The following is a 121,896-nucleotide window of genomic DNA, read 5'->3' on the forward strand; positions in this document are numbered from 1 at the left end:
AAGCACCACGTGGCACACAGTAATTAGGTCCATCTCGGACTCCCACGGCACCCGCTCTCCTGGGCAGCCTGTGTGGCTGCAGTGTCAGCCTGAACGACTCCGCCCCAGCGCCCAGGGAAACACAGGCACAGTTACGGCACCGTGACAATCACTGCTCTTCCAAGTGACAGCTCTGACTGTTTAGAAAAGCACCTGCAAGCTGTCCCTGCAATTCCTGAGATTACGGCCACTGCTTTGGCCTGCCATGTCGGGATTTCTCACATTAACCACATGGGAGCATTTCTAATTCCTCTGAGAAGGCCAGAAATCACCCCACTGTTCAGGCGAGCGTGTGCCTGGACTGCTGAGCCAGTTCCAAGGGGCACGGTGGAGGTCTGGCAGCTGAGGAATCACACGGCAGGATCACGGAACCACAGAATGTTAAAGGTCCGAAAACGAACCTTAGCGACCATCCAGTGCCAACCCCTTTCCTGCCACGGGCAGGGACACCGCCCACTAGACCAGGCTGCTCAAGGCCTTATCCAACCCGGCTTTACACACCACCATGGGCTGGGGCACTCACAACCTTCCTGTTCCAAAGGCCTCACCACCTTCACAGGAAAGAATTTCCTTCCAATAGCTAACCTCAACTTCTCCTCTTTCAATTTGTACCTATCAGGCTCGGCAGCCGCTGCTGCCGCTCCCACGCCCGAGGCCGGGGCACGGCGGGACGGTTCCCAAGCCGCGGATCAGCACGGGCACATCCCACGCCCGGGCATTCCCTCCCTTCCTCCCAAACACCGCTCGGGGCGCCGCTCGCCAGCCCTGGATCCGCCGCCGAAGGGGCCCCCGCAGACACGGGCCGGGTCCCGCCACATCCATCCACGCACCCAGCGAGGCACGCACCCCGACCACAGGCGGCAGCTCCGGTTCTCCCCCTCGGAAAGGGCGAGTCCCCGCCCACATCCCGCTAAATACGCGGCGCTGCGGGGCGGGGCGGGCGCGGCGCCTTCCGGCTGCGCGCGCACCGGGACGCGGGGAAAGCGGCGAGGGGCGGGATCGGGATCGGGATCGGGATCGGGATCGGGATCGGGATCGGGATCGGGATCGGGATCGGGATCGGGATCGGGATCGGGATCGGGAAATGGAGGGAAAGCGATTCGTGACCGCGGGAGCAGCCGGGAGAGCAGCGCCTCTGCTGTGGCCACGGGAAGTTCGCCTGTCCCAGCCCTCCGAGGGAAAAGCTGTGATGACAATGACCGAGGTTTGCGAGATCTTTTAGGTTCCTCCTTGAAGAATGCCACCTTTTGATAGTAGTGTATAGAGTTTACAACTGTGTTCCTAGGCACGTGCATATTGCTAGTGTTAAATGCCAAACTCTCGTGTTTCAGTGTATGAGGATATGAACTGTTCCTAGGAAAGCACTGGAACCAAACATCAGATTTCAAGCAAACTGGTTCAGAGGATCTGTTGTTATCCTGCTGTGTGAATTTCTGAAAGATAAAAGCTCTTGCCCTAGTCGAAGAAAGTGTTAGTTGCCTAAGCTGGTGTCTTGGTTCTGGAAGGAAAGGCATAATTCTGATGCAGAATAATCTGTCTCAAGAAAAAAATCAAACAAACCCTACTCATCAATATGGGTAACTCAAATGAAAAAGTGCAGTTGTAATTCTGCATGTTCTTACAAGTCCATAATAATTCCATAAAATGCTGGAAAAGTCTTAGGGATATGGCTAGAGCAAGTAGCTACAGCGCTTGCTGCTCCGATTCTCTGGCTGCCTGCAGAGCATTGTAAATATTTAGTTATAAATACTGCAGGGGTTGTAGAGAGCTCCAGATTTTACCATACTTTTTTACAAAAGTTGCTCTTCGTAGTATTTTTTGTTCTCATTTTTTCCTAAATGTCATTTTAAAATTTAAAGTCTTCAGAAAGAAGACAACATCGATAAGTTCAGAATATTATTGTGTACAATGAAAAAGTGATACAGGTCTTGCAGCTCAGTGATAAAGAGTCTGAGATGTATTCTCTGTGCCATCCATTCATGACTTTCCACCTTTTTAACCCTTATTGTTCAAGCATTTTTCATGCTTGCAGAATCAACTAGGTTGGAAAAGACTATTGATCACCTCTGACTGATCACCACCTTGTCAATTTGATCACAGTGGCACAAGTGGCACATCCTGACTTCTCTTGAACACCTCCAGGCATGGTGACCACCACCTACAACTCCACCACCTCCCTGGGCAGCCCATTCCAATGCTTAACAGCCCTTTCTGTGAAGAAATTCTTCCTGATGTCCAACCAAACCTCTGCTTCTTGAATAAGCAGTCAGAATCTTTCAATGATGTTTAAAGGAATAAGCCTTTAAAAACACTGAGGATTCTTTGGGTTGTTGTTGGTTTTTTTTTTTCTCATTCTTGAATACTGTCCCTTCAAAGTATGTTATTTCGTTAAATGCTCAGAATGCTGCAGGGGCAGTTGAGAGCTCCAGATTTTATTCTGGCTAATATTCTTGTTTTCCTAAATATCATTTTTAAATTTAAACCCTGAAGCTTTCAGAAAGAAGACAGCACCTATAGATTATTATCATGTACAATGAGAAACTGATAACAGATTTGGCAACTCAAACTAATCTTCACTGAATAATATTTAATAGAACATTTACCTCAGCAATAACAAACTATATGAGAAGTATAGCGTTTTACAGAACAGGTACAACAGATGACATTTGTGCATTTGGTTTCAACTTTTCTTGCCTAAATACAGATGTTTAAGTGAATAAATGTGCTACGAACAAGCCAACACTTTGGGCCCAGCTGCCCCAACGTGTGAACCCCTGAAGTGAAATGAGCCGTGCTGTGGTGAGCAGACACGTGGTTGTGCCGGGGTAGCAAACACAGGCTGAGCCCCAAACATGCAGCACAGTCCTGTGGTGGATACAAGCAGGATACTTCCCAAATTACAGCACTCTGTGCAGGAGGGACAGGTCTCCCAGCACATTTTCACTCCGTGAACATGCCTCCACATTCCCAGCAATAGCTACAAACATGTAGGACTATCCGATGGCTGGAGCCCTCCTGACCTGACAGCTGCAGTCAGGGGATTTCTGCCATCGGCTTTAAGCAGTGGAGAAAGTCTACGTGGGATTACAGTTCCTATTTTTAGCCTTGCCCTTCTCTTTTCACCCAAGCCTATTTTGTCCTGCACTTGGCCATTAGCACATCACTCCTCCTCTCTCTTCTCACAGCGCTTGTCCCAGAGAGGACAGGGATACTTAACTCTGCTGCCAGCTCTTTGCTGCTGCTGCGCGGATTGGAGCTGGCTGCAGTCAGCACCTCCCACTCCCCCTCATTCAGATCGCAGCAATGATAGAAAAACATTAACTTAATGAGGTATTAATTACATTTAAGAATCAATTCCTTCTCCTCTACAAACAGCATTTCAGGAATTATAGTTTGTCTGTAGATACTGTTTTTTAACTTAAATATATATATATAAGGTGTAATAAATAACCATTTTTTTAAAAGCAAGAGGGGAGGTTAGATCTGTGAAGATGTTGATGTTTCCCCATGATTTGCGCTGTCTCCCTGTGCCGGGTGAGTCAGAAACTGTCCCGTGGCTCCAATGTACAACCTGGAACGCATGGGCCACTTCTGCAAGAGAAGAAAAGAGCACAGCACTGAGACACACAGGTTAGTTGCACTCCAGCTGCAGTTCTCAGCAAAGATTTGATGGAATCACAGTAAAAGAAAATAGGTAACTTGCTATCACCAAACAAATCTTTTGTCATTTGCTGAAAAACGTTTGGAGCTTGATAAGGGAGTTTCAGCCTGGGTACTTGCTTTGGTAATTAATTGTGAGGCACAGCTCCCAGCCCCCAGGAGCAGGCCATGCTGGCCAGTCAGCCTAGCTCAATTTGTGTCGTACACGTTCTGTTAGAATGAACCAAAGAATTTGTTCTCAAGGCACCAGGGATGCTACAGGGATACATCTGCAGGGATTGCAGCCCCGTGTGCACACCCGTCCCTGCTGGCTGGGCCCCACAGCACTACAGGGGTTGCTGCTGAAGGCTGTGAGTCCAAAGGAATTTAATGTAATTGCACCTTAGCAGTCTTAAGCGCTCTCAGCTTCTTGTCCTTGTCAGCTCCAGATATTTCAGATGACATCTTTACACCCGCTGATTTTTGGAATCATCAGTTACTCTTGGTGTTAAATACTTATTCTGACAGCTGGAGTTTCTTAACCCCAGCAGGTTACTCACTGCAAACAGCCCTGTGGCGCAGGTGGCCACAGCTGGGCACCCAGAACTTGGGAGGGAGCATCCTGCTCTGTTTGCTGTGCCAAGTTCTGTATTAGAGAGGCAGATGCTTGAAGAGATAACTTGTTGCACACACTGGATGCAAAAATACCTCAAATGCAGCCAGCACGTTGTTCCAAAAGAATTAAGTTTTTTAAAGACTCTTTTGGCACCTTTCCTTTGGGTAAGGGGCACTTAATAATACTGCAGATGAATCTCAGCTCTTCTGTTCAAAGACCTAAAGCAGCAGCATATTCTTACTTAGAAAAACTGTACTATCTCATTCAGTAATTTCATTCAAGTGTGATGTTAAGAGTTTGTCACCAATAAACCATCCATGTTTAAAGACATTAACTGTACTATTCATTCAGTGTACACACAACTTGAATATTTAACTTTCCTCACTATTTGCATTTACTATGCTTAATCTATCAGTTTAGTTAAAGACTTTAAAGGTTGTCTCATATCCTGTGTTTTGGGGTTTTTGAAGCACGTACTAGGATTTGACTGTGACACATTCATCAAATATATTTATAAAAAAATAATTGCTTACATGAATCCAGTATTGCTCTCTTCCAGTAGCCTGAGAAATGGGCATCTGGATTATTTAACTGCTTTAATAACTATTCTACTAAGGGTATTTTTCTGCCAGTAGTAGTTGGCAGCTGATGAAAAGTACCATAAGAGACCTGTGTCCTTTCACTCTGACTGAGGGAACTAACAGAAGCTATTTTGAATTTATTTTGAAATACATCACAGTACTTTTTTACTTAAATTATAGCCATCTTTTAATTGATATAGAGGTTTTGCTTTCTTTATGAGTCTGCTAGTCATTTAAATGGCCTCAGAAGCCTACGTTAACATCATGCTGTAAAATACAGCAACCAACATTGTGAACAAGGAGCTCTCTGTGAATTGGGCACTTTTTAGAAGTTAGAGATTACTTCACAAATTAATCTTAATTAAATAATTCTGAATTTAGACTCTTAAAATAAAAAAAAATAAAAAAAAATAAAAAGAAAGGAAAACACCCCAGTGCTCTAACTCATTCCCTGTGAGCAGAGCCAAAGAAAACAGCCTGCAGTGTCTGAGCCCCATCAGTCAGTGAGCACTGCATTTGGAAACAGTTTCCACCCCGGTTGTCTCCAAGAGCAGTTCCTCTTTCTCATGCCTTCTGCATTGCTGTGAATTTTTTTTTAAATAATGGGAAGAGTGTATACCAACCAGAGAAATGGTTCAGAAAAGCACTTTCGTGGAAGTAATTATCACATGGCTGGTTATTAACGCCTCTGTCTGCCTGGGCAGCAGAACCAAAGCCCAGCTGTAGCTGGATCTCTGCTGTGGGACAGTGTCACCTCACCACACAGACCTCTCACAGCAGGACCCAGTGGGTCTATGTGGATCACCAAGGTTTCCACACAGGGACCAAGAAGATGCAAGTACTCCTGTGGTGCTGACCTTCACTTCCAAAAACCAAGTCCCACCAGGTTTTGATCTACATTAAATTTGATACTTTGGTGCAAAGTCCCTGAAGCTGGAGGAACAAAGCTCCAAGATATTTCCATCAGAACCCTAACACCTAGGTACAGCAGTTAGTCCAGGCAGAATTTCCATGTAATACCTCTAGGCAAGGTACAAGAACTTGAAATCTTTCATTTCAATTACATATCTAAGGCCAGTGTACTCGCTCACTGGCAGAAGGTGGTCGCTGCTCCTCAGCTCTCCTACCTTGACAGGGTGGAGGTATCCATCCCCACGCAGGGTGCCCAAGCCCTCTCCCGGTGACTCCTCCTCATCCTGAAGGCTGCGGGTGAGGTGTGCGATGTAGGTGGTGGCCAGGAGGAGCACGTCCAGCTTGGAGAGCTTGGTGTCGGGCGGCACCGAGGGCAGAGTCTTCTGCAGCTCGAGGAAGGCGTGGCGCAGGGTCTGGACCCGGCTGCGCTCCCGGGCCGCGTTGGCGGCGGCGGGACGGCCCGGAGCGGCTCCGGCCCGCGGCCCGCCCGCCAAGGGCAGGCAGGAATTGCTGCCGGCTGAGGAAGGCAGCAGGGAATCGGGCTCTGCGCCCGGGCTGGAGATCTCCTCGCTGCTCTCTGCTAAGTGTCCACAGTCCATCGGTGACGTCCCCGGCGGGGAGGGTCCTGCAAGCAACAAGAGCATCTCTAAAGATGCTGCGGTGAGCTGGAGCCAGCACGTTCTGAAAACAAGGACGGTCAGAAATGCAGGCATAGCCAGAACTAGGAAAAGCTGGGATGCAGCTCTGTGAAACGCTTTTCCATTCACTGCTTACAAATTCAGCATCACACACAGGTACAGAACAGAAGTTAAAATCTTGGCAAAGATCAGTATTTGATTTTTCTGGCAGTATTGCACGGAGCAAATTTTTTGAGTCACTCATAGCCCAGGAGATGACTTCTGAGAAAACTCAAAAGGCACCACCCACGGTGGTTTCCATTTACAACCAACTAAAAATTAGGCTAAAGGTAATTTTTAAAATATATTCTCTCTATGATTTGGGACGTGGAACTGTTAGTATATTTTCTATTTTAGTTGAAATCATTTTATGAACAATCTTATAGGTGATCAGTGTTCCATGAACTATGGTAAGAAAAATATAATTTTCAAATACATCAGTTAAGTGAAGCCACAGAGCCTGGACTCAGATTTTGAAGGGCAAAACTTGGCCCATAATTTTAAAGGATCAGGAACTGACTTCTCCTGTCTTCCCACCCATAACCTTTCTAAAAAAATTGCATGCTTATCCTTTCTCATATACATTTTCAAACTTCAAAAGAATTTTGTTAGATGTATTTTGGCCATTTCAGGGCAAAAGAACCTTTTGAATACATCAAAAAAATTATTTTGGGAAAAGCTGAAAACAGTGACCACAAAGTCTTTTCCCAGCTTTTTGTAAACCTGGTCCATCAGCTCTGCATGTAATACAACTCACAGTCCTTTAATTCATTAAGGATTCCAGAGAAAAATGCAATTCAATCAATATTCCCCAAAGCACAGCACTTCTTAGCTGGAATACCTGATCCTGTTGTGCTCAGCCAAGCAGCCCTCGTGGATGTCCCAGATCCCAGCTTTCACGTGTTAGGAGTGTCTGTTCCTGTGACAGCCTGGCTAGACAAGGGCAAGAACAAGTTACTAAACCTTTTAATTTCACCCAAATACTGCATAATTAAAAATTTAAATAAAATTAATGCCCATAAATTACTGAATATCTACATTTACAAGAATTAGCTCTTGATTTTGCAAAGCATTTCAAGCACACACTGAAGTCAAAGATTTCTACCACAAAGACAAGGAAAGGTTTCTAAATAATACTTTTTATTTAGAATATATTTTATTATTATTATTTTGGGTGATTAATTGTGATTCATTTGCTATTAATGTGGCTCACAGAGTCTTATCATGTAATGTTCTCTTCAGCAGCAGTACAGGTTAGACTGAAATTATATGTGAAATATTCTGTGCACATTATAGCTCTAAACCAAAGGGGAAAAAAATCTCACTCTTTTTTTTTCTTGTGGTATTTATGATCAATATAAAATAAAGCTTACATTAAGACTTCATGAGCTTGTCTTGAGTGAGGGCTGAAAAATGGTCCTTACATTGGCTATTGCCTCTAACTTCAAATAAAAAAAAATTCCTATGTGCTTTTTTCTTGGTGTTTGCTTCTTGTGTTAAGGCATAGCCAGACCTGGATGCATTTTAGTTTTAAAAAAATCATCATTGCTGTGATGACATCAAGACCATAATTTAAGATATTAATGTAAACTGGCAGAAGAATCTAACAATTTATGTTTAGCAGCAGGATTTCTCTTTGCCATCCCATCAAGATCCCACTGGTAGGAGGAAGCCTTCCCCAGTTACTGGAGAAGTCTGGATTATCCAAGGATATGGACAGACTGGGTTAGTAAAAATACCTGCTTCTCTACTGAAATACAGGACTAGGGCTGGTTTACACAGTTTTGATTTTGGTGTGTAACTACATTTAGAACTGGAATAGCTTTGACTGACATACAGTACATAGGAATGCACGCACCTGAAAACTTCATCTCCTCGGGTGCCCTTGGAAACAGGAGTTTCTGGTTTAGGAGCTTCACATCTATGAGATAAAACCCTGGGCCTGTGGGGAAAAAAAGTACAGAATTTCAGCTGTGGAAATGCGAGATTTCACTCTGAATTAAATTTATCCACTCTCAGACTTCCCATCAAACACAAACAGCAAATGGCCTGGGAAAATCTGCTACACAAAACAAAGGATCTGCTGTAGGTATGTAATATGTGTAGCCAAACCATGGTGGTTCCTGGATCCACAGCCAGGATCACTTCTGTTGCACACTGGGAACAGGCAGCATCACTCTTCTCCCCGGAGTAATCAGGACACCCATTCTAGGTATTAGAATGTACCATTCACATCCAGGCATTGCCCAAACCTCATGGTCAAAAAAATGCCGCTAAAAACTTAAGTAAATAAAAAGCCCCCAGTCAAGAGTAATATCCCTTTTAAAATTTTTCAAGAAAGAGATTTAGTTTTTAAAATAATCACAGTAATTTTTGCAAGCACCCACTTGCCACCTGGTTTGCTGAAAGAGTTGGGAACAAGGCTGTGAAAGTAAGTTATTTATGTTGTTTCTAAAGCACTTCTAGTGGAGTATTTCTAATGCATGCAGATACATTTGTGTTTTTACACGACGCTACAAAGACACGATTGGTTTGACATCTTTTACTAAAAAACCCCAGCACAATATTAATTTTAGTCTTATATTCTGTGTGAATGAAACGGCGATGAAGGCAACCTGCCCACACAGACAAGGAAAAGATGGAAAACGCCAGAGCAGAGCACACAAACTGAAAACAAACAGGTGGAGACCTTAGATAAACTTATCCGTTGCTCCTTAGGAGGAAAAATACAGTGAATCTGAATTATTTTGCATCGATTTTAAAAAGACCTTGCCCTGTGTGTAACTCCGATAACAGGTAACGAAAACCCTTTCTCCGGAGCAGAGGAATAGGAACCTGGCTGTCGGCGTGCGGGGCAGCACCGGTGCTCACGGCCCCGCGGGGCTGCTGCGTCCCGATCCCGCATCCCTGGCAGGACCCCGCCGTGCCCGGCCGGGGATGAACTTACCGCTCCCGCCCGGTGCGGAGGTTCCAGCCCGGAGCTTCCGTCCCGTCCCGTCGCGTCGCGCTCCGTCCTGTCCCGGTGTTTATAAGCCGTCGCGGCCGGTGGGTGCGGCGGGGCTGTGTCGCACCTGGCCTCCGGGCTCCCCCCTCCAGCCTGGGCGATAGCGACCGCCCCTTCCCGGGCGGGTGGCTCATCAATCACGGAGCTGTCGGGGCGGCATCGCCTCACGCTCCCCTCGACCCCCGCCGTCCCCCGCGCCCGGCCCCGGCTCCGTGCGGGTCCCGCCGCCCCGGCCGCCGCTCGCCCCGCTCGCGCTGTTTTTCTTAGGATAAAGTAACGGTTTTGCTGGAGGAGAGAAATTTAATCGCTGGGCTGGGAGCTCAGGCGATGCCCCGTTAAAAGCGAGCCCTTTCTCTTCGCTCCGCCGCCGCATCTCCGGCTCGCGGATGTTCCCGGGAGAAGCGGGTTCCCCCGGGCGAGGCTCCGTCCGCAGCCGCGGGGGGAGCGCGCCGTGGCTGCCCGGGCACCGCTCCGGGGGACCGACCCACACGGGATGGAAACACGGACGGGATGAGGCGAGCCCGCGCGGACAGAGAGGGGATTTAACAGGGAACGGGGAGCGATTAAAAATCAGTAACGCTAATGAGAAGGGACAGTCAAAATAAATACCGGGGTATGGAATTAGCCCAGAATAACATTTTAAACGAAGCCCGATTGTGCGATAAGAGAGACACAATAAATCAAGCCTCGGGAGCAGTGGAAAAACAAAGTCTGAGCGATTCGTTACCGGGTTTGCAGCCAAGAAAATTAAGGACTTAAACTTTAGCGATAATTGGAAGTCCCGGGAAGAGACGAGCGCGGTGAGGGCCCGGTGAGGACCCGGCGGGGCGGCAGAGGTGCAGAAGAAGCCGGACACCTGCCTTCAGCCCCGGCCCGGCCCGGCAGCACCCGCAGAGCGCCCGCCGCAGCCGCCGGCGCGTCCCAGCCAAACTCTCCGGCCCGAGAATTCCACCAGCGCCGCTCTGGGGGGATCCTGCCCGCTTTCTGCCCTCGGGCCGGCATCCATAGCCCCGAGGAGTCGCCTCCCCCGGGCCGGAGAGGGTTGGATGGCAAGGAATGCTGTCGGGCTGCTCTACAGGTTCTGAATTTAAGCACTAAATTATAAGTTAAGAACTTAAATTCATCTGTAAATTTAAGTACTGAAACTGTGCCTCGACGTTTACCTTTGCCTGGTGCTGGCAGCCTCGGTGGGGATTTCCCTTCAGCCATCAGGAGCTACTCTGACAAAAGCTACTCTTTTCAGTATGTACACGGCTGCAATGATGGACTTCACCAGCACCACTAATCATCCTTTGGCCTCCAGAACGCAAAAGAATGAAGACACTGCTTCTCTGGAGGACGGTGGAGGAGCCTCCAAGCTGCCCTGTTAAGCCATGTTTGCCCTAAGGTTTCCAGCCCAAGTGAGTATTGCTGAATCCTTTCTGCAGTCAAAACCTCTTTGAAAATGCACTCGACAGACATGGCTCTGATCAGTCAGCGTCTGGGGCTCAAACAAGCAGTTCTTGAACATATTCTTGAGCTTGTACTGAAAACACTCTGTGGTACAATGTGGAAGAACTGATCCCAGACTCCCTGGGGAGTAGGGATACTTGCCTTCCAGCCTCAGTTCCACTGGGGCTTCTCTGTCATCTTGCAAGTGCCAAACACACACTGACTGAGACCAGCACACAAATCTGGGGTTCAGCTCTCCACACCCCAGGAAGTTTCTAGGTCTGCTGCCCACCTCAAAAATGCCTACTCAAGGAGGACTTCTCACTAAGCCATGGGACACTCAACTATGTCACTGACAGAGAACTTAACAGCAGGTGTCCCAACACCCTGAGACTTCCCAGCCACCCTAAACTAGGAGATTGTGAGTGCTGTGCTCTTTTCTGCTCTGGCTAGATTAATGACACAGTATTTGTTTTGAGTTTCCCACAGTACACAGAGTCCTGCCTCAGTGCAGGAAATCCAATGGAAGGAATTGGAAGAGAAGTGGTGGTGGAACTCCCATTACCATCTTTAGACAATGCCACATCCACCTTATTTTGGTGGCTTGCACGGTAAGAAATTGAGCAGTATTTGGAGACATTGCTCTGGCTGCTAGCCTTGTTACCAAAAAAGGGGTGCTTTAAACATATTTTATAAGCCCAAAGAGATAGAAATGTAGAAATAGTTGTTCTTTGCATCATCAAGACTTTCTCCCACCAGATGACACCTCCTCAATTATAAACACAAAGACATCCAGTGATCATTTTCTTGTATCAACCCACTATTTAAATCTAAAGTGGTAACAAATGGCTGCAGCTGTTTCTTCTTTTTCTTCTTTCCCAGATAAATGACTGAGAATTACTTTTCCTGACTTACCTTCCACAGTATATCTCAAATCTGAGAAATGCCAGAGTCACAGAAGAGCCAGATTTCCAGTGTGATTTAGGTAAGAAGTTCTACCAGAGCCAGAATGATGTTTTTCCAGGTACATTCTGCTCCCTTTACGTCAAATTAGTTTCTGGTTTTATGGCTACAATTCAGCACAAACATTCAGGGTACCTCTTTCCAATTTGTTCATTTTCTCCCATTGCCATTTCTGTATAAGGATTTCTCAAGTGTGCTTGCCTGCTGGTATGGTGCAGCAGTTATTGGTGTTTCTGACAGAGACTAGCAGAAGCATTGCTTGTCTGAGTAAAACAGCTCCAGCAGGAAGCCACGCACAGATTGTATCTGGGTAGGTCCCACAGATTCCAGCTGCAGCCTGGGAGCAAATGAAAGGCAGGACACAGCCACAGGAGAATAAAAATAAGTTGCACTTCACAACTTTTGCTTCTTGGGGAAAACTCAGCATAATGGATTCCAAATCCAAACAATACTCCCCCCTTGTTTCAAATGCCACATTGATAATGTACTGTAGAACCGTAGCACATTCCACAGTTATGATAAATATGCCAAATTACAGTGTATCAATGCACTTTTTTATAGCATTTTCTCAGTAGTAATTACTTAAAAAAATATATTTAAAATATGTATCATAAGGGCTCCATTCTGGGGGTGTGGGTGTGCACGTAAGTGTTAGAGCAGGGTATCAAGACTTTGTTAGGGTTTGCTTTAGCTAGACATGAGTTGCTTGGCTGTGGGATTCTGTGTGAAACCCCATGGCACATGTTGCATTGGGAATAATTAATTCAGATCTTCAATGTTTTATTTATCATACAAGAAATTAAAATCTTTAATCCAGAAATACTCAGAACCTATGAAAAAGAAACCAAGCACTAGGTGGTTTATGCAATAACCCACATTGAGAAATACTAACAATATGAAAAAAATATTTTTTAAAAAAGCCCATTAAATAGTTTTAAATAGGTGTGTGTAAGGCAGAGGGAAGTGTAAGATGCAAAGATAACATCATGACATAGAGATTAGGAGGTGACTCCCTAACGTGCTGCATTGAGTCAGCAATCAGCAGCTGACACTGTGAACATGCTCACCAAGACTATTGACATTCTTCTTTGGAAATTGCCTAAAGAATGAACTTTTTTTTTATTATTATTATTATTTATGTTTTCCTGGCTTTTGTGACCTGAACATCATCGATGACTGCAGCTAGAACAAGAAGTATCGTGCTTGGTTAGTACTGATGTCAGTAAGGGACTAACATCTACACATCTGAGCTTTATTTTGTGTTTGGAATGTTCTGATTTTCAAGGCAAATAACTCACCAGCCTTATATGCTGCTTTGGGCTGGGCTAAGAGTTAATTTTCTTCACAGTGGCTGGTATGGGGCTGTATTTAGGATTAGTACTGAACACAAGGTTGACAATATTGAGATGTTTTTGTTATTGCTGAGCAATAACACAGAGATGAGACCTTTTCTGCTTCTCATACTGTCATGCTGGCAAGGAGAATGGGGACATGGGAACTCACAATGTGGGAAGTTGGGACAGGCAACCCCAACTGACCAAAGGAATATTCTATACCATATGATATCATGCTCAGTATCTGAAGTAGGGGAAGAAGGAGGAAGCAGGGGGATGTTTGGATGTTTGGCATTTGCCTTCCTAAGTAGGCATAGCATGTAATGAGTCCCTGGTTTCCTGGCAGTGGCTGAACACCTGCCTGCCCATGGGAAGTGGTGACTAAGTTCCTTGATTTGCTCTGCTTGCATGTGTGGCTTTTGCTCTCCCTATTAAACCATCCTTACATCAACACATGAGTTTTCCAGCTTGTACCCTTCCAATTCTTTTCCCAATCCCAATGTGGGGAGTAAGCAAGCAGCTGTGTGGGGCTTGGCAGCTTGGTCAACCACAACAGGTTACCAGAAGCAATGGCACCTCAGCATTACACAGTACCACTCATTTACTACCTTAGCTTTGGAAATCTTGTTTTTTATGATGAAGATCTTATTATTCAAGGGGAGAATGCATGCAGGAGTTAAATGTATTTTAATCATGTGTACCAAATTATCTTTATAAATAATAACAAAATATACAAAACATTCCATGCAAAAAGATATTTCCTTATTCAGGAAAAATTCCTTCCTTATTTCAGAGAGACCTGCAAGCACAAGATGCTGAGCTGCCATTCACACAGAGAAACTGCATTAGGAAAGGTTTTTTCCAGGGGCAATTTGTAATCTGGGCTTTCCTTTCTTTATTTGTAGGAATGGAATTTTCCTATATTAGAATTCTTGAGCATTTATTTAATTACTCAAACTAGTGCAAAGCAGCCAAACAGAATTTGAAGTTAAATTAATGAATGATACTCCCAATCAAAAAATTAATCAGCACAGTCATCATTAATCTTCTCATGCCTCCTCTGCTAACTGTTCCACAAAATTCACCAGAAGGTGGAGAAATCCAAATGATGGAAATTATTTTTAGGACTACAGATCTTTTAAAAAATCATGTGCTAATAGCTTCTTTCTGTTTGAAAGGAGGTTGTAAACAGGTGGGGGCTGTTTTTTTCTCTGAAGCAACAAGTGACAGGGCAAGAGGAAACAGCCTGAAGTTGCACCAGGGGAGGTCTGGATTGGGTGTTGAGAAAAAATTCTTTGCTGGAAGGGTGGTCAAACACAGGAATAGGCTGCACAGGGAAATGATGGAATCACCATCCCTGGAAGTGTTAAAAAAATGTGTAGATGTAGTGTTTGAGGACATGGTTTAGTGGTGAATATGGCAGTGTTAGGTTTACAGTTGGACTGCATGATCTTAGAGGTCTTTTTCAACCCTAATGACTCCAGGACCCTACTGTGAACACACCTCTGCACAATTACTGAGTATCACACAGGGAAAGAAGCAACTGCTAGGTAAGGCACTGGCTAAAACCAGTTCATTTCTTGGGGAAGTTTAAGAATTAGGCAGTTTAGTTAGCATGTGCCAATGTTTTTTCATGCTTCTGAGACAAAGCATTGCTTGTAAACAAACAGGCAGTTCCCTTACTTTTCTGAATGTTCATAATAGCATTAAGTTCAACATACTTAATTTTGTCTGGTTTCAAGATTAAAAAGACACAGATAACATATCCAAACACCAGTATCTTTGTAAGATTTGAGGGAGAAAAAGAAAATCAATAATGGCCAAATCTTCACATGCTGTAACTTCTGGCCTTTGGAATTCAAACTACTTCTGCGTTACTTCAGATTCCTCCTCGACCTATATCAGAGACATCAGAGGAGACAGGTGAGATCTTCATGTCACAACCACATCAAAGCACTTATTGCTCCCATGGTCATTAACACTTCCCAGGAGCACTCAACATTTCTACAAAAATTATAAGCAGTGTTATCAAATGCTGCTGATGAGAAAAAAATATCTTTAACTATTGCAAGGTTATTGGCTGTTGCAGTGAAAGCCCTTTTGTTTTTCTTCAGTGCCAAACCTGGAACCAGAATATTCTGAATTGACAGAATCTGTCTATTTGGGATAATGAACATCCCTTCATTACAAAAATTACTTTTCCATGGACAAAAATGGTATTAACATTTTTTCCCCACATAAATGTGTATCAAATACTTTTAAAGTCCCATAAGGAAAAAAAAATCTTATTATTAATCAAAGCAATTTCTCATAGAAATGAAATCAGATAAGATTCAGTTTTTTATTCCAAAACATTTTCCTACAAACTATGTGTAACTGATTATACCCAACTTTACTGGACATGTAATCACTGGTTACTATGGCAGTCTAACATATTAACTCTCCAAAATAGGAAGAGCTTATTGATTCAAAAATCTTTTTGATTTGAAGTCTTAGTCTGTTACATGGATCAGTTTGCAGTTGGCTTGGATTTATCGTGGTTTTGATGCAGCAATTAATTCTGCTCAGAATTAAGAGAACAGAAAGATGTAGTCAGTCATTTCTCTAGTCTCTGGTTACAGTGTTGTTTGCTTGAAGAGGTAAATTCAAATACAACTTTCCTAACAGTGAATTCCTAGACTTCTTCAAGGCCAAATGACTTAAATATTCACTGTTTGGGTTTTTTTTTCCCCTAGCAAAGTAAAAAGTATTGTTTCCAGTTACAATAGGTAGCACTTATAATTTTGTGACTGTAAATAATCAGGTTCACATAATTAATTATTTTGCCTCAGAGCTCTGTTAGTCAGGATAGCTACTTTGCACAAACTGAGATGAAAAATCACAGATAAAACAGGGGAGAGAGCCTTTCAGTTGCACTTATTTTTACCAGTTACACTCTGAATACAATCACATACTATCCCATATAAACAGATCACGTCTGAATCCTGATCCTGAAAAATCAATGGGCACATCTTGAAAACTGATAGCTTTCTGACTATCTCAGAACTTTTCAACTGTATGGCTTTTAAAGCTGCATCACAGGCAGTGCTGTGTACTGTTTTATACCTGTATATATAAAGAAATAATATAGCATTAAACAAACTTACACCTTGCACTGGTTTTAAAGTGGTATTTAAGAGAAAATAGGATTTTTTCATTGGCTATGGATTGAAAGTTCATATTTTAACTTAGATCCATAATTCAAACACTGTGTTTACATGTAGTCTATGGTAAGAGCATTACCAAGGGGGGGTATTTGGCCAGTGATGTCTAATTTTTTTTTCCTTTTGGTACTTCTAACACACCAACAGTAGTATGGAAACCCTAAAAGTATTGAAATCTTTACTGGTGAGGCCTGGTCTCATATCTCTGAGGACCTAGGAACAGTTTTTGTTGGGGAGAAATTCTACCAACAGTAGATGATGACTGATTTAGGAACTACTAAGGTAAATCTGACAAATCCAAGTCTTTGCAACTGGATGGGATACATCCCAAGGTGCTGGAAGTGAGTTTGAGGAGGTATGGCTGCTACTAAGGAATCAGTGGTTGCAGTGCTGTCCTCCAAAATGTAGTAGCTCATCTTGCTAGATGAGGGCACAGTGACTGTTTTCACCTCAGACTTTTTAAAGCAGCTGCTTTCAGCTTTTCAGAGAGAGGAGTGTGTCTACATAATGTGTGACCGGATACAGGAAGACAAATATTGAAAGAGTGTTTATATCATTGCAGTAAATTAGATTATTGGAACTGACTTCAACAGAATTATACTGAAATTACAGAATTTATTTATATATTCCTATTCAAGCAGCAGTCTTTAACCTCAAATTAACCTCAAATTTAACCTCAAACTTTTTCAAACTCCCATTCAGTTATGTATTTTAAAAACCTAAAAACACAGTATTACTTCTTTAACAGTTTGCTAATAAGATTAATATTTGTGTCATTAAAGTGATATTTGTAATTTTGTCAGTTACACAATGAAAAATGTGCAATGGTTGAAGTTTTATCTCAACAGTACTCTAAAAGTAGTGACAACAAAGATCTACGAATAGGAAACAAATAAATACTGCATACCGAATGTTTCATTTATCTAGTAACTATTAGAGTGAACATGTAATACCTGAAAAATAAATAGGCAAAGATCTGAGTTTGCTTTTTGTTTACCATCCTAAAATAGTATTTCATTCCTGACACAGTTTTGATGGACCAAGTTACAAGATGCAACTCACACCATAATCACTACATAGTCCCCCCTCATTCTGCATTCTGTTTAAGATGTTACTGACTTACAGTTGGACTCAATGATCTTCCAACCTAAAGCATTCTAAATATTTATGTATTTTATGTAGAAAGTTTCAGACAGTCTGGGTTTCAATGTTCTTGAGAGCATCTGACAGCCTGCAGCCCCAGATGTGCCCTGATAAGTTGCTGATCACCTACTGGCTGACAAGCCATATGTGCCATTTGGTCTTCTAAATATCTGGGAAACAGCCCCTATCTCCTGGAAGAGGGAGCAGACTACTGCAAGCAAATGTGCTCCCACCAGATTGCCCATCAAGAATGTGTCTATGCTCTATCTGGTCAGCCAGACATGTAGGAGTATGCATACTCCTATGCATAGTCTAGCTGGCAATCTGCTCATCAGCAGATGTGCTCGCTGCCCACGGTTTGAAAAGAATTTACTCTTTTCAAGGGCACAGGAGGTCTATCAGTGCATGTGTTCTGCCAGTGTTGTTTGGATCTTTACTCCTTCTCAGCTTTGGGCACAGGCAGCAGCACAGAGAACTGGAGTGGGGAGGCAGGGCACAGGGAAAAAGGGATGCCTTTTATCACTGCCTTTAGAACACTAGATGACATGGCAGTGTTAAGTACTACAGATTTGGTATATAGTAGACCTACTTCTTTCTTTTTTATTTTTTTTTTTAATAACCACTGCTGAAATAAGACAATGAAATTGTTTGTGTCTTGTATGTTTGTGATGACAGTTACTCTGTTCCTTCTGAATAGAGTATGAAAGATCATGGGGAGAATCATCCAGCACCATATTCAGCAAGGCTGTAAACATAGATACTAAAAATACCACTGGAGTGCAGATTACTATAATATTAATTATGTCTCTGCAAAAGTACTTACCTTTACAGGTAGTGCATATTCTCAAAGAAAAAAAAAAAAAGGGAACTAAACACTAAAACTGGCTGAATTGCTGCTGAGACCTTACATGGTAAGACCCTACCCACAGTAACCAGAAACTGCTAATATCTGACCTTCATTCAAATGGCTCTGCTTCAGCAACCCTATTTAACTTCAGAACTTCACTTTATCTCTTTATCCTTACACTTTATCTAGCATTGTGGTGACTCCTTTCATATCCTATGTCATGGCTCAACAATTCAACAGCAAGTAAATTCCTTACATTTCTCTTCCACAGCCTTCAGCGCTAAATGCTGATTGATACTTTCTAGACCTCACTAAGAAGATGTTTACATTTTTCCTTCAACACCATCACCAAGGAAAGGCAGTGAGACAGACTGCTGGAAAAGGTACTCCATGTCTGTTCCAAGCATGCTCTCAGCTCTGGCAAAGTGCTCCAGCTGGTATCTCTAAGTATTTAATGCACCTAATTCTGAATACATTTGGAGTGCTTGCAAGCTCTTCAGCTACTAAAACCAACTCAAAGGTTTGCAGCTAAAACTGCACTGGTTTAGATCTTAAATCTGTATTTCTCCTTCTCCTGCAGCTAAGACTGAAAATATTTTTTATTTTTGAATTTTCAGATGTTTGCTGAAATTGATATTCAGTAAGTGAACAAGAATTAGGTCACCCAGAGGTAATGTATTTCCCTGTCCCTCTCAAATGAGAGAGCTATATTCTGTAATGTGGAGTGTATGATTGCAAAGCTTATGTTTTGGGTATATATCATTACAGTCTCAGTATCATTTCTCCCCAAAAACCTTTCATATAATATGCCTTAATAATTCTATTTATTATAATGCTAGTTAGATTCATATAAACAAAAGCCCAGTATACATGCAGAACAGGCACATTCCTACCTGTTACCAAATATACATTATCCTGTGTAGATTTCACACCACCGCAACAGAGGACATTTATAAATATTTAACTAATTAAACACAATGTTCATATAAGCATCTGCCTAAGAGGAAAAACTAACATTCACTACAAGTTCCTTCCTTTTGGACTAGAATTTGAAATATTCATGCTGTGCATGTGGCAGAAAAGTGGCTCATGATTAGTTGGCACAATCCAGAGTATTTATTTCATGCTGATTGTATAATTTAAAAATATTTCCATATTGCTAATCCCATAACATACAATGGAGAAACAAAAGGTGACTTTCCCACCACATTCTGAACTGCTATGAATACCAACCAAAATATTCAATTCCATGAGTAAGGCAATGTGGGCAGAAACTGCTGGTTACAGATTAAGTTTACAACATCAAAATTTCAACAACTTCTCTGCTCTGGGAGCATTAATAATGGTGTATCCCATTGGAAGGTATTAGGTATCTTTAAAATAGTTAAGTGATTTGGTTTCTTTTAATTACTTCCTGCCAATATCCATAATTTTCTCTGAATGTCCAAAACTAACTTAAAATTCAATATAAAATTGCTATTGTTTTTATATCATCAAAAAGGAAAGATTAATGACATATTTCAGTAATCTAGTAATAAGTGGCTTTTTTCATTGTTCAAGCTGCATGCAATCCTCAGTGGATCTCAGATGTAGGTTAAAAAGGTATTTAATGCCTGTTTTTCAGTTGCCAAGGTCAAACATCACCTAATATGTATAGGGAAAGAGGAAACATCTGTTGGAATAATTTATTTGACTAACACAGAGGTTAGGATTAAAACCCACTAATTTCTTTGGTTCAATACTGAATTTCAATTAAACAATACAGGTATTTGTTCGGTTTGAAAAAATTGCCTTCCTTTACTTGTGGGCACACTCATATATATCCCTAATTAATGGATCTGGCAAGGGAATACTATGATTTGCCATTTTTTTTGTATCTGCATAAGATCTGAGAATGAGTATTTCTATTTTTTGAGGTTCTGGGTTTTTTTTCCAATAGAAGTTCTAAAGAATTCATAAACCTTTAACTCCCAAGACTCTTTGGTTTCTATGGAATTCTTCTACTAGACAGATTAGAATACATCTCAGGATCAGTGATTACACATGAAATTGTAAGGTAACCTTACAATACTGAACCTTCAGCGTCTAAGATAAAAGTCCCACTTACAGGTTTTAGTAAATATTAAATGCATGTCATCTGACTGCAGTTTCTTCTAACCTTTTTGTGAAATCAGACAAAAATCTTCTAGACTAACAGTAAAAAAAAATCACTTAAATTATTTAATTTACAAATGTAAATTAATAAAAATGTAGCCATTTTATTTCAATCAAGTATGGAAGATGTTCTCTTTACCTTTCTAGGGTCAAAAGGGATTTCAACAGAGCTGTGATTGTAGACCAGATTTTTAATAGGGAGAAAATATTTGCCAAGCAAAGAAGTTCAACAATTGGACAGCTTTTTACCACTGTAAAACAGAATCAGAATGCTTTGTCTCAAAGGGAATAGCAGAAGGTCTTACAGGAGAAAAGATGTTGTACACGCATGTTCCATCCTATTTTAGGACTAAGGGGAATACGAAATGGAAAGCACAGTTTTACTCAGCCTGGCCCTAAAGACAGGATGCTAACAGAGATGCCATGCAAGCTGACACAACACTGAGCATGTGGACAAACGTGTCTTAAAATAGAATTTAAAAAAACCCCAAACGTATTTATATGGCATGAGTATCTGTATCTCATGAGTATCTGTAATCTGTATCTCTCTAAATTTCAGAAGCCTGTACTATTCACTGGAAAATAATAGTATACTACTACACTAGGCACTAGCAGTATTACTTTTTATAATAACAAGTACATTGTTCCTGTAGTTCTTAACTGCTCCACTGTTTTGTGCTTTCTGAGAAAGAAAAAAGTACAATAATGGGCACATATATGACAAATTCAGTTTCTTTTTTAGGACAGAATATATCCATTGTCATGTGATGAACTAAAATTATTATTTGAAAGAGAGCACCTTTGTGATTTGCAATTCTTCCCTTCTCAATGGAAAGGCAGCTATTTTTAATCAGAACAAATAATCAAAAGAAACAAAACTCATGGAATGGAAAGTGGTAAGTTGTCAAAAATAAAATAGCATTAAATGTTGCTCAGTGATATTGTCAAACATACTAATAAATTCTAACTTGAATGTAAAATAGAACACTACATTTACTAATTACAAAAGAATACCCATGTCAGTTGCATGTATTTATTTAATCTACAGCATTATATAAATGATGATTTTTTTGTTGTTGACTCTTTCAGCTGAAAAATAATAAAACTGTTAGGTTAAAAATAGCATTAAAAATCTGGAAGGAGTGATATTAGGTCCCAAATATCTAACTATACTATTGCCACAGGGGAAACTGGAGCATGGCTGTTAGAAATAAGCTGCAATGATGAAAACTGATTGTTTCTCATTATCCAGTTGATTCTGTCCACAGCATCACACTTCACCAATGGTCTTCACACCTTAACTTACTTCAGAGAATTAACTTCAATATTATTTTACCTTTGTGGAAAATGATTACAGTTAAATGCATAGGACAGAAACCAGTAACATTAAAGTTACTACTATTAGCTAGTTCACTGATTTGTAACCAAAAACTGAAATCTATTATCTTGTCTTTCAAAGAAATAAAGACAATAAATATAACATGGTTAAAAAAAAATATTTCTGATTAAATTCTATCTTCCTGTACTCATTTTCCAATTGATTCAGCAAGAGCTTACAAGCAACAACCAACATAACTAGAAGGAAGACGTTTGAGAAACACACCCGAGTTTTCATCTGACTTCTCCTTTCACGGATTCTTGGCGCAGGTTTTCTTTCAACTTTCTGCTTGTGAGCCAAATCTAAAAAATCTGCTTTTTCTTTCACAGAGTGACTGTGGTTAAAAGGAAGAGCAAGATGAGGTGTTTCAGAGTCAGCTGTAGAAAACAAAAAGAAAAAAGGATTAATTCAATATCCCAAGTCAAACCATGTGTTTAATATTCAGTGTGATTGATCACAAGTTCCAATATCTCTTGTTAGAGAAAACAGGGTAATGAACCTTAAGGTAAAATACTCAAATTTGATAACTGAGAAAATAAAAGTTTGAATGGAATTATGGAAGGTGCTGCTAACACTGATGAAGGTGAATATTAAAAGAGGTATTCCCATTCAGGCAGAGTTATTTGAAAGGGAGTAAATCCAATTACATAGCACCTCCTTATGACAGAAGTTATTCAGAAGACCATTTCCAAACCATTTCCATTTACATATGGCTTCCAAACAATGAGCAGATTCCAACTATTTTAGGGCTGGTGCTGGCAGAGCACCAGCCCTCATGTCTTCAAAAATAATATTTTAATTTATCTTCTGAAAGCAACAGTGTAAGTGCCAACAATTTTATTTTATAAATATGGTAATTCAATCAATTTTGAATAATTTCAAGTTAAATGTCCGCATCCAAGTCCTGCAACATGGAAAGACATGCTTTTAAGTCATTTATGTTTTCACCTTCAGTCAACTCTCTAACAACCACCACCTCCCCATAATTTTAAAAAGCCTCAGAGTATATTTCAGGTTTTGCTTGAGTTTCAAAACTTATCTGTTTTCCCACTTGAAGAACAGGTTGCCTTTAAACCTCAAAAAGGGTTAAAGGCTTTTTTACCTCCCAGACATTTTTTTTCCTTTCCAAGTTTAAAACTTGGACTTCTGCTAGACATGTATCTTTCAAAGGCCTTTAAAGGGACTGACAATATACAGAGATAAAATTAGTATCAAAAAATAGATTTTAAAAGTCTGATATATTTTATGCATATTTATCCTAGAATGCACAACATTTTTAAAATATGGAAGTAAATGTGAATATTTACACAGTCAAAATGTACTAGCTACCCCTTTCCATAATTCTGGGAGACTGAGATGTGAGGAAAAAAACCAATACATGAACTAGTGCTAAAATTAAATTTTGTATTGGAAAAGCTCAATTTCTACTGATGTCTTTTGGACCCATCACTGGTACAAATGTCTTATAAACAATTCTAAGTATATTTATTTTTAGTTGTAATTTTATGATTTCTGTAAGTTTTAAATAAGCATGAAGTAATTGATTAGTTTGCTTACAAAATTGTACATAGGCTGCATGTTCATCTGTCATTCTTTCATTGTTTTTTTTCCTGGCAGCTCTGGAGGCTTTCCAATTTATTAAGAAACGTCTTTCCATTTCTTGAATTTCTTTCCCGTCGAGGGATTCTGCCAAAGAGAACATTTTCTGTGATACCAAGTGAACTAAGGGGCTGTGCAAATTTGTATGTAATGTGTATTGGCTCTATATTAATTCTCTTCAAGTATCTCTTTCTTTTTCTAGTATTTTTTGTAAAGAAAAAAATACACAATAAAGATTGATATTCATATTCAAGCTGCAAGAGTGAGTTAACGTCTTAATTACAAAAAAAAAATCTGCAGTTTTTATAACTTTCAAGGGAAATACACATATTTCACATTTGTTTAACATGCAAGACTTTCTATAAAGTTCTGCAGAAAAGTTATGCTCTTACACAGGGTATAGATAGATGCAGAAATCCAGGTTGAGAGGGAAACTGCATGTCTTAGCAATCAAGGAATTCTACTGATCATGAAGACAGTCACACAGATTTGCCTCTCTAAGGTTAACTTTACTCACTTAGGTGCCATAAACCTTATGCTCTATGATTCATTGGCTGCATCTGCATTTTTGAGTCAGCCTAAATGAAATACCTAATGTGGCCACAAATTTAGGTTGCATTAGAACTGTCCTAAGGCACTGTTGTTTTTATTATACAGACAGGCTTTTGCTTTTTCTTAATGGCCAGTATTTTGTGCTCTAACAAAAAACAAGTTACGTAATTATAACTTTAAAAATAATTGCCCCCTTTATCCAAAAAAAGTAAAAAATTAGCAGATTTTTTTTATTTATTTCTACTGTATAAATAATTAGCTATAGAAGAATCAGTTTCTGCCTTTCATGCTAAAATTTTATGAAAAATAATAATAATATAAACTTCACCATAAGGGTTAAGATTCATAAATACAATCACAACATATGTGTGAATTGTTTTTAAGTTTAAGGATGAATGTTATATGACAAATTCAAACACAGTAAGGTGGGATCTGCATAACCAGAACTGTCCAACGAATATACTTTAGCAACTAATACAGATTGATAGGGAATAGATGGAACTGATCTTTGAAAATCATTTTCACAACATCTGGAATATGAACACAAAAAATTCTCTTGTCACAATCTCACCAATCATCTATTATAAAACAAATTATTACAACTACTAATGACAAAAGCTAAACAAGATGGCTTGTGAAGCTAATTACATAAGCAGTTTTAGCTTTCTACATAAATCAAGAATTCATGATTTGACATAAATATCTATAGCAGTAACTGTTTAGACGGTAGTGCTACTCAACAACAATTAATTTTTCAGTTGTTTCCTAAAAAAGTGGGGGTTATGGGTGGGCTATTGATCTAATTTTTTACCTAAAGTCGGTGACTGTACTATAATCCTATCCTTGTACTTCGGTTTTTGACAGATGGGGTTTCCTGTAAGATCCATTCTGCGTAGCTTTGTCCATTTTTTTAATGCAACCTCCAAATCCTGCAATTGAAACAACAACAGAACATTGTGATTATGTTTCCCCCTCCAGAGTGAAATTCAACAGTAATGTGATTTGTTCAGCCAGGCCCAAATCCTGCACACAGTAATAACTTCAATGAGACTATTCACATGTATTAATATGCACATTAAGAATGTGCATTTTCAAACAGAGTGGGCCACAGCATTCCCTGAATATATTAAAATTGTACAGAAGAAACACTGATGTTGGAAGATGCTGCATTTTTAAGGATACAGTAATGCTACCTATGGGAATATCACCATTTCAATCCCTCTGATAAGTACCCAAAGCCTAGGAACTACCAATGAAAAAAACTGTATAATATGCAATGTATGTTAAGGCATCTCCAAGGTCTTACAGAGCTCTTAGAGTATCAGCCTGTGGAAGAATAAGTAATTTATACAGATAAAGAACAGACTAAAAAAAAAGAAAAGCTAAAAATCATGCAATCCACAGTGCACTGCCTCTTTCTTTATATATATGTAGAACTGTATTTTACAGGATAAACAGTAATCCTTCCCTACCTAACTGTGGGTGGTCAGTTACAGTATTGGCCTACACAGTGAAATTAGTGAAATATACTTTTCTCCATCTGTGTTTCTGTCTGGTTACCCAGGGGCAGTATGACCTAGATGAAACTACTTTGTCTTTTAAATACAATAAATTCAAGTTAAAAACATGCAGTGTTTAGCAGATTGGTCCTTTCTACTCAGACATCTTACTTTCTGAAACACTGAAACACCTTCTTTCCAAAATCTCATTTAACTCCCATTCTTGACAGGCTTTCCTTGTATGTGTGAAAAGCTTAAGGAGGATCTAAGACAATAGGTATAAACAGGAGAGAGGATTTATGTTCTACTGTTGTAATAATTTGGAAAAATCTACTAATCATGTTGTGATGGATTCTAACCCACAGAGTGTGTAAAACTTTGTAGTTTGATGCCTCTTAGCTCCTTCAAATTTAGAAAATTGCTTGGGTAACATAAGCAGGGAGAATTCTGCTTTTGCTGTCTCATCTCTCTTGGTAGAAAATCCTCTTGGAAATACTCTATGGGTTATATAATATATGTTTAGAAAAATCACATGGAAAAGAAAGTGGCAGCACAGCCTCATACCTCCAAACCATATCATTTTTGGTCTATAATCTATAATGATGGTGTCCATATCTATAATAATAGTGACATAATCTGTTGTTTTTCAGTGATAAAAATGTATATTTTAGAAAACTAGACAGCAAAAGTCTGGTTCTGTGAGGATCAAGACTCATGAAACAATGCTAGAAACTCTGAGGATTAGTCCACAGGAAGAAATGTTAATAATTCTCTCATAATGTTATTCAGCAAAGCTTAATTAGCAGGTATCAGGATAGCAACGTGATAACCCCCATAGTTTAGGTGCTAACACTTCATCACAAAAAAAATCTAGGGGCAAAATATTTTAGGCTAGACTTAGTAAAAAAGAAAAATAATTTAGCAAGTATATTTACTTATCCTTACCTAAGCATTCAGACACTATCATTGAAGTTTGTGATGTGTTCTAGATTTCATTAGAAAGAATCTTTCCGAGTAACAGTTTGGCAACACAAAGTTGTCTACTACTGAAATTAAATGTATACAGTTTAACTTTGATGAATGTATACCGTGTCCTGTAGATTTTTGTTAGCTGTTACTTACTTGATAAATGACCCAGAACATGCTTACTCCAGTGTATGTTTATCTAAGAGCACACTAATCCTGTGCTGAAATATGATTACCCTTTCGATACGCTCTAGTTGTTCATTGCCTTCCTGTCTCTAATAAAGTGCTTTCACTTCCCAGCCTTTCAATAAGCTGTACTAAAGGGACCAGACACTCTTCTGGGCAGGCTCCGTTTGATAAATGATCATGTCATGCTATCACTTTGAGGTCTGCTACAAAATACTGACGAGCAAATTATATTCCATTGGGGAGGGCGAAGGGCAAGTGCCTGAGTTGGCAGCTGTAGTGCTGGCAATAACTTTCTTACCAATTAACGGTGGCCATTTAAGAATTGGTATTTGAACAGTATGCTCCAGTTTTTATTGGAAACGTCTAATCCAACTGCCCCAGCTACATCTACAGACAGCAATTTGTCACCAGTTTGATTACCTGTCATAATCTATTTGAGAAAATCTATAATTTTTATCTTGTTCCTGACTCAATTCTAAAGTGAATGAATTCATCTTTTGTGATATCCTCTTGTCATAATCAATACTGGGCAGAGGTTGAATAAATTAAAGACTTGGGAAATAAAGATTTTTCCAGGTATTTCTAAATATATTTTTTCTATCTATCCAAATACTCACATAATTCATAATCTTTCCAAAACTAATGAACTTAATAAATAAATTATATTGTCTTTTTGTAAAAAGGAATAATTGTGGAGTTTTTTTAATTGACATAGTGTTTTAATAAATTTTCTTAATTCCAACCCAAATACACTGCAGTCTAGAAGACCTTGTGATCCTGACTAAAGCAAACCAGAATCTCAATACAATGAATAAATGAAGTAGCAAGCAATAGAAAACAAAGAGAAGCCAATTCTATTAAAATCAATTATATTCTTGATAACTGACCTAAGACATACCTTTTGCATGTGGTAGCTAGTCATAGTTATTTTGCACAAATTCAGAAAAATCACTTAATTTTCTTCCGTCTTCTGTTCAGACTGAATTATATAAACTTCAGTCAATTGAAACAAGGTCATATGCCTTGATGTCTGTTAATTATGCTAACAAAGCCCTGTATTAGCCATGACCTTAAGTGCTTGAATTAATTAGTCCTAGTTTTCAACTATGCTGAAATCAAAGTGGCATAGCTGAAAAGCAAAGACATATGGGTTTTCAAAATAGAGTGAAAAAACTGAGAGAAATGCTTAAATATAATTATACTAAATACACAAAAGTGAGAAAAATCTACATAATATTGTATTTAATGCATTTCTTATGCCCTTCATATTTTCCTCTTTCACAAAGATTCCATGTTATTCCTGCAGTTCACCAGAGCTGCTCAGACACAGGTAGCTCCTCTACAGCTTCTCTTCCCACTAGGTGAAGCACAACTGGGTACAGAGGTCTCCAACACTTCCCTGTCATGCAGCACTGCCACGATCTCTGATCAATGCCAGACATTCCTGGGGAAGTTCTTGATGGCAGTGATGGGAAAGCAAGAATAGAAAAAAAGGGCACATAGTGCTTTTGGCATGAAAAAGAGGTATACATCAGAGTTTTGATAACACAGGGGAAAGAGAGAGGAGAATGGATGCAGCTCATATGGGAATGAAAGAACATTTGCTGTATGTAACAAGTTCAGCCACCAGAACCAATTAAGTGTATAGAACTGTATAACCCTAACATCCTTGCAGCTTTCATAGTTGTAGAACAATGTATGCTGTGCAATCACAAAATTCAGGGATGCAAAAAAAAAAAAGAAAATATACTCAAAACTTTCCTCAGCTATTTTTTTGAACAATCAGTGGCTGTATAAGATTGTTCTCCTGCAAGATGTCCACTGTGAGCTAAAGCCTCTTACACAGAGCTAAAACTGACTTTTTAAAAAATACTTTTCATAGCTTACAGCTTCTTTCAACAGTTTGGTTTTTATTTATTTAAGAATTTAGGTTAGTGATAAGTAGAGCCTACCAAAATGTAATCCCTTAAAACTCAGTAATTGTAGTTGGAAAGTTGCATATTCACCTGCATTACACTGTATATTAAACACATTTGATATGTTCATTAATTTTACAGGTCTGCAAAAATATGAATAGAAACTCCTTCCCAGTTCCATATATTTCAAAATTTGGAGATTGTTTAGAAAACACACAGAACAGTCATTTTCAAAATATACTGGAGCTTAATCCAAGTGTAATGGATAGCAAGCTCAAATGCTAATTTTATAATTTTTCAACAGTTGTGACCATGTAACATAGAAACCTACAGGTCTAACTGATTTGGGTAAATATGATTCTGTTTTTTCTGATGACTAAATAATAAAAGTTAATAAATAATAAATAAAATGTACACAGATACTGAATAATGCAGTCATTTTGTCCTCTCCTTATTGTGTTTCAGAGAATACTGGTTTTTCCTCTGAGATGCTGAAAACGCTGCCTCTGAATTGGCATCCTCATTCTTAAAACTAACTGGTTCTTTGGCTATGACAATTTTCTTTTAAGATCATCACAACAGAAGTATATTTTATTTAAAAGAAAGAAAGAGTCAGTGTAAAAATCTCTGTAATATGTTTTATTTAGAAATGGATTCATTTATAAAGGGAAGCTTTGGTGAGATTGCCTATTTGAAAAAAGCTTTTTGCTATTTTGATGTAAGCAACATATTCAATGTGATTTTAATTTAATTCAGCAAAAGCCTACATGAACTGTATTTTGATGTAAATTAAATCACAGCTGCCAGCCAGGACTTGAAATACAAAGCATTAATAGTTCTGTATTAAAAAAGAAGGGCATTATTCAACATTTTTTAATATTAAAGTGTAAAAAAATGAAGAGTCCAAGTAGAGTAAATTAATCTAGATAACTGACAGGGTATGCACACAAAATACTGCAATCTCCGCACTAGTAAAGAGAACTGGCAAATTCTCTCAACAATCTGTTAAAAATAAGTTGTCTTCTCAGAAGTAATAAGAATAGTTATTTTAATAATTACTAATTAATAATAACTAATGAAAGTTAAGTTTGCTAAGGAAATAAAATGTTTATGCAAACCAGAAATTAAAGATTTTCTTTCAATCAAGACTTTGTCTTGGTGATTTGGGTTACTATTTAAACCAATTCATTATAGTATTAATTAACAAAAATATAGATTTTGACATCCTGGGTAAACGCTTCTCCATTTTTAGTCTCAGTAAGATTTTTATATGAGAAATATATATTGTCATGCTTGACAAGCCAGATTTAGTAACTGCAGAAATAAAAATTATTTTTACTTATATATTTAGCAATAAAGATGAATGTGACTAATTTCTTAACACCCATACTTAATAAAACAAACATTTACTTTAATACCTTCATATGTTTAAGTCGATTGTCGACTGCTTTAAGGTAAGAAAGATTTTCCAAAACTGCCAGTTCTTCTAATTCATCAATGTTGTTATTGCTGATATTCAATACAGACAAAGATTTCTGAAGGAAGAAAAGCAGAAAAATAAGTATTTTTTTCATGCCATGCATGAGTCAAGTTGGAAATTATTACAGAAAATTATCTGAAAAGATGAACAAACATATGAAGAAGAAACATGAAAACACCACCTCCATATACCATACAGATTGTTTTATGTTGGCGTTGCACCTTGTCCTAAAATGTAATTTATTCTGGTTTAGAAGTGAAACCAAAGTAAGATTGTTTCTTGTTTATTTCAGAAATTCTTAGTAAATATAGAATTTTTGGTGTTTTTTTTTTTTAATACATTCAAATTCTTTACAGAGTTCTGCAGGTGCTACAACTCTACTTTTGAAGTGTGAAACATACATTGAAACTGACTGCCTTTTTATAGAATCACAGAATTATTTGGGTTGAAAGGGGCCTTAAAGATCATCTAGTTCCAGCCCCCTGCCATGAGCAGGGACACCTTCTACTAAACCAGGATCTTCAGAGGTCCATCCAATGTCGCCTTCAACACTTCCATGGATAGAGCATCCACAGCTCCTCTGGGCAATCTGTTCCAGTGTCTCACCACTCTCACAAGCAGAGAATTTCCCCCTAAAAGCTAATCTAAAGCTGCCCTTGATCAGTTTCTGGCCATTACCCCATGTCCTATCACAACACACTCTTTTAAAAAGTGCCTCTCCAGCTTTCTTGTAGTCCCCCCCTCTAGGTACTGGACTGCTGATACAAGCTGTCCTTGGAACCTTCTCTCCTCCAGGTTCAACAACCCCAACTCTCTCAGTCTGTCTTCATAGGAGAGGTGCTCCAGCCCTCTGATCCTCTCTCTGTGGCCCTCTCTGGACTAGCTGCAGCAGGTCCATTTTCTTCTTATACTGTGGACCCCAAGATTGCATCTGAACTGCAGAGCTGAAGCCCATATATGCAACTGGCATAGTCTCATTTAACAGCTGGACTACACTACTTTTCTTTCAGGCTTGATGCCACAAACCTCTTGGTATCCATACCTCTGATCCTTACCCCTTCTCTGGAACACTACTGAGTCACATATTGCACTTTGCCATTTGTAACAGACAATAGTTACAGAGATCTTTATATTTTAGATAAAAGTCTAAACGTGTTTCGGATGTTTATCTTGGGAAATACTAATGCAGTTTCATATAAAAGGAAAAAGTATTTATCTCTAGAAAATGAAAAGGGACTCCTAATCCAGTGAGTTTAGAATTATACAAAGTATAATATTTACTATTAGCTGGAAAATCTCTATTTCAGCAGTTTATACAGGAAAACTAATCCCTTTCAAAAATTTGACCAATATCTACATTGCAGATGGAAATTACCAGTGACATCCTGATAAACACAGTTCATAAACTTAATCTTCTCAGTTAGATTCATAACATTGTCATCATCAAAACATTTGCCTGTGGTACACACAGAGCTATATGACCTCATGCTTTTTTATCTCTGATACCATTAAAAGAGCCAGAAACAGATGAAGTAGTAAAAAGCCGTGCCTTAAAAAGGCTCCAAATACTTAGCACTTGAAGGATAAAATACAGGATTTTTACATTTAGACTCCACAAAGATGTTACATTGTCAAGAATGTAAAGTTGTTTCATAGAAAAAAAACAAACCCCACCTCAAAAAGGCCTTAAAAAAAAGCCACAAAACCCAAAATCTAGACCAGGCTGCTGAAAAACATGAAAGAGTTTATTAAATGTTATTATCCTGAGAAGATTATACTATAAAACTTCCATTTACTTTGATAATTTCTCCAATATAGAAGGAGCAAAGTACAAATGCTCTCACAATAATGACACATTTCTATTAAAGAAAAACAGTAATACATGCCTTGGATTATATAATCTCAAAACAGGAAAAAATAGAGCTAGGTCAAATATTTATGATATAAATGTGAATAAAAGAACTCACTTTTTAGTGAGTTTTTCATCTTCTCAAAAAAAAGACTCATCAAGCCCTGACTATGCTATGAGAGATACAGCAAGAGGAATTTTTATAGCACAGAACTACATTCATTAGCAAATAAAGCCTATTTTTAACCTCTTCAACTATATGTTTTATGTTTTCTGAGCAATTAACATGTTGAAAGACAACTTCAAAAAGATTTCCTGAACTTTTGACATAACACCACATAGAAGAACTGCAGAACTAAAATGGAATGTTTTTGATTATGTTGTTCTTAATATCCAGGGAAAAAAAAAAACTGTTTGTGCATTTTTTTTCCACTCCATTTTTCAACAGAAATACAAAAGGCAATAAATAAACAAGTATACCAATCAAATCACTGAAATATCAACAAACTAATTCAGTACAAACGATACAGACTAAGAAAACTAAGAGTGATAAATTCCAACCCCTTTTTTTAGTTTATTCATATTCTGTTGGTATAGGGCATGCACACTCTTCGTTAATTCTTCTCTGTCTTTATCCTCATTTTCATCCTTCATAATGAAAAAAAGATAAAGTAGAATTTGCTGGACTCCTTATAAGAGAATTAGGGTGTCCCTTGGTAAAATTTGAAATAATGACACCAATTTGCAAAAGAGGAAAACACAGAGTGATCAACTTCTAATAAGTTCTCCTAAAATACTTATTTTCTGATTTTTGGCTCATTGAAATTCTCAATATGTACTTACTGCCAGGGAGTTAAGAGATACTGGATCAAACAGAAGCTTTTCACCAAGAGGGAGATGTTGACTTTCAATATGTAGCTCCCTTAGTTCTCCTATTTTATCCAAACCCTCCACTATAGTGATATAGTTGCCTCCTAAATACCTATAGGACACAAAACAGATTTAATATCCTTTGAAAGTAAGAGCAAACACAAGGCTTCAATATATAAAGAAAAAAAATTTTCAAGCATTATTGAATAATACTTGGAAATTATGATAGGAAAAGTAAATAACCTAGCACATAAGTAGAATTCACACTTAACTAACTCAAGCAGGTTTTTGCTGTTTTATCTACTGCTATTATTATTATTATTACTACTACTACAAGACTGAAAAAATAAAATTATTTAAATGAAAATATATATGTTAAAATGATATGTCATTACATTTAACACAGATAATCTCATCAAAAAATAATAAGCAATTACATCTATTTGAAAAGCAAAATTTAAGAGCTGAAAGAACCTTAATGGCTACATAATTCAAAAAATTTCTTAAGTGTCATAACTATACTTTTGACTAGTTAAATAAATACATTATTTTCAACTTACAGTTTTTCAAGTTTTTTCAGCAACGAGAGATTTTCTATACTTGAAATACGATTGTTCTGAAGGTAAAGGTGCGTTATATTTGAAGCAAAGTCCAAGTTCTGTATTTGGTTGATTTGGTTATCATATAAATATAGAACTCTCAGATTTTTACAGAAAGAGAGGTCATCCTGAAATAAACAATGACATGCTACTTAATGTTCACTCACTGCCTGCTTCTGGAAGCTATTGATTGTTATTTATTGTTATTATTGTTATTTATTTTATATTTATGTTCTGATGCATGATTTATAAATTTTCACCTTTAATAAACATTTCTTAAAACTATTTTTCCTAGAAAAACAGAGTTATTATACATTGTCAGTTACCTACAGAATAAAGACTGAAATCTGTTGTTACTATTTTGCCATACAGAATCTGAGGACAACAGGCATCACCAGCAAATACACGACATCCAGTGTGACTTCATTCCCTTCCCTGTCTTCATTAGGTGGATTTCAGAAAAGCAAAGTTTTTAGTGTAGTTGTATCCATTAAACTGCACTGGAAACTGGAAACCAGTTCTTGGCAAAGAATTACTGATTTACACAAAACCTTGCACTTCAATCTATTTTAATATATTTCTGAACTCAAGTTTATGTTGATTTTTTTGAACATATTCCTATGAAACAACTAAAAGACCACTCCTCATGAAGCTTTCTGTAAAACTCTGCTGTTGCAGCTGATTAACCAGAGCTCATCAAATGGACAATTAGTAACTCACGATGGCTGTGCACATTGCTAAGAGTGGGCTGAATAAACCCATTTGCTTGCAGGGATCTGTTCACACAGAACAAGTGATTTCTTCTTGACTGAAATCATGCTTTTAGAGCAGAAATTCATCACATTCAACAGTGCAGTTGTTCAGGGCTCAGCAGTTTCAAAATTTACTCAGTATCTTGAGGGGATCTGAATTAACTGAAAACTTACTGAAACCTGTATACATTTCCTATTATTAAACTCAGAGGAAGGAGGACTGGGCCAAATTTGCAGGTTTAGTCTTTGAAAATGAAAAGCTCATGGATTATTTTTTAAATGAGCAGGCCCCAGGGAGTAATTAAAAAAAAAAAAAAGTATATTTTTAACCTGGCTAGTTTGAAAAAGCAACTACACTAGTCCAAATTTGTTAAGCTCACTCGGGTTATTTCCTGTTCCTGACCTCTCCTTTCCTTTCTCAGACTTCCTCTGAAATTTAAGGAATAAATCAGATAGATTGAAAAGATTGTGCTGTGAGTTAACAAATCTGTAAAACATGGCTTTCCTTGTTTGTCTCTCCAACAATGAACAACTCATCATAACAGTAACTCCATTAGAGTAGCCAGTTTAAAAGGAATAATAAAAAATAAATCTTACAATTGAATCTATATTTTTATCTGACAAATTCAGATGAGTTATTTTTTGCAGATATTGTTCAAAGTCTTCTTCACTACGATTCTTGTGACCAGCATTTTTAGCAATTAGGTCCATTGTTAGCCGAACCATGGTTCTGTAATAGGTCAAGCTGCTCTACTGCTTCTTTTAATAATCTTTTATTCCACGTGCTCTTCTAAGTAGTATGATAGAATGCCTTAAAAAAAAAAAGGAAAATGTTATACTACTTGTAGCCCAGATCTTCAACAAAGCTTACATGTGTACTTCAAATCTGACATACCCTCACCAATGTCCTTTTCATTTACAGTGATACTATGTTGCTTATAAAGACCTATCCCTTTTTGGGATATGTGTACTACTGACATTTTATCAAGTTTTTGGTGTATAAATTAACATTTAAAATATTTTTTCTATTTGATGTGTTGATTGGGTTTGCTTAAGAATATTATATTCCAGTTTTTGCCTTTTCCATCCAGAAATATGAGCTCAGCGCTTCACAGCAGGTATAATTCTTACACATAGTAGCTAGTTAATGGAAGCTCATAATCTGATTATAAATTAGAAAATACAGGACACTCCATAACAGGTTTTACAGGCTGTGAGAGGTGGTATTAAGCTACAGGATTCATTATATATCTGCGTGGCACTTTTGTCATGCACACAAGTGCATGTTCTGCACAGTCAAAAACTGAGTTTTTCACACTAAGGCACATTATAGAGGCTCTCACAACAATACCAACTTTTTTCCCCCAAACTCTGGCTTATATAAATGAGCTTATAAATGACTGAATCTGGGAGGGAAGAAGGCAAGCGGCTAATACTGAACGGGATGCATAAACAATCTGGGTATAAAGATACCCTAACAGATATAACTTAATGACTCAGAATAGAAAGGCCACCTATTTATAAAGCCAGTACATATACCAATGTATATTATGTATTATAGCTTATACACAAAAGCCCTACATTAGTGTATCAGAACCGAGGAGACAGCAAAAAGCATCCCAGCGCTAAACCTCGCACAGAGAATTCTCCCTGCCAGAATTACAATTAAGACAAACTGAAGAAAAGCCAAGATCGAGGCTGTGAAGGCAGAAGAAACTTCCTTTATTAGTAAACAAATCTGAAGCTCAGTAGCTCTCCTTTATCCATACGGGATTTGATTTTAACTTTTATTTTAGAAGTTGGGTGTGAAGGAGAGCTGAAAGGACATTGTGGGTTGCCTATTCCCTCTCCTACAGTGAGTTTCTTGCTTTGTATACAAAAACACCCTTCAGAGCCTCTTCTCAGATCTTCTTCCAAACCCAGCAGAATAAACGAGGGAAAGCCGGGCAGATCTCCCTCCCTCGGTCCCCCAGCTCCTTCCTACCTACACAGCCGTGCGATTTCACACCGCCCTCCCGTCCCGTGGCCCCGCCACCAACCGCCTCCCAGCACGGCCGGTGGGAAGGCGGCTCTGAAGGCGGGCACGGGCCGGGATCCGCTCCAGGCGCCCTCCCGGGAGGAAGCGCCCCCGGCCCGGCCCCGCTCTCCCCTCAGCTCCCTACCCGCGCGCGCTGCCTGCCCCTCGTTGCCACGGCAACCTCACGCCTACAGCCGAGGGGCGGGGCGCTCCCGCTCCCGGCTGCGGCGCGCGCCCCTCAGACCAATCAGCGGCGAGGAAAGAGATAAGGGGCGGGGGTTTATCTTGCGCACGCGCAGCAAAGATCCCCGCGCGGCTTGGCGCGGGCTGCACCCTTGGTGGCCGTGTTGAGACTGGGAGGTAATGTCCCGAGTCGGAAGGGGCCCGCCAGGGTCATCGGGTCCAGCTCTTGCACGAAGCATCTCAAAAGTTACACCATGTGCCTGAGGCCATTGTTCTAATGCTTCTCCAACTCTCGTTAGGCTTAGTGTTGTGACCACTTGCGGGGAGAGCTCGTTCCAGTACCTAACCACCTTCTGGTTGGAAAGCCGTTTCCTAATAGCCAACCTAAACCTCTTCTGACACCACTTCAGGCCGTTCCCTCCAGTCCTGTCACTGGACGCTGTAGAGAAGAGATCAGTGTGTGACCTTGCCCTTTCTCTCATGAGGAAATTATGAACTGCAAGGAGGTCTCTCCTCAGTGTCCTCCAAGATGAAAAAGTGACCTCAGGCACTCCTCATACACTTCCTCTCCAGTCCCTTCACTATCTTCCCTGCCTTCCTTTGGACCCTCTATAATAGCTTAATGCCATTTTTATATTGTAGTGCCCAAAACTGCACACAGGATTGCTGTAAAATGCGGATTATGTAAAAAAAAAAAATTAAGGATGTTCTTTTATGTTTGATCTTTGTGTACTTTCAAGTCCAATCAACTAAGGAGGTTTAACTTGTGAAATGGCAGCTAACAAGCAAACTCTAAGTGATCTCTATGATATCTGAAAGAACAAATTACTTGTTTGTAGAATTACCTTGTAAAAGTTTAGGGCTTGACATGCTTCAATGATCTGAGACCGAGGGGGAGGTTAACAAAGCTTGGGAAAAAGAATGCCGACTGATACTGGACAAAAAGAATGCAGAATTTATAACCTACAAAGACATCTGGTAGAACCCTCAAGATAAGGGAAAAACTAATATAAGCCAACTCAACAATTGAGCTGAAATCGGCTCCAAATGACTGAAAGGTAATTCCAGCAGGGGGAGATCTGCAACCTCCAACTCAGAGATCACTGACCCAAAAGGAGAAAGATTGGGCATGTGGACTGTTTAGCATAAGAAGCAAGGGATTGTTAGCCAGTAGTAGAATACAAATTCATAAGAAAATTATGTAACTGCCAATGAACACTAATTCCTTTATTTGCTAAAACATATAAATTGTAAAAAATTTCGGTAGTTTGTGTGCTTGATTTGTGGAATTCCACCAGGCACCCAGGCTTGTGCAATTTTGAAATAAATAATCAGTGTCTCTCTCAAGTGTGTAATTATTGGCATGTTGCACACCAGGTAATAAATACAATTTTTGTGGAAAACAGTACTCAAGGTGAGGCAGCCCCAGTGCAGAGCAGAGCGGGACAATCCCCTCCCGTGCCCGGCTGGCAATGCTGTACCTGATGCAGCCCCAGACACAGTTGGCCCTCCTGGCTACCAGGGCTCTGCTGACTCATGTTCATCTTTCTGTCGACAGGATCCCTAGGTCCCTTTCTGTGACATTGCTTTCTGGCCTCTCATTCCCAGTCTGTATGTACACCCAGGGTAACTCCAGGTGTAGAATCCAGAACTTGTTCTTGTTAAACTCCCTGCTGTTAGTTATTGCCCAGCTCTCTAATTTATCCCAGAAGAAATCTTTGGAACTTGCTAATGCAAATGGACTTTGAACAACATCCCCCATGCTGCCCACCCCTACAAAGAGCTCTTTGTCTTATTAATGTCTTAATATGTGTTTGAATATGTCTTTATATGTGTTTTCAAATCTTGTTAACCAGCAGTTTTTCTGTTTGGTGTTGCCTCTTCTTCCTCCATGCCAGGCTTTTTTTTGTGAGCATAGACTACTAGCAAAACTTTATTCTTGAATTGGAGAAGTTAATAGTTTTGTAAATTGAGTGGTTACTGTATTTAACAGCAAAGTTCTACAAGAAACCGTGTTAGCAAATGTTAAATGATTTTTTTTATGGTGAAACATTATTCCAATTTGGTGGTTGTTAGTATGTTTTGTTTTGTTTAATGAATTATATCACACCTTTTAGTGCCTTTACAAAAGCCAGCTAATTAGTTGCTGATGACACATAAGTGGAGGAGTGGCTGATACTACAGTGGGTCATGCTGCCATGAAGAAGGGCTTCAACAGGCTGGAGAAATGAGCCAAGGAGAGCCCAAAAAAGTTCACCAAGGGAAATTGTTCCAATTAATTTCAGTTTGCGTTTTATGTTTTCAAAGGTAGCAAATATAAGATTCTCAAAATTATGGAGCAGAGAAAATAGGGAATAGGGCTTGTGGGGAATGTCACTCCTTCCTGCTTAGGGGAAGACTCTTTACACTCTTGCCTGTTCCATCATGGGCTTCCTGCAGAGTCAAAAGCCTCCTTCAGGCACATCCACAGGCTGCAGGTGTGTGTCTGTTCCACCAAAGACTTCCATGGGCTGCAGGGGCACATCTTGACTCACCATAGTCTTCGCTATGGACTGCAGGGGAATCTCTGCCCTGGTGTCTGAAGCCCCTCCTCCTCCCCCTCCTTCTTCTCTGACCTGGGGGTGTGCAGAGTTGTTTCTCTTCCATATTCTCATTTCTGTTTCCTAGCTGCTGGTGTTGCACAAGTTTCTTCCCCCTTCTTAAATATGTTATCCCGAGGTGCTACTACCATCACTGATGGGCTTGGCTTTGGCCAGTGGTGGGTCTCTCTTGGAGCTGGCTGGCATTGGCTCTATCAGACAATAGAGGAGGGAACTTCTAGCATCTTCTTACCTATTATGAAGAAGCCACCCTTGTATCCTACCCCTGTTACCTGTTCTGCCAGGTGGGTCTGTCCTTTGAGGCTGTCAAGGCTCTGGCTGCCAGGGACAGCTGTCAGCTCAGAGCCAGGGTAGAGCTAGGAGTGTCTGTGATGGGCTTTGGCCTTATGACAACCTAGGGGATGGGTCACAGTAAGGCTGGTTTTCAGGGCCTGGGCCAAGGTAAGCACATGAGGGGAGGCTGGGTTGGACGAGAGCTGGAACAGAAATGTGGATTCTCATCCCTTTCCCTACCTGCTCCCAGCTCCGTGCAGCTCCCATACCTTGCTTCCCGCTCCTTCCAGACCCACCTGATCCGTTCTCTCCCTCCTTATCCAGGCCATGGCTGCCCGACTGTTCTTCAGTGTGGTGCGAAACATCATCATCCAGTACCCGCAGATGGTCAATAGGGAGATGGATGAGGCCACACGTGAGCGCATGCGGCAGCATGAGGAAATGCTGAGACAGGAGATGACTCGACTGCTGCAGGAACTGGAGCAGAATGACATGGCCCAGAGACACCCGCTTTTCACTGCCATGCTGCAGTGGGAGAGATGGGCTGTAGCCCTTGTTGCGCTCTTTGGGCTGTGGTGGTGGCTCCAATATTAGAGAATTCATCATAGAACTGTATAATCCTAGAATGGTTTGGTTGAAGGGACCTTAAAGATCCATTTAACGATCATCTCATTCCAACTTCCCTTCCATGGACAGGGACACCTTCCAGTAGACCTAGTTAATGCCCCATCGAATCTGGCCTTGAACACTTTTAGGGATGAGGCATCCATAACTTCTCTGGGCAATCATTAACCCTATTCCAGTGCCTCGCCACCATCACAAAGAATTTCTTCTTAATGTCTAATCAAAACCTACCCTCCTTCAGCTTAAAGTCATTCCCCCTTGCTCTATCACAGCATGCCCTTGTAAAAAGTCCATCTCTGTTCTTCTTGTAGGCCTATTCAGGTGGTGAGAAGGTGCTGTAAGGTCTCTCTGGAGCCTCTCCAGGTTGAACAACCCCAGATCTCTCAGCCTGACTTCATAGGAGAGGTGCTCCAGCCCTGTAAAACTTAGTGGCCCTCCTCTGGACTCATTCCAACAGATCCACACCTTTCTTGTGTTAGGGGCCCCAGACCTGGACATAAGTACTCCAGGTGGCGGTTGCCACAGTGGTGTTGATGGCAGGGTGCCACGACTACCCTGAAGAAGCTGTCCTGAAAAGGACTGCCCAGGGGCACTGGCACGTCCCTTGCCCAGTGAGTGATCTCAGCTCAGCAGCAGCTCGCAGGCAATGTGGAGAGAGAGACTAAAGTGCTGTGTGGCATTCTGCAGAGAAACAGCTTTCATTAAAGCAGGGCCCCCTGTGAAAGGAGCCACTGACAGCTCTACTCCAAACTGGGGAAAAAAACCTGGGGTTTATATAGGGGAGGGGAGGGGCAGGGGAAACATGGATACATGTATCAGGGTGGATTGATGGGCAGGAAAACCAATGGGGTGCAAGAAATTAACATGTTAAACTCAAGGGGCCTCTGGGAGTGACGCTTTTCTCTCTGTGAGAGTGAAGTGTCTCGCTTAGGGAGAAGCTCTCCAAGGGAGAACCAAGGTCTCTTAGTTGGCCAATACTTTGGCCCCCGCAGGGGTCTCATGAGAATGGAGTAGAGGGAAAGAATCACCTCCCTTGACCTGCTGGTGACACATTTTTTGATGGAGCCCAAGACACAGTTGGGCTTTCTAGGCTGTGAGTGCACACTGCTGAGACATGTCAGGCTTTTTGTCCTTTCTCAGCCCAGCCCATACTTGTGCTTGGGATTGCTCTTACCTGGGTGCAGGACCTTGCTCTTGGCCATGTTGAACTTCAGGAAGTTTGCATGGGCCCACCTTTCAAGCCTATCAAGGTCCCTCTGGGTGGTATCCCTCCTGTCCAGCATGTTACCACACCACATAGCTTGGTGCTGTCAGTAAACTTGCTGAGGATACACTCGATCCTGCTATCCATGTCGCCAACCAAGATGTTAAACTGACTGGTCCCAATACTGGTATCTGTGGCTATGTAAAGCCCATTCAGCCCTAACACTAATAAACAGAATAAAGTCATGTTTCAAGAATGTTTGGCTGCTATATATTCTATGCATTAGCTAGCACACTATTTTTAGACAAAGAAGTCTAACATAAAATAAGAAGTTTAATACTGATGATTAAGACCTTCATGTTTTATTTTCATTCAAGATGTCATTGACCACAATATTTTTTTCCTAAAGCCAAGAACACTTGCACATCACCCTGCTTTCCCTATTTTCCATGCACAGTACAGTGATTTACGTGCTACATTTATTTAGCAACAATACTGTGCCTTCTCCAAAGGTTTGCTGTAAGTTCAGAATAGGAAAAAAGTCTGCATTTCATGTTGCCTTCCTTTTGCAAGATTAATTTACATCCTTAGACCTCCTTTTAGAAAGCTATTCATGTTAGAAGAAAAAAGTCTTTAATGGAGAAGTATTGCATATAAAAGAACATACAGCATTGACAGAGGCCACAGTTCAATTCTTTGGCTCATTTTCTGTAGCAGCACAGACAAGAGATCTACATGTCTTTTTCCTGTTAGAAGCAAAACCTGGTGCTCTACACAGCTGGACAACTTTGTCAAAGGATCTCAGAGATAAATGAAAGGCTTTTATGTTTATGAGGAGTAAACAAATTTCTTGAAATTATTATAATTTAAAAAAACCCAAAAACACAACAACCAAACATAAGGGAGGAAACAGAAAGTACACCTACCTTTAAAGAGACTGTCTTTCAATAGAGCAGGTTCAGACTAAAGTTAAGATCTGTATTTGTATCATTTGATTCTTTTAAGACTTCAAATAAAAGTTTTCATCTATGAAATGACAATTGCCTGGTTACAACTACTATAACCTCACAAGTTAAGTTTCTTGAGTCTGTTTTGTGCAGGCCAAACAGTATGCAGGCTGGGGCAAGCTAAATGCTTAACTTAAAACAAGTAAGGGGAAGCTTTAGAGAGCTGCTTCTATTTATGCAATGTACTGCTACAGCTAATTTCACACTGAGATGGATAGACCTCTTCAAATCATCTGCACTACACATTTGCATGATCAGAACAATTAAGCAGCTGGGATTGGAGCACCTCAGTCAACAAAGACAATGAAGTGGCATCTCAGAACTGCAGCATTAAAATCTGTTGGAGCCTGGAATTAAAGATGAAGTTATTAGAAAACTATTAGGACATACATTTTATCTTTGTAGTGTGTATTTTTTTTTTTCCATAACTATTGTATCTTACCTCCAGCAGAGATGACTATGTAGATTTGGGAAATGGAAAATTCTGTCTCCAAAGATAAGTGATAGGCAATAATTCAAAACATCAAGTTTTCACCATAGAGGAAATAACAGCTTGGCAAATATTGTAATGAAGTTCGACAGATTAATCAAGAATACAAAGTAAAAATTATGCCGTTATGATTCAGAAACAGCCCAAAGATGTACTGGTATCTCAGTATTATTTTGTTAAACATTGTATAGATATCTGAGTACACACATAGTCATTCGTCATTCTTAAATAGGTGTAAAATGTTATTTATGCGTTATTTGTCCCCAGCTGATGATTTACATATATATTAGTGTTAAACCACTTTTGCTTCTCTCAGAGTTTTGCCTAGATGTCCTAAGAAGGTTTTTTAAAGTGGAAAAGGAAGAACTTCCACACAAACTTGGAATAACGAAGAGCTAGTTTGGAGCTTGTATTGCCATATAAAATACATACACCTTGTTTAAGTTGAAACAGTATCTGCCATTTTCTCTAGTTAGATCTCCAGCTTTGTAGAACTCAGACTGAAAATGCCTCCCTTAGATTTAAAATATAAGCTTAATTCTAACCTCAAATGATGTGAATGCAACTTGTCTTCAGCTGGAGAAGAAAGTTCAGATGGTTGTAATTACTAAAGATTGCATGCCATTAGATGAAGGCACATAAGTTAATTTCCTTTTTATAATAAAGTAATGCCACTGCAGTTGCACATAAGCCCTAAGGTAATCTGGGCTAGAGCAAACAGAAATTCACACAGGAAATGATGGACAAATTTACATAGGAGTTGAATACATGCTTCAGTTGAAAATGAAGAGTTCTGAAAACAATACATTTATAATCCCCTCAAAGGGCTTAGCCATTTCCTATCTGTGATGATCTAAAGAGAAAATCTGTGCAAAACAGAGTAAACATTCTTTGCTAATAGCATTATTACAAATTGTTATTAAAGGTGGTAACATCTGACAAACTAGAGATGTATGACCTTTAGTGCATAAACCAAATAACACTTATGTATGCTTTATTATCTATATTTTTAAAAGGCTAATGATTAATCTTCTTATTTCATAGAAGGAAACAGACACTAGCTCTGGCAAAAATACCTTGCTGAAGTTTGTGCACTCCTGATTTTTGAAAAGCCAGGAAGAAAACCCCATTCTCCTGAGATGCGGTCCTGTGACCTATCCACTGGACCATGCTACTTCCCAGCATACTGTAGTTTTCAGAAAGCCCTGTATGAAGCAATTTTTCATAATTAAAAACAAACCAAATGTCACAGTAAATATTTCATATGTTAGAGGTTTCATCTGAGGGTCAAAATTAACTTTCCTAAATTACTTATTTCCGTGTGGATATTATTCTGAGGCTCTGAAAAGTAAAACTACTCATAAAAATACACCCTGAGGAACAAGATACTTCATTAATTCCTTAAAGGTTTAGCATAATTGTTTTTTCCTCAAGAAAAAACCTTTCAACAAACTGGATACTCTCTGATGTCAGTTCTTCAAGATTTGACACATGAAAAAAGTTCTATGTGCATGCAATTAATCTTATATTTTATCACCCCGTATTTTAATAATTTTCAACTCTTAGGGACTTGCACCCTAAAATGATGCTATCTCAGCTGTATAGTGTTTACGTTTTTTCTGGCTTTTTACTTTCTAAAGTATTTGTTTTTATTATTTTAACTTAACTAGTTTATGGTATGATATACAAAATACTTTATATTAGGATTTCAATAAATAAATATATAGTATCATGAAGGCTGGAAAGACCATTGCCCTAGCACTACCAAGTCCACAACTGAACCATGTCCCTAAGTGCCACAGATACATCTTTTAAATACCTCCAGTGGTGGTGACTAAACCACTTCCCTGGGAAGTCTGTTCCAGTGCCTGATCCCTCTCAGTGAGAAATTTTAGTGATATAATGGAAGTCCAATTCTGATTTGGAATTTTTGGGGCACAGCCATAAAAATACATAAAATAAATAGCATATTTATCAAAGAGAAAGAAACACACCCAACTTATTTTATAACACTGATATGAAAAAAACCCCAAAAAGTGGAACAAAGAAAATAAGACGATTAATGCTTAATTATATTTACTGTATTTTTAACCTTATAAAAAAAAAAATGCTAACATGTCAGCAATTAGCTTTACAGTATTGTATTCTTCCATTTTCATAATCAACATTAAATAATCAACTGATATTACAGCTCATAATAAATGGAGGACTACTGTAGAAACACTGCATGTCTTGGGGCAATGTACTATGCTGTGCAGGAGTGATCCTGTACCCAGGTTCATGGCAACTATACTTTCTAAAGCAAATGTATCTGCCACACTGAAGTTTCATGGAACACTGGACAAGTTAAGGTAAAATCAAAACATCCAAAACCAGCTGCAGTCAAAACTTCATAAAGGCACAAGCGATAGAAATGTGAGAACATTATGCTTCATTTACTAAATATCAAGTTTAAGAGATCTCATTCTATTTAATTTGAGCACATGTGCACATACTGCCACCAAAGGCAAGGAAACTGAGAGAGTCCCTTGTCAAATAGGGTCTGAACAGGGGTGAGTTTTTCAAGGAATGGCAAAGATAGACGGTGAACAGAGCTCTTGTAACCAGGTCACAGTTGCTTGTTATTCCAGTACTAGAATCTAAGATAATTTATGAATAGCGCAAGGAGTATTTCTTCTGACCTGGCATGAATGTGAGGTAAGGAACAACTAAAAGACTTGTGACACTGATCAAAATCAAATGCTTAAGGTCAGCCTTTTTATTAGCTTTTTCTGAAGCAAAACTATTTCTTGACTTCAGTGAGGCTGCTTGTAAAGATTACAGAGTTTGTGACAAAAGCCAGATACCTGTGGCTAATGGTGCCAGGAGTTTTTGGGACTGAAACATTTTCTAAAATTTGTATTTTTTCAGTGAAATATTTCAGTATTTCAATATTACACTGAGCTTACTATTTAAAATTCCCATTTAGCAGAAGCCTTCAGAAAGGCTCAGTCTCCAGTAGATACCTAATGTAAGAGATCTAGGAAAACATTTAACATTTACTAACTCCCATTTTCCCTCAGAGCAAGGGCTGAGGTTTTGAAAATCTGTGTGCTTCAGGGTACAAATGGGAGCTGCTGGATGCAGACATATTTAGAAAAAAAATCGACCTCAATAAATGATCCCCTAATTAGCTTTTTACAAGTGAGACAAGGGAATGAGGGAGAACTATTTTTTGCCTCTCTCTAAAACTTTGGTACACCCAAAACTTGTGTGCAGTGCAGGTCTGAGCTCTGTGTGCCAAGGTCAAAGTAGGATGTGGGAGGTATGGAGGGCAAATAAAATTATCGAGTGGGTAAAGTGGCAGCTTTATAACAACAACAACAACATAAAAAAGCTGAAGCTTGTCAATTTAGAGAAGACTGAGGTGACAATATGATGAAAGCTAATTAAGGTGGAGGGTAAAGCAAACAAAATTGTTAATCACCCCATGCCATGCTATTAGAACTAAAAAATACTCTAGAAAGCTACTAGATCAACTCAAAACAGGTAAAAAAGGGACCAGGTTTAGGTGCTCTCCCTTTGCAGCACTCCTACAGCTGCCTTTGGAGATGTTCCATCAGCAGGGCATTTCCCATACCCCCTCACCTTCTCTTGCCTCCTTTTGTTTTATGTAGGCCAGAGGACAGGACATGGAAACAAACAGAAGCCAGTCTCTCATAGCTGCATTACTCCATGCAGTAAATTTAAAAAGAAAAACAGCAAGAAAAATCATTATGTCTTTTTTCTTGTTCGGGTTGCAACAGAAGCCAAGCCATTCCATCTTCAGGCAATAAAATTAATTTATTGGAGTTGTCATTCTGTTCCTTACCTAACATTTGAAGGGAACTTCAAAGGAGCAGCAGATCTGGTAGGATAATTAAGCATCTTTGTCCTAGTAGTCACAGAATAAATCTGAATGTCTCTTCTTCTAGCCCACTCACAATAAGGCAAACCAGTATTCTATCAGGAATTACAGCTTATTCCTTTGTATTTGATTGTCACAAATATGAATGTATTTCTTTGGATTTTGGTGGTATTAGTATGTATAAATTATTTTAAAATGTAATTTGCATACATGAGAAAGGTGAGCATACAGGTATGCTTCAAAAAAGAAACAAACATGATAGGGAAGAAGTTCAAACACAATTCAGCATTTTTGGCATTCTGTAATTTTAATATGTTGGCAAATACTGTTAGATGAAGAAATTACTTGTGTTAAGATTTTTATTTATTGAAAAAGGCACTCAGTATTTTGGAATGCATGCCTGCCTTAAAAAATCTTACCAAAGAGAACCCACATTTGTATGTTCTTTAGCACTTCCTGCATTACTTCAGCTGTCACCTACCTGATATGTGGCACTCATTTGCATAAACTTATTTCTAAATAAAAAGTGGGTGCAAATGGGGAAGAATGTATCGATGTATCTGAACAACATGTATTGTTCTCAAGAATACCCTTATTACTAATATTTTTGAAGTCTCACAACTGCTTGGTAAAATTAAAGCATCTATCCAGTGATGATTCTCCATTGTTCAGGATACACCTGTTTGTAAGTGTAGATGGGGATGACTCCTTTATGGTAATGATCTTCAATGCATGGGATTCTGATCTCAGAATTTGGAAAAATGCTAGCATTAAAAATGGCTGTTCAAAGACAAAGGCCTTGTTATTCTGGTTTCTGAACACTGCAGAAAGGATCCCATGCAGGCAATAGGTACAACCCCACTACATGTACCATTTCAAACTGAAACACATATGCTTCAGTTATACATATTACATATATGTTATAAACATATAACACCATATGTTCAGCAAGTAATGTGACACGTAACTCAATGGACAACTGTTCATGTGAAAATTTAAACATCAGCATTCATATTATTATAGTTTATAAAACAACTTGGTATTTTAAATTAAGCCATCTGACTAAAAACGTTGTGTGTGAGCCTACATGCAAAAAAAATTCAGTCCACTGCTATCACAAACAAGGACAGTTTAAATACAGTCACAGACTAATATGAGATGAAACTATTATTTTATATTTTAGGTAGATATAAGATGTGCAAAACTTTTGGATCATGTTATGCAAAGAGAAGTCTACAAAGTAGCAGTAGAGATACCTATTAAGAAATATAAGATATCTCACAAAAGCAGGGTGCTTCTTTGTGTAAACATATATTGACTGGGACAATGGCTGTATGCTCAATTTAAAGTCTCAAAGACCTGTGGAAGAAAATTCAGTAAGAAGTTATTGGCCAGGTACACTTGCTGTGTCTTCCTTGAACTTAAGAAGATGTGCTGTGTACTTAGATATTGTGCTTGTTTGTACAGAAGTCTACTGGTGCAATTTTCAAGAAAATACCTTGAACTATTAAAATACAACTGTTTTCTTCTCCTGACTCCCCACCACCACTTCTTTCATGCTGAACAAAGAATTAAATTTTTCTCCTACCCAACTGCACATCTGATAATTATCTCAAATTTACTAGCTATGATTAAGCATATTTTTCCTATACAGTTGGATGCTGCTGCTTTAAAACTCTTGATGAACTTCTGCTTCAGGGTATCTGCATTTCCCTGCTGAATTAAAATTTTTCATTGTATAACTCGCATCTTAACTTCAAATAAACTGGAATCTGTTTGGATGAAAAGGCCTAAATGAGTAATAGCTATTAAAATTTCCAGACCAAAACAAAAACAAAACCCACATCAAGGCAGAGCTAAGGCTGAAAAGGAGAATCGGTTACTTAAGGTATAAAGCATAACGGCATATTGTCTAAAGCATAAATTATCCCAAAAGTAAACATTCCAAAACCCCCAGGAAACTCAGGATTAAATATGAAAACTTAGAAGGAATCCGAACATCATGTATTATTGAAATGCAGGATGAAACCCTCCAAAATAAACTTAGATCAGCCCTGCAGCAGCACCATGCTGTAAGCTAGAAATTATGATTAATGCATTTAGTATCTGTGGCCTGAAATTAGCCTAATGTGTATTTCAAAGGTAATTTTTCATTTTGTTCCTTTGTATGCAACAAGTGACAAGTGTGCTATGACAAGCAATAGAAGGTGAGCAGAAGAAAAATAACGTTAGGAGTTCCACTGCAGAGCTGGTCAATAGCTGACTATTTAGAAATATAAATGTCCATCATGAGTGTGAAGCTATAAGCAAAATACTGTTGTACCATGCATAAATGTTTCATTACTGTGAAAGAAAACATTTCTGGCTGGACCAGTAAACCTCAATCAGGAAAGGCTCCATTAAGTTTAGTAACTTGTTAAAAGATAAACAAGTGGGATTTCAATTCTTAAAATTAAGCACAGATATTAAAATCTGAGAAACAAACTTCTTACACTACACAGGTTACCTATGTAATCTGACAGAACTTTTCTACAGAACAATAAGAAAAAGAGTAAAAGAAGATGAACGCTTGCCAAAAATATCAAGGCCCAAAACACACATTTAGTTTCAAAATTCTTTTATTGCAGCTGGATAACAGAGATAAACATCTGAGAGCAAAATCCAGTAACTCACATTTATTTTCCTTTGGAACAGCTCTGCAATCTGGTTTTATGATAAAGAACAAAAAGTTGCACTACATTTTGGAACATTTTGTTCTTTAGAACTGGTCAAGCAAGTGGGAAATATTAAAGTACTACAAATTAAATTAATAATTTCCCACTCCAGCTTCATTTCCCAAACTGAACAAGTCCAAGCAGAAGGAACTATGATATTTTCTGCTTTGGAGATACATATCAACTGGTAATGCACTTCAAGCTATATTAATTTGGTTAAAAAGTTTATCCTTAATAACCTGAGACATCAATCCATGTATAGCTTCTATGGTGGTCTTGCAGCTGAAAAACAAGCATAAATTCAAAGTTGGACAAAAACTGAACTGTCATTTTGAAGTTGAAGCTATCCAGCTGTTTTGGAAGTTCAGGGTGCCCATAACCCCATGAATCTTAAAAACTGTCCAGAAAGGAACAGTCACACACAGCAATTTAGCCATTGTTGCCAATACCTTTTCGTTACTTAAAAAGCAAACTGACTATACAAAAACCCATTCCAGAAAATGTTGTCTTGCAATTTAGGACACCTTATATTAACAATAGCAAGTGGGTTCTGTTGTCATCTGAACAAAAAAAAAAAATCCTTAGAGGAGTGAAGCTGTCAGCTGATATTATCAATACCTGCAGGCTCTCACTGCTCTCCACCTTATCTCCTTTACCCAAGCTCAGTACAGTAGTGTACAGTAACCATGGTCCCTCTGAGAAACTTTACAGGGAACATTAAAGAAAAGTTTATAGAACAAATCAGTTATTGGTCAAAATATGTAATGTGCAAAAACCCCAAAGAGCTGAGAGGCTTCCTATTGATCCAAGTTTTCCCCAATGTCTCCTGTAGGGCAATGTAGTGTCAAACTAACAAATAAGAACTGACTGTACAAATGCAAAAGATGAATCAGGACTGAAGGCACGGAGAATAGGGACTAATTACTATTAGACAGATAAAGGAATCCTAGGGAAATCAAGCTGACTTGGAGCACAGTTTGGCTAATACATATGTCCCCTTAGAAAATGGATTTGAGGTGTGCATGGACAGTAACGGAAGTTATCATACCGCCCAGTGTAAGCACCTTTCTGCTAATGCTTTATAGCAGTGTATTCCCAAAACAGCTATGTCTAACAATCCTTTAGTGATCTTTGCAGCCTTACTTCTCCAGAGTAATTTAGGTGGCACTAAATGAATTGTCCTGTGTCTGCACAGATCTTCTGCTGTCTTCTTTCTTATGAAAGATAACTACTTGAAGGAAAACACACATCTGTAAAAGTGTTACACTCCATTTTGGGAACTATGGTAGCTTTTGTCGCACAGGAAAGCAGAATTTATGACAAAAACAATTCTTTTCAATTCCTTACAATTTATAAAATAACTAACTGATGAAGACTGAATAAAAACAGAAAAGAAAAATACTTAGAACTGCTGCAACAAATAATATAGTAGCATGATCAGAGAAGGAATTATTTCTTAGAATAACTGTAAGCATGTAAGAGTAAAGGGAAAATAAAATGCAGTCACTATTACAGGATTCCAAACAGCAATGCAAACTTATCAGCAACTCCATCCTCCTCACATCCTTAAAGCATTGCTATTTTGTTTCCCTACAGGAACTGGGACGTATCACTTAACCTGGCTGCTATGAGCTAGCAACAGCATTAATTCCACTGCAAATGTATTCTGCAACTAAAATAGGCTAAATGAGTATAATTTTTAAAAGTCTCAATCTCCTTCCAACTCAACTATGTTTGTTAGAAAAATTGTAAGAGCTGTTAACTTTCCAGAAAATGTTAAACAAAGGTGTGTCAGGGGGAGAGAATACCAGGAAACTGTTCTATTATCAAGATAAAGTAATGGGGAAGAGGGACAAAAAGCCTCAAAATCTGAAAACACACGAACACCCCAGATTTTGTTCAGTTTTTGCACTCTCTTCCAAGGGATTCTACAGCATTGTCTCCTTATTAAATGGAATTACTTAATCTCACTCAGAATACTCTTAAAGTGCGTCCAGGTGAGTCCTGCCTTCTCCACAGATGAACCTGCGTTTGTACCGCCATATACAGTGCAGTATTTCTTGGTTTTCAAAGTCTGAAATTTGCCAATACAATGTTTTTGAACAGCCCAGCTGTATGAGCTGTTGGATATTATTAACCTCTGCAAAAAGATTTTACTTGGAAAAACGGTGACTCTAACGTGATATAGTGTAAACACTATAAGCACATCTAACTCTTAAGACTACTGGGAAAGAGATGTATTACTGAGAAGCAACTTGTGTGCTTCAAAGTTCAAAATAACCAGAGCTGATCCCCAAGAAACGTAAGGAAAACTGATGGAAAATATTACAACTTTTTTGAAATAATGTTATGCAGGTAGTGATAGGTTTATTAACTTACAATAGCAAGTATTTGCTATCAGGCAGGGAAGCTAAATATAGAGGCCAGAAAATCTGTAAGCTACTTCTTAAAAACAAAAAACAAGAAACTCAACTATTTCTCATTTCTAAAAAAAAAAGATACATTAATTAAGAAATATGAAGAAAAGGAGTTAATAATTTTTATGTCAGTAAAAGTATTAGACAAATGTAAACTAAACTTACTGGACTGGTAACACTAGTTCTTAAAATCAAGCTCTATACCATAATTTTACTTACTGCTGGTTTTAACCTAATTAACAATAAAAATCGGCTAATTTCTAGCAAATTTACAATTTTAAATTAGACAGAAAACTTTTTTTTTTTCCCCAGATACTCATGGAATTTTACAGCAATTTTTTGTTTAATAAACTAGAATTAAACTTATTCCAACCCCCCAAAAATTCAAAATTTATTGTAGGTTTAACGGAGGCAAGATTTTCTTTAACTTTCAGAAATAACTTGATTTCTGGAGTCTTTCATTCCTATCTATAATCTAATTCTTATCGTTAATTTTGTCAGCTTGCAATTGCATGCATGATAAAAGTTGAAAATCGAATAATACTTTTCACAAGAAGAACACATGGATGTGTTTTCTTACCTGTCTCTTGTTGCTTTTGCAAGTTTGTCTTCTGACTTCTTATCATGAGTCTCTAAACCCAGCATGAAACTGCCCCTTCCAAGCTGAGCTTCTGACTGCTCTAATTTTTCAGACAAATCAAAGATTTGGCCAGTGGTGTAGTCAGCATTCTTAGGAAAAAGAAAGTAATAAACATTTTCAATTTAAGCTCTAAATTCAAGCATTTATAAACAAAATAAACTAAATCTGAGAAAAGTTTTTAAAAGTACAGTGCTGCATATTTTCATCTATATCTGCAATTGAAGTGATACGGAACATGAGCGGTGGTTAAGAGAGCAGATGCCAAACATCTGACAAATGCTCAATCCCTAAAGCCTGAATTGGGTTCTTTTTATTACTTTCAACCCATGCTCTAAGTTACACAGGAATAAGTAAAACTCAGTTGGTTTTGACTAAGAGAAAAAAAAATGGCTTCTGCAGAGGGAAGGTTTTGATGCTCAGCTGTTACACTGAAGGTCTACCTGCAGTATTTCTGTTGTAACCTAGTTTTAACAGTTCCATTGTTTATTTTTTCTTAAGTGCTTACTTATTAAACGCCATTATTCACTGCAGTGTTCTATACAGATACAAGGTTAAAAAGTACTTACAGTAAGCAAACTAGAAGAACTGAGAGTGTTCACCCAGTACTTGTTCCACAACAGCTCAAGCAATTTACGATCCAAAGATGATTTAAAGTATGAGACTTCTAAAGCATAATACCTTTAAAAACAAAACCAAAACAAAAGCAAACAAACTAAGAGACCATCTAAATATGTCTTGCTTGAATGTCTCATCCAAAGTAGATGCAACACAAAATATCCTTATCAATGGCAAATACAAAGCCCTTAAGGTTACTCCCAGTTCCAACTCCCTGAACAATTTTCCATTAATAATTCATTTAGAGATTCAATACATAATCCCCACACATACTGCTGTGTTCTGTTAAATGAGATTGCAAGAGTTTTTAATTATTCTCTTAACAACCTATTCCATGCTTAGGTTCTTCAACACTGTAATAACTTACAGATGATTGTAGTTTTGCATGTATCACTTCTAATTACTTGAGGAATGCTTGGTAGCAGTAAATGTTACAAACAGGCAAACAATTTTACATTTTACCACACTTATTTTGTGGTAGAAAAATAAGGCTAGGCTAGGCTTTAGTGGTGTTGCAAATTAACACTCCCAGTAAAGTAAGAAAAGGAGCTGCACAGCACTTATCCCTACTCCGAAGAGCAGTGGGATCACAGCCTCCTGCTGATCAATGGACATCTGACCCTCTCCTTCTTGCCCCAACAAGGCATCACTACTTAGAAGTGTTCAGAAATCAACTGGTACAGCTTTTAACCAAGTTAAAATATTTATCTTTGCAGAGTTCTCCCTTAAAACATGTAGTGGTGCATTGTTGTTCATTATATTTGACTCAATTACATTCTTTATTGTTAAGTTGCACCCCCCCACACCCCCCATGATAATACTTTGGTCCCAGTTGTGCCCTCCTACCCCAGTTGCCAATCCACCCTGATACCTGCCCCTTGCTCCTGAATGTTCCCTATTCCCCCTCCCATTAAGTTGTCAATCCTCCCTTGTGACAACCCTGCCTGGACCGCCTCCTTTGGAATTCCCCTGTTCCTCCAAGCCCCATTGGCCCATGTGCCCCACTCTCCTCCCCTGGTGTTCCCCATTGGTTTATGTATCATGTAACCCCGCCTTGTGTTCTTCCCCTAAGTCTCCCCCATTGGTTTATTATTTGTACACTCCCCTTGCTCCTCACCCACACATAAGTTGCTGTAGCCCTGTATCTTTTTTCTTTTTTTCCCTGCAACCTTCAAGAGAACAAATCCTTTTTGGAAGCCACATGGAAGACCCCTCCCTCGTCCTTGCTCCTGCCCTTGACACTGGACAGCCAGTGCCGTAGAGCATAAGCCCTAAGCTGCTCTGATTTCCAGGAGCAGCCCACTCTTGGCTTGCTGCTGGGAGCTGGCTGGGGAAAAACTCCGGCACCGCCTCAAAAACATCTCCTGATAAATGCCAGTAACCAGTTTGCACAAAAATGAGAGCGCTAAAGGAACAGCGAACTTCAAGATTTGAAACACTACAAGGAATTCACTTTACCATACTGAATCATTAACCTAAACACAAAAGAAATAATAATTTTAGTAGTTTTTCGTTACTTACTGTTTACAATGTACACCAAAGTCTTCTATTTTATTGAGCGGAATAGTCTGGTATTCAGAGGGACCCTCATCTGGAGGTTTATAGCCCTAAAAATTTAACAAATGACAGAGGTGACACAGTCATTCTGGTGATTTTCAAAATATCTAAACTTCACAAAAAAAAAATCCAGTTTATGTAATTCTAGTTTATTGTTGTCTAGAGAAAATAACATTTCCCCTGGTAGCCTGAAATTCAGAATTTTCTTGGATCTCAGGTTTAGATTTGGCTGTACTAGCTGTTCTAGTCATTACATTTTCAGGTTTATCAAAAGCAAACTATATATAGTGTCATAGTTGAGTTTTTTCAAATGAGTAACAAGGCAAGCTAAAATTAGATCATTTCTTAGATCAAAGAAAGAGCAAGCTGCTTTTTAGACAGTATTTCTCTACCTGTTCCTGGAAATTTTGAGGAAGATTTGAGAAGAGGGAATAAGCATCCATGGATATGCCTTAAAGATACCTAAAACTTTCTGTTACTTGTTTAGCCAAGATGGTGCCATCCACAGTTACTGACTAAGCAAGAACTGCCTGCAGTCCATTGTGAGAGCTCCCTAAAAATATGCTTCTCATGTGCATTTTCCAGATGTGATTTGGTTTTCAGGTACAGGATTCTTCTCCCTGTTCTAAATTCTCAAAGTATTTCTGAAGTGGTTTTGCCCATAGAAGTGCATATTCTCCTGAATCACAAACTGTTCTAAGATCTCATATGTTTTTGTCAGCACAAATACAATGCCTGGACCCCTCACAAACATTATAGTGAATTACAAAATTTAATTTTCAAGAAACAATTAATTTTGGTAATTGTTTCACTGGATGGCTGCCTGAAGTTCTTAATGAGTCACTGATAACAGGGTATTTAAAAGATTTATTTTACTGAACTTTATTGGATTGAAATTAAATAGCACAGCCAGACGTATACATGAGAGGATGCATTCGGAGACCTAAATCTCCAATACTGATGTGATTTTTTTAGTTTTAAGTCTAACCCATATTGTTTAATTAACTTTTTTGTATATTAGCTTGTGAAAATTCATAACATTTATTTGAAAAAGTTAAGTAGATAGTTTTGAACCTTCCTTTTCTAAAATGAAAAGCAAATGACAACATATTAAACAAGCTATTAACGTTTGGTTTTAGGTCTGAAAAATAAACAGAGAAGAGCTAACATAAAACAATTTTGATGAATACTACCTACAGCTATATCCATTAGAAACCAGCTATATGGAGCTACATAATTTTGGGACAGCTCCACAATCTGGACAGTGTAATTGATTTAACACTACCAAAATTCTATGAAAACCAGTCTAGAAGTCAACTGTTAGAAATGTAATCAATATCCAAAGGTGTGCAAAAACCAGTGTAAGAGCACATCTCCTTTGGACTGAACATTCAGCACAGCACAGCAGACCACACTCAGACAATCATTTAAAGACAGTTCAGTGTTCACAGACTAGCTAATTTTAGATAGTTTTAACTATTTACCTTAGGATATGTCCTAAAAGCTCCAAGATTTACTTTTCCTGCAGATATTGTCCTTGTTGGATCAATCTGTAGAAGTACAGGTAACACTCATTACATACATTTTATTATTTATTACAGGTTTAAATTAAGTTTATAGTAATTTTATTTCAGAAATGCAATTCATACAAATTGTATTAGTTCTGTCATAAACAGTACTTTTTCTGTTGGTATCAGACTTTCTAAAGAGGTGGGATTATCAACAGCCTTCAGTAGATTATTTTTTCAAACTAATTTTCCTTATTTCCTAAGTACATAAAACCCCCTTATGCTTAAGAATTACACCATAACTGTAACAATGCAGTGAAAATGGTCTAGGCAAGCTACACTACTGGTTTTGCCAGCATGTGGCCAGCAAAGCAGAAGGAGTGGCACCAGTTTGAAGCGTGGATCTAACACCTCCATCATACAAAGTACATGCTACTAAAATGCTAACAGACAGAAATCCAAAAATTATTCCCCTCAACATGATCTGCTAGGCAGGGCTATCACCCACCAGCCAGTACTTACAACCACTGCTACGAAGGGCTCCTGAAATTGCTGATTAAGCATCTGGGTACTGACGTCGATCCCCGAGAGCCAGCAGCCGTAGCCGGGGTGACTGTGGTACCAGCCGATAGCATTTTCCAGGCGTCCGACCTAAGGAAGAGCAGGGAAGGGGAACAGCCCCAGCGTTCAGCTCCATTCCCAAAGTACCGGCTGCCCTCCAGCGGCATTTCCAGCACACTGCAAGGCGCGGCAGGATAAAAACGAGTTTCCACTCGTGATAAAATATTCCCTAGAAACCGGAGAAGGAGTAGTACTGCCATTCTCTGCTACAGCTGCTGCCAAAGAACTAAGGCCTTCAAGGAGCCTGGAGCTCCTTTGTCAGTGACAGCTGAAGTACAGAAGAGGTTCCACACAGCTGGATAGTGAGCTGTGGCTCTCCTCAGCAGGGCTGAGGAATTTCTTAGGGATGTAACACAAGTAATCCCATATAATGTAGGGAACATTAGTACAAAATGAATTATTTAATATGGTAACATATCTCACAGGCATATACTATTAGATTAGTGGTAGGTTTAAAAAATACCTTAGAAGGCATGCTTTCAAACACTAGAAGCAACAGAAATTATCGCCTGGAGACAGGTTTAAAAGCCAAAAGATGAATTTTTGACAACTTTTTATCAGATAAAACCTCAGAATAGGAGTTTCCAAATAATACACATGACCATCTCTAAAAATGCTGGAAGAGAAAGAAGCAAAGCCAAAAAAACCTCAGGAGAATAAACACCCATTGAACCTAATTTTTGTAATTCTCTCTAAGGAATTGTTTACTGGCTGCTCCAGTAATGATAAGACAGAACAGACAAACTGAATACTTCTTAACTGGTGAATTCACTTACTTTCTTTACAGCTCCCATGAGAGACACCAACAAAACACTGAAGAATGTGTGTTATTTTTAAAAGCCAAATAATCTATCTGAAGTACATTAAGAACAGATTCTGTCCTTGGAGAATCAAGCAACTGTAACGGCAGCATCTATAAAGCACTTATATAGGGGGATATATTAACCAACTACCTAATGATAAAAAGAGAGTATTCCAAGAACAAGTGCTTGCCAAAATCAAGTATGAAACAGGAAGCATGAAAACTCTGCCAGAGCACCAGGAAAGCTGAGTTATTTCATTTGCACACAAGTCAAGTTTCAAAATTGTGAAACCAAGAATAGACAAAACGGAATAACATAAACAATGGAAAAAAAACCCATTTCTTATCACATAAAAACTCCTACAGAAACCTGGATTGTTTTAAACACAAGGCAAGCTGTTTGTAATTTTATGCTATATATTACCATTTTAAAATTCAGTGTTTCTACCTAAGAATGTGATTCTATGAATCTATCTTTACTTAAAGATAGTATGACTGCATCTTTAGGCAAAGACATCTCTTCAAGTCACCTACTTTTTGAAACAAGAGTATTAACATCGCATTGTTTTCAGATAAACTAGGTTAAATGAATTATTTCCACATTTTCTCACGGGGATGAATTATTAAAAATTTTAAGTCCCAGAACATAATTATTTCTGTATTATGTTTACTCTTTGCTGATGTTATGATTCGGCCTAATGCAAATCCCTTTCAACACCTTCAACTCTATGTAAGGTTATGAACATAAGTACACTCTCCAAAATAACCCAAATACTCCTCTGTTATATCCACTTAGTATGTAAGGGGCTTCTAATTTTAGCTGGTTTAAAAATCAGTGGGTCAACTGGGTATCAGAACTGTTTGAGCTTGGAGAGTTAAAGATATTTCAACTCTTATTTCTAGTATAGAATTGTCCTGTATTAGAAGAAGCATATCAGCAAGTGCTGTGATGTGCTGTGCTGGTTTCCACATCAGCCACAGTGTAGAGATGGATTTCTGTTATCCATCTGCACATAAGAACTTCTCTGTATAGTCATCTTTAATATGACATGGATCTCTGAATCAGAAGTGGCAAAGATGGGAAGCAGACAAGCAAGTCTGTTCATCCAAATTTCCAAATTATAAATATGAATAATTAAGTTGCACAGAAACTTACTTAATCCTTCACTGGCATTTTCTTCACAAATATGTATATTTTTTTATGGAAAAGAGCAGCACAGTATACAGTAAGACCTCAGAAGAAGGTAAGAATGAACGTCATAATTCTGATCTACAAACATTAAGTAGGTCCAATGCTCACATGTATTTAATTTTGCATACTGTTTCTAGAAGAAGTATCAAGTTATTTTAGAAACACTCTCTCAAACAGCCAGCAGCCTCAGACATAAAAACACTTCCTTAGCAATGAAAATAATTTAGTACTTTTCATGGAATCATTAAGGTTGGAAAAGACTTCCAAGATCATCATGTCCAACCTTTGATGACCTACCGTAAGTCAGGAAAACATGGATATGAAAATGTTTACAGGGCCCTGCATTCCGTGCTGCTGACATAGTTCTTACTGACATGTTTGAGGAGAGACAGGACAATCGGGCAGGCACCTCATCACTGACGGAGGAAGCCTGCAACCCCCCAGCTATGTTCCTGTAGCTCACAAGGCGCACAGGATCTCCACGGGGAGGTCAGACCCCCTGCTACCTCTCCTTACCTGCTTGGCGTTCTCGATGTAGGCAGCCATGTACTCGTAGGCGGCGGCCTGCGCATTGACGCGGGTCTCGGTGCCCTCCACGGGCAGGGCGAAGCTGTCCATGATGATCATGGTCTCCCCGTCCACCTTGCCCAGCATGAGCCCCATCACCTCCAGGTTTCCGCCGGACCTGGCGTGCATCACCATCTTCAGAAGCGCCAGCGCAGAAATCTTGCAGTACTTGAAGTAATGGTGGCTGCAACAACGCAGAGAGGCCGCGGAAGGGAAGGCAGAGCCATCAGATCAGGCCGGTCCTCACCGCCCGCCCGCCCGCTCCGCCGCCCAGCTCCCACTCACTCCTTGGTCCAGGGCTTGGCCGCCAGGATCTCCTGCTGCTGCTTGCGGTCGTATTTGTAGATTTCGTCGATGCTCTGTGCCTCCTGCATGTTGTTCGCCAGCTCCCAGGTTTTCTGCGCCATCCCGCTCCCGGAGGCGCTGCTCCCCGCCGCCGCCATCGTCCCGCTCCCGGCTCCGGCTCGGGCCCCGCCTCCGCCCCGGCGCACCGGGCCGCGGGCCGAACCAAGGGCGGGGCGGGGGTGCGCACGGAGGGTGGTACGGTCCGCGCAGGCGCGGGGCGGGCGGCGCTGCGCCCCCAGCGGCCGCACTCGGCTCTGCACGCGGCCAGGCCCGACCCGCTCGCCCCGTGAAGAGGCACCGCGGAAACCCAACTCCGGCCGGGCGGAGGCGTTTCTCACTATTTATCAATTTATTCACCTATGCTCTTGGAATTACTGTGACCAGTTCTGGGCTACTCAGTACGAGAGAGACACGGAACTTCTGGAGCGGGTTCAGCGGAGGGCAACAACGATGTTTAAGGGACGGGAGCATATCTTTCATGAGGAAAGGCTGAGGGAGCTGGGACTGTTCAACCTCGAGAAGGAGACGGCTGGGAGGGGGCCTTATCAATATATAAAAGTATCTAAAGTAGGAGGCGTCAAGAGGATGGACCCAGGCTCTGCTGGGACGTGCCAAGCAATAGGACAAGAGGCAAGAAAACTGATGGGCAGGAAATTCCCCCTGCAGATGAGGAAGAACATCTTGACTGTGCAGGTGACTGGCCACTGGAACAGATTGCCCAGAAAGGTTGTGGAGTTTCCCTCCCTGGAGATACTCAAGAACCGTCTGGATGCAATCTTGTGCCATGCGCTCTAGGGTGACCGTACTTGGAGCAGGGAGGTTGGACCGGGTGACTCGCTGTGCTCCTTTCTAACCGGCCCTACCCTGGGATGCTGGGAAGTCCGCTGGCCGCCGCCTCCCATCCCAATGCTTTTCTCCGCCCGGGAGGAGGTGGCGGCCGGGTCGCGCCGCCCTCCGGGGCAGCGGGGGGCGCTGCGCGGCGCCGCCCGCCGGGTTCCGGGGCGGCGGTAACGCGCGGGGCGCGGACGGAGCTGCGGCCGCCGGTACCGGTGAGCGGGCGGCGGGGGTGGCGCGGCGCCCGAGGACCCTCCTCGCAGCCCCGCCGGGCGGGTCCATCGCCCGCATCGCTCATAGCTCAGAGCGGGCGGCGGCGGGAGTGAGGGGGGTTCGCTGGGCAGCGGGAGGGGCACCGGAGCGGGACGGGGCGGGGGCGTGTCCCGGGGTGTACTGCCGGGTCTGGGGGTCCCCGCGGGGGCAGCGGGGCTCGGCTCTGCTGGTCCCGGCCCTCCGGTGGGGCCGCTTGTTGTGCGGCCGTTGCCTGACAACGGCGCCGCGATCCGAAAAGGGGCCGAGCCCCGAGTGCCGCATCCCCGCCCCGCAGCTGCTCCCTGGGGGGTCGGAGCCTCCGGGAGTGCCTCAGAGGTGCTGCCGAGGAGGGAAGGAGGGAGGCGGGGAGGCGAGCGCTGCAGGCCGGGGGAGAGGCGCTTCCCTGAGCTGTCGCTCTTGGAGAAATAAACCTGATCTCCTGGGTCTGAAAGTTTTTCGAAATTAGTGTCTTTTTGGATCAAATTACGTGCTCTGAAAAATAGATAAGCCCTGTAGTGGAGGGAAAGTAACTCGCGACACTTGTTGCTTGGTTGTTCAGAGGATGGATTGCCTTCTCAATTGCGAAAAAGTCGCATTGCTTTATTCAAGAGTTTGTTATTTGTGAGAGGCCAGACCTTGGAATCTGTGCTTTTTCAGCAGTGAATTTGAAAGAAAAGTACAGGGAGCGCGTCTCTGGCAGCAGTGGCTTATCCCAAGTGCTGTTCACAAGGGTACAGAGGCAGTCAGTACTAATTCCTTAGGAAGTTTGGGTTAAACTTTGAGCAGTGTTTCTTAATGACACAATTAATGGCCGTATAAGTTGTAAGTACAGTTATTAAACGTGGCATATAGTTACTCTTTCAAAGCATTTCCCTCCTTGCCACCCGTGCTGCAGTTCACGTGGATGGGAATTGCCATTTTGCCAGTGCTCCTGATGATATTTCAATATTATGGTGGCATAGAAGAGATGAAATCCGCTTCCACATGCTGATTTTAAATTTTGTGCGTTTCCCTGAACAGTTAGGAGGAGAAGGGAAAGATTAGAATGCAATACAGTAAACATCGCTGTAGGTGATAAAGTAACTACACAATATGTAGGTAAATACAGTACATACAATACATACGCACATTGGTGTTTTGGATACCTTGAATAGAGAGTACATTTGAATACTGCATTATTAACTCTGTTTGGGCATAGGTCCAGTAAAAATCTCATGTTCAAAGTTGACGTGTTGTTCTTGAATATCTGTATGCTTTCTATTGCTTGCTATGTTTGTTTAAGTTGAAGTCTACCTAGGTGACTCTAATTACTCAGAGTTGCTTTTGTAAACTCTGAATAAGGAAAAGAGGCTGTGAAAATCTAAAATTCTCTTGAAAGAAAGAATATGTAAAAATATTTTTATGGGACATTTTCAGACAGTACTTGACTATATAGGAGTGGTTTGTTTAATGGAATTTCACTTTGAAAAATGAATTTTTTTGGGAATGCAAATTATCCAAGATTTAAAGTTGAAAGAGCTAAAGAAAGGCTGATAGATATGTGCTATCTTTCTTTATTTTTATTGTGATTAGTCATGGTCTCTTCACATGGTACAGAAGATAACAAAATTGATTAATATTCAGTAGGATACTTGCTTACATGCTGATATATTTTTGTAATGCGTCACATTGAATTTGTCATTCTTACTTAGAATAACTAAGACATTTTTCTTTTTTTGGTGTAATATATTCTTTTTGCTTATCTCATAGAGTTTGCACTCCTGCATGTTTTAAGAAAATCAGCATAAGTAGAAGGATGTTAAGACATAAAGTGTCTAGATATTTCTAAGAAGGATTTGGCTATTCTTCCAGGAAATTGTGCTGTATTAAAGATACGCTGAATCAACAGTGCTGTAGCATTAGTCAGCTTAGTGTTCTCCAAGGCCTGGAATTGCCAGCTTTCTTCACACCTATTGAATTGCTTGTGTAGTTCAACTGTAACTGTTTTTTTTTTGGTTTTTAATTTATTATATTGCCCTTTTGAGCAATATGACAGGAGTGCAGAATGCTGGAATATTCATTGTATTCCTCATGCTAGTTAGAAAATACTCTGCAAAGACTGCTTTCCTTATGCCAGCTCTCAGAATAATTTTGGTACCGTTCCCATCCAGTGATTTGGAAACAGTGCTAGAGTTTATAAATGCTATTGTAGACAGAGGTAGGAAATATAGATGTTACAGTCTATGTTACAATCAGTGAGCTTTTGGAAAGGCTTCTCACAGTGCCTCCTACATGTGGTAATTTTCCTCTTGATGACTGTGCAGCACGGGGTAGGTGATGAGACCAACTTATGCCAAGTTGTTTCACCCTTTCAGAACATTTTTTTCATGATTGTTATGTAACCTGATAGGCTAAATAAAATTTACCATGCCTGGAAACTTATCCTCTTTCAGATTTCTTTTATCCTTTATCAGTGTGCAAAACTAATGAGATTAAAGATTTAGGACAAATCAGATGGGGATATTTATTTTTGGCATTGATTGTCCTGAACTACCACTAGGAATTGTAAATAGGTTGGCCTAGTTCTGTCTCCTTTGTAACAATATTATAATTTTATATCATGAATCAAAAAAGAGAAGGAATACATCAAGTAAATGTATTTTTTAATTAAATTAGTCTGCAGTTACTTCACTTTTTCTTACAGCATTTGTGCATTTTTATTTCCTTTTTGTTTCTAGTGAGAATTTCTTTCCGTTTCTCTGGACACGTTACTTTTATGTTTACCTGTGTGCTGCCGTATTATCTTTGAGGTGGTGGTTTGGCTTTTTTTTGGTTGCCGTTGTTTCTAAGTTCTTCAATTATTTTCCTGAAACTTTTCTAATACACCTTTTTCACTGGCCTCTTGTTTACTTTGTACGATCTTTTAACAATACAGAATTAGCCTTAAAAAACCTGATGTCTTAGTTTAAATACTGGATGTAATTTTTCAGGAATCTGCATAAACAGTCCTTTTGCTTAAGCTGTATGGAGTGATTTGAGGGTCATAATTTTCTTAGTTTCATGCTTATTTTAAGCATGGAATATAACTTGAGGATTTTTATTTTTTTTTGGTAGGCTTGGTTTCGTAAAACTCCTCCGCCACTGGAACTGGTGAAAATGCTGCGTGGAGATTAGGATGAGTAGGCTTGTATGCCTACTTCTTTTTGGTTTTGTCTTTCTTTTTTCCATAATCAGTTAGTGTGCAGCTTTGCAGTATTTTTAACTAACTCAACTTTGGTACAGTTCCATTGACGTGAACTTGAGTGACTTTAGTTTTTATTATGAGGTCACTGAAAGCAGCAATATACACTAAATTCCACTAATAAAAAGCTGAATTTCTGCTCTGAAGGACTTCCAGTTAAATATGCAAGGTGCACAACTAATGGAAGAGAGGTAATTGCTGTTCCTCAGTGCATGTTTCCTTACAGATCAGTATCTGATTCTGAGTCAATGCTTCCTTATATCCCTGATTTTAGGGTTCTTGCAGACTTGTAGGTGTTCTTATTGCCTCTGCTATTTTAGTGGTAGAGGAGGTAGGTATGGTTGGTTCCAACTCCAGAAACACTATTTATGTATTTTGTGAGGTGTTTTTTTTTTGAAGTTCATGTTTTGTTTTGAATAAGCTTGATTATTTTTAAGACTTCTCGTGATAGTAAGTTAAGCACAGAATTAATTGTGTGACCTGGTCTATATTTTAGACTGTGCATGTATTTTGCACTTTTTGTACTTTTTCCTAGTGATTTCTTCATCCTGTGTTTAATAATTTTGATTTTATAATTCACTGGATTAAGCTTGTGCTAGTATGTAATGAAAGGTCACTGGTAGACTTGCAGTTAAAAAAAACAATGCCCAAACACTTCAGCCATGCTAGAAAAAAGATTAGAGAAGTATCATCAGTCTTGTAGTCCGGAATCTTTGAATTTTCTCTCTGGTGAAACATCAAGGAGTCTCCTCCATTGATGGGTTTCCCAAGTCAGTTGTTCTGTTGTCCCAGCAAATATCTTAAGTCTCATAATTCTGAGGGAGAAATTTGATTATTTTTAACTGCTGTCTTAAGCAATTGTAATTGTGCTTTACATTTTTGAGGTTCTAACATGAATTCCATGCTCTACATCTTTTCTGTAACCTTAGAAATGATGGCGGATGATTTAGAAAAATTTATTGAAAACCAGAAGGCCAGGCTGGCACAAGATAAGGCAGAACTTGAAAATGATCCACCTTACATGGAAATGAGGGTAAGAGTATAAAAAAGCTCTCCTGAATTTAAATACTTTTGTTGCCAAAGACTTGATTGAAGCTTGTTTTTACTATGCTTTCAAACTGTATTTGTTGTTGAAGAATATATTAAAGATTTATCTATTCAAAGTAATTTCCAACTTGAGTACTTCATATCTACATGTAGATTTTTAAAAACCTGCATGCCACCAGGCATACACAGTAAGATTCGTGTTTTACAAGTGAGAGGTCTTGTACATGGCTTTTATTACTCCTTCACCCCTCCCTAGGGAAGCTGATTAGCAGGGATCTGTCCTCTGCCCACTCTTGGGCTTGGGTGTTGGGGTAGGGGTGAAGGTACAAATATCCTCAGAATTTCTGTTCCAAAAACTATGAAATATAAAAAGCAAATAACAATAAAAAAAACTGGTCTTATCAGGTTTTTTATTAGTAATTTCAGTGTGTTGTTCCAGCATTACTTTCAATCTCTGTTCTGCAGTGCTAATGATTGCATTACTAATGTTGTTCTTTTATGTGGTATTTCCTTTATTTTGTGATGCAGTAAGACATTTTGTTTTGTTTTCAGAATAAGGAATCCGAGAAACTTTCTGAAACTAGCAAGATGTTCATCTCCATGGCTAAAGAAAATATACCTCCAAATAGTCAACAGAACTATCCTTTAGGTATAGTATATCTTTTTTTCTTCCAAAAGTCTTGGGATTGTATGGAATTTTTTGTAGTTAGGCTTTGGCTTTTGTTTTTGGCGGGAAAATATTCCAAAAGCCATCTCTTTTTTCTTGCAAGGTAGTACCGTTAAAAGTACCCCAACTGAACCAAACATAAAATAAAGAACAACCCAGAAAACCTGCTTGCCAGTCCTTCATTGGTGATGTGTTCTTTCCTGTTGTATTTGGGTGGAACAAAATCTTTGAAAGTCCATCTTTCATCTGGACTTTACTGCAAGAAAGTACATTCCCTCTGTGTTGTGCCGGGGAAGCAGGGCCTCTTTCTTTCAGTCCCCTGAGAGTCCTAGCCAACTTGGCTAAGATGCACATAGTTAAACGAATTTTTCTCTTAAATAGTGTCTTTCAAATGTTCAAGCAGTTTAAACTGTTTTTATTGCTTTTGTGATTTTGTTACAATGTAGTCATTCATTGTGCAAGGAAAGAACAAGGACTTAATTTTGATTGAAATCTTAACCAGGTGAAATGGTTAGATTTATTTTGATGTGGCTACCAGCTTAATATCTGTTTTCTGTATATATTGTCCTTTTTCTTCTTTTCTCTGTGTTCTCTGTGACATTTGATTGAAAATGTGTGATTTTGTTCTTTTCTCCATTTTCTTGTTGCTGTAATGTGCCACTGTTCCTTACTTGTCTTACCATGTCCCTTCTGTAGGCACTACTTTTTTTCCTTAGCCACACTTGTGTAGCTCAGGTTTGTCCTGAGAGCTTTAGAGCTTTTCTGTATTCTATTTCTTGTTGATAATTAACGCTTTTCTTTCATGTGTAGACACTTTGGGTCAGTACCTCATTAATTTTCATACTGTGCCTGCTGTAATTCTGGTGTAATCCTGCAGCTTTCAGTGGGATGGAGTTTGAGTTTGTGAATCTGTGGGTCTGAGATGATTTTAGCTGCATAAATAAAAACATGGTTTTTGTAGGAATGCTGTATAAATAGAATTTCCAGCAATCAGCAAGGCAAGCTCCTCAAAGACCTTTAGAGGAAAACTTCACTTAAAAGTACTTGAAATGATAATTGAATATTCCTTGCCTCCAGAAGTGATAATAGATAAACTTAGCTAGAGGGCAGCACTTGATTAAGTATCAATCACACATTTTTGGTAGTCTTATTAGGTTCTGCAAGTTACTCCTAGTGTTGATAATTCTTAGCTTAACTGAGGAAACGTAACACAATGAAGTATTACTGATGAGGGGCATTCAGGTCATCTGAAATGAAAAGTAGATGTTGCCATGTTGTGGTTTCACCCCAGCTGGGAACTGAGCACAGCCACTTTCTCACTCAACACCAGCAGGGTGAGGACAGAGAACTGAAAGAGTGAAAGTGAAAAACCGCATGGGCTGAAATAAAAACAGTTTAATAATTGAAAAAAAAAATTGTAGTGAAAAAGAAAATAACAAAGAGAAAGAAGTAAAACTCAAGAAGGCCAAGTGATGCAAATGTAAAACAATTGCGCACTACCAGCTGATGCCCAGCAGATCCCACCAACCTCCATCCTAAGTCTTACTGCTGAGCATGATGCCATATGGAATGGAATATCCCTATGGTCTGATGTCAGCTGTCCCAGCCATGTCCCCTCCCAACTTCTTGTGCATCCCCACTCCCCTCGTTGGTGGTTGGGGTGAGAAGTAGGAAGTGTGATCACTCAGCAGTAACTGAAACATTCTTGTTATCAACACTGCTTCTCGCACAAATTCAAAACACAGCCCCATATCAGATACTATGAAGAAAATTAACTATCCCAGCCAAACCCAGCACTTTCTATAATAATCATTTGGGTGCTGAAATGGATGGTTGCCGATATTACTGCTTTGCTGTGCTTTAAAGCACTGTAATTTCCTATGGATTCCATCAGATGAGACTTGTTCCTTGGTAGCTACTAAGTATATTCTCTAGTTCTAGCAGTAATGTTGAGGTTCGGACTGAATAAAGTTGCAGTTATTTCTCAACATTACATACGTGGAAATGTTAATGTAAAAATGTATTTAAAATCTTAACATTTTAAAAAAAAAATCATTGTCAATGTGATTATATGTGGTTAATAGAATGTGAAATGGCAAATAAATACAGCAAATACAGAATAAACCAAAGTGAAAAAGCAATTAAAAAGAAGGTATCTCTCGTATTCTGTCAGAAGAATTCGGACAAATTTTGCATGAAATTAGATTGAATGTATGTGAACGGGAGTGATTTTGCTCTGCTAGGCTCTCCAAGGGTAAGTTTTTGAAATGTATAGTTTTCAAATATCCCCTAGATCACTACCATACCATACCATACCATACCATACCATACCATACCATACCATACCATACCATACCATACCATACCATACCATACCATACCATACCATACCATACCTCAGTGCTCTTCTGGTTGCCAAAAAAAGTTCCCTGTAACAAAATTAATTTCAAACTGTCTTTTGTTTGAATACTTCACTACTACTAGATTCTCACTTCTTTTCTCTTTTTTTTTTTTTTTTGTACTGAACTTTGGTGGCATTTGTGAAATTACTGAATGAATCTTCTCTAACTTCTTACTTGCTTTTGATCTTTTTCTTTGTTTTCTAGAATTAATTCAACAGTAATTAGGCATAAAGTAAAAGGCAAAAGCAAGTAGCTGAAACAAACTATTCTTCTTCTGTATTCTATTCCACTTTATAACCCCTTTTCTGAGGTTTGAAATGTTATATTAATTTTTTTTTAATGGAATTCACGCTTACCTTATATGCAAAATTAGGAGAAAATGAACTTGCAGGGTGGAAAAGAAGTTGCCATGCAGGTTTTGGTTAATACTTGGACTCAGCAGGCTGTTTCAGAATAGCATAGGAGATACTTAGTCAGGTACTGCATCCTTTGGTTCTGAATATTAGGCTGACTTCTGTTTGCCACTTTTTCCCTGATACACTGTTTTCCTGGCTCATGAGGATAGAATAAGTCAGAATATACCTTGAGCCAAGCCAAACAAACTATCCTACAATAAATTTGGACTGATCTAAGAGCAAGTCATGAATATCCCTCTCTTCCCTTTTACTCTTTCCTACTAATTTTGCATAGGTCATGAGATGTAGAAATGCTTTTAGAGAAACAATATGATATTATTAATAGTACACACACTCACTCCCAGTTGTAATCTTTGTCACTAGTTGTGTAATTTTTTGCAATTCACTACTCTGTGGAGAGTGGTGAAAGTGACTACAGAGATGTGCTTCTGGGGTAGAGGATGTTTCTTATAAAGTATTTTGAAATGCATTTTGGGAACAGCAAACAGCTTGCATAGCATTATATTTTATTATATTTTAAGAGTGCAGCTGTTACGAGACCTGATAGTAATCTCAGAAAAGTACTTACGTGTTTTGCGTCTATTATGATTAAAAATACTGAGATGGAAAGAAAAGTGATTATTATTTTTATCATATGGTCAGATTCCCTCTAGTTGTGTAGGAGCAAAAAAATTTTTCACATGCTAAGCAAATGGCTTGTTGCTTTCATTTGGAAAGTATGCTTTCTATTGTGTGGTAAACACAGCTTAAAATACCTTAATAATTTAGAAGGTCACATGTCAAAGGAGATTTCTTTGGAAACATACATTCACTAAAGAGATATGTACAATATTAAAATAAATTCAGCTTATGGTGCTTTTTTTTTATGTAATGGGAAGAAAAAGTCAAGGGATGAGAGGAAAACTATCCAAATGCCAGTCTATTTTTCTATGCTTTTCACCCAACCACTCATACAGAGAAGGTGGGTTTTTTCCAGCTGTTGTGTAATTACTGGTTGCATGGTTAATTCTTTTTTTATTGCTTATGTCTAATAAAAATCCAGATGTAGCTTTTGCTTTGTATTAATGCGAAATAGTGAATAATGATATTTAATGATGTTAAACTTTCAGGTGACTATGGCTTGAGTTTACCTCTTGGAGAAGAATATGAACGAAAAAAACATAAACTCAAAGAGGAACTTCGACAAGATTACAGGCGATATCTTTCTCAGGTAAAGTTCTTTGGTTGCTTGGCTTTAGTGAGTCTCTTACAATTATTCTCTCATTTAATTGAATTAATTCAGTTCCTGCAGAAAAATTCTTTAAGGAGGCATTCATTATGAGCAATGGCTGATTTTGAAGACCTGAGTGAAAGCAATTACAAAATGTTTTGTTTATATATTTTAAGCTTTTACAGATCTCATTGTCGTGTGACTACATATTATTTAGTACACTTCTTTCTGAACAATTTGCTTATTTGTTTTTGCTTCTTCCTTTTTTTTTTTTTTTCTTAAGAATATAAAAGCTTCTACTTTGTGAAGTACTTAAGTATTCTGTGGTCTGTAATTGGGGTGAGAATATCCCTGTACTTAGTATGACTCCATTTGACAGCTTCTTTTTAATTTTAGAAAGAAAAAGCCTTGATGTTCTGCTTAACATGATTTACTAAATGTCAGGGTAAATTTAAAATTGAAATGATATGTATGAAATATCATCTTGGGGGTATTCTGTAGCTGCTATGCATGAATCAGAAGAAGATAAGAAATCAAATAATTTATTTTTTATGAATATACTATTTATCAGTGTCTTTAGTTCTTAAAATGAATGAATGGATTTGCTTTAAGAAAGGAAGTATTTTTTGTTAAGTCAAATATTTTTGACTCAAACACTCCTTTTGAATAGTATCTTTTCCCTGATTTTTAGGGTATTTCACAGGCAAAAAGAAAGGTAGGGTGCCTTCAATATTATTTTCTTTTCTTTCAAATTAGTTGCTTCTTACTTTGTTTGAAAACTCTATGCTCTCGGAATATAAAAAAATCATTACTTTTATTTGTGCTTTGTGCATTTATGCATGCTGTGGTGATTAGTTGTGACTAACAGCATTGCTTGCTTTCTGCAAAATGATTACTTACATATATTATTTTTCCATTCATAAGTTTTTAAAACACTTGTTGATTTCCTTTTCCCTATGCAGTTGCCATTGTTGCTGTCTAATGCGGACTCTACAGTAGTTTTTATTTTTGTAGACATTTGCTTTAAGGTTTATCATTTATAAAGATAGTAAGAGTTCAGATTTTTTTTCTTGGTATACATACTTTGTAAAGCTGGAATGAAAAAGTAACTTATATAAATATTATATCATCACAACCAGAGTCAGGGTATTTTTCTTCCCTGTTGCTATGAAATCTTGTCAGTGGTGCTTAGGGAAGCAGTAGAGCCATCTATTGTCCAGAATGCAAGAATACAGACAAGCATTATGAGGAGAAAATAACACCTCTGGTGTTATTTTTAGAAGCTTTGTTTAATTAATTCTAATTTAAAAAATCTTTTTATACTTTTGTGTATTCTACAATTTTAAAATTTAATGCTGTCCATCCAAATTGTTCAGATTAAGCAACATCAGTCAAGGACCAGGAGGTAATGTGGTAGAAACACAATCTGCTATTTTTTTCTGGGGTTTTGAATAACATGTATATGATACAAATTGGGTATGTTAGCATGCATTAGAATTCTTTAATAGCAATAGCAACAGCAGAACAAACTGTCTTCCTAACCTCTAACAAAATCATCTTTATAAAATTTTTGTTTCTTGTTTCACTTAAAACTCTAGATTATTTTCAAAGTTAGAATATCATGTTAAAACTTAATGTTTCATAATTATCATCAAAGCACCCAAATAATATAATTTTTACGTTGTATTCTAGTGTTTTATTCTCAACTGGACTTCAAAGTTTACAAGGCCTTTTTGTTTGTGTGTTTGGTCTAGTACATGTTAGCTATATTAAGCTGGTAAGGGCTGAGGAAGAACTAATCTCTAATTTCTTTTTCCACCTAAAGAGAGCTGGTGGAAATACAGAATTTTACCAGTTCTCACAGTGGTAATTTTTTTTGTTAATAACTTGCTTAGTCTTGCTTATGTAGAAAAATGCAGCTTCCATATCAGGTTCTGATTTTGGAAAAGATGTTTTTAAGATCAGAGGTAATATCTTGATGTTTTCAAAATGCATGCAAAGAATTATTTAATAATGAGGATTACAATTTATTTACTTTTTCTAGTAGAAATAACTTGGTTTTCCATATAAATCTAGTTGCCTTGGTGCTTGAATATTTTTGCATGATTAATAAATCCCTTAAATCTTTTAATATCCAGTTTGAAATATCATTTATAATGATGTGGGTTTGTACTGGAACAGGTAGAGCTGTTACTTCTTGACATTCCTCTAAGCATTTAGGCTACATTGTAACAAAGATTATGAAAATAAACAATACTAGTGAAATACTGTATCTCACCATTCCCCTCTTCACCCCATGACACACAAATAGATGATCTTTTTTTTAAAGATAATCAGATTTACAAAACATATGATTGACTGGGAATGGCCTGGGGATGCTTTTAATAAAGTAGTGATGTATGACAAATCCTCTAGTCCTGGAATCTAAAGACCTGTATCAGCGCTGGTATTTGGTTTAAAGAGCAGGTACTTTGACTTGCTGCACAGCCCACGTCCCATGCTGCAGCCCAGGGATCTGTGTGGAGCAACAACATACTTGTTTTGATGTGAGAGTCTGTCTAAAAGTGACTGGTGATCCATGAGGAATTAGAAGATTTGGTGGTGGGTTGTTATCCTGAAAAATTTGGGCACTGCTGGTATGGAAAGCACTGTTGAGATAGAGGTGTGCTACTGTACGCATGAATTCCATCTGTTAAAGTAAGAGGTAGACATATGTTTTTTGCTGTTAGAAAAAACAGTTTTTCATCTTGAGTAAAGAAATGTCTTGGAAGATTCCTCTTATGTTTGTACAGACACTTGTGTTTGTGCTACAGAAGAAATGGGTGGGGTTTCTTTGAATAAAAATAGAGTTTTTTAATATAGAGACTAACTTATACTGGAAGTAATGTAACATGGAAGAAGTGACAAGCACTTTCAAACTCAAGTTCAATATTTGACAAAGACATTTACTCCCTGCATTTCTTGACTTCACTTCCTTCATGTGTTCCAAGAACATCCTACATATTCAGAATGTGAAGGTTGTCTCCAGTCTTTACTTCATCAAATTGCTCAAATTACTTCAGAAAATATAATACCTGACTGTTTAATGAGTAAGATTTGGTGTTTTAAAGTGTATTGAATGGTTTAAATTTTTTTTTTAATGTAGAAAAATTATCTCACTGCTGGTGAAGTAGATCCACATACTCAGGGATTATCTCTTCCTATTGATGAGCGAAAATCTGCCAAGGTAAATATATGAAGGAAATTAAGTAAATGGAGTATAACTTGAAATGTGTCTGGCTGTTAAAGTTGTTACGGAAAAAATATTTCCACTTAAATTTTTTTGTTTGGTTGGGTATTTTATTTTATTTTTTCTTACAGAAATGAATGTATTTGAAGGTGGTAATTAGTAAAAATTTTCAGGAAAGTCTGTTCCTTCAATTTTTATTTTTTTAATTTTTAATCCTAGGTTACCTGTATTAAATTTTAGATATTTGGGTTTTATTATGTAGATATAATTCTGTGCTGATACTAGTTTGAGGTTTGCTATCTCTGATCCATACATTTAGAGCACTTGATCTGTTCAAAACCTCTAGTGGTTGTGTTTGGGTTTTGTTCAGCAGTCACTACTGATCTGATCTCCTGCCCTCATGCTGTTGGCCTTATAGTCCCAGTTTATTTCTTGTGTTTGCTTGTAAATTGATCCATGAAGTTGAATCAGCAGAAACATTGTAATTTATCAATATTTTTTTCTGACAAACACCACTGGTTGGTTGTTATGATTGGTCATAGCAAAGTGGAGATTCAAGGCAATAAGATAACCTGTGGTGCTGGAGAAGGACCAGACATTTGCACTCCCAGGGGTTTTGTTGGTTTTTGATTTTGTTTTTAACCTTTGCTGCCTTCAAGTTGCACTCTTGATCTGTGTTTGGGGCTATGCCGTCACTGCAATCTGGTGCAAGACTTCATGGGTTGGCCTTGCCCTTGTGCCTAAACTTTCTGCCCCTCTTGTGCTCTTGGCTTGGCTGTAGGAGGAGCCAGGTGAGACCTCAAATTAAAAATTGCTTTTATGAGCAAACCCAAAACACCAAGTTATAGAACTGTAAAATGGAGGCAGCAAGAATGAAATGCCCGGGAAGGCGGAAAGGACTCCTCAGGGGCAGCATGCACTTGTACTGAGTTTATGTTAGCTTCAGGTTCTCATGAACATACCCTGCAAGTGTGTGTGCTGAAATAGTGAAAAACAAAGTATGTCTGATTAATTCTTAAATTAATTAAATTAAAGATGTATTTTTACTGGAAACATGTCTTATCGTTGATGGGTTTATATCATATCAGCTCTTTGCAGGTGTGTTGTATCCTTTTTATCCCCTTGCAGAACCTAAAAGCTGCCAGGAGATGTCACACTGTGCTCTGTTAATCAGTTGACCTCTCAGCAGAATAATGAGAGATTAACATTTACATTTTGGTTTCCTTTATTAGGTCAAATGTGCAGTCACATAGCATATTGACTTTTCTGCTGTTTTGCCACTTCTTAAAGACAGTGCTGGTTTCTCAGCTTTTGAAAAATGCATCTCAGGCAGCTTTCATGGCTGTCTGCATGTTTTATAGTCATAGTTAGAAAACCTATAGAAAACTATTTTTTGGGGGGAAAAAACCCCCAAAAAATGAAGCAGTTTTGGAGAGGATTAGTCTAATCTACAAAACTTTTGGTAGTCTGGTATTTATGTGGTGATTGAGGTATAAATTATTTTTGGTTGAAATTTGTTCATGAGAGAGTAAATTTATGTGTGATGCTCAGATTTTTAAAACACTTTTGCTTTTTTACTGAAAAATGCTGCAGTGGAAAAGACTCTGATTCGTAATACTCTAGTGTAATTCTCTTTTTATCTTTTTTATGATTGATGCAACAAGGTATTATAAAAGATACCCCATGCTCTAAGCAGGGACTAATAAAGAAGTAATTCATATTAGAGTTTGCTTTATCTAGGGATTTTTGTATTTCATGTTATATTATTAGGCTGTTGATGTACAGTTCATCTGTATTTTAGACCTGAGAAAGCAGATTATAAATGCTATCAGATTGCAAAAGCTGCTAGGACAACAAGCACAGATCCCGTTTTTCTTGGTTTTTCTTGAATTCTTTGCACTTTTGACTTTTTGCAGTCAGTTTAACTGCTTGTTTGAATTAGACAGTTCAAATTGTAATTGATACATCTTGTCTACCCTTGTATTTGTTATCCTGTTTTAATTGGGAGGGGGCAAGTCACAAATAACTTTAAGACAAAGAAAGAAATCATATGTTGGAAATCAGCTGTAAATACTTTCAAATTGGAAATTAGAAGATGATTCCTAATTGTTGGAGCGAGGTTTTGGTAAATTTTGGAATAGGTTTAGCAGGAGGAAGCCTACTTGCTTTTCAAGATGGACCTTGATACACAGTAGAGTCTCTGGGGATTAGACTTCATGGCCAAGAAGCTGACTTCTACTTAGAGATTTCAGATTAAGAGAAAGAGCTATGCTAAGAGAAAATGAACTGAAACCTCAGAGTAATTCAAGCCTTACTTGTACATCACAAAGAATGTGAAGGGGGGGCAAACTCACAGTTTGCATTTAGTCATTTAGTACTGCAGTTCTATGAAGCTAAAAGCTACTAAAAATGCAAATTTATGATGCCCTTTTCAATGCCTATTTTAGGAGAGATTACGGCTTGAAAGAAACAAGGAGTACAATCAATTTCTCAGGGATAAAGAAGAATGGAATGAAAGGCTAAGGAAATTAGGAAAGAAAAACAGAGAGGTAATACAGTTTTACAGTATTATAATTGACTCAGACATACAAAGTAAGACAAAATACAGAAATAATGTTGTTCAAGTAGGCTATATTTTATTAATGCATCTAAGCAAATCCTGCTTAAAACTGACATGGTGCAGTTCCTGATTCCTGCTTCCCTCATGTCTATCTGGTAGGAGGATGCTTTCATTCTTCTGTGTGTCTGAAGGAAATCCCTGGGTTGTTCTTGATAATAAAAGTGATATTCAAAAAAGCTGTCTATGTGAACAAAATGTTAAACTCCACATAGGGTCCTTAGTTTTGTTTGTAGACTCTTTCTTCCTCTGTCATGTAGAAAGCCAGGCAACTGTAGAAGCCATACAGAATATGGAGCTGTGCATTTGTGAATAAAAATCAAAAGCTCTTTACTACTGAAAGTGAACTAGACATAGTCTAGTTCTGTTCTGAGCTGAGGCCTTTAATTTGTATGGCAGTAAGCAGCTGGGAACACACACACACACACACCTGTGTTGGATGGGAGAGAGAATCAGAAGAGTGAGAGTGAGAAGTAGTGTAGGTTGAGTTAAAGACAGTTTAATAGGTAAAGCAAAAGCTGCTCACAGAAGCAAAGCAAATCAAGGAATTCATTCACTTCCCCTGGGCAGGCAGGTGTTCAGCCATCCTTGGGAAAGCTGGGCTCTGTCACATGTAACTGTGACTTGGCAAGACAAATGCCATACTCAGAATGTCCCCCTTCCTTCATGTTGAGCATGACCCCCTGTAGAGTAGAATATCACTTTGGTCAGTTGGGATCATCTATCCTGGTTGTGTCTGTTCCTAACTTCCTGTGTGCCTGCAGCCGCCTTGCTGGTGGAGCAGTGTAAGAAGCATAAAACCCCTGACACTGTGGTAATGTTATTCAGTAGGAATTAAATGATTCCTGTGTTATCAATACTGTTTTCATCACAAATCTGAAACAAAGCCTCATACAAGCTACTATGAAGAAATTTGTCCCAGCCAAAACTAGCACAACAGCCAGTGGGATTTTTAGGTCTCATTAGCATTGTTGTGCGACTCTTTGTTTCAGTAATCTGGAAGCAATATATTGATCTGTAAAATCTTTTTAACTTTGAAATCTTGTCTAGAGTACATAAATTTCCTTTTAAAAATATTTTTGACTCAGTTTAGTGATGGATTGTAATAATTTGGGACTCTCATCTAGTGAAAGTTTGATTTAAGAAGTCCTTCTGCTTCTTTTTGTTAGAGAAATTCTAAAGTATTCTATTCTATATACTATTACAATAGTGTGGGATCTAGGTTATGCTATGAAAGACTATTTGTACACAAAACAGCAGGAAGTTTATTGTCTTCCTTCCAACAGTTGGCAAGTGCAAATCCCCCTGTATTTGTAGTTTCTTTCTAGAAGAATGTTTCTTGTCTATCTCTAGGAAGATTGTTTTCTTACGAGAAACATCTTTTCTTTTGAGTGCACAGGAGTGTCATGTAGTTGAAAACTGCTTTAATCTGTGAAGGCATCTATAAGGCAGCATTCAGGCTTCTTTCAAATGTTGAAATTCAATATCTCATTCTTACTTCCTTCTTCAAGATTTGGAGTGCTATACAGCAGTGATCCCTAGGAAACATTGGGAAGAATGTAGCTTATTTTTGTGCAACTGAGTCTGTAAATCTCGAAATTTTTTCTACATGTTTGGCACTTTGGTTTCCTAAGCTGACTTACCTAAAGAAATCTATTTAGGGACTCAAGGGTTTTTCTTTTTGCTTTACTTGTCATTCAGTTGGACCTTTAAGTTGGATTTTTATTATTCTTGTGTAGAAACGATTTTACTGTTAGAAAGGAGCAAAGAGAAAAAAAAATGGTCAGGATTTGTTGAGGTTATGCCATCCCTGAAGAGTATTTAACTTGGAGTGAAAGTCAAATTACATATGTGACCTCAAAAGTTTGATCCAACAGTTTAGATAGTCATAGGATAAATCCTGCTCAGAGCAGTGTTACTTTCACTGTTTAGGTTAGGTTGGTCTGTCGTTATTTGCTGGAATTCTGAAAGGATGCTTAATCTTTACTTCTGTTGCTCTGTATCCCATTGGCATTTTCCTTTGTTGCAACTTGTGGCTGTTGGTTCTTTGAAAACCACAAATAAACCACTGGTATCTCTGTAACCACCTTCTACACAGGGACTGCAATTACTAGTTCCTCCTGCCACCCTCTGCACTTTCTTCAGTTCATCAGTGTCTGTGGGGAGGGGAGGCAGAGACAGGACACTCTACACCAGAGCATAAATACTAGATTAATACTGAGCAGAGAAGGATCACGTGCCTTGACCTGTGCAGACACTGCAGCCCAGGGTGTGGTGAGCAGTCATCACTGCAAACGTGCTCTGCTGCCTCGTGTTGAGCTCCTTGCCCATGACTAACCCAGGCCTTTTTCTGCAGAGCTGCTCTCTAGGTGGTCAGTACCCAGCCTGTCCTGGTGCATGGCACTGTTCTGTCTCAGATGCAGAGGTTTGCCTTTGCACTTGTTGATTTTCATGAGCTTTTAGTCAGCACATTTCTCCAGTTTGTGAAGACCCTTTTGAGTGGCAGGCATACCCTCTAGTATATTGATCTTTCTTCCCAGTTTGGTGTCATTTACATCCTTAATTTAATTTTAATTAAACTGTGTAAAGTATGAGTTACTGTTGTCTTTATTTCATAGAGGAAAGATTAGATGAAAGATTAGTACACAGAAATACTACAGGATTTATGCAAAACCATGGTTTTTGTGAGGACTGTGAATTGAACAGTAGTCCAGAGTGTCATAGGGTTGTTTTTTATCTACTTAACTATCCTTTCTCATAATGACATTTCCTGAGGAGCAGAGAAATAGATTAAGAAATGCTCACATTATAAGGTTGTGCTCATAGGTAGGAAGTATTACAGACTTGCCTGAATCTGGATAGAATGAAGATACCTGGTCTCTTGATGAAATAAAGTTGGAAGTGTATTTTTGATTCTTTGCACCTCAAAAACTGAAGGTCAGATTGGAGTTCATAACAGACCTGTCCAGTGTTGATAGTCATTCTTTTAAAAGACATTAGATAAGAGGAAGAGTGCATTTTTTTCCCCAGGAAAAAGGAATAAAACTCAAGCTTTTAAGCACTTCTTGAAGTATTTTCCTTGCTCACCTCTTGCCTTTCTTCTTGTTTCGGGTTTATTTGAAGAAATACAAAACTAAGGTTTTACTCAATGTGATTTGTTGATATTCAACTCTCAATATTGTTTCCATTAAACAGAATGAGATGCACAGGAATAAAACACCTATTGCTGTTACCAGGCTCCAGCCAGAATTACATACAGAAGTCCAGCCCTGTAATACAGGTGCAGAACCTCCCAAGAAGGATGCTTTTACTTCCACAGAAGGTTGTGAAGAGCTGATAAATAAGAGATGGCTGGAGGAAGACAGGTACCACAGGTTAGATGATGAGGTTGAGTTGAGAAGTCGACTATTAAATAAAAGACTTGATGAGGATTTGGATGTTCCCAGTCGAAGACATCATGGATTTTCTAGCCAATCTGTAATTCCTACTAGGAAGCATCACAGATTTGATGAAGATGGTGATTTTGGTAGAAGATACTACAGACTGGACTATGATCCTGAGACAAATGCAGAAATGGACCCTAGATTTAGATGTGAAAGCACCTATGACAGAAAAACTCCCCGGGGTTTTTATGCTGAAAGGTATTCTTAATTCCATTTTCTCCTTTGTTTCTGTAGTGCTTGTTGACAGCCATGGTTTACTCTCTTTAAATATTAGGAAAGATGCCCACGTGAAAGCAGGATTGTTGTACTTTTGTACTTAGAAAAAGGACCTTTGCAGTAATTTATAAAATTGGATCAGTCCCTAAGACTATACATGTACTAAGAAGCATTTTGTATATCATAACAAACAAAGGATACTAGAGAAATTACCCCAAAAGCAGCAGTGTACAATTCATTTTTATGAGGAATGGTTTACCAGAAAACATACTTGAGAGCAAAGCCATTCATTGAGAACCCAGTGTTGCCTCTGTTTCCTTAGTCTTTAATAGTTACAGGAAGTCAGTTTTCAGTTCAGATTCCAAAATTGGTTTGAGCTTCAGTTTTTGGTACACATGACTGTGCGTATAAAATGTAAAAGTCTATTTTTAAAAAATCCTCTTTTTTACTCCAGATCTTGCTAAATGACAGGCTTTAAACATATGTGTAGTTGAACCAAATCCTGATGGTTTTAATGGGTGCTAATTTCTGTAATAACTACACAGTTTGAATAAGCATTTATTAAAGCCCAAACCAAACAAAAGAGGGTGTTTTAAATAAATCATTCAGGAGGAAAACTGATATTATGTACTGTTCAGTATTAAATAGTCTTTACTGTGTTAACTGGTACATCAGTTGGGTTACTTTGACATAAATTGTTACTCTTCTAGTTTACTCATTTAAAAGAAAAAAAAAGTATAACCTTCCTAATCATGGCCACTTTTAGTTATTCCATTGCAAGAACTGCTTGCTTTCAAAACCAAATGGGTTGTGGCGTGAAACAGCACCAAACTTGCAACTGATCTGTTTAAGCAGCTAAACAAAACAGTAAAGTTTATTGTAAATAAATTTTCAAATGATATTTTAAAAAATATTAATAATATATATTAAAATATTAAAATTAAAAAGTATTAATTTGTTCCCTTTCCAGGTCTTGGGAACATGAGTGTTGTAGTTATTTTTATTTGTCTTAAGCCTGTTGCCAGAATTATTTTCCTGCAATTGCTTCAATGAAGGAACCACCAATGTTCTTCCTTTGCAAGGCAAAATAAGCACTTTTTCTTTTTTCTAGAATTAGCACTTCTAGGAAAAACAAAAGCAAATTATACCACTCTCAACAGTTGAATATTACTATTATGTTTTGTTGTTAGTTGCTGGTGGATGGGTTAAGTAATCTTTTGAGTCATGGTTTACAGGGATCATTTTCTGGATAGTATTGCAAATTAATAACTGGGGGGAGGGGAAATGCTCTTCTACTGTAAAAGCATTTTCTGAATTCAGTGAACTCATATTTCTTTTCCAGTTTCAGATGCCCAGAGAGTTAGAATAATTTTTCTCCAAAAATAGCTCTTGATATTCTTTCTCAGCCTTAAAAAAAAGTAATCGTAAAGGAAGTAAGTCTGTGGAAAAAGTGAAATGTCTGGAAGTATTTAGGAGAGGCAGACTCTAATAAATGGGTTATTACAAAGTTTCAGACTGTGTGTTATGGTGTGCTTCTAAAAAAGTGTGTATTTATTCATACAGTGTTTTTGAAAAAGACTAGCAAATGGAAAGAGTGATTAAATAGATGAGAGGAACAAGATTGCCTGTTTTTGCTGAGATTCAGAGAAGAGACTGCAAAATTCAAAATTTGTTCCATTCTGTAATGTATTATTGGTAGAAAGGAGCAAATGAGGTTTTGGGATAGAGTGGATTCGTCCTATAGCTTTTCAGAAAGAAAAAAATAATTAGAAGCTTAATTTGATGTCTAACAAAGACAACCAAAATATTGTTAAAACTAACAGCAATATTTAATTCTCTGTGTTGGTTGATACTCAGAAGGATACATGTCCTCTTTTTATTAGGTAGCTGTTTGCCAGTGTCTAAGGCAGTTGGACACAGAGTCTAATATTTAAATAAAAGTAACCATTTGATGATTTTTGAGTGTTTACTTTGTTTCTTAAGGAATTTATACAGAATTATAGAAATAAAGTATCAGCAAGTATGGTGTTTGAACCAACAGTAGGCATGTTAAATATTAATAAACTAGTCTATTTTAGTTATTCCAGATGACATGGATGGTGCTTATATAAATATCTGTGACTAATATATCACCAGGCAAATAATGAGTTATTTAGAGAGACCTCTGAAACTGCTTTATCTTGTTTTCTTTTAAAAGAGAATAGAGAAGAGAGTCTTATCTTTGCTGTTGGCAGACTTGGTGCATCTTCTTAAAAGAAGCTGCTGGACCACTACCCGAATTCCCTGAACTTAATTTTTATATATAGGATTGTTTGGGGTATTTTGTGTGTATTTTCTACTAATGAATTTTTATTGAAAATTAATGTTCAAGATTTCTTTGTTAAATGTGTTTTTTAATCTAGTACTTTTTTCTCCTTTGAAAGGAACTCCACTTATCCTATGAAGTAAATTCAGTCTCTTCAAGGAGAAACATATCTCTTAGTGACAGCTAAGCTTCTGAAGAGTTAGCATTTTTTTTCTATGTTTCAGGCAAAGTCAACTTTTCCCAAACACATTTGATTCGTGATGGAAACTAAATTCAAAAGGAGGCATATTTTTATTTGTTCTACTAAAGTTCTTAGGTTTTTATATGGGGCTTATTAGTTTGGCGAGGCAGATGATCATAACAGGACTTCTCAGAAGTGTTTCTGTTTTGGTGGAGGCACAAGGTCTGTGGCATACTTCAACAAACAGAAATGGTGATTGTGAAGTGAGAAGAATTGCAAAATGTTTTAGTTCTTAGGAGTGGAATGTCCATCCCCAGCTGGCAGGTCTGTCCTGTAAACAGGAGACAACAGCTCCTTGATTGAATTGAGCCAACATGTCTGGGCCTGCCATGCCAAGCCGGCTGCTTTTTACAAAAAAGGTGGCCTCTTGAATTCTGAGGTTTGTTTTTTTTGCTTCCTTCCTGTATCCTTTCATTACACTGGGGACTTGGCTTTCTGTTTGCTGGCTGTGTTTCAGTCTTATGTGACCAGTCTTGTAAAGAATAAATTGTTTGTTGTCATAGAAATTAACTTGATAATGAAAGAAGATCATGTTATGCCAAGAGGGTAAATATTCTTTCATGTTTTTCTGATGGGTTGCTAAGATGCCAGATCAATGTTTAATAATCTGCTTGCATCCTTTTGCCTTTGATTACTGACTTCTGTTTAAATTAGAGATAGGCAGAGCTGTGGTTCTTTTTTATGTTAAAGAATGGGTTTTTTTTCCCATGTTTACCTAGTTGTTTTGGAGTTTTTTTGGTTTGCTTAATAGGAAGGCCATAGTTCTGTCCAGCTCTGGAAAAAGTATAATTTTGATAGCATTTGTTGGGTACTTTATTTTTCATTGGATACTTATTTTTGCCCTATTTTATCATGATAACTCAAAATCCTCAATATTATAGAGCTTTTATTTTGCAAGTCAAGAAAAACTTAAATTCTACTACCCCAGATCTTTTCAGGAACAGTTCCCTTGTGTCCATGAAATATTTTGCATCTCTGAAGTTACTTGAAGTTTCAGTCATATGATTTCACTTCTTAAGTAGATCACTCAAATTTTAGCTCCTGAATTTTTGTATTCATGGTGTTGCCTGTCTTTTGCCTTGAATGAAAGTCATCTCACCCTGCTAAAGTCTATCAGGTGTGTAGTGAAGTGTAGATTATCATTGAAGAAGCTTTTCATATCTGAATTGGCTGTTTCACCAGATTTACCCGATAGCTGTGTGCCAAAACCTGTTGAAGACTTTGTTGGCTCCTGGCGATTAAGAGCAGCAAGATCTGTTTCAGTTAATGCGGTGTGAGTTTCAAAAGCCCTTTAGCTCTCAAAACTCTTAACCAGGCTCATTAGATAAGGGGTGCAGGAAAGCAGGCTTGGGAATTCACATTCCAGGCAGAGAGCTGCCCTGATAGTGCTGGCAAAGTGAATTGTTTTAGAATACTTTGTGATATTTTCAGAATTGGTTCTGCTGTCCAGTGTGCATTCAGGCAGCAAATCCATTTGCACAAAACTGCTGAACCTTCTATTTCAGATTGGCTGTTTCTAGGCAAGCATAGCTGAGTATTTTCTATTTCTTTAAGGCCCTTTCTGAATGGAATGGTAAGAGATGTACCTGCAGATTATGAAGACAAATTAAAGGAGAGAGCACGTGTGCGGCCGTTCTCAAGAACTGGAGATTCTAGGTGTGGTATACTGTGTACTTTTCTGGTAATTGTGCTACAAAATCATGGTGAGAGGAAAATGTTGACTTCAAATCCCAAAACACTGTCTTAAATGCCTGATAGTTTTTCCTGCAGCTAGAATATAGTATAACAAAAAAAAAAACATGTTTCCTCTGAAAATGGCCATTGAAGCTTGTATGCCAGTTTTGGTTTTTTAATTAATAGAGCACCTATTCTCCACCTGGTGACTTATTGAGTCAAATACTGTGGAATCCTGTTTTCATAGCAGTTTTAAAATTCCTTTTCTTCCTCTTGTCTTGGTTTTCGTATCCTGAAATGATCTAAGTGGGTGAGGCAGAAGCAGAACACTTGTAAATTCTTTACATAAACTCTTGACTGGCACCATTCAGTCTGTCAACATGGGTGAAGTGCTCAACTGAGTCAGTTTTTCTGATAGCTTCAGAAACCACAGGCAAATGGGAATTGTGAGAAATGCCTTTTTGCCAGGCATTTTTTACTTTTGCTTGGGGTATTTCTTTGGATTGTAGGAAAACTGTTTGTCACGAATGTGTCACATAGTGATGTGAGTCTGTCATGTTTCCCACAGACTGTGTAGGGAAATTCTTGAGTTTGATCATTACATTTTTTTTGTCTTTGCCAGAAATCAGGTACAGATTAGTTCTTCAGCTAATGAACAGGCCAAGTCTGCAGCTGAAGGGCGGTATGCAACAGGCCTTGTTCTTGGTATGTATAAAAACCTAACTAATAACACTGAGTTAGATTTTCTTTGCATATATTATTTCTCCATGTGAATAGTTAAAAAATAGAAAAATGATGCTTTTTCTTTTTGCTAGTTGTCTTCAAGACTGGTAAATAAGTGTTATTTACATAGGGAAATTAAAGCAAAGCATATATTTCTCTTCCCACTTAATGTAACTTGCAAATTAATTTTGGACATACTAATTAATTTTGAAGAGCCCAAGTTTCTTCTCATATTTCATTAACATTTTAAGGCCCAAATAAGTGATTAAATTATTTTTACAAAATGAAGTATGGGGAAATCTTAACTTCTGTGTTGTTAAAGACACAGCTTATAGTGAATTTTAATTGCAGAAATATGAAAAATGGTACAGTTCACTACCCTGGGTGAGAACAAATGAGTCTGATTATCTCTCCTGTAGCCATAAAATTTAGCAGGAAGCACTAATATTGAGTGGAATAGAGAGAAATACTGGTGAAGACATAGCATTCTTAGCTGAATTCAGAAAACTGTAAGGCAAGAATAAAAGAATTGTAGTAGTTCTTCACATGGGAGCTTTTGAAGGCAAGCTAGTTTTTAATTATGGCAAAATAGATTAACAGTTGTCAGAATAATTTCTGTTAATTTTTTCATTTGAATTTACCCGATCTTCAAAGCTATATGTGGCAGATCAATTTTTTGGGACTGTTTAAAGGCAGCATGAAACCAGTGGTGTCATAGTGGTTACTCTCTTATCTGCCCAGTCATCTCATTTGTAGTAAACCTGGGGACACAGAGGTATGAATTTGTACTCCTAGGAGTCCTGGTTACAAGAGTGTTGTAAACTGTGTTGTATAAAGATTAACTAAATTAAAACCTGAATTTTTTGAAAATGAAAAGTGATTTCAGACTCCACCAAACTCACAAACCATGAGGTTATTTTGCAAATTTTGGTCACTTTGTAGGCCCAGCACAGCAATTAAAAGAAGAAAATCAGTCAGTCATGCATTTCTTGGTGTTGCTTATTTGGCTTTTGATTTAGGTTTTTTTCCAGCTTCCTTCTCTTTATTATTCAGGTTTACTTTACCAGAAGTCAACAGTCGTTTTGTGTATGGAAATGTTGAGTCTGTGTCTTATAGTCATACAATACAGAAAGTGCTGCTGACATTTTTTGGTGTTTGTTTTAAAATAATAGAGGACTGCCACACTTATTGTGGAAGAACCACCAGAAACTGAAAGTTTTTTGTGTTTCTTAAAATCTACATGAGCTGTTATCACCATTTCCTTTTACATACAGACATCTGTGGGTACTTTGCTAATTCTTAGTAGTCATGGGAACCATCCTAAGAGTGGAGCAATTTGCTTTCCTCCCCATGGGTTTGACTCCTCTCAGTTTTAGTTTTTCATTTTTATCCAGAGCAGTGCCTCATAATTCAGGAATGCTGTAGTCTGCCTTCCTTAGGTGAACATTAGCCAAAAAAAAAACCCAAACCAAACAAAAAAAACCCAAAATAAAACCAAAACATTAAGTTACTTTTGTTAGTTACTGTTGTATCAAATAACTTGGAAATTTGTAGCTTCCTGACTATAGAAAACCAGGCAAACTAAGAAAATAAAAATGAAAATTTTAGTAGTTTTGATCATCATACTCCAAACAAATTGTCTCTTAAAACTAGGTATCTATTTTTTAGTCAGTAAAGACTGAGTGTTCATATAGTCTGCAGTGTTTCCATTTTTAAATTGACTGAAAGGCAGTGTTTTTGTCCAGTGCCTTATCTGTATTTTGTGGAGCATTCACACAAATGTGTGGTCATTTCCATTAGGTGGTCAGGACCGAGAACTTCTCCGAAGGAGAAAGGAGAAATACAGACAAGAACTAATGGAACAGATCGCTGAGCAACAGCGAAATAAGAGACGGTAATGGAAAGTTACTACATTTTTAAGAGATAATGGCTGAAATTTAAAGGCATTCCATTAATTCAGTGTGGTAAGAAGCAATTTCATAACTAAGGGATTCCAGGTAGCTGAGTAATATTGCAGTTAATTAAACTTATCGTCATGAGGGCTTTAGTTTTTAATGAACATATTCACAGGCTTTCACTGGAGTGAAGAAACCCAGATACTTTTTCATTTTTAAAACTGTCTTTTTAGTTTCTTAAGGGTAAAGAAGCTTTAACTAAAGTTATCTTATTTTCCTGGTACAGGAGTGCCTAAGTAGTTGGCAAAGTTGAAAATTAGTTTTGCTTTTACCCTCCAATTTTAGAAAGTAACAGTTCATTTTTAAAGCATTTGATCATCTGGCTTATGCAGAATAATAAAATATTAGTTTCTTCCTTACCTGTTAGTCACTACCTACTGAATGGGTAATGTCTAGATACACATATTAGAGAAGGGATATGGAACTAAAAATCAGTTACTACTGGCAGTCTCATTGTGACAAAAATTGTACATGCAGAACAAGCCTGAGCCCAGAAATTACAAAACAGTATTTACTGCTGCACTTTTGAATCATTCATTTCAATGTGTTTAATGTTAACTTCTTGAATGTGAATAAAGAAAAATTTTTTAGGAATGTCCTGAAAAGTTGTAGTAAAAAAGAATTGTGGCGGTTTCTCCTTTTATGGTAGTTGTATTTTAATAGGTGAAATAGGTGATAGCCAGATATTTCCTTAGAGTTCTGTGTATTTACAAATATTATATAATTTCCTCCCCTGACTCCAGAAGAAATCAAGTGGAATCATTGTCTTTTGTTATCCTGTATTTTCAGAGTTCTTTTAACTACAGAATTGTGAATTTGTGCTTTGAAAGAATGAATATAGTTGCTATTTCTTTCTGATTTGATCCTTTTTTTTTAAAAAAAACAAAACAGTGAGAAGGAACTTGAGCTCTCAGTTGCTGCTTCTGGAGCTCGAGACCCAGAAAAGAAGGTAAGAAATTTGGATTTTCTTTCATCTGTATAGCCTATTATTTTTTTCCTTACATGCACACTCTGGTTGCTCAGTCACAAAACTCTGTAGAGTTTCTACAAAATGAGAAATGTTGGGCTATTTAATAGGGCATCAGTGTATAACAAAATTGAAGCCAAGGATGATGAGGCTGTGTCATGGTTTAATGCCAGACAGCAGCCAAGCCTCATGAGCAGCTGCTCTCTCACTTCCCCACCAGTGGGATCAGGGCAAGAATAGAAAAGGTAAAAGCTGGAAAACTCATGGGTTAAGATGACCACACTTAAACAGGAAAGCAAAAGCTGCACACATCAGCAAAGCAAAACAAGGAGTTAATTCAGAGCTATCCATGAGCAAGCAGACATTCAGCCATCACACGTCTTGGGAAGATAAACAACATCCCTCCAAACATCTTCCCCTTCCTGCTTCTTCCCCTCACTTTATATGCTGAGCATGATGTCTTCTGGCCTGGAATATCACTTTGGTTATTTGGGGCTGTCTGTCCCAGCTGTGTCTCCTCCCAACCCTCCCCAGCCACACCCAGTCCCCTCACCAGTGTGGCAGAAGGAAAAGCAGAAAAGGCCTTGGCTCTGTGTAAGCCCTACTCAGCAATAACAAAAACATCTCTATATTATCAGCTCTGTGTTCAGCACAAATCCAAAGCACAGCCCCACATCAGCCACTCTGCAGAAAATTAACTCCTCCCCAGCCAAAGGCAGCACAGGCTGTAAGTCATTACACATGCTTTTAGCATAAGAGGAAAATATTTTCATGGAAGTTATCAAATATTTTGCTGTGGCCAAGTGGAAAATGGACAGAAAGGATAGAACTTAGTGTCCAGTGGTAACCTCTTAAATGCACACAGTAGTGTGCATGTCTTTGGGAATGCAAAGTATGCTGCAGAAAGCTTTTTCTCAAAAAAAAAAAGGTTGTTTTGCAGATGAGTTGATCTCATTATAACAGTTTTTAATTTAGCATTTGTAAATTTTTAAGTGATCCAATATAGTGTTTAGGACTGAAAGCATTTTTATAGGATTTTGTAAAAAGCAAGATGTTTGGTATGTTGTTTGTAAGACTTAATGCAGAGTTACTACTGTCTCCACTTCTTTAGTAAGGTGATAATTACATTGAGAATTTTGATTAGCATGCATCCAGGAGTAGGTCATCACCACTAGTAACATAGGAGACTGATAGTCTTGCAGAGGCTGACAGAACTTGTGTGATTTGCAAGTACTTGCTATGTGCTCAAAGCCATTGCAGGTTAGCTATGGTGGTGATGTGCTGTTTAAGGTGTAGAGTGGTACTTTCAAGCAAGAATAGACTGGTTATTAAATTAACTGGTTACTGCTTTAAATTATCACCAGTGCTGTTTTTGGGGAATGCTCTGACACAGATTGAAACTTGTGCCATTTTTGCAGGGTTCAGTAGAGGGGAAAGAAGGTCCTCTTTGCTAGAAAATGAAGGTGAATGAATAGCTGTAAAATGCTATTAGTCAGATCCTTGTGGGTACCTTCCAGCTCTGAATATTCTGTGAAACCATTTCTTTCTTTCTGTGAAACTTGTGAAACAGAAGACTGAGAATGCACACAGACAAGCAATTAAGCTGAATCAAAATTCTTACTCCTAAATGGGGAGGGAAAACAACCTGTCTAGTTGCATGTTCCTGCCCTCCCTGCGTAAAATGTCTGCCATGCTTGTTTGGTCCCTGTTTCAAACTGATTCACCTTTTTTACCTAGTAAAATCTGAATATTTTTTGCTGCTTTAGTTGGTATAGAGAGGTCATCTGGCTGATCAGGGATTCAGATATTGAAAGGGAGAGGAATGGAGGGTACTGCTAGGAGGCAGAACTGAGCAGAAGATGCTGGCTCTTCTGACTCAGCAGGCCACAAGGTCAGTGTAAACAATTCTGTGTAATCAAAACTGACTATGCAGAAGCATGCTGTGCTGCAGCACTCAATATACCATACTCATCTCAGTCAGAGTCTGCAAAGTGCCTGTTGTAGGAACAAAATTATATCTAGAGCAAGTACACGGCATGCATAGTGTTTTAAAAGCACTAATTTAGCTGAAAGCCTTCAATTAAGTTGAATTGCTACATTCATTAAGCATCAGTCACTGCTAGCTTTAAATTGCCTCTCAGGGAGAGATTCTAATTAGGTGCATTTCTTGATTAATTACAGGTTGGTTAAATAGCAATGCCTGATTAAGAATCTATAAATGCAGACTGTTGTATATGCTGCTTGTTTAAAGTGAAACAATCCCCAGGACGAACTGAGTACTGAAACAATGTCTGAAATCAGCTGTAGAGCTGAAATCTGGGGCACTTTGGGAATGGTTTCAGATTAAAGTTGTTAGTGAGAAAGGCTGTTTTAAATGTTGTGCTGCTCAACACACTGGATTTGAAAACACAGAAAAATCTGTAGACTGCTTTGTAAAATTAAATTGCTTTAGCTAGTATCTGTTATCTAATTTTTTGTTCACATCTAGAAATCTGAAGTTAAATGTTATAAGCAAATACTCATGTCTATTGGATTTTGAGAATTTTTATCTGAACACGTAGTCCTTGATTGGACTAAGTGAGTACTAACTGCCTTGTATATACTGTCTTGCAGCTAAGTGATGAAGAGGTAAAGATTTAATATTTTGTTGGAATATTTCCATATTATAGGGTAGATGGTTTTCTCATTGATAATTAATGCATAGCTGGTTTTGGGTATTACTTTCTCTGAATGCATGTTAGTTGAAGAACTTCGATATTAGGACGAATAAATTCAGAACAAAATCTGTTGTGCTGTGTATGATTTCTTTCCATTTTTCTATTATATTGCTTTATTTAAACAAACATTAGAATAGTTATGCAGTGCAGTTGTTGTAAGTTTCTGGGTGTGATAGGATAGTTCTGAAACTAACTGACTTGCATGCCTTCCCATTATTTGCATGTTGCTTTTGACTTTCTTCTGAGGCTGCCAGATGTCAATAAACATTTGCTACTTCTGTTTTAAAAAGAACTCCCCCCAAAAACTTGTAATTGTTGCGGTTGAAAAAAATAATAAGATCAAAGGAATTTAAAAAATAAAATAATGGTATTGCAAGGAAATGTTTACTGGAAAATGTCTCAGTGTGTATTTGATTTTAGTTTTTGCTGATCATGAGCTATTTCAATCTTGGGGTGGGATTTCAGAAACTTTTCTATGCATAATATGAGAATACTGTCAGTGTAGAAAATTGGCTTCTGTAGATAAACTGTTCTACAGACAGCTGTGCAAATGTTCTTTTTTCTGGACATTAACTATATACTTCCTAAAACCTGTGCGTGATAAGGTTGCTTTTTGTAAATCTCTGATAAACTTCCTGGATTTCCTTGTAATACTAGATTCCCAGTAGATCATTTAGGGGAAAAAAATGCAGTTACTAGAAATCTGAGCAGCTAGTTGGGATCCAGTGAACTATTTAACCCAATGTAAATGGACATTCAGAATATTTGCCAGTGATAAGATAACTATTTTGGTTTGGGTTTTTTCCTCTCTTTTCTCTTACTTCTGTTTTTTTTTTTATCTTCAGCCAAATAGATTGAAGCAGTTTGGCTTAACAGCAAGAGCTTTTGAAGAGAAAGTACCTCCTGAAAGGCCCAGGGTGGCTTTCCAAACTCCAATGCCTGCCCGTTCAGCCTCTCCTGTGAATGAAGACTCTCAGAGTGATAAAGACTTCCAGAGGGGTGTAGTCAGCAGTCTTGGGGAAATGGCAGCTCCCAGGTGCTTCACCATCATACTCATTTTACATGTTAAATAAGATTATTGTTTAGCATGTTATTACTGCTGAAGTAGAGCTCAGTACTGTTGATCCTTCTCCAATGAACTGATGAAGGTAGAAATAATATTTTGACAATTAACAGAAAACTAACTACTTTGCACTGGAATAAACTTTTAATGTAAATTTCCTCATGGTTTATTTGAAAGCATCTGTGGAGGCTGGATTATCCCTGAAGGCAGATCTTTCATAGTGGATGTTTGTGTAGGGTAAGGGTTGAGCTGTGGAAGTCATGTCCTGTGGAAATTGTGCCTGTAATATTGAATCGTGTTGTGGGAATGCTTGGGCACATGCCCTGCAGAGTCCGTATTTTCAGAAGGTTGGTATGGCTCCTATTAATTAAGTAGTCTCCCAGGGCTGAACTCAGGAATGCACTGTGGCAAGGACAGCTTCCACTAGGTGCTGTGATTGTGACTAAACTGTTCAGGGAGAGAAGGAGCTTCAGGCATGTGGCTGAAGCTGTGCTGTTCACCCTTTGACCAGATCCTGCCTTGTTTTCTTTACTGATGTAGCCAAGAAGTACCATTAAGTGAGCCACTTAAAGAAGGCGTGCTTGTTTTATGTTCTTCAGATCTCTGGAATAGTCTGTGTTCCTGTACTATTCCCTCAGGGAAGGTTAATTCCCCACTGAGACTTAATGCATCTTGTTCCTGCATGCCACTAATGAGAGGTCTGCAACTGAACTAAATCTAGAATTTTTCCATAATGAACTTGCTTTCTATCTCTGTCCCCTCTCCATTCTCTTTCTCTCCCTCTTCTTCTCTCTTCCCCCCATGTCTTTTGATGATGTCTTTTCAGTTGTACAACAAACCAAGGAATTGTGTCCATTTCTTCTTTAAGGCTTGCACCATTGCCACCGCCTCCACCACCAGTTTTGACAGACAACTATAAAACACCTTATGATGATGCTTATTACTTTTATGGCGCTAGGAATCCTTTGGATCCTGCTCTTGCATACTGTAAGTTGATGATTTTAGGTGGATTGGTTGTTAGGGTGATTCATAGGACTTCTTTTAATTTAGTTAAATCATGAATAATGTAGAACTTGTAACAGCAAATTAAACCAATTTTTTAGATGTGTATTGAATTAAAAGGTTTTTTTTTTAATGTTCTGAATTAAGTAATTTTCTCCAGCAACAAAAAGGGCTGTGACTTCCAGATATCTTGTTCATCACTTGAACAAACTCGTCTCAGATTCTTTGCTGTTACTCCTCTCAGATAATTTTCTTCGTTGAAATTATTAAATTATTGATAATTAAAACATTATGTCTTAAAATCACTTCAATAATAATTAATTACATGTTTCAGCATTGTTTTTTTCAGATATAATTTTTTAATTAATTACATGTTTCAGCATTGTTTTTTTCAGCATTGTAATTTCAGATATAATTATCAATATTTTAAAGATATTTATAAATACATAAAATATATTAAAATGATGTATGAAGTGGTCTACTTTTATATTTTAAATACTTCTTTTTTCTATCCTTTGCTTCATGATGATTTCATGATTGAAACTATTATGATGTGTGTAGGGAGAGACTGGATTATGTGGTGTTCGTTTTTCTCTTTTTTTCTATTTTTTTCTTTTTAAGAGAAAAAAACAAATATTTAAAATGTTTTTTGTGCTACCTTTGGGCTAAAGGTAAAATAAAGGAGAAAAAAAACGTAGAAAAATAACTGCTTTACTAGTTGATTTGAATGACATTTGGAAAGAATGAAGATAAGTGTCACCATTAAGCGAGTAATTTCATTTTATTTGATTTTAGAATATGTTAATGAGGTAATTTGTAAAATCTAAAGGGATTTAGTTGAATTTAAGAAATGGATTTGTACCTTGGCATTGTATTTCTTGCTTTAGAGGGCATTAAGGATTATCTGAGTTTGTTATAGAAGCTGAGAGATCTCTTTGTTCTGCTCTCACAGAGTTTTAGCAGTGAAATCTATTCTTTTAAATAATGTCAAATATTTATATCTGAGCATTCAAAATTTAAAATATGGTTTGTTTTTTTTTTTACTGTGCAGATAGTACAGATATGATGGGGACACAACCAATGCCTGGTCTGGATCCTTTAGGCCAAGCTCCAGTAGAGCAGCCTGTGTAAGTATTATCTATATTCATATTCTTTGTGTGTATTTTGTATTACATTATTTTATCTGTATTGATATTCTTTTTTATAATATGTATTATAATTTGTATTATATTCTTTTATCTGTATTCATTTTGTGTGGGTAATATTTTGCTGAGAACAGATAGGCCTTTGAAATAAAATGTGTTAAAGACAACTCTTCAAACTTTTATTTAAGGATTTCTATCTAGACAATATAAGAATAATTCAATGAACTGCTATTTTTGTATTGATTTAAGAAAATGTTTGGGATTATAAACTGCCAGGCTATGGGAACAACCTTAATATTGTGTAATGTTGTGGGACCTTAAATACTTCAGGAAGGAATTTTTTTTTAAAATTTCTTAAATTACCTTCCTCTGGACCCTGTGATGTTTTCCTTTTATATATGTGATTTTTCAATTTAGAAGTAACATTGGACAGAGGAATACAGGAGACAGACAAAGAAGCATAGGAGTGTATTCTGAAGAAAAAACAAAGCCTTCCAAAGAGGCAACATTATCTTATCAACAAGAATTACAGCAACAGGTATGGAGTGATAAAGCTTCTGACTCTTGATTCTTTTATTTTTTGACATATAATGGTTATAATTGTAATACTCTTTCAGACAATTTTATGTAGCTTACAAATAAAAAGCTTTTAATTCTCCTTCCTTTCATCTCTTCCTTCCATCACTTCCTTCCTCTGACCCTGCTTTAGCTCTTTTTAGCTCTTCAGGTGGACAGTAAGCTCTTCAAATTTTTTGTCAGAGGTTAAGAATATTACAGCAAATGGATTAGCTCCAGGCATGTAGCTTTATACAATTCAGACACATAAGAACTGGCATCTTAAAAGGAATGGCTTGTATTGCTCTGATATTCCATTATTGCTGTAATTATTGGGAGCAGTCTAATTTCTGTAAGTTCTTCATGATCATTTGGGCACTAATTTAAAGGTTTGCCTCATGTTTATTTCCAGTGTGTTTGTAGGTGGTGTCTTACTTCTTAGGTTCTTTTTCGATAGACTAGCAAATTTTTGGGTCTCCTGTTCCAGTAGACAACTGAATCCTATACTCACTTCAGTGGCCTTTTGCTGCTGCACTTTGTGGGAGTTTATAATTATAAAATGTATTTGACCATGATGAAACATGTTACTTTTGCAGAAATTTTCCTAGAACCCAGTTTAGGGGCACTTAATGTTTTCTTATTATTTATGTATTTCTTTGGTAGAGGTAAATAATACCTAAAAAAATACTGTAGTTCTAATTATGTTTATACATAAAGGATAAAGGAGAGGCTGCCAACCAAGGTAAAATAAAGAATAGAATAACCATTTAGGAATAATGTCAGATACTATACATGTGGTTCTCTTGAGACATTTTCTCACTATAGCCCTAAGTATTATCTTTCTATATGAGAGACTGCACAATTTGACATAAAGGTCTAATAAATGTGGCATGATAAAATCTTTCATAGTTATTATGGTTCAAAGCAATCAGAGGATATTCTTCTTTCTGCTGTAGATAAACCTGATAAGTTTTGTAAACAGTTGAAGTGGCTAGATGGGTCTTTGTTGACTCATTATATCTCTTAGGAAATTGTTATTACTTGATAAAGGGAAATTATAGAATCATAGAATGGCCTAGGTTGGAAGGGAGCTTAAAAATCATCTTGTTCCAGCCCCTCTGCCATGGACACCTTCCACTAGATGAGGCTGTGTGATGTCCCATCCAACCTGGCCTTGAACACTTCCAGGGATGGGACATCCACAGCTTCTCTGGGCAACCTGTTCCAATGCCTCATCACCCTCATACTGTTTTATCTAATTATATTCATCTAATGAAATGTTTTTCTAATGCACATGAGAAGTAAACTTAAGAAAAATACAGTAATATATTTCAACTACATACATAATTAATGTTTTAAAAGCTTTGAGTAGAAGATGGACTTCTTAACAGCTGTTCACTTTATAAATGCTGCATTTATTAGAAGACTTAGTTAAATGAATGATTTTGAAGAAAAAGAACAAAGCATATATAAACATTCTTATTTTATATATGTAGGTCATAGTGAATTACTGCAGAAAACTATTTTATGGATGATTATAGAATTGTGTAACATTCTGTTAAGACATTTATTATTAGGAGTTATCTCCAGTCTAAGTTTTGGTTAAACAAAATATACCAGATTGAGACAATATTGTAGAATTTTGCCTTTTTAATTTTCAGGCAGTATAAACATCTGTATCAAAGATCCAATAACATGGAACTTTTTATCTAGTGCAAATGTCAGATGTGAGCATTTTTGGAACTTTACACTCTTAGGATGTTTCTCTGATTATGCACAACTGGACATGCTCGTTTTGACAATAGAATTCAATGCACTGTCTGCAGTATAGACAGTGAATTTGCTTGATGTAGATGGGGGAAATAGATAATGAGAGCATTCAGTTTGCTCTGTTAACCTTTTATTAAACTTCTACTTAGTGTGATATTATTGTGGAACTAACTTTGGTTGGTTTGTTTTTAGATAAAAGAGAGAGAAGAGCGACGCAGACAAGAGCGAGAGGAGAAGGAGAAGTTAGATGCAGAAATGAGGAATTACAATCCTTGGGGAAGAGGTGGTGGTGGTGCTCCTCTGAAAGATGCAGAAGGAAATCTAATAAGTATGTTTGTGAAAATTAGGGGTTGGCTTTTCAAGACTGATATTTTCTTGCTCTCGTAAAGGCTCTATTCAATATTATTCCTTGTTTTGTAACACTGGTAGACCTTCAAAAATAAGACTTACTTGTTTCAAGGAGATGCACTCTAGGAATAGTTGAGTTATTATTTTGATTCCTGTAGAATCATTCAAAGAGTACAATCTGAACAAAATGGGAAACACAGGGTATGTCAACTGTAAGTGAAGACACAATGCAGTGTGTAAAACGAGGAGAAAACAAGCTGTCAGAATCATCTGCAGTACAAATGTGCTAAAGTCTGTTATGAAGACTTTTATTTAAACATGTCCTAGGAACAGGTTTTTAATTTCTTTTTCTTTCTGAAAACGATTTCTAGGCATAGAAATCTCTAATTCTGATATGAGAAATGGAAATGTGTTTATATAAATATACAAATCTAAATGGAATATTTATGTTTTCCAAAGTAGCACTGCTGGTAAATGGCTATATAAAGAGTACTCAGCAGTTGTATTTTTTAAGGCTTACTTTTTTTCCAAGTGCTGTTGCATACAAGATGGGAGTAGTGAGCTGGAATATAGCTATGAACCAGGTTGTTCATCTACCCTTCCAGTAAATCATTAAATATTTACTGGGTAACAGTTTATATACAAAAGTAATTGGTTTTAGTTGTATGACACCTGAGTAACATGTCAAAATTAATAGTATATTTTAAGAGTAGTGGGTAAAGTTTAAATGCTTTTTAAAGATTTTGTGGCCAAATTACAAGTTTAGAAGCTTATATTAAGGATCCAAGCTTGTGTTTATCCTCCTGGCAGATACAGGTGTTCGTACTGCCTGACTTCAGTTAGGCATTTACATGTTTGGCTTCCTCTAGGCTTTAACAGTAGTGTGACTGGAAATGGCAAAGGTCTCTTACTGGCCTGAGCTTTGCATGTAACTGCTGAGAAGTTAATCTCTGTCTGTAAATGAGACGCCAAGAGAAAGAAGCTTCCTACCCTGTTCTCCTGAATTAAATATGTAAAATACTTTTCCCATTGTAGCTTGACAGCATGATGGATAAACTATGAGTCAAGTGTCATGAAACAGAACATGCTTTCTGACATGTCTTTTTTATGTGGTGTGGCTTGTCATTTTATCCTTTTAAGAATGTCTGTATATAAAATGTCTGTATATATCAGAGCTTTTGAGGCTCTGATATATGCAAAGGTTGCTTTACAGAAAGTCATAGAAATCAAAGTTCTTGAAATCTGTGTGCTTAAATGACTACAGTAATTCATAATTATCAGAAACATTATTTCAAAAGGTAATCTGAGAACTGTGCTGTGTATTTTTCTTTTGAAATGAGCCTGGTAAGAGTAAGTATGGTAACACTTCAAAATGAGCTGAAATTAACACATTTGATCAGGCACCACTTAAATTTTGATGAAAATGTTTGATAATGTTTCTTTGCTTACATATTGAAATCTGCACCTGGATTATTACTGAAGACATGAATACAAAAATATGCTTCAGTGCTTCAATTGCACTTACTTCTCTCGACAGCAATTAAATTCAGCACCTAAAATATCAATACTAAACTCAAAATTATTTTACAGCTTTAAAGAGATAGAAGAAAGGGTGGTTTCTAAATATCTGCTGAACATAGACTTGTCAGTCAATTTTGACTTTTTGTTCTTTATCTTTCCATTTAATAGCATTTTGAGGCAGGGGAGAAGGGAGGTTTGTTCTGAAGAATCATTCCCAACAAAAAAAAAAGCAACAAAATAAATCTTTTAATCTTTTAGTTCATAGTATCTAATTATTAGTATCTCACCCTTATCCTCTGTGTTCTTGTATTTGCCTGAATTTTTCATTCCCATGGCTGATATGCTCAGGAAATGTGGAATCTGATCAAAACTCCCTGTATTTTGGAGACTCTACAGTAAACATGCCTTTATGAGATTAAAATACTGTAAACAGTTATTTCCCCTTTCCTTTAGCGGACTTGAATATCATGCACAAGCGAAATGAAGAGGCATATCATAATCCAGAGGCAAGACTATATGAAGATAAAAGGGCTATTGTTGACCTAAGTTTGGCCTCCTCGAGACCTGAGAACTCAGAAGCATCTACAAATAAAATAGCAGGTTTTTAAGAATACTGTATTACTCTTCTAACTATCCATAAGTCTTAGTGATCAAAATTTCATAGTTCTTTATCTCTTTCTGGTAGACCTATGACAGTGTTAGTGCTCTCTACCTGTAAAGTCAGTAATGATACTTCTTTCCCAAAATTCTTCATTGCTGTCACTGTGTGCTGTTAAAATCTTATCTGTCTTGTTAGTAATGATAACTAAAGCTGGTTTTGCCCTGAAGAGTCAGGATCAGTATATTAGTTTTCCAGATTTGGTGTTTTCTAATCAAATCTTTGTACATGTTTCTCTTATTTTTAAATGGCACAGTAAAACACAACTGTGTAGTAGGTGGGAATGTGAAATAAAAGGAGGTCTTCAGGTGTATGATGTTAGAGGTTAAGGTGAAATTGGTATATTAACTAGGTTAACAAGTTCTAAAAAGTTGTAGGTAATTTGGATACTTATGGAGCCCTGTGCCTCCAAGGTCTAGAGATTTTGATTTATTTTCATATTTTAAAACTAATGTATCTTTATCTTCTTATGTTTTGTGAGACATCTAAATGAGGGTACTGTGTTACTCCAGACCTGTCCCTAGTTTAGGATGGGCAAGGGCCAAGATAGGTGATGATCTTCTCAACTCAACTTAGATGCTAGTTTTCCTTATCTTGTTTTAATTGTTGCACTTCTTAATAAAGAATTACATGGTATTTGGGGCATGAATCTATGTTGCACAATTGCAATTTTGCATCCTTACCACTAAGTTTCATTCCTTTTGTCCCATTTCTCTTTATTCCCAACAGATTATATATTTAACCATTTGGTAAGAAGTGAAACAGGAAGGCTGATAAAGTAATAATATGAAACAGCCAAGAGCCCCCTGGTTAGATCACTTATTTTGGGACCAGGAGGTGGTGCACATCAGTGTTGGGAGCTTTGAATTGCACCTTGAATTTGATCAGTCACGAAGCAGTGGCTTTGTGTATGTTTTGGTGGGTTTGTTACTTGAATTTGTGGGGTTTTTTTTGGTACGGTGCCCTCCTTTAAGAGGAAACTCACAGGACAGTAGCTCACAGGACACAGCAAGCATTTTCCTTGATACTTTCTATAGTAACTTGTCTGTCTTGTACCCATGCCTTCTAAATGGTATGTAAAATTTATTCTGCCTTTTTATATGGAAGTAGCTCCATCATGGAAGAGCCACATGTACATTTAGTTATATTTTGGAAGCATTCAAGCACTGCTTCCATGTAAGGAAAAAGAATCTTAAAGTGTACTCCTTGGTATGCAAACACATGCTCCTAAGACTAGGCTGTAGCAGTAAACACGTGCATTCCTATGGGAATACTTTAATGTATTATTTATGCTTTCATCTGACTTGGATGTTACCTTACCAGAGGGAGGGGAAATGTAATGTTCATCTCAGCTCAGTGGAGTTACTGCTCTTGCACATCTCTGAGGCACTATCCTTCAGAGCAGACACAATACAAATGAAGAGCATGCTGCATGAGCTGGAAAGTTAACACAACTTCCTCTACTTTTTCTTTACTTTCTTTCTGTCTCCTCTGCTTCTTGTAGGGACTCTGTGCTGCAAAACCTACTCTGTGTGGAATCTGAATTAATCCTCGTATCTGGAGCATTGGGGACTGTATGGTTATGTCGTGGTTGTAACTCAGGGCTAAAGGAAACCTGACGCTTCAAACTTTATAGTACAGAAAACACTTCATACTGGAAGAAGTCAGATTTCTGACTGCTTAGAATTTTATTAGCCACTCTGAGGCTTTGCTTTTTGTAGCATCCTTTGTTATTTTGTGTAAATATTTGTTCTGATCGGATGCTCTGTTTTTAAAGAGTGAATAAACCTGAGGAACAGAGCTATTTGTTCTAAGTCAGAGGAAACTCAAGCAGTAAAGTTACGGGGTGTTAAGTATTTGCTATTCTAATTAATTTGTAGGTAATGTTCGTACATACTGAGCTGCAGATTGAACAATAGAATAGGTGACTTTAATAGGTGTTATTTTGTAGAAATGCAACTTGCTTGGATGGTATAGACAGTTAAAGCCTGGCAATTATTCCAGGCAGAAAATGTAAGAAATTTCAGGCCCAGCTATAGCCTTGAGTTACGACTGTCATGAGCTTCCCTTTGAAACCAGTGTCTTGGATTCCTCCTTCCTCACTCTGGCTTGCTGTCTTAAATTGTGTTAGTTTTTTATCTGTAACCTTTCTCCTCCCTTAGGTATTACATTTGCACAGGCCTCTCCTTTTGCTCGAGGTAATGTGTTTGGTGAACCTCCATCTCCAGAGCAGCTTAAGCGACAGGAATCCTACAAGAACTTCCTGCGTCTACAGGTGAATGCTCATGCCAGATATCATGTGGTGAAATAAACTGTAAAAAGAGTGTTTGCACTCAGAGTAAATTATCACTGCCCACTGAAGACCTTAACTGTGCTATCACAGTCAATTCTGTACATGAGAGGTGTACTAAAAGCTACATACTATAGAGTTCCTTGGATTTTGGCTTACATAATAGCATCACTTAGACAAGCACAATCTAGGTGGTTTTTTTTGTTTTTTTTTTTTAAGTACAGCTCTCCAAATATGGTATTGAGTTCTGAAATTATGCATACAGTACAGGTTTGCACACATAAAGGACTACAGATACCAAGACATTTGCCTTTGGAGGTCTATGTGATATAAAAGCACATTCATCAAAATGAAATGGTGATCAGTTATAGTGCAGTTATTTATTGATGGGTATATAAAACTTGATTGTTCTTCAGTCAGCTTATGTCTTCTGTCCATAATACTTCACATTTAATCTTATGCTGCACAAATTAAATACCAGTGTAATTAAATACCATTTCCAAGGAAATAATAAATAATTTAAGAGACTAGTTACTAAAGTCAGGCACTGGTTTGATGTAGATCTCTTAAAAAGAAAAGATCAAGGGTTTTGTCCCATACATAGGGCTGCCAAATAGACTAAAGAATGGGCAGATCTTTTGCTTTAGTGAGAGTCAGCACTTTGTCTAATAATACTGCAATTGTGGAATGGGAAAAGATAATTACCATATCTTTTTGGTTTCCCATCCTCCATTATTTAATCAGTGAATAGAAGTGTTGATCCAGCACATCTGGACTAGAGTAAATGTTAGGAAATACTCTGGTTTTATTAGTAGTGTTTATAAGTAGTTTTCTTGTAGGGTGGTTGGTTCCAATGGCCAAAAAGAAATAGTAAAATAGAATCTCATTTTAAGGGAATTCTGAAGATGAAATATAGGAGAGGCTCCAGGATTCTTTCAGTTGCACCATTTAGCTTTTGATTTTGCAATTAGGTACTGCAAAAATCATGGTGGGAAATGTTGTTAATCAGATTGTTTCTGGCTATTGACAGTTGACTACTACTTCTTTGTTTTATTTTTAAGATTGAAGAAAAGAGACGTAGGGAAGAAGCAGAGCGAGAAAAACTTAGAATGGAAGAAGAAAAAGAAGAAAAACGACTCGCAGAGCAGAGGATGAGAATTCAAAAAGCATATGAAGAGGAACTAGAGGAGAGAAGGAGGAAAGATGAGGAGGTGTAGTATTTTGATACTTTGACTTCTTTCCATCCTAAACTAACCTTTTGTGATACTTGTTGTCCAGAAGGTAAGCTGAGAAGTGTCCTGTGAATTGGTCTGTGCTTTTAAATGGGTCTGCATTAGGCAGAGGAGAGGTGGAAGATGTTCAGCGTTAACTAGCACATTCTTCTCACTCCTTATGTTATACTACAAATTTGAAGCACTGTTTATTTTTTCAAGAAAAAACCTAGCTCTCATGGAATTGTTTTAAAAATGTAACTATGCAGTAATATTTTGTAAAGACTTCTTTGAATTGGCGAGGAGATATCTCTGAGACAATACTGCTTGTTTTGGATCAATGCCAAACAAATCTAGTGAATGCTTTTCGTGGAGGTAAATTCAAACTTAAATCAATACCCATGGATTTAATTCATACACCAAATTTTTATTTCTTGGGTTTGCATTTTTTAATAAATTTGAATTATTTAGAATATAATAAATAATTGTAGGAGGAGCCCACACAAGCCCATCAAAGAAGGAGTCTCTCAATGCTTTATGGAATTATGGAAGATAATTAAAAATTTCTAAGATGGCATGTTTATTTTATATTCTGAATTCTCCTTCCCTAGTATGAGCAAATCAGTTGGATGAGCCTTGTGTTCTGGATACTAGAGCTGGTCTAGCAGAGAGTAGGGAGTTAACTGGTATCATTGCTATTCACAATCACATGACTAAAACTGAGACCAAATGATAATTTCTCTGGGGTCTTGTGATAGTGTGGTGCATGTCTGCAGTATGTTTTAGTTGAATCTGAATTTTTGGAAATGACTCCTACAGTTTAGCCTTAGCTGATGGCAGATCTGGGGTCACAAACTGGTGTTTATAGATGTTATTAAGAATTCTCTTTAATGATGTTAGCAAGGCCAGGGCTGCTAATGTTTGATATTTGCATGAGATAGATTTTAATTTGGATATTTGAAGTCAGACTAATGAAATACGCTTTTTTATTTCATACTAATCACTTTGATGTGTAATTTTAACTTCTCAAAGAAAAAGAAAACAAAACTTAAGTAATTGAGTCTTTTTTATGTATTAATTATGTTACAGCGAAGGTTGAAAAATAAAGCAGTAATTCACTTAGAGGAAGAAAGGAAAAAAGAGGCAGAAAAACAGCGAAAAGAAAAAGAAAAGCAAGAGGAACAACTTAGACAATATTTTGAGAAAGAAAAGATGGAAGAGGAAAAGAAGATGGTATGTTTAAGTGGCTTTCTAAGATAACTTATAAAAATAACTGGATTTTAAGGAAATCACATGATTTCTTAGACCTCTGCCTTCAGTGTTGGTCCCCTCTCAGTTTATCGAATTGCAGTATACTTTAAGCACAGAGAACAACTGATAAAAAATCAGACATACTGCAGTAAAAACTTATCTTGTTGATCAAATTCGCATTAAAAATAGTAAAAGCAAGATTAATAATCCATACTCAATAGTTGATTTTTATATCTGCTGTGAAATATTGACCTGCACTTGCTGAGGTGTAAATACAAATAAAAGTGTTTATTAGAGGACTGGTAGGACTGTTCATCTTGAGCAACGGTGTTTTTCGCAATTTGATTATTTTCCTTTCACCCAGATTATGTAAATCCATCACATAGAATTCTGATGGACACAATCTAAGTAAATTATAAAATTGTTTCTCATAAAATTGATACTAAATTTCTGTAATTTCTCTAAAATCAACAGATATAAAGGAAGTGTCTAGAGTAAAAAAGATACGTAACTGAAATATAAATTGAAAATAAAATCACCCTACAACATAGAAAAAAGGTATTAAAATTGCTATAGGTAGAAAACAAAAATCACAGGAAATAATTTTTGCAGTTGTTTTATGCGCTTAGCATCGTTTTTTCTGTCAAAGGAAAAACATGAGCAAAACTTTCCCTGTCCAAAATAACACTTTATTCAGGTGCTATAGGAATGTAGTTTCAGTCTTGGTTCCCTCCCTGCAGTTATCACGACAATCTTCGCCCATCATTCCCGCTCTTCAGAACAAATCAGTAAGGAAAGAAGAGAGGATTTCCTCTGCTGAGAGCCATCTGTCCCACTATGCACAGGTACGATTGTTACAGCAAACTTCTACTGGTTTATTTAAGACAGTGCAGTGTATGAAATCATGCCAAGGTTTTAAAGTTTTCCAGTTGTTACTGGAGTGCCGTGGATAACAAGACAGTCTTGACATTTATCAGTCTTGGAGATCTGACATTTAAGGTTAAATTTTATTTCAAGTATTGAAGAATTATTTTTGGCAGTGTGTTATCTTAATTTTTTTTCTGCATGTACATTTTTTATAGGAATGAGTACCTCATTTTAGAGAGGACATACACTGTCCAGATCCTTACCAGGGGTCTGATGATCTCAAGATTTAGGATTAGAAAGTTTACATATAATCTAGCAGGTCGTCTTTTTCACTCACAGAAGAACTTAGCTCAGGCATGAAGTTTAATGTTGATTTGTAGCTACTGACATTCTTGTGTAATCTTTATGTTTTTGAAAGTACAAGAAGATTATTACTCCTAATATGATTTGCTTTCTTCTCTGCATCACAGATGAGTTACAGTAGTGGTTCTGAGACCTCTCATTGCTTTAACTTGATAATCTTCTCTGGGGCTTTTTTGGCTTTTAAAATAAACTTCTTGTAGAAGAGAGTAGATGAAATGATTATTTATGATATTTGAATCTCAGGCTACACTTCTGCCTTTTTATTGAAAAAGTGTTTGTTTGTTTGTTTGTTTCTTACCAACTCTTTGACTGAACTGGGCTAAATACTTTATAGTGCAGTTTCAGAGAATATTTTATATCACACTTTAAACCATTGCTTTCCCTAAATTTCCTAAATGTGAAGAATGCTCTGGAGGTAGGTCAGTTTATTTCTTTAGCAGTACTTGGAATAGATTTGTTTAGAACTCTGAATAGTGCATTATAGGTATTGTCATAGTAATTTGGATTGTGTATTTAAAGATCAGATTTAAAAAACCTTAGGCTTTCACAACCTGTAAGGTTACTGTTCTGACTTCCAATTGTTAACGTAAATTAGATGTAAAATTAGGAAATAAAATGTACTGTAATGCCTTCCTTTTACAAATTACATTTCATATTGATGATGATCCCTAGGATCCTGCACAGCCAAGAGCTCCTTCTCCACCTGTCCCTGCTAGAAGGAATCAGCTGCGTTCATTAGGTGGGTACTTGTTTTCATTGCAAGCTCCCTTTCTATTACAACAAAACTGTTCTCTGTTACAGTTCCTCTTCTTGCCTTCAAAAGAATAGTCCTTTAAAATTTGTGTTTCTGTCTAGGTGTTTTCTCTCTCTTAGTACTATCAGTGCATTTGTATGGTATGTCTGAAGTTTTAAGACAAAACAAAAATGCATTTATTAGGTGTCATAAGGAAATACGTTTTTGTAAAAATTTTTATAATGGAATAGTCTGCATGGGAAGTGCTGGGTCTCTTGGAACAGTGGTAGCACTGTGACCAGAATATGGCAAAAAGGGAAAGTTTTTGATTGGCTGAGTAACAGATTAGACCAACAGAGTGTAAAGCATTGCAGTTCTAACTCTTAAATTCTAACTACGTTTGTTAGTCTGCCTAATCCTCACCTCATTCCTGTTACCTTTCTCTGGTGGTTCTAAAATTCAAATGTGCTGGAAGGATCTCCTTTGCTTTTTTATATTACTTATCCTGGCAATATGTGGGTGGAAAGCAATAATTTTTTTGCTGATACTTTTTTTTTTGCAAGTATATAAGAAACAACATGTGAAATGTAGCAGTAACTGATGTCCTACAAATGCTAGCCTGCAGCAGAAAGTACCTGTGGCCATTCCAGGGAGCTGTGGATTTTCCACTAAATGGAGCAAAGTGGTTCTTAATGCAGTCATTGGAAATTGATTGACTCAGGCCTTCTGCAATGAGAGAACTAAAGACACATAAATTGAGTCTCATGTCTGAGGATTTAAACTAGTAAGACTTGCTTGCCTGCTAACTTCTGAACACTGAAGTCTAAAAGTCAATAAAATACCAAATTATAAATATGTTATTTGGAAAACGAGGAATTTCTGAAACAAGTTCAGCTTGTGGCAGAATGCTGTCCTGACCACAAAAAACAGTATAGACTCAAAGTAGGTCTGAAAAGTCAACATAAGCATGTACTAAGAACTGGAGTTGGAACTCTTGACCACTTAAGAGAATCTGCACTAGACAGACAGATATCCCACTTTTGAGTCAGGGAAAAAAAAGATGTTGAGTGCTTGCAGATACCACTGCAGCTCCTGTTATCTGAGGATTGTGTAGGTTTGCGTATTTCAAATTAAGGCTATTTACTGGCAACACCCACTTGTATTCCATAGCATTTCCTTTTTTAAATACAGTGAAACATTTTCAGTGACATTTGTATGTTTTCTTATGTTCAGGGGTTCTGGTCCTTGTGCTGTCTCAAAATGTAAACTCTGATCTAATTTCTAGTGTATGGAATGTTGCAATTCTTGTGTTTGTACTATCTTTGTTTTAGTTGGCATTTCATTGTATCTGTTTTTCACATTATTTTTTACTTATAAGTAAGAGGCAAAGTTGCTCTGACACTCCTTATTTTTAAATTCCAGAGGAAAGGAAGAATGTGATAAATGAATTATCAGAGATGAGGAAGCAGCTTCGTAGTGAAGAGAGGAGACTGCAGGAACAGTTGCTAAATGTGGCCAGTCATGATAATGTACCAATTACACGGTAAGAATTTAATCTTCTGTTTTAAAAGCTAGATTTTTCACAGTGTATTATTAGCTAGTATTAGTTGGCCAATATACATGAGTGGAATGAAAATACAAAGGTAGAACTTATATAGAATTTTTTTTTTCAATTTTTTTTTTCAATTTTTTTCTAATGTGTTTGGGTTTTCTCCAAGACTCTTGCTAAAATTTATTGTAAGAATGGCTGTACTGGTGAGATAGGAAGTTTCAATGCTCTGACTTGAAGAGTGGTCTAAAACAGATGTCTAAGGCAGAATTTTATCTCATTACTTTTTTCCTAGGGCATAATTTGTGGCTGTAAACTGCAGTACTGCTGCTGCAGAATATGCTTATGAATACTGTACTGTTGTGGAAGTACTTCCTTTGTGACTGAAAAATCATATTCTCTTTATTAAATAAATTTGGTTTGCTTCCAAAATTTATTAGTTAATCATACCAATTAGCTGGAAAAGACACATCTAATTACCAGCCTTAGTTCCACTCTGTGAAGTATGAGGGATTGTTTTTTTAAGTAGGTTATCTCTTTTTATAACACAATATGCAGTGTCATTACTTTCAGATTTATTTTCCTGTTTTGATAGTTTTATTTAAAGATTAAAGTTCTGAACATTATCAATATATTTCCATCCAACTCATTAATATTATGGTGTTAAATTACTTTCTGCTTGTTTTGCAAACCTTTCAAGCAGGAGGAGAGAGAAGAATCCAAGGGACATATTTGAGATGGCCAGGCTTCGTCTGCAGGCTCCAGTTCGGCGACCTTCCTTAAAGGAGGCACAAGATCCTGTCAATATACAGAATATCTGGGAATTTAATGAACTTAAATACAAAGGCAGGTAGATCATCTTGTTACTGATGAAAGAAGGGCTGGGAAACATCCGTCCTCCATCTTCCATTCCATGCAGGATTGAAAGACAAAAATAAAAATCAGGCTCTTCATGAGCTACTGCCCATGCAAGGCACTTCATGGGCAGTATTTTGTTTGTGTGTGTGTATTTCTCTGTGGGGCTGTTCCAGCAATCCCATGGAATTCTTGGCCTCATAACACTGCATCATCACTCGGAGCTGAGTGACCCGTCTTCCAGTCCCTGCTTCTTGTGCATTTGATGTCATGGTATTGCTGAAAATAGACTGAGTTGGACCTTTTTACCAACCAACAAATTATGTTTCTGTTTAACTCTGTTTATTCTTTACCAGAAAACATATATTTTTAATGTAGTAAAATTGTAAAATCATTGCTAAGTTGTTCATCCTCTTGGCCATTGACAGTATTATTTTTAGTGTTTTTTTAATTACTTAGATATTTCTTTAAAAATGCTTTTCAGAAATGTTAATTTAGGGAAAAATTGTCAATTTCATGTCTTTGCTCTAGATCCTGAAACTCGTATGGGCTTGAGGCAAATGTATCCTGATCCTCCAAGAGATGACCAGACTCTAGAAATTCAACAGCAGGCACTGTTGAGGGAGCAGCAGAGGAAACTTGACAGAATGAGAATGAGGAGAGAAACAGAAGGTAAAGAGTGAATGCTTTGAGATAAACAAAAATCCTTGAAATGATGTGCTTTGTATTTGGTAAGAATTAAAACCCACTAGCACTAGTTTTGCTTCTTTCAAGTGCACTGTCAGCATTGCAGTATGAAGCAGTAAAACACCAGAACACTGAAAGTCTATTGTAATGTAAGCATAAAAAGATTGTTTGGGGGAGCTTTTGTTGTTTTGTACTTAATTTTGGGATTATTTAATTACTTGTGACAGTTTCTCTTTGGCTCCCTGAATTTAACTAGTGCCTCATACTTCAAAAATTGTAAGGGAAAAGTAGTTTTGTTACTGTTTCTTGGAGAAACCTCTTTTGCTATGAACTGTGAAAAAAGTGTTACAGATAAGTTCCATGAAGTAATTCTTGAGTTCTCATGGAGGAAGTAGGATGGCTTTGAATTGTGAATTGATTAAAATACAGCCAGAGTATCTTCACCTTGGTCTCCTTTTAATGGATGAAATTTCTTTTATTTCAATTATCTTGGGTTGATTTATTTTAAAGTTTCAGAAACCTGTATCCACACCTTTGCTTTAGAAACAGCATATGAGAGATCATGACTACTTGGAAGCTCTGGAAGGAAAACGTTGCTTGTCGCTAAATAGACTTGATCCTAAGATAGTAAATATTAACAGCCTAACATGGAAAATATTTTGGCTGCATATTGCAGAAGCAGTGAAAAGTAGATATACTATCCCTTTTTTTGCATGTTAGAATTAATTCCAAATGTAAGGTTCATTCAGGTCTCTTCTACAAACAGTCATGAAAGAGCAGTATTTCCAGTTGTTTTAGAGGATATTTAAAATTATATTGAGAATTGCTTTAGCCTATACAAATGAACTCAGTTTTGAGTGCAAGATACAGATTCCTTGGAAAAGTGTTTGCCTCTTTAATTCAGACTGGCCTAACTAAATTTTTGAAGAGAAAGTCACTTTATTTGTGGTGGCTTAGCCTATGCTAATAGCCAGACTCCCACCTGGCTACTGTCCTGCTTATGCCTCCTCACTCCTGCCCTTTGGGGAAACAGGAAGAATAAAGCTTGTTTGCCAAGGTGCAGATGGGGAGATTGGTTACCAATTGCTGTTGTGGGCAAAATAGACCTGACTTGGGGAAAGTTAACCTAATTACTATAAGCCTAAATATTTGATTAGTGACTTTGAGTAGCAGAAAATAAAAAGCATGAAGCCTGCACTTTTCCTGCCCCTTTCCTGTGCCCAGTTTCACTCCTTCATTCTCAGTGTCCCTGCTCTCCTTCCTTGGTACTACCCTAGGTACCAAGTTACTTCTGTGATGTGATGAGTGATGTCAGGCTCGGGCAGGGGGGAATTGTGGTTATTACACAGCAGTTTCTCTTTGCTGCTTCTGTCTTCTTGCACCCTTCGATCTTCACCTTCAGGGGCTGCAGGGGAATCTCTGCTCTGGCACCTGAGCACCTCCTCCTCCTTCTTCTCTGACTTTGGTGCCTCCAGGGCTGCTTGTCACAGGTTTGTCCTCAGTCCTACTGCCACACTTTGATGTGCTTTTTCTCAAATTTGTTTGCAGAGGCATCATGAACATGACTGATGGGTCCTGCTGTGTCATGCAGCAGCTCCATTGTGGCAACAGCTGTGCCCAGCACAGGGTATCTGTCCCCTGGCATCTTCCCACAGCCCCCCACCTTGCCACAGTCACCCATGGAATTGTTCCTAAGACTTTATTAGCCTTAGCTAAAAGTTGAGCATTAAATAAAACCAAGCACACGTGGAAGGAAAATATTTACATTTTTGCATACTGCTTTGGAAAAACTGAATGCCTTTTCTGGTCACTGGTGCTTTGAGGCTTGCTCCTGTTAGCTGTTGGCAGACCTGTAAGATTAGCAGAATTAATACCACAAGATGTGAAGGGTGACAGTTGTGTTTTGTTCAGTACCCTGTTGAGTATTAAATGAGTCCTCTTCTATCTTGGACAGATGCGCTGGTGTTCAAGCAATGTGTGCCATATTGCTTATGGATTATAGAACATCACAGTTGCAAATAAGCACATCTGTGTCACATTTTGTGTTAATTATATGGTTGTATCCTTTAGTGTCTAAATGGAATGTATAGGCTTGACTTCAGTCTTCCTCTTCATGACATTGACTGAAATGCTGAAAAATAATTCACTAGCTTCAGCTGAGATCTCTCTGAGGCTTGGTTCTGGTTTTCCACCATTAGAATATTTTTAATGGACCAGTCTGAGAAAGCTTTCATTTAATGTTTTCTGCAGAGAAACCTCCACCATCTAGAAAGCAGATTTGCTTTTTCCATTAATTTCAAGCACATGCAGTCATTTAGACTTCTGCTAAGGTAGGTAGGTTTCCATGATGACATCCAAGGAAAGGCCTCTTCAGGTTAGCTTACATTAGCTGATAGACAGGCAGCTGATTTTTATAAGTATTTTCTGCTGATGCTTCTGGAGGATCCTTAAACAGCTTTTTCTCTTTTCTCTCCTACTGCTTTACAACATCATTTAACTTTATAGTCTGTCACTGAGTACTGAGAATTAGTTGCCATTTCTGCATTTCGAGTTTATTTTCCTCAGAGACAAGTTCATCATCTTCCTCTGGCTGAAAATACATGAGTGGTTTTACTGTCTGATTTAAGGCAGAAAGAAAGATGAATTAAAGCAGTATGTACTTTTATACTGTGGGTGAAATAATGTGTTATGTGGAAAAGGCGTACCTTTTTTCCCTCACTATGTGTAAGTGTTCTTTGCCTTACAAGCTTTTTATACAGTTTTCCCTCTGATATGTTTGGGGTTTTTTTTATGTCAAAGAGGAATATGTTGACTGTTAATGAAAATATAAACTGACAAACCAGTATTTTAAACATCACAAGTTTTTAAATGCTAGCTGTGTTCCTATAAATGAGGCAGCCTGTTGCAGACTTCTGGATGATTCTTTTTCTGGGGGATGAGATGCAAAGCCCCAAGAGCAGGTTTGATGTTGATGTGCTGCAGTGCTGGGTGCTGCTTGACTGGAGCAGTGTCAGGAATGGGCTGGGAGTTGTGCCAGGAGGACTGACAGCCCATGTGCTCTGATGCTGGACAGAAGGTCAGCTACACACTGAGTGAGGTGTTGCTTCTTGCATGTCTGCCTCAAAAAACAATCTAATTAAAAAATTTATTTGAAAACTTAAACTAAATAAGAAAAGTGACTTCAGTTTTGCTTCTTTGCATTTCCACCATGCATTGGGTCACTGATAGCCTGACTTTCAGGATAGTTCTCCATGCTCTCCAGAACTGAGTTTTTTATCCGTAGATAAATGCATATTATATTCTTATCACTTTTCCTCTGTGAAACAATCTGTCTGGTTCAACTTCTCTTTGAAAGCTGGAAATGTAGTGAGCTCAGCATGTTAAATGTACATTTATTCTTGGGGTTTTCTGCAGTCCCTGCTGTGGTTGTTATTCCCTGCCAGGGGCCAAAAAATAGATTAGAAGTAATACACTATGGATTTTTGTTTGATTTCTCTGATTTCACTTAAATTTACATTAAGGAACTGGAATAATTGTTGTGTTCAAATGTTTTAGAAACTAATTCCATCAGCGTAATTTATGTATATTTAAAGATGTAATGCATACTGGTCTTAATTTTTGCAATAATAAGCTGAGAAAATACTTTTTGTTATTAACTATTTTTATGTCAACCCTGTTGTTTTGTCTCTTGTCTGTATAGCTTTTGATGATCAAGATGATTCTGCTTTGGACAGCTACCCAGAAACCATGGGCCCGGTAAGAATTAAAGGTTTTTTATTATATTACTTTTTCAAGTGTGAGAAATACTGTGTCTTTCACTGATTTGGAGAAAGAAATTACACTTAACAAGACAGCAAACTAATTTACTTATTTTTCTGGTCCACACAAACTACAGCTTCTTTAAACTTGGCATACAAGTTTATTATCTTTGTATATAGACATAGCTTGATTCTTTAACACTCTTCCTTATATATTCAATGGTACTTATTTTATATTCATATGAAAGATTTCTCCTGGGAAGTGAGAATTAGTAGAAAAAGCCAAGCCAGAAGCAGTTGCTCTGAATTCGGGTGGTTTAAGCGAGGCACTTGGCAGTTAAGAATTGGATCTGTTCTCCATTGGAACAATCATTTTTCTGCCTTGGTGAAAAGGGCAAAATAAAATGCTATCAAATTAGAATCCTGCACTAACCCAAAATACTGAATAACAGTTCAATTGTATCTCATGGCAATGTGAAACAGTGAAACACAGGAGACTGTGCAACAGCAAAGACATTAACCTTGAGGATAATATTGTAACTAAATGCAGAAATAAAAGTCTTTATTTTAAAAAACAATCACATTCATGCACTTTATAGTTGTAATTTAGTGACTGAAGTTATCATTCAGAGCAATGCTTTGAATGATAACTTCAGTAAAAGATTTGTTTTCTCTTGTTCTGTTTCCTCTGATAGTTTCTACTGCTTTGATTTTAGAGTGGCTTTCAACATAAATTATTCCTCAGTAAGATTTCTGTAACAAAGGGTTGCAACTATGCAGTGAACTATGAGTATTGGTCTTAGTGCTTGATATTATGATGTAGAAATTTGTTATTTTAATGCTTTAACGTCAAAGATTGTATGTGGTGGAATAAGTTAGACATAAGGAATCATTCTTCATTTGATCAATACTTCATACAAACCTTAACTGCAAAGCTCACTTTGAGTACTGACTGTTCTGAACCTCATGCAGAGTGACAAAGATCAATTTCTTGATGAAAAAGTCTTTGTTACACAAATTACAACAGTTTCCATGTGTAGGCAATTTCAGGAAATGGGATTTATATAGAAAAGTAAAAAAACCCCAAACCCTAATGCTTAAAGAAAATGTGAGTTCTTTAAAATGTATTGGGTTTTTAGAACCATAAAGTTAGGGATAATAGAATATTAACAGTGTAGAGCTGCTCTTTGCTTTGCAGAAGTTTGGCAATTAATTTACATTGATTATCATTTGGCCTCAGAAATAGATTGAAGCCTCTGAATTTCCATTTTTTTTTCTGTTTCACTTTTGTAGTTCAGGACCAAATCTAGTGAATTCCAGAAAAATTCACTGTTGGAATCGGATAGTGCTTTTATTGGTGAGTTTGCACCTCCCCTTAACTGTGTTGTGAGTATATAGACACAGGGTTTAGTCTAAAGCTGTGTCTCTGAAATTATTATTGCTGTTCTTGAAGTTGCAGTGGTTGTAGCTATGGTGATTGGTTTGAAGTTTTAGAAAGTTTTGTCTCCAAATTAAAATGCAGAGATTTATGAAATTTTACTGCAATAAATTTGTGTAGATGACACCTGTATTTAATGATGCTGCTCAGTTGCCCTTTACCACTTTACAACTTTTCATGAGAAAGCATCTTTGTCAGGGGGCTTTTTGACATCTTCCCAGCTTTGGATTAGGAAAACCTAATATTTATTCAGGAAATGTGTTGCAATGGTAGCATAGGCAATGCTTTTCTATTGTTCTGCTGCAAATAATATAATTTATTGGCAATCACAGCTTACAATTGCAATCTGTCCACAGTGAAATACAAAAGTCTTAGACAGTCAGCAATTCTTTTCATGGTTATTCTTTTGATTTACAAGCATGCTTGATTTTAAGTATGATTATATGGGTATAAAATACTTCATTCTAAATTAGTCACTTTTCTGCTGTTTACATATTATTTCATTTCACTTGCAACATCCCACTTACAGACACTGTCACTTATTCATCATCAGAAGCAAATGACTTCTGGTTTTCTAAAGATTTTTGTAAAGACTGCCTCATGTAATGTTTCTCTATTCAACCTTTATATGCATAGATGTAAAAGTGCTGTTTTATTTCCACTTACTAGAAATAACAGGGCTAGAAAAACCCAACCAGCTCAAGCCTTTACATGTTATTTTCCATTAGCAGGCATTTCAGTATCTTGAAATTTCTTTCAGTCATCTATGGGAAATGATCTTGCAATGTTTTTATTCTTTGCTGTAGGGGAGATGCAGTAGAGTCCTGCAGGTACTTTTTAATGAAACTCTGTTTCTGTAAACTGAGGATTATTATCTCTGGCTTTGGTTAAAAGCAGAATTTCTTATTTGAAGAAATATTCAAGCCTATTCTGTTAATGTGCAAGTCCTGGAGGGCAGGGTAGAACCTGGCATTGGGAAGAGCACAGGGTGGGGCTTTCAGCCTTGTTCCTTGCATTTGGTTCTCTCTGTAGTCTGTAAAACCTTCCTTCTCAGGGTAAGGATTACTGTGTATTAGTACAGCCCAGAGGTGAAAGGTGGCCTCAGGAGAGCAAATCAGTCTAGGCTGGGGCCAAATATCCCATCTCAGCCAGGACAGGCTCAAGGAGAGGAACACAAGGTGCAGGCCAGGCATGCAGGACTCTTCCAGCTTCCAGTGACCTGTAGCTGATTGCATTTCCTAAATCTCGCTAAGCTGGGCCTTTCACAGGTTATCTTTTTTGAACTGGAATTAGCATTTTTGAATCCCTGTTCACCATCAGTATTGTGTTGATAAATATCCACCTTGTGCCTTCTGTGAACTATGTCCTTTCATTTGCCTTGAGGCTGCCACCTCTGTAATGGGGTGTTTTTGGTAATTCACCACTTTCATAAGGTTTGTGATATTTATCGTCATCTCACACTTTCCCTTCTTCCTCCCATCCAGCTGGGACTTGCAGTTTAGTGAGGTGTTTGGGTTAACCTAACATATTATTTATTCCTCCCCATCCCCTTTTTTCCCTTTTACCCCCCAGATAATTTATGATTGATGAAAACCATTTTCTTCAAAAGTAAGCTGTATACACGAAATAAAAATGTGTTACCCTTTGCATTATTTGGGCTTTATAAATAGCTAGTAACATTCTGAATATGAATCTGGTGACTTCCATCCCTGAAAAGAAAAATAAAAACTATCATTCTCTGTGGGCTGCCTTCTCTGTCAGTTGTGCTGCTCACATTGTCTGAGGGTCTTTTGTGAAATACAGGGAGTGTATTTTTGTAAAAAGTGTTTGCCGTTCTCTAGGAAGATTGTAACACTGCCCTCTGTTTTGATTGAGATTTTTTTTGACATGGGTTTAAAATCCAACTCAGTTTTGACATCTGTCATGTCAGCATTACATATGAGTTTATCTCCTAGGGCTCAGAAATTTGAGGAAGTTAGAAATAAAGTGGTTTATCAGTTTCTTTTTTCCTTTTTTTGCCTCCTTAAAAACCCTAGAATCCATTTGTGTTAATGCAGTGATGTGAAAGCATCTCTCTGCAGCAGGACCTGAATGATAGTTACTTACAGGAATAGGTAACATCTGATACAGATGATACACTAATGGTACAAATAAATTCTTAGGCTTGTCCTTTGTTGTGACAAATTCACATTGTTAAACCAGATTTTATATTCTGAGTAATAGTGCTATTTTGAATATAATGAGGTTCAGCTGGTCTTGTAGCTGGAATTCTGATACATGAATTGTTAGCCTTACACCATTTCAAAATTGTGCTTTTTTTACTTGTAATATTTGTGATAAGAGCATGAATACCCTTGGTGAAAGTGGGGAAGAGAAAAGATGAGAGGAGAATAAAAAAACGTATTTTTAGGGAAAAAAACCAACTGACAATATAAAAGAATTAAAAAAAAATCTCTTTTTATTATTTTGAACTTGTTTGATATCAATCAGATTTATTTCTCAAACCTAAGTATGTCAATTTTCAACCAAAATTACTCTTTGTTATGTTTAGAATTTACATATGTTTATCTTTTAATTTATTTTTTTTTTACTTTATGTGACATACCGGACTAACCACTTTTCCAAAACATGATTTTGTTGTCACAAAGAGTGGTTGGTGGTAGTGGATTCAGTAGGGGTTTTGTTGAGCAGAGTCCTTCCATTTCCTGGGAGGCTCTGTTCCTGAAGATGCCAGAGGGACTGCAGTAGGAAATAGAGCCCACTGTCTGCACCAAGCAGCAGCAAAGCCATCAACCAACCCCTACTGGTCCTGGAGGAAAAAGCAAAAGTTCTTGTTTGAAACAGTTTGTGCTTGAAAGAGTTTCCAGAGTCAGAAAAAGAAGGGGAAATAGAAAAGTGTGAAGCAGACACATGACTTTAGGGTTCATGTATGTTATAAAAATAGATGAAACTTCCCCCACTGTAATGTGATACAAGTATGATGAAAAGGTGTGTAGTTATTTATTCTTGTATGAACAGATTCTAACATTTTATTACATGAAAAGGCAGAGATATGACCAAGGATGTGTGTTTAAGGCATAGATTTTGTGTTAGCATATTCATATAACACTGTCAGTCCATGCAATGTTATTCTATGTTCAATGTAACATATTTACAAACATAATTTGTTAGATGACTGTATCTTTTAATGACTCTTGATTTTCCAAGTGTTCTCTCTTTCAAGGAGAGGTGCTGTGCTCATTTGAGTACTCATTTACTTTAAAGGTCCGGGTATAAACAAGATTTGCAATGAATACATTCCTGTGATGGAGTCAAGTAAAATATATTGGCTTGTTTCAAAACATGAGCAGGTTGGAGCTTGGAGCACTCTCTAGTATTTTGATTTCTTTGAAAATTATTTCACCTGTTTTTCCAGGTGCTAATGGGGAAACGTTTTCTGCCCTAGAAGAAGTGAATTTATTACCACAGCATCCATCTTCTGCAAGGGAGAGGAGACGACTAAAGCAGAGAGCTTTGGAGAGTGCTGTACGTATGGGAGCTGACAGATGTGATGCCAGACAGTTCCTGTGCTTCCACACTGACTCCGTGTTATGGCTCCTGAGAGAGTACACATGTAGCTCTTTGTCCTGTTAAAGAGAATGGTGTTTAACTGAAGGATTTGTGTGTCTCTGGATTCCCTGCAGGAGGAAGTTCCACCGGGGCAGACACTGTTGCTGCAGCCTGACAGCTTCTCTTTGCACTCAAACTTCAGCCTCGATGTTGATCAGGTGAAAGGCAGAAATGAGGAACGACTGCACAGACTTACTGAGCTCCAGCAGAAATCTCCTTCCTTGGGTATGCTCCCTGCAGCAGTGATGATGTAGTGAGCACTAAGTAATTGCAATAAGTAAAGGAACAAATAATTATAATAATAGGCTTAATTATTGTGACAGAACAATGAGCAACCAGATCAAACACAGGAGTTATTTATAGAGCTCTGGAGCTGGTACAAGGGCATCCCCAGGCACACCTCAGTATAACTTCTTTAGACTAAGTTTAGAGGAGGAGGGTAGGAAAAGATTCTCACATTCCAGTCTCATCAGCCACTCCTTCTTGTCCTGTGAGCACCAGTGCAGCAGGATGGGGATATTCAGCTGCACAGCTGAAATGGCAGTGGGAAGAAATAAAACACCCAAGTGATGAATGATGATGAGGTGCCTGTGTGAGTTTATTGGCATTCCTGGGAGTCAGATGTCTGTGGTCCAACCAGCATGAAGATATACAAGAGAATTGTGTATGATGAAGTACTTCAGTTTCTAGTTAATTTGATTTTCTAGTGGTTTGTTAATGATCGTTCAGTATTGCAGTATGTGAGTATTTGATACTGATACCTCTTTCACTGCACACACACTTGAATTCATTCCATGTTTCTTATATCAGGTGCTGAGAGTTGTCTTGGAGCATCTCCAAATTCTGGCTGCCTGATCTAGATGCCTTTTGTGTATGAAGTACCAATCATGGCAACCATTAATGGCCTTTAATTTCTCACATGGATTGTGACCCAGTTCATATACTTTGTGCTAATGATTCTTTCATACGAGTCTGAAATCTCCCTTTTTTGGAGGTAGTTGCTATGCCGTCTAGGCAATTACAGTATCAGTATCCTTTTTATAAACTTAATGAGAGTACAGATGCTGGCAGTATTTTTGATTCTGTTGCTATGGTGCTCTTACAAGCACTTCATCTTTTTTTTTTTTTTTTTTGTTTGAACCATTTCACTGTGAGATGTTCTAAAAAAATAAACACCATTCATATTAATTTTCCCTTTTTTGGAGGTAGTTGCTATGCCGTCTAGGCAATTACAGTATCAGTATCCTTTTTATAAACTTAATGAGAGTACAGATGCTGGCAGTATTTTTGATTCTGTTGCTATGGTGCTCTTACAAGCACTTCATCCTTTTTTTTTTTTTTTTTGTTTGAACCATTTCACTGTGAGATGTTCTAAAAAAATAAACCCCATTCATATTAATTTTCTTCTATAATCAAAATAAATTCTTCACTAATTTTACTCCACCCAGATATATTTGCTATATGAACTACTTTTACTTATGTATCTGTTGTATTTCACCTTTTGTAATTTCACCTCATATCATATGCTCTACACTTTTTGTTTTGCTTGCCTTCTGTCACACCCTTCAGAGCTGCAGCCTTTAGATAAATATAATTTTTTTATATATATATATATATATATGTATATATGCATATATATGTCTGTGTGTAGTTTGTTCTCTGGAGAACACAGGGACCCATCACTCATCCTTAGCATTTGTGCCTTTTGGAAAGGTAGCAATAGATCCTCTTGCTCAGCTGTGGTCGTTCAGGCTGCAATGTTGTTTGCCCTCCTGTTTCCTCCTTATGCTCAGGGATGTTACAGAAGAGTGAAGCCAAATTTTTTTACTCCTTTTCCCTAACAGTCTGAAAGAACCCTTGTGGCATCCTCTTGCTTTCCAAGCAGCCCGGATTGTCATTTCTCCTCTGCCCTCAGAGACGCTGCTGAGAGAAAAATCTCTCAAATATATAACTAAGGAACATGGTTGTCTTCCCTTGAAATGACCAGAGATGGCAATTGATAGGCTTTGATGAATTCTAAGAGCTGATCTGGTTCAGTAAGGAGGCTCTGTTCACAGCAGCTCACTTTCTCCTATGGGACTGATGTGGGAATCCTAAAGGCATCCTAGTATTGTTTTCTTAATTGGAAAGTTAGAAAAAAGGAGTCAGGCCTTCTCATCCATTTTCACCCATCCAAAAAAATTCCCGTCAGTGTAGACTTGGTAAATATTTGGGTGATGGAGTCTCTGCAAGCCAGAGACATTATCTCTGTCAAGCAAGGTATGTGTGTTCCTAAGGGCATAAACAAGAGCAGGCTCAGATACAGCAGAGGGAATTTTCACAGATTCGGGCACACAAGATGTGCTGCTGTTGGTGTTTTGCAGGAATCCAGATACCATTCCATTTCTAAACCAGGATTTCATGCTAAGGAAAATCTTTCCTTACCCTCAGCCTTTACATGCAAACTGAATTATCAAGAGTCTTGATTTGTGTCCCAGTTAAGGACAGATTTTTATGGAGTGTGCAAGATGTTGAAATTCATGATGAAGTTCTGCAGTGCAGCTGATCTGCTGTGCTTTCTATAAGCAGCACCAAGTGAGTCTGATCTAGTGATGTGCACTGGGATCTTACCTCTGGCAGAGCAGTTGATCTTGCCCATGACATCTGCAAGCTCTACAGGCTTTGCTTTAAAGGCAGAAGTAGTTAAGTGTGGGGTAATGCAGCCCTCTGGCCTGGATATTCACAGTTTGTCTGTCTCTAAACAACCTTATTTTTATTGTTGCTAGATATCATCTCTTAAAGCAGCAAACAGAAAATTGATTTTCTTCAGGTATCACTTTTCCTGCTGTGTGCTAAATCTACATATGCAAAAACTGTGGGTTCCAACCCACAGGAGGGTTCATCAGACCCAGGATTTAGGAGACAAAGAGGTTCACTCTGCCAGCTTCAAGCACAGGAGATGACAGGCCCTAGAGCCAGGGAGGTCTGCTCTCATGTCTAGTGTTGCAGACAAGTTTTAGTCAGACTGGGAAGGCTTGGAGGATGATCAGATCGCTGTCTGTATGATGTGACAGAACTAATGATTCATGCCAAGTTCTTTTGGAACAAAAAGTATTTGGCATTTTGTTTTAGAACCCGCCTTCCCACCTAACAGACAAGGAGGAAGAGTGAGTCCTTGCTCTCAGTGTATGGGTTTGTGCAGTTCCTGTCCTTTTCTTTACCCCTGCACACCTACCTGCTGCTTCTCCAGGCCTTGGGCTCTCACACCCATGCTTAGACCATCAGCTTTCAGTTTTTAATGAGAATCTCCAGAGAAGCTTTGATTTAAAGTCTCATTTTTAAAAAGTCATAATTTTTGCAGAATAAAACCCTGTAATTTTTAAAAATCATCCAAATACTTAAATTACATGACACTTATTAATTGCTTAGGTAAATTATATTGTCACTAAAGAATATACAATTTTGTTTTGCTTTAATTAGAATGTTTCTGTAAATTTTTTTTTTCCTAATTCAGAGTCTAAACATTTTACTGCCCACCATAAACACCAAAAAACCAGAACATCCTCATTGATGTGACTCAGTGACTCAGTTTTAAGAGGAAAACATTTCAATTTTTAGTCATTATAGATAGCTGGGGTTTGCACAATTTTTTCATCTATGTAAAATTTAAATGTTGTGAGGCCAAAAAACTGAACAACACAGAGAAGTTTATACATTCATATCCCTTTATATAAAGTAAAATTTTATGTCGTTCCATGATCTACACTATTTGTTTAAGGTATTAGGTGTATGTATGATTGCTGACAGAATTGAAACAAATAATAGTAGAGTCCAGAGTGGATCATGGCTCCAAGTTCAAAGGCAAGGCAGTTCTGCTTTTTGTTTGGTGGGTTTTATTTTGTAAGTGGAAGATCCCAACTTAGCCAGTTTCAGCATGACATTGCACTTAGGTTTTGAGCTGTGCTGAGCTGTGATGCACAGGCTCACTTGCATTTGCACTGTTAAACAAAGTTAAACAATTCTTCTTCAGCAGGGGACTGGCTATACAAGGTTCAATCAGGCCACTGTAATTGAATGGCCTTATTTTCACATGCATTTTTATGCATATGTGCACTGACAGATTTGACCTTGCCCTAAATGGGAAGCTTTTTGGAGAGCAAGAACCCTCTGCAGAGTCCACCCACCTCTGCCTGTATCCTTACCCCTTGGTGAGCTGCTGGTGGGGATCTGTCCAGGCCCAGTTCCCCAGAACATCAGCAAACGTGTGCCAAGTGGAAATGTCATTTAAAAGCATTATTGATGCACTGAGTGCAGCCAAGCCTGCGCGGTGTTTGTTGTTCCGTCCCCCCTAACACGTGTGTTGCTCTCCTCCTCTCTCAGGTGATGACATTTCCTTAGGAGACGTGGACGACCTTCTGAAGCGCTCTCAGTCCCACGCCAGCTCCACTGACACGGTGGCGACAGAGCCCTGGCTGCGGCCGGGAACGTCGGCCACGCTCCGGCGGCTGCTGGCGGAGCAGCCAGGCTCAGCAAGGCTGTCCCCGGAGAAGGCGCTGCCGCTGGGCTGGCAGGGCCTCTCCACGGCGCACGGCTGACTGCGCCCGGAGAGCCGCGGCCGAGGAGGAGCGCCCGCACCGCTGCCTGCCGCGGAATCCTGCAGGGAGAGGCCTCTCCCGTGTACCGTGTGGAGCTGTGTGTGGAACTGGAAACAGCAATAATAAAGGATCAGACACTGCAGTGGAACCGAGGTGTAGCCCAGGGATGGTTTCTGTTCCATGACGTGGGAAATGGAGGAATAGCTTGGCAGCTTTTGCACTTTTTATACAACTTAAGTTTCAGCCTCAGAAACAGTGTGGTGTGTATGAATTTGATATTAAATCAGAGATATTTTTTAGCTTTATAGTCAAAACTTTTAAAACTTGCTGGCATTAGGACAGCCCCACAGCACAAGGGCATTAGGTTTTTTACCCAAAGAGTGAGTAACTTGAAGAAGGACACTTGGTTTTCACACAGAATAAATGCTGTCCTGCATGAAAGCACAGCTAACACTTTCATAGTCATTTTTTTTCCTATCAGCAATCTGTCTTACATTCCCAAACTTGTCATGTGCTGAAAATACAGATACTGTTGAATATATTTATGTTTCTGATTGAAGAGTTTAATAAAGTATTTTGTTACTAAAATTATTTTTGTTACAAAAAGTGTGAAAGCTGACTTCAATTTTCTTTATGATTTGCTTCAGGTTTCATTTACTCATGAACAAACTGGAGTGTTAAAGCTATCTCCAAAGAAATTAAAACACGTGGAAAAACTGTTAAGACCACAGAGCTTTAGCAAGAAGGATATGGAGCAAGATTTTAGGAGTTCAGTGGACTGCACAACCAAGGTGAAGCAAGGGTAATCCTGCAACTTCACTCTTGGTTAGAAAATTTCCCTCCCCCCCCCCCCAGAGGCCTAAACCTGATCATCAGGGGGGAAAAAAAGACTGATGAAAACAAGAACCTTTTACAAAGGTCTTTTGTTTTTACTACAATGCCACCATCAAGCTTTTGTAAACCTATCTGAACGCTACAGCAGTCTCCTGATGATGGCTGGCAATGTCTGCTGACAGCTGTACTTCAAACCTGTGTGGTGCTGAGCTTCTTCATGGGCTTA

General features: G+C 37.9%; 5 protein-coding genes across 20 annotated transcripts; 1 reads left to right on the plus strand and 4 right to left on the minus strand.

The window, feature by feature from the left end:
- Positions 1–2,839: 2,839 nt before the first annotated feature.
- TCF24 (transcription factor 24) lies at positions 2,840–9,485 on the minus strand. The gene is made up of 5 exons (XM_015651021.1): positions 9,412–9,485; positions 8,323–8,406; positions 7,306–7,393; positions 6,003–6,412; positions 2,840–3,630 (listed from the first exon to the last, which is right to left on the minus strand). Exons 4-5 carry the CDS (start codon positions 6,384–6,386, stop codon positions 3,517–3,519), a joined length of 498 nt encoding a protein of 165 aa, XP_015506507.1. The 5' UTR covers positions 6,387–6,412; positions 7,306–7,393; positions 8,323–8,406; positions 9,412–9,485; the 3' UTR covers positions 2,840–3,516.
- Positions 9,486–12,682: 3,197 nt separating this feature from the next.
- PPP1R42 (protein phosphatase 1 regulatory subunit 42) lies at positions 12,683–36,342 on the minus strand. Of its 3 annotated transcripts, XM_015649281.3 has the most exons (9): positions 36,177–36,340; positions 34,790–35,003; positions 33,402–33,568; positions 32,815–32,953; positions 30,061–30,177; positions 24,884–25,001; positions 23,479–23,607; positions 22,147–22,298; positions 12,683–15,092 (listed from the first exon to the last, which is right to left on the minus strand). In XM_015649281.3, exons 2-9 carry the CDS (start codon positions 34,916–34,918, stop codon positions 15,060–15,062), a joined length of 984 nt encoding a protein of 327 aa, XP_015504767.1. In that variant the 5' UTR covers positions 34,919–35,003; positions 36,177–36,340; the 3' UTR covers positions 12,683–15,059. The 3 variants fall into 3 exon arrangements, with proteins under 3 accessions (XP_015504767.1, XP_015504743.1, XP_033368173.1); XM_015649257.3 differs by lacking the exon at positions 12,683–15,092 and having other exon boundaries at positions 16,936–22,298; positions 36,177–36,341; XM_033512282.1 differs by lacking the exons at positions 12,683–15,092; positions 23,479–23,607 and having other exon boundaries at positions 16,936–22,298; positions 36,177–36,342.
- Positions 36,343–49,076: 12,734 nt separating this feature from the next.
- Positions 49,077–59,679, minus strand: COPS5 (COP9 signalosome subunit 5). The gene is made up of 8 exons (XM_015618045.1): positions 59,395–59,679; positions 59,059–59,293; positions 56,450–56,578; positions 55,904–55,969; positions 54,384–54,469; positions 52,814–52,925; positions 52,188–52,336; positions 49,077–49,472 (listed from the first exon to the last, which is right to left on the minus strand). The coding sequence occupies exons 1-8, from the start codon at positions 59,550–59,552 to the stop codon at positions 49,388–49,390; spliced, it is 1,020 nt and encodes a 339-aa protein (XP_015473531.1). The 5' UTR covers positions 59,553–59,679; the 3' UTR covers positions 49,077–49,387.
- A 36-nt stretch (positions 59,680–59,715) lies between these two features.
- On the plus strand, positions 59,716–121,427 carry CSPP1 (centrosome and spindle pole associated protein 1). 14 transcript variants are annotated; one of them, XM_015618047.3, is made up of 31 exons: positions 59,716–60,147; positions 64,690–64,793; positions 65,360–65,456; positions 69,402–69,502; positions 70,194–70,217; positions 72,648–72,728; positions 75,179–75,280; positions 78,544–78,989; positions 83,108–83,209; positions 83,850–83,932; positions 85,751–85,844; positions 86,797–86,854; positions 90,435–90,625; positions 91,479–91,639; positions 92,706–92,781; positions 93,217–93,337; positions 95,317–95,452; positions 97,447–97,593; positions 99,814–99,926; positions 101,003–101,152; positions 102,242–102,385; positions 103,144–103,248; positions 104,306–104,372; positions 105,789–105,909; positions 106,616–106,761; positions 107,302–107,442; positions 111,158–111,213; positions 112,509–112,572; positions 116,069–116,178; positions 116,337–116,487; positions 120,622–121,427. In XM_015618047.3, the coding sequence occupies exons 2-31, from the start codon at positions 64,692–64,694 to the stop codon at positions 120,834–120,836; spliced, it is 3,705 nt and encodes a 1,234-aa protein (XP_015473533.1). In that variant the 5' UTR covers positions 59,716–60,147; positions 64,690–64,691; the 3' UTR covers positions 120,837–121,427. The 14 variants fall into 14 exon arrangements, with proteins under 14 accessions (XP_015473533.1, XP_015473532.1, XP_015473535.1 ...); XM_015618046.2 differs by lacking the exon at positions 59,716–60,147 and adding an exon at positions 60,441–60,503; XM_015618049.2 differs by lacking the exon at positions 59,716–60,147 and adding an exon at positions 60,441–60,503 and having other exon boundaries at positions 106,619–106,761.
- On the minus strand, positions 60,246–61,458 carry LOC107216105 (basic proline-rich protein-like). Its single transcript, XM_015652667.1, has 2 exons — positions 61,397–61,458; positions 60,246–61,032 (listed from the first exon to the last, which is right to left on the minus strand). The coding sequence occupies exons 1-2, from the start codon at positions 61,456–61,458 to the stop codon at positions 60,246–60,248; spliced, it is 849 nt and encodes a 282-aa protein (XP_015508153.1).
- Positions 121,428–121,896: the final 469 nt, after the last annotated feature.

Source organism: Parus major, chromosome 2 (assembly GCF_001522545.3).
Source record: "Parus major isolate Abel chromosome 2, Parus_major1.1, whole genome shotgun sequence".
NCBI classification, from domain to species: Eukaryota; Metazoa; Chordata; class Aves; order Passeriformes; family Paridae; genus Parus; species Parus major.

Coding starts and splice junctions, on each gene's coding strand:
- LOC107216105 (XM_015652667.1), bottom strand. CDS start 61,458: ATGGCAATTCCCATCCACGTGAACTGCAGCACGGGTGGCAAGGAGGGA. Junction 61,033..61,396: donor GAGGGAAATGCTTTGAAAGA/GTAACTATATGC, acceptor TCTATTTTTCAG/AGCACGTAATTTGATCCAAA.
- PPP1R42 (XM_015649257.3), bottom strand. CDS start 34,918: ATGGTTCGGCTAACAATGGACCTAATTGCTAAAAATGCTGGTCACAAG. Junction 32,954..33,401: donor CTGAAAAAACTTGAAAAACT/GTAAGTTGAAAA, acceptor TGTGTCCTATAG/GTATTTAGGAGGCAACTATA. Junction 25,002..30,060: donor ATCGACTTAAACATATGAAG/GTATTAAAGTAA, acceptor TTTCAATTGCAG/GATTTGGAGGTTGCATTAAA.
- TCF24 (XM_015651021.1), bottom strand. CDS start 6,386: ATGGACTGTGGACACTTAGCAGAGAGCAGCGAGGAGATCTCCAGCCCG. Junction 3,631..6,002: donor GATACCTCCACCCTGTCAAG/GTAGGAGAGCTG, acceptor CTTCTCTTGCAG/AAGTGGCCCATGCGTTCCAG.
- COPS5 (XM_015618045.1), bottom strand. CDS start 59,552: ATGGCGGCGGCGGGGAGCAGCGCCTCCGGGAGCGGGATGGCGCAGAAA. Junction 59,294..59,394: donor GCCAAGCCCTGGACCAAGGA/GTGAGTGGGAGC, acceptor GCGTTGTTGCAG/CCACCATTACTTCAAGTACT. Junction 52,337..52,813: donor GTTCTTCTAGTTTGCTTACT/GTAAGTACTTTT, acceptor CTTTTTCCTAAG/AATGCTGACTACACCACTGG.
- CSPP1 (XM_015618047.3), top strand. CDS start 64,692: ATGATGGCGGATGATTTAGAAAAATTTATTGAAAACCAGAAGGCCAGG. Junction 83,933..85,750: donor TGCAACAGGCCTTGTTCTTG/GTATGTATAAAA, acceptor CATTTCCATTAG/GTGGTCAGGACCGAGAACTT. Junction 112,573..116,068: donor ATCGGATAGTGCTTTTATTG/GTGAGTTTGCAC, acceptor CTGTTTTTCCAG/GTGCTAATGGGGAAACGTTT.